Here is a 144,179-nt window from a genome sequence, read left to right as displayed (position 1 = left end):
AAAATAAAATACTATTAAGGAAAAAAAGTAAATAAAACATTCAATATGCCTTTAAAAAAAAAAGTTAAGACAGTTCAGAGAAATGAATGACTCATCCAAGATTACACTAGACCTAGAGCCCAAGTTTTTCTCCTGGCTCTAGCGTTCTCTCTATTATATTTTACTGCTTTTCCATGTTCATAAAAGAAGGGCCAAAACAATGGTAAAAGCTCAAATTACATGTATTTAACACTTTACAATTTGCAATATACTTTTTTAAATAATGAAAGCTTTTTTTATTTTTCAAAGTACATGCAAAGATAGTTTTCAATATTCATCTTTGCAAAATCTTCTGTTCCAAATGTTTCTCCTTCCCTTCCCACCTTCCACCTCCCCTAGACACCAAGTAAGTCAATATAGGTTAAATATGTGCAGTTCTTCTAAATACATTTCTACATTTATGATTGCAATATACTTTTTAAAACTTGGTCTTTGCTATGAGATAAAGTTTTTCATTCAGCAGATGTTTAAAACTCTGGTTGAATTGAAATATCAGAGGATCACTCTATTTCTTTGATTCTACTACCTTCATTTTATAGACAAAGAAACAAATAATCAGAGATAACCTGTCTTATTTATATATTTATTTACAGTTAGGAAGCAGCTAAGCTAGGATATGAGGATATGAACCTATTGACTCCAAGTCTAGTGTTCTTTCTTCCAAATCACATTGCTTTTCATCCCTCGAGTCATCTTCCTTTTTAGAACCTTAGGTAAAGGTTCTAAAGAAATAATAACAGCAATCACAATAGTTGTTATTGTCCAGTCATTTAGTCATGTCCAACTCTTTGTGACCGTAGGTGTGCCAGGTCCTTCTGACCCAAGAGGCTCATCTTCCAATGTCATGTATTTTTAGCATTTCAATGCTGTCCATAGTGGTTTTTTGGCAAAGATTCTAGAATAGGTTTACCATTTCCTTCTCCAGTTTTTTTTTTTTTTTTTTTTTTTTTTTTTTTTTTTTTTTTTTTTTTTTTTTTTTTTTTTTTAAGGCACGAAGAGATTAAATGATTTGGCCAAGATCATACAGCAAGTAAATATCTGGGATCATATCTAAATTCTGGTCTTTCTGATTCTAGACCCAATGCTCCACACAGTGAGCCTAGCTGCTCAATTATAATCATAATAGACATGTTATTTAAATTATGATTTACATTGAAAATTAATTAAGCATTACATCATTTGAATAGCATCTGATGATATTCAGCATTCCCCTATGTGACTATTACTAATTTAGGATGATAGGATGATTAGGATGACTTTCTTCTAAGGTACTTCCAGCTCTGTAGACATGTCCTCTTTGTCAGGATTATGTTCAGAGGGACAGTTCCCTTCATTACTTTCTCATCCTTCTGAACCACAAAATTATTAATAAGGGTAAATCAGAGATGTACAAAATATTCTGCTTGTGGTGGAAAAATCTCTAGCAGTTTAAATTCTCCCATCACTGATATTTTGCTTCCCTGGGGACCACATTTTAAGATGGCATCAATAAGCTAGAGGGCAACCAGGATTGTGAAAGATCCCATATGAGGATTTTTGTTGAAGGAAATATGAATGTTTATCATAGAGAAGATTTGGCAGTGGGTGAGAAAGAAAAGGGAATGTGAGAGCCAATTCATATATTTCAAGTACTATCACATGGAAAAAAGTTGGAGTTAGAGCTGTGCTGGCAAATGTTTAATAACCAATTTTCTGAAGAAAAAAGTGAAATTTAGTTTAATTTAATCTGCACTGATAATATTTCCTCCATTACTTTCCTAAGTCTAGACAATTAACAAAACAATAAGCAAAGCCTTGATTTTTAGCATTTGCCTATTTCGAAGGTGCAAATGCTCACACTGAAAATTTCACAGCTGGTTCTCTCTAGCTCTATCATCTCTGGTTAGACTAGTTTTTCTGGGCCCCACAGGGCAGGAGAACATGCAATGAATGGAATTTTCAAAGAAATACATTTCTTCAGGGTGTAGGGGAAAACTAATAATGGGAGTTGTAGAAAAGTGGCGCTGATTCTCCCAAGGGATGGGAGGTTTCACTTTTACCTGAGATCTTCCGGCAACGCCCTGCTGACAGCTCATCAGATGCATTGTAGATGGGATATTTCGTAGGACCAGCTTGGACTAGGTGTCCATTGATGTCCCTTTAAACCCAAATTCTGTGAAACTGAACTGAAGATCTTTCTTCTAATCAAAGGATCTATAATATATTGCCATAATCAATCACATCTATTTCTTCTATCCTGACCCAAGTGGTATTTATTTCATCTATATGGTCAAATGTTCTCCACCCTGCTTCCCTTTCAAGATGATAGATTTCCACAGAAGTATACATCTTCTTGACATTTCATGTTTCTATCAGGCCTTCTATTTAATTAAATGATTTTTATATGAGGCATACCCTTCCAGAGCCATATTCCATTTCCATCTTTCCAACTCTCATAAATCCTATTAGACTGTGTTTGTTTTCTTGGATTAAACTAATAAATTTCTTTATTATTCATATTCTAGGCATTGATACATTGATGTCTGAGCCCATGAGCTTTGAGTCCAACTCTCTTTCCAATTTTTTCTCCTGTGAATTATTAGATATTCCCTCTGTGGCTTTCTTTTTATATCATAAATGAAATTGTCCATGGCAAACTTATATAAAGTTTCTGAGCACTTTTCTCCAAGCTCCGTACTCCTAAAATTAAATCATGTTTCAAGTTTGCAAAGTGCTTTACATATATTATTTAACTTGATCCTCACAACAACCTTGGGAGTAAGATAGGTGTTGCAGTGGATGAAGTACCAGAACAGGAGTCAGAAGTCAGGAGTCATCTTTCTGAGTTCAAATCTGGCCTAACACACTACTGTGTGACCCTGGGCAAGTCATTTAACCCTGTTTGCCTCAGTTTTCCCATCTGTAAAATGAGCTGGAGAAGGAAATAGCACACTATTATGGTATCTTTGCCAAGAAAACCCAACATGGGATAACGAAGAATTAGACATGACTGAAAAAGAAAATAAATGAGCAATAGCTATTATTACTTCTGTTTTGCAGATAAAGAAATTGAATCAGAGATAAGTAAAGTGACTTGCCCAGAATGACACAGCTGAGTCTGTGCCTGAGGGAGGATTTAAATTCAGGTCCTCTTGCTTCCAAGTCTGGAACTCTATCCACCATGCTATCTAGCTGATAAGACAAGAGAATAGAATCCTATGTGTAAGTCATGTGACCCTGTTAAGCGACTGAGGCTCATCTTCCTTCCATAAAAGAGGGGAATAACAATCTCTATAGCAACAACCTTATAGATTTGTTGTAAGGATCAAATGAGATCATACATGAAAAGCATTCTGCAAGCTTAAAGTGATAGAGAGAAGCTAGCTATTATTCTTGTAGCCTCTCTGAATAGCTAGAATCTCCAACTGCTTTCTTGTAACAGTCTCATGTTCTGAACCTATTATTTCACTATCTGCTCTGGCTATACCTGCCTTTAGTTTGTGGACAAATTTAGTATTCAGCTATAAAGAAGGTAGGGTAGTTCAGTGGAAAGAGTGTTGTTTTAAAAGACCAGAATTTTAGAATACCTTGATGGACCAAACTGTTGATTGATGTAGTGCATTTCTTTTTTTATCCATAACAAAAAAAGAATTAACAGGATGAAAAAATTTATTTCAAAAGTAAAAAGTTTTGATGTATCAAATCCTTTAATTAAAATATGGCCAGGCTTCTGGGATCTAGTATCTGGAGCAGAAAGACATCTTAAAGGGAATCTCATCTAATGATCTCATTTTATAATTGAGGAAATTGAAATTTAATGAGGTTATATAACTTGGCTTGGCATCATTTTAAGCACAATATTCTGATTTTATTTTTTATTATAATATGTATTTTTCCAAATAATGCAAAGATAGTTTTCAACAATCAACTTTGCAAAACCTTGTATTCCAATTTTTTTTTTAATTTAATAGCCTTTTATTTACAGGATATATACATGGGTAACTTTACAGGATTAACAATTGCCAAACCTCTTGTTCCAATTTTTCACCTCTTACCCCCCCCACCCCCTCCCCTAGATGGCAGGATGACCAGTAGATGTTAAATACATTAAAATATAACTTAGATACACAATAAGTATACATGACCAAAACATTATTTTGCTGTACAAAAAGAATCAGACTCTGAATTATTGTACAATTACCTTGTGAAGGAAATCAAAAATGCATGTGTGCATAAATATAGGGATTGGGAATTCAATGTAATGGTTTTTAGTCATCTCCCAGAGTTCTTTCTCTGGGCATAGCTGGTTCAGTTCATTACTGCTCCATTAGAAATGATTTGGTTGATCTCGTTGCTGAGGGTGGCCTGATCCATCAGAACTGGTCATCATCTAGTATTGTTGTTGAAGTATATAATGATCTCCTGGTCCTGCTCATTTCGCTCAGCATCAGTTCGTGTAAGTCTCTCCAGGCCTTTCTGAAATCATCCTGTTGGTCATTTCTTACAGAACAGTAATATTCCATAATTTTCATATACCACAATTTATTCAGCCATTCTCCAACTGATGGACATCCATTCAGTTTCCAGTTTCTAGCCACTACAAAAAGGGCTGCCACAAACATTCGTGCACATACAGGTCCCTTTCCCTTCTTTATAATCTCTTTGGGATATAATCCCAGTAGTAACACTGCTGGATCAAAGGGTATGCACAGTTTGATAACTTTTTGAGCATAGTTCCAAACTACTCTCCAAAATGGTTGGATTCGTTCACAACTCCACCAACAATGCATCAATGTCCCAGTTTTCCCGCATCCCCTCCAACAATCATCATTATTTTTTCCTGTCATCTTAGCCAATCTGACAGGTGTGTAGTGGTATCTTAGAGTTGTCTTAATTTGCATTTCTCTGATTAATAATGACTTGGAGCATCTTTTCATATGACTAGAAATAGTTTCAATTTCTTCATCTGAGAATTGTCTGTTCATATCCTTTGACCATTTTTCAATTGGAGAATGGCTTGATTTTTTATAAATTAGAGTTAATTCTCTATATATTTTGGAAATGAGGCCTTTATCAGAACCTTTGACTGTAAAAATATTTTCCCAGTTTATTGCTTCCCTTCTAATCTTGTCTGCATTAGTTTTGTTTGTGCAAAAACTTTTCAGTTTGGTATAATCGAAATTTTCTATTTTGTGATCAGTAATGATCTCTAGTTCTGCTTTGGTCATAAAGACCTTCCCCTTCCACAGGTCTGAGAGGTAAACTATCCTATGTTCCTCTAATTTATTAATAATTTCGTATTCCAAATTTTTCATCCTCTTCTTCCCCCTTTTCCATCCCCAAGATAGAAAGCAATTTAATATAGGTTAAACGCGCACGATTCTTCTAAACATATTTTCATATTTCTCATGCTATGCAAGAAAAATCATATAAAAAGTGAAAAAAAAACAAGAAAGGAAAAAACAAGCAAACAACAACAAAAGGTGAAAATACTATGATTTGATCCACATTCAGTCTCTATAGTTCTCTCTGAATGTGGACAGCACTTTCCATCACAAGTTGATTGGAATTGCCTTGAATCACCTCATAATTGAAAAGAGCCAAATCTATTACCGTTGATTATCACATAATCTTGTTACTGTGTACAGTGTTCTCTTGGTTCTGCTCACTTCACTTAGCATCAGTTCATGTAAATCTTTTCAGGCTTTTCTGAAATCAGTCCGCTCATCATTTCTTATAGAACAATAATATTCCATAACATTCATATACCATAGCTTATTCAGCCATTCCCCAACTGATGGGAATCAATTCGATTTCCAATTTTGTTGCTACTACAAAAAGAGCTGCTACCAACATTTTTGCCTATGTGGGTCCTTTTCCTTTTTTTATTGTCTCTTCAGAATACAAGATATAGAGATATAATCTTTTGCATATAGTTCCAAATTGCTCTCCAGAATGACTGGATCATTTCATAACTCCACCAACAATGCATTAGTGTCCCAGTTTATACCACATTTCCTATAAAATTTATCATTATCTTTTTTTTTTTTTTGTCATCTTAGTGAATCTGAGAGATGTGAAGTGGTACCTCAGAGTTGTCTTAATTTGCATCTCTTTAATCAATAATGATTTAGAACATTTTTTCATATGACTAGAAATGGCTCTGTTCATATCCTTTGACCATTTATGAAGTAGGAAATGGCTTTTATTCTCATAATTTTGACTCAGTTCTCTATATATTTTAGTAATGAGGCCTTTGTCAGAAAAAAATGGCTATAAAAATTTTCTACCAGTTTTCTGCTTTCCTTCTAATTGGTTTTGTTGGTACAAAATCTTTTTAATTTAACATAATCAACAACTATCCATTTTGTATTTCATAATGTTCTCCAATTCTTCTTTGACAATAAATTCCTTCCTTCTCCACAGATCTGAGAGATAGACTATTCATTGTTCTTCTAATTTATTTATAAGTATTACTTTTTGTATTTAAATTGTGAACCCATTTCAATCTTATCTTGGTATAGCATGTTAGATGTTGGTCGATCCCCACTATTTTCAGTTTTCCAGGCAATTTTTTTGTCAAATAGTGAATTCTTATCCCAGTCTTTGGATTTATCAAATACTAGATGACTATAGTCATTGACTATGTGTATTGTGAACCTAACCTAACTTATTCCACTAATCTACTGCTCTATTTCTTAGCCAGTACCAAATGTTTTGATGACCATCACTTTTTAAATATAATTTTAGATCTGGTCCAGCTAGGCCACCTTCCTTTTAAGCACAGTACTTTGTACAAAGTAAATGCTTAATCAGTGCATGTTGAATTGGATTGCACAAGGCTATACAAAATATTAAGAGGTGTGCCTGTAATTTGAATCAATGTCTTCTCACTCTGAAGTCTAGCAACAATTTTTCCATTGAATAATTCTGTCCTCTAAAAACTCCAGAAGGATCTGAGTTCAAATCTCACCTTTAATTTTTTCGGTCTCATTGATCGTGACAAGTCACAAGACATGAACTCAGATCCTGGCACTACAACTTACTTAATGGACCTGGGTTCATTCATTGACCACTTCAAGCTTCAGTTGCATCATTTGTAATATGAGGATAACAATACTTTCACTCCTGACTTCACAGTGCTGTTGTGAACAAAGTGCTTTTCAAACCTTAATGTGTTATGAAGCTGAGAATTTTATAATGTATTCCCACTCCCAAAGGACTTCTGAATCCATCAACTGGAAGTTATGAAACTCTAATGATAGAATTTTGACAAAGGTGCAAAAAGTCTTATAAGTAGTTAGCATTGGGCCATTTCATTTTACTTTTTTCAGTTTCAGCATTGTTGACCATTATAGGCTGTCCCTTGGCTATCCATAAATAATGCCTCTTCTATTTCCGTCCTTGGCAGGAATGCAGTGGAATCAAATCTCTCAGGAATCAACTGTTACATTTTAAATGGGAGTATTTACACCATTTGCACTACTCTAAAAATCAGGCTGTGAATCACTGTTTTGTTACTTGCCTAGACTTAAGAAAGTAATGGAGAAATTATTATAATGCAGATTAAATTTTAAAATGTGTCCTGAGGCATACTTCTTTCTCCTTCACCTTCCACACTCAATATTCTCTTTTTCCGGCTCCTGGTCCATATCATGCTCCTTAATTGGGGCCATTCCCCAGTGATCTGTCTTGGGCCTACTTAATTCTCTAGATGACATTCTGGTACTCATATATTTTCTTTAGTATCTAATTCTGATTGGATACTAAATTCCCTAAGTTTTTGCAGATTTCTCCACCACCACCCCCTATTCTATCCTTGACACCCTTCCCACCAGCTTGAAACAATATTCCCCTATGAATTTCTTTATATTATTTTGCCTGGATCCCATTTTTATAATCAGACTTCCCCTTATTTCATGGTTATTTTCTGCATATTTATGAATATTACGCCTTCTGAGTAAACACAATCTCACTGAATTCTATCATTCACAAAGTTTGGGGGCAGAGAGCTGTGCTAGGAAGAGGTCTTGAATATTACACGCCAGCCTACAGGGCTCAGGATCAAGGGATGTCTCTCTGAGTAAGGAGGATTTGAAATTAGAGCCCTAGAGGATTATGGCATCTGTTTTTGGACCACATGATGCAGGACAAACAGTCACGGTGCTAACTAAGGCAAGGCACAGTTAGAATCATGCTCCAGGAAGCTTTGCCTTCAGCTGGGATTCTAGGATAAAGAAGTCATGATACCAGCTTTAGTGTTTGGTATTTCTAATACTGAAAGTCCCCTTTCAGTTCTAAAACTACAAAAAAGTTGTCCTAGGACCTTCTGTGAATAAGTGAAATAAGTTTCCTTTCAGTGTGTTGGAAAAGGAGAGGGGATATTTGGCACTCAGTGGGACTGCCTATAACAAGCTTTGGTCCCTCTCCCATGATGAAAACAAGGGTTCAAGATTAGGAGATGGGATATCGGTTTATTGTAGCTATTGTATTTTTAAGGGAGAGTGCCATTGACTTGCTATGTTTTTAAATTAAATGATATTTGCCTTGAGCTGGTAATCTTCCACTAGTTGGTCTGATGAAAGGAACATTGTTGGGGGCTTGTAATGATACCCCAATCAAGCCTTAAACCTGTTCTAGCCTTCAGGAGGTCTACAATTGAGGTGGGCTGAATTAAACATGCTTTATCACTCTTGGAACTATATTGTGTTTCATTTTTACATCTGTTTCATTTAGCATAGTGACTTTAAATAGCAGTTACTTAATAAAAGTGTGTGTGTTTAACTGAACTATTAGTTTAAACAACAAAGAATTAAATTTGTAATGGAAAAGACCTTAGAATTCATTAAATGACTTGACCAAAGTCAAAGCCTCAGAAGGGTGATTTCAATATGAGTCCTCTGACTTTTGGTACAAGACTCTTTCCGCTAGCACACAGGCACCTTCATATAGGTCCGATATTAGGCTTTCTATGGAATAATTCTTTAAAAGTCTTACCTTATTTAGAATTATGCTAAGTAACTAAAATATCCTTACTCTTTTTACCCAGAGATCTATCTCACTGGGCATATACCACATAGAGGTCAAAGACTGATTGATCTTATATATACCAAAATATTTATAGGGAATTGTTTTTTTAGTATCAAAGAACTAGAAAGAAAGTAAATGCTCATTAATTTCGGAATGGCTAAATGAAAACATAGTATATGAATGTAATGGAATATGACTGAAGTGTTAAAAAAGAAGTGAATAAGAGATCATGAAAAACCTTGGAAAGATTTATGTGAATTGATGCTAGTTCATGTAATAGTGGGCAGAACCAGGAAAACGATACAAAACAACATCAAAACTAAATACAATTATATTATCCAAACTTGGCCCTAAAGTAGAAATACAAGAATATATCTCCCTCCCATATTTGTAGAGATAGAGAACTATAATTGGAATACAATTCTCCTATTATTGTCGAGGGCAATTCTAGTCACTCAGGTTAATGACTATGGTATCCTCCTTGACTCCCTGTCCTTATGAATCCCATTTAAACAATTAATTGCAAAATCTTATTTCTACCTTCACAAAATCTCTTAAATATGTCCTCTTCTTTCCACTTACACAGCTACCACCCTAGGTCAGGTGTGAATTAACTCTCATTTGAACTATTGGAATAGCACTCTAATTAGACTCCTGCCTGATCTTCTCCCAGACCAATTCATTCTCCAAATAATTACCAAACTGATTTTCCCAAAATACATTTCCCTTCCCAATTCAAGAAACTCCAGTAGTGTCCTATTATGTCTATAGAGATCAATTCTTCCAATTGTCATTTAAAGCCTCCCACCACCTGGTTCCTTCCTAACTCTTCATACATATTATACCCCTCTATGGACTCTATGGTTCAACCATACTGGTCCACTTGGTGCTCCCCTCATAATACTCCATCTCTCCTCTCCATGCTTATTATTAATTGTTCACATTAACAGGGGTACTCTTCATTGTTAATCCATTCAAGCACAGAAAACTTTTCCCTGGAACCTACTCAACTACTTGCATCTTTCTATCCAAGGCTAGTTAATATTTGTGTTTTTTGTATATTATATATATGTATCTCCTTGGTTTGAGAAGAAAGATACTTTTGCTTTTGTTTTTTTGTTTTCCCTCTCCCCCAAGAGCTCAGCATAGTGCCTGTCATAGTAGGCACTTAATAAATGCTTATTGTTTGATTGATTGAATATAATATTTGTATATATTTGTATATTTGCTATATTTGTAAAGTTTTCTTCTTTCTTCTTCTTTATTATAAGAAATGCCTCTCTGGGAGAGAGATGGAGAGGGATATATTTGGAAATTAAGATGCTTTAAAATGAGATATTAATAAAAAGCTTTTAAAGAAGCTCTTCCTTATCATTAATTCAACTCTCTGACTCCAAGTAAACATTTTCACTGGCTTTTCCTGATTCCCAGAATATTCTACCTTCTCACTTCTATCTACTGGCTTCCTGGCTTCCTTCAAGATCCAATTAAAATCCCACCTTTTAGGGGAACCCTTTCCTGGTCCCCATTCATTCTAGTATCTTCCATCTCTTAGTATTCCAACTTATCCTAGGAGCTTGATGGGGCAATGAATAGCATTCTGGGTCTGAGGTCAAGAAGACCTGAGTTCAAGTCCAGCCTGACACTTACTTAGCTGTGTGACCTGATAAAAATAATTTTGCCTGTTTTCTTATCTGTAATAGTGGATAATAATATCACCTACCTCCTGAAGTTGTTGTGAGGACTGAAGGAGATAATAATTGTAAAGCACATAGCCCGGTGCTTGCCATATGTAAATGTTAGCTCTCATCATCATCATCATCATTGTATATATTTGTTTCCCCTCTTGTTTTCTCAATTATACTGTGAGCTCCTATGAATAGGGATTGTTTTTTTACCTTTCATTATACCTTTAAGCATTTAGCACAGTGTCTGGCACAAAGAAATATTTTTTGACTGACTGTCAGGAAAGTCATATTTTCTCTTGAATTTGAGGATGACTTGAAAGAGAGGCATTGACCGAAATGTCAACTTTCCATTCACAGAATCATGGAATCTAAGAGCTGAAAGGAATTTCAGAGGTCCTCAAAACTTTTTAAATTGCAGGTCATGTCCCAGTATGGTATTGTATAACTGAATCTGAGAGTCATGAAAAAATTGGCAACAGTAAAAAGTACCAAATATTCCACTAAGTTTTAATTCTTTATGTAAAAATAAACAAGAACTTCCATCTCATTAGCATGCAAATAAACTTTCTTTCTTCTTTAATAAATGTTAAAATTATATGTATGCCAAAGAATTGTTTTGAAATAAATTTCTTTATGATTTATTATCAGTAAATGTTTGATTTTTATGCTTATTTTATATGCCTCTATACCTGAGATTGTTTTAAAGTTTCTCAGGCAAAAAGGGGTGGTGAGTAGAAAAAAAGGTTCTAATCCAATCTCTATCTGAATCAATCAATCAATAAGCATTTAGTAAGAAACTACTATGTGTCAGGCACTGAGTATACAAAGACAAAAAAAAAAGCAGCATTTTCCTCTTAGAAGTTTCTTTTTTATTAAGAGAGACAATTTACACATAAATGTAATAAAAATAAAGTTTTATGCACAAACACACACGTGTGTGTGTATATATGTGTTCAAAGCAATTCATTCTATTTCTGACCACTCTAATTGTTAGCATTTTTTTTTAACATTGAGTCAAAATCTTCACATCTGCATTCATCACTACTAGTTATTGTTCTCTGGGACCAAGCAGAATAAGTATAAGGTGCTGCCCTTTTTATATGTGAATAGATGGGTTAGAGTACAGATGAAAACATGTGAGTGAGGGAAACTGATGAAATCTATTGGTGAAAGATGTAAGATACTGTCTTGTCACATATGCTATTAAGCTTCAGAAAAAGAGTTTTTATGTATGAAAAACTGATTTAAAAATCCATTTCTGAAGAAGCACAATTTCTCAAATAAAATGTGAAGGAGAAACAGACTGTTAGCAGAACTAAATCAAGCATTCTTTGCTCCTTAAATGACTAGAAAGAGCAAGTATTTTGAAGGTAGGGAAATGATTGAGATTATAATGCATCATGGTTTTCCAGTTTATTTCTGTGACCATTATTTTTTTTAGAGTTATCATGGTTATAATTATCCAGATGGCAAACTAAATAACTGTCTGCAAACAAAGGAAATATTTAATGAGAACTATTGTGTTTATATGTGACAGATTTTCGAGTTTTACCTTTTAAAGGAAAGATGAGTCATCCACCACCAAGTAGCTCTAATTAAAGTGTTAAAGGCAGTTAAGAAGCCAGTCATAGAGTCTGTTGTTGAGAATTCTTAAATTGCTGTGATTGGAAGAAGTATTGCTTTGTAGATTAACTAGATAAAAGGCTAGAACAATTGCTAAAAGACTCAGAGCTGAACCCTGCTTTTTGTTTAAACTATTCCTCTTTTTTTTTTTTTAACCTCTTAGAGATTCTTGGTTGCTCTTTATTGCTCTCTAATTGAAAAGGGAGAAAGAGAAGGGAAAAAGCTGACTTTGCAGCTTTTTTGCTATAAGAAGAGATTTGGAACTGATTGCACAAAGCAGAATCCTGTTAGTTGAAGAGCTGGCTGCTGGGCTTGCCTGCATCGCCTAAACAGGCAGCTTTGTAGTTCTTTGACTTAAAAGAACTTTGGGGCACTACCACAACATAATGCTTTCTCAGAGCTATGTTGAGACTGCTTTTGAGTTGAGACGGCTTCATGGGCTTGAGATAAGAGAGAAGATTTGCCTAGCAGGAGAAGGAAGAGGATCAGAAAGGGAAAAGCTAGTAGAAAAGCAGCTTCATGTGGAGCTGATTGTTCATAAACATAAGGGAACATCAAAGCCTGTGGTCTAGAATTATGAGTCCTGAGCATAGGGATTTCCCCAATCATACGCCACTCGGTTGGGTTTCTACAAGAGTGTGCCTACTATTCTCCATCAGCATTATGTGAATTAGTGAGAATATGACACAGATCTATGGACAGACTATGATATTTTGTTTATTTTTGCATTTGCTTTGTAATAACTGTGATGTTGCAATTATTCTTTCTTCTTTCTTTTATTTTATTAATAAGTGGTTTATGATTAAGACTTAATGGTGTCATGGTTACAGATTTCATATAAATAGGAATCACATTGGTGGAGGCTCAAGATTTACAGTGGTGAATGGCAGGAATGCTTTATGATTAATATTTAATGGTGTTGGGGCAGCTAAATGGCACAGAGGATGGAGTACCAGCCTTGAAGTCAGGAGGAATTGAATTCAAATCTGGCTTCAGATACTTCCTAGCTGTGTGATCCTGGTCAAGTCACGTAATCCCAATTGCTTCAGAAAAAAAAAAAGATTTAATGGTGTCATGTGCAAAAAAATTTGTGGCAGCCCTTTTGTAGTGGCAAGAAACTGAAAACTGAGTGAATGCCTAACAGTTGGGGAATGACTGAATAAGTTCTAGTATATAAATGTTATGGAATATTATTGTTTTATAAGAAATGATCAACAGGATGATTTCAGAAAGGCCTGGAGAGACTTATATGAACTGAAGCTGAGTGAAATAAGTGGAACCAGGGGGTCATTGTACACAACAACATCAATATTATCAATGATCATTTCTGATGGATGTGGCTTTTTTCAACAATGAGATGATTCAGGCCAGTTCCAATGATCTTGTGATGAAGAGAGCCATCTACACCCAAAGTGAGGACTGTGGGAACTGAGTGTGGATTACAACGTAGCATTTTTACTTTTTTTGTTGTTGTTTGCTTGCATTTTGTTTTCTTTCTCATTTTTTCCTTTTTGATCTGTTTCTTGTGCAGCAAGATAATTGTATAAATACATATGCATATATTCGATTTACATATATATATATTTTTACCATGTTTAACATATATTGGATTGCTTGCCATCTAGGAGAGATGGTAGGAAAAAGGGGGGAAATTGGAACACAAGGTTTTGCAGGGTCAATGGTCAAAAATTATCCTTGCATTTATTTTGAAAATAAAAAACTTCAATAAAAAAACATTTAATGGTGTCAATTACTGGTTCCATATAAATAGGAATCACATTGTTGGGGACTCAAGATCTACAGTGATGAGTAGTAGGAGTATTTTATGGTCAAGATTTAATTGTATCAGGATTACTGGTTTCATATAAATGGGAATCACATTACTGGGGGCTCAAGAGCTACAATGGTGAGTAGAAGGAATATATCCTTCCACAAGATTACACTGAAGACCCCAGGAAAGTTTGAATTAAAGCCATATGGGGATAGTCCTTCTCTGAGAACTCCATTTTACCATATTAAGAATTAAAAGTAGCAGAGATTATTCCTAAACTACACAAGTCTAATCTCTTTCAGAAGACAGCCTTTCAAATACTTGAAGTAACTATTACATCCTCCCTTAGTCTCTTCTTTAAATTAAATATGACAAGTACAATTAACTGATTCTTGTATGTCATTTGATTGAGCACAGTATCCTCACCTCCTACCCTCTCCTTCCCATGAAAATTAGGCAAGTTTTTCTCTAAAAGATATAATCATCCTCAAGACTTAATTGGCTCAAATGACTAAAGCTTCAGACTATTGAAGTCACTTCCTAGTTGACTAAAAATAACCATAAAAATCCAATAATTATAAAACATTTGGCTATTAGACTATAGTGGGTGACTCAAAGTTAGGGAGAACTTCACTCAGCTGAATTAATCCAGGTTGTCCTCAATACATTCTTGTCTGGCTGCGTCTAAGAAAATCTCGCTTTGTTGACTGTTAAAAGCCTATGAGTGTCTTGTTTCATTCCAGTACTGATATCCTGAGTTTATACTCCCTGGGGACTGGCATGAGTCAGGCCCAGCCTAGAACAGCATGATTCCTAATGCATTCACCATCCTTGTTGTTCTTTATGTTTAATTCAGGAATTCCTCCAGATTGTCAATGTCCTTTCTAAAATGTGACCTTCATAACTGAACACAATACTTCAGAATATTATGGGTCTGAGTCCCATTCAGTGGGACTAACATCTCCCTGATTCTGGATACTTTCTAAGACTGATTTAAAAGGAAGCACGGTATTGTGGGTAGACACTTGACCCTGGAGAGAGATAATCCTATACTGAAGTCCTGCCATTGATCCATACTAGCCATTTGATCAGCGAAGCACTTAACCTCTTAATATCCCTGGCACTCAGACTCGAGTTAGAGAGACCTGTTGATCTGCTTTGATGAAGAGGGTTTCCCTACTCATATGAAATCAAAGGGCTCCAAAAGAAAATGATTGTATTGCCTTTTTTGGTTTCTATAGCAACTCATTGTGATTCACTGTTTAATTAATCAAGTTCACTAAAATTTTCATATCTTTTCTATATAAACCATCACTTATTCATATTTTTCCTAGCATGCCCCTGTTCCACTTTGCCTCAGTTCATCCAGGCATTGGTCCCTGACCTTCAGGGATATGGAATGTGGTAAAATAAAAAAGTTTCACAGAAGAAAGCTGCTTGTGCAAATCATCTTTCCCTTCCTCCTCTCACCACTAGATCCCCCACCATTAAAAGTAGCTTCTCCCTTTAGATGTTAGATTGGAAAAGATGCTGATGTCACCCGCTGGGGTATACTTGTCATTCCCAGCTGTTGGGCTGGGCCAGTAATATCTGAGAAGCAGCCTGCTGAAGCCCCAGGATTTAAAATGACATTTTCCTCATTTGTCCTCCCCCTTTCCTTTGAGGAGATGGATAAGGGAGGCCAGAGTTTGTTCCTTGGGTATGGCAGGTACATTTTATATTTTAGAAAATTAGATTTAGTCTGAGTAAAAACATGGATAATAGTCAAATAATATGTATACAAGGATATAAATGGATTGAAATTTGCACCCATGGAGAAAGCAGTATGAAATACTTAATAGTTCTTCAGAAAAAGAGTCAGGAAGGCTGAGATAATTAAAATTCTATGTAAATATATTATTTTGGTATTGTTTTTACTATACATTATTGAATTTATACTATACTATTCATATACTATGAATTATTGAATTATAATCTATCTAAAAAAAGAAAAGAAAATGAGATTTAGAAAATTAGAGATTTAGAGCTTGGAATAAGCTTTTGGTTATTTAGTCATGTTTGACTCTTTGTGACCTATTTGGGGTTTTCTTGGCAAAGATACTGAAGTTGTTTACCATCTCCTTCTCCAGTTCATTTCATAGGTGAGAAAATTGAGGCAAGCAGCTTTAAATGACTTGCCTAGAGTCATAGAGCTAATGTCTGAGACCAAATTTGAACTTGTCTTCCTCATGTTAGGGCCAACACTCTCACTCTGAACTGCTCCATAATGGGCTTTAGAAATCATTTATACCAAAAAAATATAACAAAATAAAAATCATATATACCAAACCCTTCTTTTGGGGAAGGGAGGCAACAGAGGCCTTTATATGTAATATTAGGAAATTGCATGACTTGGCTGAATTTCACACAGGTAGTCAATAACATTAAAAGTTGTGGTTTTTAACCCAATTCTTTTGACTCCAAAGTCATTGGGTTTTTTTTTTTTTCAGATAATATGGTATCTTTGTGTCTTTCTTTCTACTTGTCTTTTTGTGTCTCTTGTCCTGTGTTTTTCTCTCGAAGTATTTTAATGCAGAGCAGCTAGTTGGTGTAGTAGATAGAACATCAGCCCTGAAGTCAGGAGGACCTGAATTCACATCTGATCTCAGACACTTAACACTTCCTAGCTGAGTGACCCTGGGCAAGTCACTTAACCCCAATTGCCTCAGCAAGAGAGAGAGAGAGAGAGAGAGAGAGAGAGAGAGAGAGAGAGAGAGACTGACTAGAAGTATTTTAATGCAAAGGAAGTTAGATACGACCCCATAAAGTTTCATTGAAATTTTGAAAGGATCGTGAAATCATGGCATATGTTGTTCAAAAGAAACAGTTGCTAAAAGCAAGATTGCATTACACCTGGACAGCAGTTTTCCTTTAGGCAAGAGGGACTGGAGTTGCCAAGATACTAGACTTTTAGCATGAAGAAGTCATCTCATGCATTGCTACCAAAATCATCTAGGACTCATTTTGTGTTTATTCCATCAAATGCCCCCTCTGACTCTACATGTATAAATCACCTCATTAGCCCTCAGTTTCCTCATCGGTAAATTCAGGGGGTTGGAATAAATAGTCCCAAGCCCCCTAGTAATCCTATAATTATAAATCCTTTTGCAATCTTACTGGTGTCAAACCACAGTCTCTCCTTTTTTCCTCTGGACACTCTGATAATGGAAAAGAATCAGAGAGCCTCTACACCTGTGAGCCCACAAGCCCTCCAAAGATGGAGGGTAAGAGCAATACAGGCAGGGATAAGCAGGAAAAAAAGGTGGGGGAGGTTGGAAGGATGAAATATGTTTGGGGAATAGAGATCCAGTTTGGCTGGAATACTGGTTTCCATACTGGAAATCTCCATTTCCACTTTTAATAATCTTTCAAAGATTTGACTCTGGGATTTATCTTGCACACCATTTAGCCCTCTCTTCTTCACTTGGCTAAACACAGCCAGGGGCTAAGTTTCTGCATATGGAATGTCCTCAGGAAATGCTTAATATCAGACAGCTTCACTATGCATGCTGTCACATATCTCTGTGCTTCCATGAGGCAGTCAATATGTGCTCAGATCACATAAAGTTAAAGTAGGATTATGGCTAGATTCAGTGTTCCCAAGAAGAAATTTCAGAAAGTACTTCCATCTGCCGCCCTTTACCAGGATTTTCCCCCCTCCACAGAGAATTTGATACCAAGATGACCCTAGACCCTGGTCTTCAACTATTGGTAAATCTTCAGGAACAAAGATCATACCTGGACCCTGAATTAAATAACATTCTTCTAAGCAAGAATCAATGACCTCATTTATTTGAAGACTATTAAGCATTTAGAACTCTTATATTATTGTGCTATGGCTCTCCAAAAAAAATGAGTTATCCAGAATTGTGTCCCATTTTTTCCAGACCATCTCATTTTCCAAGTAATCTAATATGGAAGAATATTTTTCTAACAAGAATTAATGGCACAAAGAGAAAAAAAATTAAGGATCATTCCAAAGAAAAAGAACTTAACTTCACTTTTTTTTCTCTTAAAAGACACATAAAAATCCCCCAATTATAATTTTTTAAATTAAAGCTTTTTAGTTTTAAAACATATGCATAGATAATTTTCAACATTCACTTTTGCAAAACCTTGTATTCCAAATTTTTTCTCCTTCCATTCCCTTCCATCCCCTCCCCTACATTCTAAGTAGTCCAATATATATTAAACATGTGCAATTCTTCTATACTATTTCCACAATTTTCTTACTGCACAAGAAAAGTCAGATCAAAAAGGAAAAAAATGAGAAAGAAAGAAAGAAAAAAGCAAGCAAACAACAACAAAAAGAGTAGAAAATACTATGTTGTGATCCACCCTCAGTTCCCACAGTCCTCTCTCTGACTGCAGATGGCTCTCTTCATCACAAGACCATTGGAACTGGCTTGCATCACCTCATAGCTGAAAAGAGCCACATCCATCAGAATTAATCATCATATGCCTGATTATAAATTTAAGAATAGGAAACATAAACTTTATTCCATAAACATTACCAATATTTATTTACTCATTGGTTGTCATGTCCAAGTAAGTAGCTTACCGGTGATGAGCCTCTCTGTGCTTAGGTATATGGGCTGGTCCTTAGAAATAAACTGCCTATTCTCAGCATCATAGTTGAAGGTCTTCCAGCATAATGGACCTGCCAGTTCTTGTCCTCTGCTAACATAGCCTTCACAAATCCAGAGTCACCTTTCAACCATAATAGGAAGTATATTAGATAGAACTTTGTGAATTCTTTGCATATCATATTATATTAGTTGCATAAAACTCTGGAATATTACAGAAGCTGTTGGGCAAACTCTTTAATTATACAAAAGAATTTGGCCTAATAAAACACAGAAGAAAACCAAATGGATAGAAAATCAATCAATCAACAAGAATTTATTAAGTTATAATTGTGTGCCAGGCACTAAGTTAAATTCTGAATGCCCATTGTTCAATCTATGGCATGAATTTAGTTGAATGATCTATGCTAGTCATGATCTGGACAATGGGCATTCAGCATCAAACACAGTGCCTGGCACATAGTTGTCACTTAATGAATTATTGTTGATGGATTAACTGATTCTTCATCAACATGTTATGTGTATATCTTGAACATAAAATGAAAATGGATGATTATCTAGGCTCAGATTTAAAGAGAAGGAAAGCAAACTGGATAGTCTCTGGGAAACTTTGTTATTTCTTTAATGACTCTAAATGTCTCCCTAAAATAAATTACTATCTTCTCAATAGTAATATTCTATTAGAATTGTATGTGTGAGCCACAGAACAATATAGGGACCAAAGTATGAAAGATGAGTATCAATGAGATGTCAACAGAGAAGTCCATATTGAATGTAAATAGGTTACAATTCACAAAATATAGGGATATATGAAGAACCAGAATAAAGGATGTCATCAAGGAAATCTATAATTGACAAAGAATATGGCTAATTGCATGGTGAGAGAGGGATGACTGAGGGACTGTTCATGTAGTCCACCAGTATCCTTAGTATGTAAAGAGAAAGCAAGGAAGATCCTTTATCTTAACCTCAGCATTTTGGACAGATCTTTTACAGTGAATTGGTGATTTGTGGGAGAATTTAGGCAGACATGGAGGGGTTACAATCTACTTCATTGGAAAGAACAGCTATGTCAATGGGAGCACAGATCTGTTTGAGTAGCTATCATTTAAAATATATTTTATTTTTGGATAGCCAGGTGGTATATGGTAGATAGAAGGCTGGGCTTGGAGTCAGGAGGACCTGAGTTCAAATTGGCCTCAAAAACTAAGTAGCTGGGTAATCCTGAGGAAGTCACTTAGTTCTATTTGCCTCAGTTTTCTCATCTATAAAATGAGTTGGAGAAGGAAATGGCAAAACCACTTCAGTATCTCTGCTAAGAAAATACCAAATGGAGTTACAAATATTCCAACATGACTGAAACAGCTCAGTGTCTCTACTAAGAAAACCCCAAATGAGGGGAAGGAATCATAAAGAATCAGATACTGTGAAAAAAATATATATATATATGTTCAATTAAGAGGGATTAAGGAGTTTGGATAGAAGAAATGAAGAGATATATAGATAGGAAAGATAAAAAGGAAGAAGGCAAGATCCCTTGGTAGTTAAGGTCTGATACTGGAAGGAAATGAGATACTGGAAGGAAATGTTAGGTCATTCAACATTTAGCAAAAAGTTTACTTAGCAATAAAAAAAAGGAAGGATACTGAATAAGGAGATTGAGTTCGGAGGCCAAATTGATTTAGTTGAGAACAACTTCCTGATGTTAGACAGACATGCTGTCTGTCCATTTTCTAAAAAAAAAAAAAAAAAAAAAAAAAAGTCTTTCAAAAAGCTAGTCCCCACATACATGGCAGGGACCTAAGACATTTTTTTGTTCCCACTAAGTAAGAAAAAGAGGAAAATTATTAGACACCAAGACAAACGGAAAGGTAACCATAGTGAAGATGAGACAGAAAAGCAGAGTAGGGAGTGGAGGCAGAGGGAAGGAAGTTTAAGGGGTGCTAAAGAATTATTGAGGTCAGTTATAATATAGCCTTCCCAGACAATACTGTTCACTTGGGCTTTGGGATTCATAGTTTTATCTATCACCTCTTTTCCTGTCTTTTGAAAAGTTATCTAGCTTTTCATTGATTACTAATTCATTAATTTCAATGACTATTAATCCTAGATCTAAGACTGTCCCCTTCAAGGCTCCATTGCATGAGATGTCTACAGTTCAGTGAAGGGAGAAATTATTCTGTGGGTCACAGTAGCAAGGAAAGAGGGATATGACCCTGGAGTCTAGACAAAAGCCAGCCAAGAGCCACATTTCACTGTTACTTTAACCAATTCATTCACTCAGCAAATATTATTAAACCCCTATGTACAAGGCATGATATAACAGCACAGAAAGCATATACCATCGACTTTGCTCCTAAAGAGCTTATAAGAGAAATCTATTCCAGTTCTAAAAAGATAGTCCTGGGAAAGCTACATGGTGCAATGGATAGAGCAACAACACGGGAGTCAGAAGGACCTGAGTTCAAATTACTAGCTAAGTGATATTGGAGGGAGGAAGAAAAGGAAGGAAGAAAGGAAGAAAGCAAGGAAGCAAAGAAGGGAGGAAGAAAGGAAGGAAGGAAGGAAGGAAGGAAGGAAGGAAGGAAGGAAGGAAGGAAGGAAGGAAGGAAGGAAGGAAGGAAGGAAAGAAAGAAGAAAGGGAAGAAGGAAGAAAGAAAGGGAGGGAGGAAGGAAGAGAGGGATGAAAGAGGGAAGGGAAAAAGACAGTCCTGATGCAACTTGTCATCTGCAGCTCTATCTTTTATAGAAACACAAATAATTCCAATACAAGGCAGTATGAGTAAGTGCCATAGGAATGATATATATTCACTGTCACACGAGTTCAAAGGAGAGAGAGGTCACTTTTAGTTGAGGTGATCAGTGAAGTCTTCATGGAAGAGCCATGAAAGTCTGGCTTCAGAGAATGCTTGTTATATTTATGTTTATAAGGATATTTATAAGAAAAGATGGAGGGTAAGAGCAATACAGGCAGGAATAAGCAGGAAAAAAACGTGGGGGAGGTTGGAAGGATGAAATATGTTTGGGGAATAGAGATCCAGTTTGGCTGGAATACTGGTTACTTGCAGGAAGAAAAGTAATGAAATAAATCTAGAATTTGGTTGGGGCCAAATTCACAAATACAGGAATCAGAAGTTTATACCGCCTCTGCCTCCAGGACCATCTAAGAGTTGATACTGAAACGTTCTTGATGAGGTGAGACAAGCTCTATCCTTTGAAGTTGTGAAAACCTGTGGTAAAGGAATGAGGAAAAGGAGGGCTGAGCAGGTTTCCTGGAGGAGGCCAGTCCCTCACACCCAAGCGAATTGGCTTAGCACACCTTCCTCTGGACAGCTTAATAGGACAAATGACTTTTTCTTTCAGTCTTGGATGTGAAATAGGAGCTAAGATGCAGCCATTTCTCAACATCAGGAAATGAAGCAATCCTTTCTAGTCTTGCTGCAGGGCCAGACTCAAGGTCAAAGCCATTTCCCCATAGCCCAAGTCCTTTTTGTCAGAGAATTTCAATCTTAGAGAAAGATGTAAATATTTGTTAATGGAGAGATGTGAGAAGCATGATCATTGGAGCAGAAATCCCTTATATACACACATCTTTTTTCCCCCTGCAGGCCTCCAGACAGGTTGTACTCAATAGGCTAATTTTGGTAGATTCATTTATCTATTCATTCAACAAATATTTTTAAATCTTAGCAGAGAGCATTATGCGAGGGGATGAAAAGTTTGGATCAAGACATGGTCTGTGCTTTTGTGGACCATATAATCCAATGGGGTAAAAGGCACAAGTGCTGATTGAACCTATAATATATACAATGAGATAATACATGCATTAGAAAAATGGAAAAGAAAGTGCCACGTGAGGTTGGAGGGGAGAGACATTTCTGCCTGGGAGAATCCAGGAAGGCTTCCTGGGCAGTGCAGCACTTGAATTGGGAAGACTTAAATAGATAAATTTGGGGAAGGAGGGCCTGACAAATGTAAAGAATATCATGAACAAAGTGACAGAGGAAGGAAGGTGCAAGATGCATTTGAGGGACAGAGGATAAACCAGTTTGACTGGAATCTAGAGCACATGGAAAAGGATGGGGGAAGGGAAGATGAAAAAAGGATGGACAGGGAGACCGTTACCAGATAATAAGGCTTGAATGCCAGGCAAAAATGGCAGTTGAATGCCAGTTGAGTTTAGGGGATGAAAATGAACCAATGAACTTTTTTGAATTTAGTAATATGACAAAATCTGTTCATGCATCTTGGATTCTTTGAGGATTTTCAGTGCCTAGTTGGTGATCTCAGACTTAGTTTTCCTCCCATGCCCTCCCCCATATGCTTGGACATCATTAAAGTGTGTTCTGGGCTCTGGCCCATAGTGGAAAGAGCATTAAAGACTGAGACTTTAATCCTGATTCTGTCAGTAATTTTAATCACTTTATACCTCAGTTAGCTCATCTACTAAATGGGGAGAGTAAATAGTCATTCTATCTACCTCATATAATTTCACCAGTGTAATACACTATATAAAGATACAGCCCTGATGTTGAATGCAGACTGATTTTTCCTCAATAAAAGCCTTGCCCCTGTTGTATTTTCTGGTTCAAACCGTCAGCATTTCTTCTCTGAATAACTATTGCCAAAGCTTCCTAATTGGTGTTCCTGTTTCTTTCTCCTCTAATCCATTTCATATTCTACAAAGTTGTCTGGCATTTAAATCTTCCCACAATCTTCTCCCATGTTCTTTTCCAGTCCTATTTTGCAGTAGTCTTTCACACCCTCTCCATCATAGTCTAACTAGCTGCTATCTGCTTCCCATATATGACATTGCATCTCTTCTTTGTACTTTCACACATGTGTGCACCATCCCTCTAATGCATTCCCCCTTCATCTTCACCTTGTAGGGTTCAGAGCTTCCTTCAAAATATAGTTTGGGAGGCACTTCGTCTATCAGGGCTTTCTTGATCCTTCCAGATATTCTGTGTCCCTCTTGAAATTATATTATTTTGTATATACTCTCCATGTACGGGTCACATCAAGGTCATCATCCTCATCCTCACTATCATCTTCATCTTCATCATCATTATCATCATCATATAGTCACCATCATTGCATTTCTATAGAGCTTTACATTACAATTATTATCTCATTTTATCCTCACAATAGGCCTAAGAGGGCAATGCTATTATTATGCCCTATTTTACAGATGAGGAAGATGGAGACATATACAATAAGTGACTTGTCTAGTGACATACAGATGCTAAGTGTTTGAAGCAAAATATGAACTCAGATCTAAGTGCCTTCAGGTCCAGAGCCCTATCTATAATGAAAAGAGAAATCCTAAGGGGGTAGGAATAGGTTTGCTTTTGTCTAATGTCTAGGATAATTGTTAGAAGTGTGATTTTATAAGTTTATATAACTTCTGATGAAAAAATTCCCTCTACCACTACAGAGGAATAACTCTGCTTCATGACTTCCAGGTTTAGAGAGTTGCTTAAAGTACTAAGGATTACATAGAGTCAGAATGGACTTAAACCCAAGGCTTTGACTCACAGGATGGTGCTCTACCATTAGGCAACACTGCCTCTCTGCCTTGTATATCGTAACCACTAAAGGATTTTGGATAGTATTGTTTAACAACTTCTCAGCACTCCCAGTCACTTAGGATATAGAAAGAACTGGATAAGCACATAGTCCTGAAAAAGTTAAATAAATGACATTCCCCTTCTCATCGGTGAAATTTCCAAGCTGAATTATCTGTATATGTCATCTTAAAGATGAAAGTTTTTAGTGATGGATTGTAAAGGATTATGTTCATCAGACTTATTTGAAAACAAAAAGAAATAAATTTGTCTTTTTAAAGATATTATACCAGTTTTAATAAACAAGTTTTGGTAGTTAAACGCTTTTCATTGATTGATAACAATATTGAGTTCTTCGCTATAAGACTTTTATCATATGGAGGTAGGGCACTGGGAGGGTGGGAGTAACTGCATGATTATCAGTAGTGCAGAATGTGCCTCTACTAGAATTAGTATTTTATATTGAAATTAGATCACTCATAATTGTTTTGGATATTGACAGCAAATATTTATGCTCCACTGAATTAGCAAATAAATCCAAAATATGATGTGACTGTTGTTTAAAAACTAATTAACTAAAACTTTTTCATAAATAAATATTTTTTTGCCAAAAAAAAAAAAAAGGGGAGGAAGCTTTTGAAGGAAAAATCTTGAATTAGAAAGGTGAACCTGCTGTTTGTAATAAAAGTCTGCATCTGAACAGTGACATAAGAGAGAAACATGGGGGCAGAGCAATTCAAAGGAGGGAAAGATCACATCTAATGAAGGATTATGAAACACCAGGAATGTTATGTTATTGGGAGTGCTGGTTAGGTTGGAGTTTCAAGGCTGGGTAGGATTTCAAAAGTCCAAATTAGACAGGGAGACTCTCTTTGCTCTGTGTATATGTATCTGTGGCTTTGATTTTTCAAAGAGTCATGATGTCATTATTGCAGGACCTGGAGATAGCATTCTCTCTCCTAATTATTGTGATACAACAGCACTTACTCTCTCAACCAGGCTGATTCCCAAGACTGTAGCTACTGCTCCCCCTAGAGATTCTGGGAGAGGGGGAATCCCTGAGAGGTGGGAATCACCTTCCCACCTTTCATTTCCCCAGTAGAAATCACAAGTAAATATCAATATTAGGTCACTAATTAATACATCAATTTCTTGCCAATATCATTCATCAATTTTTTTTGTACAAAGAGATATTAGCAGTTAGGTGTCACAGTGCATAGAGTGTCAGACCTGGAATCACTAAGATCCATCTCAGACACTTACTAGCTATATGATCCTAAGTCACTTAATGTATATTTCCTCAACTCTAAAATGGGGGAAATAATAAACCCTCCTTCCCAAGGTTGTTCTCAGGGTCAAAAGAAATTATATTTGTTTAAAGGGCTGAAACTCTTGAGTTAATGCACTGAGGTGAGACAAACGAGCACTTAAGACTAATACCATTTGGACAATACTTTATAAGCATATGCTTGAAAAATGGCCCTTCCCACTATCCTGTGCTGGCTTGATCTTTTGGTGTATACAGAGAATTGTAGGAAGGACTAGGGGGGACAGTAAGACTAGCCAGGGTCACTTCTGGGCAGGAGACAAAGAGGAGAGGTCATGGAGATTCTGCGTCCATCCAATTTACTCCTACCTCTAAAGACCAAGAATAAAGACTTTTGCTTATCCTGAGTGTGGCTGATTCTAAGGTATCCAGGGTGCTAACTCAGTCTTCACATATTTGTAAAAAGAGCTTAGCCCAGTGCCCCACACTTACTGGGTGATGGGATAATAGGAGAATAGAAGCACTGAACCCCCCTAAAGATATTGGGATTTCAGGCTCCCCAGTATAATCCAGCAAATGTTGGGGAGAAGGGATTTTGAACCCCAAAAGTATATTGGGGTTACAAGCCAGTGTCATGAGGTATTTCAAAAGAATTTGTAGACTTAGATCATCTCCAAATCAAGAGGCAAAGATTTCATGTCATTGCTAGCAGTGGGCTAAATCCACATGGGATTTTAGCAATTAACAAGGGGGAAGACAGGAGCTAAGTTTCCCTAAGACAATTAACCAGGGGGCAGATGCCATTAAGTAGAAAGAAACCATTAAAACAAGTTCCTAATGAACCCTAGAGGCCATAAGAGAAACTAAATTCCTAAAAAAAAAAAAAAAAAAAAAAAGGAGTTTATTGGGGATTTACAGTACAAGTAGTTTTTCTTATAGGGAAAGAATAGCCTTGAGAATTGACATAACTTGGCTTTCTGATTGGATACAGTAACTATGAAGTTATGATGGTTTTATCAATACAAAGATTCAGACTCGGAATTCAAACAAGGACTTCCACCAAATGTGGGACTATAATAAATGTCAGAATAAAGATAACAAAAAGTCTAATCAAAATCAAAAGATCTGAGTATAATTCTATGGGCGTTCCTCCCTGCTTGCTTCATGGAATAACTTGGCTTCTTGTTTACGATAATTCAAGTTCTCTCTGTCAACACCCACCTAACTACCCAAGACCAAGTGGGTACTATATAAATGCTAGTTATGTTATACATATTTAGTCCGTCCATAATAAGAGTTTATTGTTTATTTTGTGTTAGACACTATAGTAAGCTCTGGGTACTCAAAGATAGAAAAAAAAAACAATTCCTGGCCTGAGGCATCTCACAGTTATCAGGGTGGGCAACATGCAAGCAACTGTATACATCTCATATAGATGTACACAGGGTATAATGGAGATGAGTTCAGAGTGAAGGCGCTAGAACTGGGAAAGGCTTCTTGTTAAAGGTGAAATTTTATTTTATTTTATTTTTATTTTTGATGAGGTGGTTGGAGTTAAGTGACTTGCCCAGGGTCACACAGCTAGGAAGTGTTTAGTGTTTGAAACCAGATTTGAACTCAGATCCTCCTAACTTCAGAGCTGGTGCTCTGTCCATGGCATCACCGAAATATGGAAGGAGAGCCAATGAAAATTGATTCTCAGGTGATGGAATGTCTCATACAAGAAACCACAAGGAGGCCAGTATTACTGGACCCCTAAACTATGTGGGGAGAAGCAAAGAATAAGAAGAATGGCAGCTAGGGAAGGGTCAGGTTGTAAAGGGCTTTGAAAACCAAATAGAGATTTTATATTTGATGGTGGAGGTAGAACCACTGGAGCTTACTAAGTACAGTGTTGCCTTGGTCAGGTCTGCACTTAGTGACTATGGTTCAGCACTTTCTACAGTAGGATGATAACTCCTTAAGGGCACGATATTGTCAGAACTAAGGTATGACTAAAAACCATTACATTGAATTCCCAATCCCTATATTTATGCACACATGCATTTTTGATTTCCTTCACAAGCTAATTGTACAATAATTCAGAGTCTGATTCTTTTTGTACAGCAAAATAATGTTTTGGTCATGTATACTTATTGTGTATCTAAGTTATATTTTAATATATTTAACATCTACTGGTCATCCTGCCATTTAGGGGAGGGGGTGGGGGGGGTAAGAGGTGAAAAATTGGAACAAGAGGTTTGGCAATTGTTAATGCTGTAAAGTTACCCATGTATATATCCTGTAAATAAAAGGCTATTAAATAAATTAAAAAATAAAATAAAATAAAATTGTTAGCCAGAAAAAAAAAAAAAAAAGAACTAAGGTATGGAAACATGCTCTCCCCTTTACACCTCAGTTCCTGGGGACAATAGACTCAAAAGCGATTACAGCTAAAGATTCTGCCCACCATATTTGTTCATTTCTAAGTCTGGCATAGCAAATGGATAAGTTGTTCTCTTGTTGGCAGAACCCAGTGTTTCAGATGCTGGATCAATTCACTGCTGAGCTGGGCCAAGCAGGTTGCTCCTTAGAGCTTGCTCATCATTGGTCTTGGTTGCTGCAGCTATAAGTAGACTCTGGGTGGACATTAGTTACTGAATCTTGGGTGCCTCTTCTAACCTTTAAAAATTCACAGGGTCACAGTCTGGCTCACCTGTCTCCACTAGCCATTTACCTAAGATCAGAAAAGAATTAATACAAAAGAGGCAAAAAGAAAAGGCATTACCATGATTTTGTGACCACATGGGTACTGAGTGAGAAGGGAAGACTTGAAATCCAGGAAGCCCACAGCAGTGTTTCCTCCTCTTTCAAATATCAGCAGGGAAGAGAATGAGATTTTGTCTGTTTTGTGCCTTTTACATGCACATCCAACCCAGTCAGTCTGACTGGCATTTATTAAGTGACTACTATGCACTAAACATGGGGAATACACATTTTTAAAAATATATCTCCTGCTCTCAAAGAGTTTACATTCTAAATGGGGCATGATAGAGCCTGGTGAGAAATTAAGAGACAGCTGGTATGGGTGCCCTCCTTCAAGTTCCAGGAGGAGTTATCTAATCAAAAGAAAGGGCTACATGAGTTCAGGGTACTTCTGAAGTGTGAATTCCCAGACTGAAATGATCTTCTAGGATGAAGAGTTTTCTGGGGTTTGATGGAAGAGTGGAAATTGAAACGTGGTAAGACATGATGAATTTTTTAAAAATGTTATCTTCATACAATAAACTAATAAGAAACAGTCAAAAATGCCTACACATTTTTATTATACATCACCATGCATTTTTCAGAGGAAGACACACCAAAATTTGTATTTGATCCAAAGGATTAGTTTCCCATTGACCAATGCTCTTTAACCTCCCCATCCATCATCAATCAACCAACAAACATCGAGTGCCTACTATGTATCAGACTCTGCTGAGTACAGAAATACAAAGGCAAAAGTGAAACAATTCCCACGTAAAAGGAAGGCAACATATAGATACAGATACATAAGAATAAATATATACACATATCTATATATATAAGAATGCATAAAACATACGTAAAACATGTATTACATTGTCGACCAAGAGGAGTCACTGACAGCTAGAGGGACCAGGCAACGCTAAGAAGTTTCTGGATAGAAGGTAATTAAGTGACCAGGAAGGCAGAAAGTCAGCAACAACAACCACAAATCTCATCTCACTGAGGATATGTTCAAGAAGGGAAAAGCCCAGTTTCCTCAGAAGAGTCAGCAGATCCCAATTGGAAGTTGTAAGGTGTAGCATGGAGGGCAACAGGAATCATTTTTGGACTGGTCACTTTTGGGAGTTTTGTTAAAGTTTTGTTAGTTTTCTTTACCTGCCTGATCAACCTGAAAAGAGCTATAGGTTCTCATTTTATCAGCTCTGTCCTGTTTTGTCCTACTGAATGGGGAAAAAAAGACTGGTTGGCTAAGGAAGAATCTTGCTTATAAATCTGAATGTGGGGAAATCTGCCTCTGACTCACTGAGTGATGTTGTGCTAGTCACTTTATATCTCTCAGTATAAATTTCCTTACTTTATAAGGAGTGGGAAGAATCATGCCTGTAATCCTGTTTTGCATTAAGGTTGTTGTGAAGAATCAATGCCATTAGGTGGGCTAGCCAGGAGACCCTGAATTCAAATCCTACCTCAGACACTCTGGTATGTATGACCCTGGACAAGTCATTTAACCGCTGTCTGCCTTAGTTTACCCATCTGTAAATTGAGAATAATTATAGCACCTACCTCCTAGATTTGTTGTGAAGATAAAAAGAAATAATATTTGTAAAGAGTTTTACAAACCATAAGGCATTATGCGAATGCTAGCTAATATTATTGTTCAGTAAGTATTTAGTGAAGACCTGACAATGTGCCCAGGCCACTGAAGATGAAAAAGAAGGTAATATATTGATGAAAGTCTTTTGAACTCTTCAGAAAAAAAGTGTCATAAATTCTGTTTTCAGGGGTAATATTTGAGTTTCAGTCCTGACAAATACTTACTAGTTGTGTGGTCCTGGCAAAATCACTTCATTTTCATAACTTCACATCTTAATTATTGCAATAACCTTCTGGCTGGTCTCCCTGACTCAAGACTCTCCCCATTCCAGTCAATCTAATATTCAGCTGCCAAGATAATCTTCCTAAAGCTCGAGTCAGACCTCTCTCCTCAATAAAGTCCCTCTTACATCTAGGATCAAAACCCAAATCTTCTCACCTGACTTCTTCCTACCTTCCCAGTTTTCTTACATCTTACTCCTCTCCACATACTCTAGGATTCAATGACACTGGTCTCTTTTCTTTTCCATCTTTCAACTGCATGCACTTTCACTGGTTTCCCCTAAGTCTGGGCTTCTATTTCTCTTCATGTCTGTCTCTTGGTTTCCATGGCTTCCTTCAATTCCTGACTAAGCACACACACACACACACACACACACACACACACACACAAACTACAACCTCTACCAATCCCGGGTAATGCTGGTGCTTTCTCTCTATGATTATGTCTTGCCTACATCTTGTGTGTAAATAGTAGTTTGCACATTGTCTGTCCCAATTAGAATGTGAACTGCTTGAGAGCAAGATCTTTTTTGCCTCTCTTTATACCCCCAGGATTTAGCACAGTGGTTGGCACATAATAGGTGCTTATTGACTTGACTTTCTGTTTTTTTAAACTTCCACATCTGTAAAATGGGGATGACATCTTTTGGACTCTTTCCCACACAAGTCTGAGGAAAGTGTTTTGCAAACCTAAAAGTACTTTATGAATGTGAGCTATTAAGCCTCATCCATCTTGACAAATGAACAAAGGAAATAAACAGATGAGTCACAGGAGAAGAAACACAATAAATGCACATTTAGCAAAATGATCAACCTCATTAATTACTAAAGAAATGTAAATGAGTACAACTAAAATACTCATGAGAATAGGGGAAAAATAAAGAAAAAATATAAATCCCAAAGCTGTCAGTAAGAAAGGAAAATCTACTCATCTATCATTATTCCTGGTGATAACACTAATTGGTCTAATCTCTCTGAACAGCAATCCAGTAATAAGTAGCAAGAGCCACAAAATTAGTCATACCCTTTAACCTGATAATTCCAGTCCTGGGACTGTACCAAGAAGCAGTTAGAAAAGAAAATAAGATCTCATATGAAGATGTTTATAAATGGTCGTTAATAAGCATTTATTATGTGATTACTATGTGCCATTCATTGTGCTAAGCACAGGTTTACAAAGACCCTGCCCTCAAAGAGCTTACATTCTGATGGGAGAAGCAACATGCAAATAACTATGTGTAAATATGACAGGGGTTTGGTGCACACCTAGACCCTCCACAAGGACAATGCTGGAGACCTACTTCTTGAAGACCAGAAGATTGAAGCATTCTATGTGGGCCTACTATGTGATTGAAAGCAGTTTTGCATCACTTGCAAGGTCACAACTGTCTGTATCTTTAAAATTGTTTGAGCACCATCAGGACTCTTTTTTGCATTTCAATCTGAGGGATATCATGCAGAAGAGAGAGAACTGAGGGGTGCCTTGTTTCTCCCCATTCTCTTTCAGACCCCAAGAAATAGGCCTGGGTTTTTGATATTTTTCTTTGTGTTTTTCCATTCTAGGTGTGAACAATAGTCTCCAATACAACTGCTTCAGCCACAGAAAAGCAGGAATTCAGGACTCTAGGCTGGGTTTTGTAGTCAACCCAACAGCAAAATAGGTGTCATCCTTGATTGTCATCCTTGATTCCCTGCTCTTTCTCACCCACCTCCATCTCACCCACCTCCAATCAATTTCCATTGTATCTTCAATACATTTGTTATCTGGCACTGCTACCATCCTAGTGCAGACCATTATCACCTCCTGACAATTGCAATGACTCATGAGGAATAAGTGCTAAAGTTCCTCCTTTGAGAGGATTTGGACTCAAACTTGATAGGATTGATTTGTAAGAATTTAACAAAGCTATGACCTTAATCCCCTTACCTTTCCAGAGAATGAGGTAGTGTTGGAGTTGGGGATACTATGTCCCTGAACTGTTATTTCTTAAAAATGTTATGTTGTGCTATTATATAATTATGTATTATATTACATATTATGTATTATTGTGTATTATGTTATAAAATTTTATATCTCATATATATTATAGACAGCTAAGTGGCATACTATACAGTGCACTGGGCTTGGAATCAAGAAGACTCATCTTCATGAGTTCAAATCCAATCTCAGACATTTACTAGCTGTGTGACCCTGAGCAGGTCACTTAATGCTGTTTAACTCAGTTTCCTCATTTCTAAAATGAGCTAGAGAAGGAAATGGCCAACCATTCCAGTGTCTTTGTCAAGAAAACCCCTGAATGAGGTCATGGAGAGTCTATATGATTGAAATTACTGAATGACAACAAAATGCTACATTATATTATGTATTTATATATTTGTTTTTGCTATATCTTTGAAGTAAATATCCCTTTGTAACAGATTAAATGGAACTGGAGTACTGGTAATTGATGGCAGAGAAGAAAGAGTATGCAATCCCCTGAATGTAGGGAGAAGGGAAAAGGTAGCAGACTTAGCTTTGTAAGGCAAGAGCAAACCACATATATAAACAAATTACATCCAGGATAAATTGGAGGCAGTCTCAGAGGAAAGGCCCTAGCAGTAGAGGATGTTCTCCTTGTAGAAGGTAATAAAGCCAGGAGGTAGAGATGAAGAAAAAAAGCCTTTCAGGCATGGAGAGAGCCAATGAAGCATAGAATTAGGAGGTGCAGGGTTTTCTTGAGGGACCAGCAAGTGTCAGTTCAAGTATGTGAAGAGAAGTAAGTTATAAAAAGACTGGAAACATAGGAAGAGGTCAGGTTATAAAAGATTTTAAAAGCTGAACAGAATTTTCTATTTGATCCTGAAGCCACTGGAGTTTATTGAATAGTGGGTGAAATAGTTGGAGCTGTGCTTTAATAAGATCCATAAGACAGCTGAGTGGATGATGGACTTGAGTCATTGCAATTGTCCAGGTAGGAGGTGATAATGGTCTGCACTAGGATGGTAGCAGTTCCAGATGACAAATATATTAAAGATATAATGGAAATTGATTGGAGATAGAGATGGAGGTGGGTGAGAGAGAGCAAGGAATCAAGGATGACACCTAGATTTGAAGCCTGGATAATGGGACAATGGGGGTACCTTTGACAGTAATAGGGAAATTTGTAGGTGAGGAGACTTTTGAGGGAAAGTGGGCTATAGTGTTAGAAACCACCACTTCATTCTCTTGACAATTCTATTTCTCTCACTCTGCACCATGCTAAAAGAGACCTTCCTTGTCTCCATCCTTTGGCTTCTTTGGCAACTTCTTAGTCATCATTACTAGATTACCCTACAAACATGGTTAAGGAAGCATTGAGTTTCCAGGGACTTCCACTCCTGTAGTTGAGGAATTTTTTAGTAGAAACCATCACGATGTCATAAAACAATGTGACAAAAGATGTTTCCAATAACATTGTCAATGAAATGATTGTTGTTAAAGGAATAGAAGATGAAAGTTGTCATTTTTCAAAAAAGGACAAAGGAAGAGAGCAGTATGTAACTATGCTCAAAAAGTTATCAAACTGTGCATACCCTTTGATCCAGCAGTGTTACTACTGGGCTTATATCCCAAAAGATATAGGGGTCCCAAAGAAGGGAAAGGGTCCTGTATGTGCAAGAATGTTTGTGGCAGCTCTGTTTGTAGTGGCCAGAAACAGGAAACTGAGTGGATGCCCATCAATTGGAGAATGGCGGAGTAAATTGTGGTGTATGAATATTATGGAATATTATTGTTCGGTAAGAAATGACCAATAGGATGATTTCAGAAAGGCCTGGAAAGACTTACACGAACTGATGCTGAGTGAAATAGGCAGGACCAGGAGAACATTATATACTTCAACAACAATACTATATGATAATCAATTCTGATGGACATGGCCATCTTCAGCAATGAGATGAACCAAATCAGTTCCAATGGAGCAGTAATGAACTTCAGTTACACCAGCAAAAGAACTCTGGGAGATGACTAAGAACCATTACATCCAATTCCCAATCCCTATATTTTTGCCCACCTGCATTTTTTTATTTCCTTCACAGGCTAATTGTACAATATTTCGGAGTCCGATTCTTTTTGTACAGCAAAATAACGGTTTGGTCATGTATACTTATTTTGTATTTAATTTATACTCTAATATATTTAACTTGCATTGGTCATCCTGCCATCTAGGGAAGGGGATGGGGGAAAGGAGGGGAAAAATTGGAACAAAAGGTTTGGCAATTGTCAATGCTGTAAAATTATCCATGCATATAGCTTGTAAATAAAAAGCTATTAAAATAAAAAAAAAAAACAAGGACAAAGGCATCACCAGACATTAAAACAAATGCCAGTCTATTTTGGAACGTCTTTCTAGGACCTCAATAACTATACAGAGGTCCCTGACCCTTAGAACAAACCTATTTTAGTAGGATTCTATATTGCAATTTTATATCTTGTGACCTATAGGATCACAGATTTAGAGAGAGAAAGACTTTCATATCTCTCATTACAAATGAGGAAATAGATTTAAGGATGAAATAATGTCAGGCAGATTTTGTTTTCAGATAAATCATTCATCTTAGAAAAGGGAAGGGATTTGACTTCTTGGTGGGTGGTTGCTTTTTTTAAATTTAAATTTAAATCATCAGTTTCTTACTGCCTGACTGGTGGTCTAAGATGTGCCAATCTCAGTCATGTTCTATTTCTTCCTCACTGTCTCATGAGCTCTTACCTCATTCATGGCAAATCCCTTTTCACCCTACTTTTCCACCATCCTGATTCAATAGGGTATTTTTCATCCCATGAGATCGAGGGCAATCATTGGAATTGGTTCTTGTTTTATCTGCTTTGGAGTGAATTTTCTCTTTATTGTTTGTGATTAATTTATGTGTGATTATTGTTGGTGATTAATTTATATCTCCAAGTATGATTTCAATAATAATAAATATTATACTCCTCACCCTAAATAAATTAAAATAAGGATAAGATAGCATAGTGTATGTAGTGCAGTGGTTCTCAAACTTTTATTTTTGATATCCCTTTATACTATTAAAAATGATTGAGGATCTCTCCAAAGAGTTTTTCTTTATGTATATTTGCAGATATTTACCATATTAAAAATAAAAACTAAACCCTCTGAAAGGGTTCCAGAGATTCTTATGATTCTCTGGATCAGATTTAGAGAACCAGTGGTGTAGTGGAAAGAGCACCACATTTGGAGATAGGAAAACTGAACTAAAATGCTAACTCTGTTATTTCATACCTTTTAGGTCACAGACAAGTCATTTTCACTTCCCAGGACCCAGTTTTCCCCTCATTATAATGAGGGAATTGGATTAGATCAGCAATTTTCAAACTTTTTTTGGTCTCAGGATACTTTCACATTCTTAAAAATTATTGAGAACCCCAATAATCTTTTGTTTATATGGGTTATATAACTCATGGTTTATTATTATGAAAATAGATTTTACCTCATGAATTCCTGAAAGGGTCTTAAGGGCTTCCCAGAATCTATAGATCACACTTTAAGAAGCACTGAACTAGGTGGTTTCTATGATCATTTCTAGATCTCAATATTATGTTGTCTGGGTACTACTTGTACATAATTTTTTAAAATTTAACTTAATTTCTTTTTATATATAATTATAATCAATTATATAATAAATAATTATATAATAAATATTATAATTATATAATAAATTATATAATTATATAATAAATATTATAATTATATAATAAATTATATAATTATATAATAAATATATTATATTATATTATATAATAAATAATTAATAAAATTAATAATATATTAATTATGCAAAATATACTTATCAGTGGTTTGCATTTACATTTAGTTTTTATAACTCTTCAGTCAACAACCTTTTGAGGTCAGTAGTGTAAGCACCATTTGTCCTATTTTACAAATGAGGATTCTAGGGAGTTTTGCTGTGGAGGGACATGATCCTAAGATCATGGCTAATGGAAGTCATCATATACAATTCCATCATCTTATAAATGATAAAATTAAGATTTTGGAAGAGACTTGTCCAAGGTCATCCAGCTAGTATTTGAGGCAGATTCCATCCTAGGTCTTCCTGACTCCACAAAGCCTTCTCTGCTCACTGTGTTACATTGTCCCTCTTTTGGGTGAAGAGTGAAGTGGAAAGAGATGGAGGATTACTCCTAGTAAGCATCTACAACATAAAGAATAAAGAATGGCACTTAAATGGTGTAAAGGATGTCATCGGAGAAATTAAACCAGAAAGATTATGGCAGTTAATATCTATCTCATCAGATGGATCAATCCCATAGCACAAGTGAGGAACTGACGGAAAAGTCAGGTGTTCCATTGATATTCATATGATAAGAAGGACCCTAGTATGTTTGGGTCTTCTGTCGTTGATTTGTAGGGAAAAAATAGAATGACATAGATTGGGCCAGCTTCAATGGGTAGCACTCTTCATTGTCAGAGGGTATGACCACATTGAGAAGATTCCAATGAAGAATATAATCTAAAAGAAATCACTCATACCAACCAACCCTCATTTTCCTCATCTATTTTCCTCATATGGTAATAATAATATTTAAACCATCTACCTCGAGGGTAGATGTTTGGGGGAACAAATTAAATAATATATTTAAAACTCCCAAGGCTTTTTTTTAAAACCTTTTTATGTCACAAGTCACTTTGGCAGTCTGATGGAGCCTATGGACTTCTTTTCATAATACTTTTTTTTAAATGCATAAAATAAAATACATAGTGTTACAAAGGAAACTAATTATATTGAAATGTAGTAATTAAAAAAAATTAAACTGAGTTTATAGACCCCAGATTAAGAACCCATGCTGTAAATAGATGTCAACTATTATTATTATTTATGGCACCAATAAAAATTCCTGAAACACCCTTCATGTCTTCAAATTAATTTTATTTGGAATCTGACAATATTGCCCATGCATCTTTCCATTCTCCAGAGCAGACTAGAGAAAGTGGGAGATGTTGTTCTTCTCAATCCAGTGAAAAGGATAGATTTATTTGCTATCATTAAGCTTTTCAAAGAACAGATCATAGTAGAGAATTCTGGAAAAAAAAGGGGGGGCAATACACTGGAGAAGGAAATGGCAAACTACTCCAGTATCTTTATTTACCAAGAAAAGCCCATGGATAGTATTAAAATGCTAAAAGATATGACATCAGAAGATGAGTCCCTCAGCTATCAAAATCCTGGTGTTCTACTGTCTACAAGGTTGGGAAGAGTCAGATATGACTTAATGACTAAACAACAACAACAATGTATTTTGCATTTGGAAACAACAATGGATATGGTTGTACCATTGGTATCTGAGACATATTAAAAGGTCTCGAAGAAGACTCCAAGATGATGGGAAGATCCTCTTGGAAAGATTTATGGGAAGACGAACATAAAGATCACACCAGCAGGGGATGTGTGGATGAGATGAGATTTGTATCCCAAAAGGGCAAAACCACATTAAAATTTTAGTTTTCCTCTTCACTTACATAAGTCAGTATTTAAGAGACTTATTTTAGGTCACCACATTTTCACTTGAAAGATTTAACAGTTTTATTTTTAAATTCTCATGAGTAATTTTGTTGGAACCATGGAACTATGTTTAAAAATCTGGTAATATAATCACTAGAAGCAAACAGCAAATCCATTTTGAAACTAGCCATTATCTGTATAGTGAGGTTGAAATGGCCTCTAGGGGGCATCCTATGGAACACCTGACAATACTCAATTTTGGTTCTGGTTGACCGTTGTGGGGAGTTTGGGGACCTGATTCTAGCCAAGTGTAATTCAAAACTAAAGATATTGCACTTTGGGATGAGAGTCCCATTATTCAATGCAGAATCAGAAGAGCTGATGACTCAGTAGGTGTATAAAAGGCTAGAGTTCTTCTCAGTAGTTTGATTTTTTTCTGACTTTAAATAGTGTCAAAGTTATAATGAGTTATTTCCTGAGAGAAGAGTGAAGAAGGGGCAGCTGTATTCCCATTCATTTCCACGTGTCCATGAGCACATGGCATCTAAAACACGTCATACTTAGGCAAGCCTAAGTCTGGGTTTTGACTACCTCTTTTGTGTTTATTTTTTCTTGAATTGGGCAAACAAGTACCCATTCCAAGATGACTGGCTCCAGACTTGGAGGTATACTTGTGAGTTTGAGAAGTCCAGAGGTCTCATTAGTTTGGAATTGTGATAATAGAGAAGGAACTCTTAATAACTGCTTTAGTACTTTGGGAAAGTATGTTTATCAATAAAAGAATTGGCTCAAGCTAGGTCATTTTACCAGCATATAGGCACTAGGAATTAACTATATTGAATAGCATAGAGCCAAGGTGAGTTGCAAAATGATTAATTTTCAATCCTGAAAACTACTTTATTTTATGAATCAACCTCTCAAGAAATTGTAACTAGTTTTAAGTTGTTACTGAATCCTGTTTTTCTGTCTTTCTGTTAATCATGCTAAGAGACTTTTTTGTAAGTATCTCTTTTGCGTGCAGTAATAAATTATTTGTCAAATATTTGATACCTATTGTATTGTCAGTAGCTTTCTATACCTCCTCTCTTTTTAGGGACACTACAAATGCTAGCCATAATGTAGGCTATATATAAAATCTATCCATGGCATCAGGATAAGTGTTTAATGAACCAATGGGAGCAATAAAGGGGAGTCTAATCCTTTACATTGAAAGCTCAGAGATTGGAAGCGGGATCCTTCAGTACTGAACCTGGTCCAATCACCCAGTCTGCCTCCCCAACCACATACACATACACACACAAAACACAGAGTCAGAAGAGCACACACACACACACACACACACACACACACACACACGAGAAGGGAATGCTAAAATGCTCTAGAATCTAAGGCCCCAGAAGTGATTCTTCAAAGTTAGCTAATATTTGCATTTCTTTCATATTTGTTCTTTGGTTTTGTACCTTAATAATATTGTTATGGTATCAAAGTTCTGGTTGTTAATAAATCTTAGAGCCACAGAATATCTTCGAGCTAAAGGACTTTAGCTACCATTCCATCTAATCTATTCTCCAAAAATATTCATGTCTAGAATATTTCTGACAAATAATTATCCAGTCTTTGCTTGAAGACCTCTAGTGAATGCCAGAACCTTCTGAGACAGCCAGTTTCACTTCTGGGTAGCCCTAAGTTTTAGTAATTTTTTCCTAAACATAAAACCTAAATTTACCTTTTTATAAGTTCCACAAAATGCTCCTAGTTTTGCCCTCTGGAGTCACAGAGAACAAACCTAACATTTCTCCTATGTAAACAGTCTTTCACATCCCCTATCCCAAAATTTTCTCTTCCCCAATTCTTTCATATGGCATAATATGTCTTTCACTGTTCAAGGTGTACGCCTCTGAACATTCTCCAAATCTGCCATTTCTCTTCAAACTTCCCAACTTTATTCAATCTTAGATATCACTAGACTTTGGGGGAGACCTATCTCTGCTGACAGACAGGAATTCCCCAATAAGCTTGTACTGAGTCCTTAAAGGACCTAGCCCCTTTCATTTCCTGAGGGAGAAGAGAAGACATCTCATGAGAGGTAATGTTGCAAAAGAAAAGAAGAAGAAGAAGAAGAAGAAGAAGAAGAAGAAGAAGAAGAAGAAGAAGAAGAAGAAGAAGAAGAAGAAGAAGAAGAAGAAGAAGAAGAAGAAGAAGAAGAAGAAGAAGAAGAAGAAGAAGAAGAAGAAGAAGAAAGATTTGAGGAAGTGAGGAAGCAAGCTATTTGTTGCCATCACTGAAGGCAGCACCAAGTGTGAATACAGAGAAATGAAAGTATCGAGGGAATCTACATCAGACATGAGTGGGGAAGCTGGGACCCTGACAAAAAAAAAAATCCTCACAAGAGGAGACTAACAGAAGCTGCAGAAAGCTGTTTCCATGGAAACAGAAGCAGAGCTGCAGCAATGAGGACAATGTTGGATTCCAGGGCCAAGAGGAGCATCTGGGTACATCCTGATCTTATTGAGCTTACTCAGAAGAGCTTCAACCTCACCATCCCAGAAGAATATGCATTTGGTTCAAAACTTATTTCTGTTTTTTTAAAGTTAATCAACTTTTTTTTTTAACACACTGCATTTTAACCAGTCTCTCCTGGGTCCCAAAAGTTAATTTTTACATTTCTGTTCACCTAGTTGTTTTAAAAGCCAGTAACAAAATGAAACTCCACTTAACCATAGAATATCTGGTCTATATGTGTTTTATTTGCTCAAGGGTAGTTGAAAGGGAGGTTATGGTTAGAGAGAGAGTGAAAAGGAGAAAAGAGGAGAGTGACAGATGAGAGACAGAAAAAGACAGAGATAGTGACAAAGACAGAGAAACAGAGGGACACATACACAGAGGGAGGGAAGGAAGGAAGGAAGGAAGGGAGAAAGGAAGGAAGGGAGGAAAGAAGAAAGGAAGGAAGAGAGGAAGGGAAGAAGAAAAAAGAAGAGAGAAAAAAAAAGAAAAGAAGGAAGAAAGAGAAACGGTGAGAGATTTTGTTATGACCACTATAGCATTCGTAGCATTGGGACACAGAGCTAGAAAGATTCTTATTCTTATACCTTTCCCAGAGCTAAGAACAAGTAAATTCAGAACAATATTTGGAGAATACATCTAATATGTGAGATGTGATGCCTCTGTTGTTTGTTTTTTTAATCTTTGCCTTTTCCATCGTGCATAGATAGATGGTAATGATGAAATAAAAAGTCATAGCCTTAAGTAAAGAGCTGATAACAAAGCATACCAGCCACATGAGAGTAAAGGGTCATCCAGACAGAGTAGCTAGTATAGCTCAAGAGCAGTTAGGTGGTGTGGTGGATAGGGCATTGGACTGGAAATCAAAAAGACTCATATTCATAACCTCAAATCTGACCTCAGACACTTACTAGCTTGTGACTCTGAACAAGTCACTTTACCCTGTTTGCCTCAGTTCCTCAACTATAAAATGAGAAGGAAGTGGCAAATAACCCTTGCATCTTTGGCAAGAAAACCCTAATGGAGTCACAAAGAATCAAATGTGATTGAAACCACTCATCGACAAACTCTACTCTATATTATTGGACTCATATCACCATTTACTGCTAGATATATAATAGACATTGGGTCATAATTATTTATAAGAAGATGAAAACATTTAAAATTAAAAAGGCCACTGAGTATTTTATACCAGTCCTGCCAAGGCATTCTGACAATCAATTGATTGTCGATGATACTTTAATGAGCAACTACAATGGTTGATTCTAGAGCAAAAACAAACCAACTTTTTTTTTTTAACACATTCCATTTCAACCAGTCTCTCCTGGATCCCAAATTACAATTAGAACTAACAGAGCAAACCTGTTAGCTATCAATCAGTCAACAAACATTGCACCTACTATGTACCAGGCAATACTGTGAATATGAAAAAAGGCAAAAATACTCCTTGTTAGGAATAAGCTCATAGCTTAATGGTTAGAAAGCATACAAATGATTAAACAAAATATACACAAAATCAGTTAGAGATAATCTCAAGGGGGGACATACTATCGCAAAGAATGTTACAAAAGATTTCTTGCAGAAGGGGAGATTTTAGCTGAAACTTAAGATCAAGAATGTCAGGAGATAAAGATAAAAAAGGCACAGAGGGCAATCAATGAAAATTTAATCAAAATATGGAGAATCTTATTTGAGGTAATTTCCACTGAATCAAAAAGAAAAAAAACTAGAAAGATGGAAGAGAGCTAGATTATAAAGCCTTTTAAATTTAGAAGATTTTTATATTTCATTTTGAAAGTAAAAAAAGTCATTAGTTTTTATTGAATAGGGTGAGGGATATCATTGTCAAGTCTGCACTTTAGAAGGGTCAGTTGATAGCTGAAAATTGGTCATACAGTTCCTGTATACAGTTTCACTTGGTTATCTTATCAGCTCTCCTGGGTTCAATTATCATCTCTTTGTTGATGATTCTCAGCTCCAAATATCCACCCTTTGCTGACTTCCAGGATCACATTTTAGACATCTCCAATTGGATGTTCAGAAGACATCTTCAAATCAACATGTGCTGTTACCATGACCTTTCCATTTCATCTTCATGACGACTCTTTTCTGGCACAGCTACCTTTGGGACAGACCCTCATCTCCGCATGCCAAGACTATTGTAACAGCCTGCTGATAGGTCTGCCTGATTCAAGGCTCTTCCCAACTTCAATCCATCCTTCATTTAGTCACTGAAGTGATTTTACTAAAATGTAGGTCACCAACCTATTCAATAAATTTCAGTGCTTCCTTATGCCTCTCTTCCCCACCTACTTTTCTAAGTCTTTTCACAGATTATACCCTCCTTCCACCCACCTAAAACATAGACCCTGATTCAGTGATGCTGGCTTCTTCAGTGTTCCTTGAATAAAACACTATCTCTTAGCTCAAGACATTTTCACGACTGAAATGCTCTCCCTCTTTCTCTCAGGCTCCAGCCTCCCCAGTTATTTTCAAGTCTCAGCTAAAATCCCATTTTCTACAAGAAAATTTTCCCAATCCCTCTTAATTCTTTGTTGATTATTTCCAATTTATTTTGTACATTGCTCGTTTGTACAAATTTGTTATCTTGTCTCCTCTGCTAGACTGTGAGTGCCATTAATCCTTAAGGATTGTGAGTCCCTTTAAGAGCCTTTCTTTGCCTTTCTTTGTATCCCCCAACATTTAGCACAGTGGTTGGTACATAGTGGAAGCTCAATAAATGCTTATTGACTGCCTAATTGCCTCATCAGAGAATGGACTAGATGATGGAGGAGATTGGTCTAATGATTTAATACTACTCTGAACACTTAACATTCAAGTAAATTAGTAAATTACTGTGAACACAGTAACAGTTAGTATTTTATTAAGCATAATGGCATCTACATACATTTGAACAATATATGTGAGACATTATTCAATTTATAAAATATACATTTGCTTCCTTATTTATTACATCATTTAACAAGAAGGACCCTTTGTAATAGCTCTACAACAACCTCCTTCAAGTCTAATCAGAACTATAGGGTATGAAAATCAACATTTATAGGATCCTGACATAATTATTTTCTTCAGTAGTGCAGAAATAACTGAATTTAGTACCTAGTTATCAAGAACAATTAGTTAAAATAGAAAGGATTTTTCTGTTCACTTCCCCACTTGGTGACTGTATCCCAGGTGAGTTTCTTGTTGTCCCCACCCCATTCTATTTCCTAACCTAATTCTCAACCACAATCTTAATTACACATTCTAGTGTAGCAACGAAAGATAGCAGAATATATTGGAGAGATACTAGATATTAAAATTTGAGCTAGAAGTGACCTTGCAAATAACCTAATCCAGTTCCTTCATTTTATGGCTGAGGACTTGATGATGATGAGAAAGAGAAACCAGAATACTTTCTATAGCCTCTCCACTTCTCAAGGAAATATGAATACTAAAACTGAGACTGAAACACAGAACTTTTGATTGCAGATCTCACAATCTTTCTATTGCACTATAATGACTCTCATTACTGGTAGACATTTTTTTAAGGCATTTAATAACTATTTTAATGTAATGTTCCACCAAAGATCTGTTTAAAATGTTTAAAGTGAAGGGTTCTATCAAATTTGAAAGGCACTGAAATTTATCTCACCTCCTTTCACTTCTGCCTTTGAGCTCATAACAACTAACATTATTATTAATAAGTTTTTATTGCAAATGGAGAGATTTGAGAAAGTTTACTTTGTCAGACGGTTCAGTTACATAAGATTTAAAAATCATAAGTAGAGAACCCACTTTCTTAAATATGGATAGAATTATCTCCAAGTCATCAGACCAAAATGTGTCTATCATATCCTTAAAAGTGCCCAAAGAAGTCAATTTCTCCAACTCTCTATGTTACACAGCGTTTAATGCCCAAAACCTACAAAGACAGTTCTTCCCATCATCTAAACCCAGTCCTTCCTAATGAGGAGACTTGGGTACTCAGCTTTGCTTAGCATTGTCCTGAATTGGGGGAGTGGGGAAAGGAAGAAGGACATTTAACAAAATCACAAGTCAAAAATTTGGATCAATCAAAAGGCACTTAATAAATGCCTGTTTGTTATGTAAGCATTTATTAAGTGCCTGATGTGTGTCAGGTTAGAAGATCGTAGAACCCAAGAAATTCTTGCAGCTTGTTCAATATTTTGGGAAGAAGACAAAGACATATGAAGTTAGGTCAACACTAACACAGATTGTGAGGGAAGAGTTGCTTTTGTTCAATGATCTTTTCTTTTTTCTTGGAGTACAGATTGAATTTTAAACACCAACAAAATGCCAATGTCTCAGGCTTTCTCCAAAGCCCTGGATTTTACTTGGCAAACAAGGCAATATTGGTAGCTTAAGGCTTTTTTTTTCCCAACTGAAATTTGAAGCTTGAGGATATGTCAGAAAAAGAAAGAAGCAACTTCTACCTCCTTCTGCTTATGGAAGAGCAGAATGTCTGCAGCCAGGTGGGTGAATTAGCCCAGGTGGAGAAAGTTTTAATTAACTGCATTTTGGCAAACATTAATTACCCTCTACAATTGGGCTCTCAACTCAGTTTCTGAACCTTGTTAAATATTAGTCATCTTCACATACCCTACCATCCAACCAAAGTGGTCTCATCACTGTATGTCATTTAGACTCCTCCAATTTCCATCTCTCGCCTCTGTTTTGGCTGGCTGCCTTCCATGCCTAGAATGCACTTTCTCCTCTTCGCTCCCTCTATGAATGCTTCAAAGCTCAGCTAGAATGGAACCTTCTATACAAAACACCCCCACAAGCTACTAGGGTCTCCCCCAACCCAAATTACCTCATTTTGTATCTACCTGTATGCAGATCAAAGATGATCAGATCATAGAGTTAGAGCAAGATGAGACTTTACAGGTCATGAACTCACTCCTGTCACTTTATATAGAAGGCACTGACTCCCATCAGATTTAGAGCTAAAAGAAATTAGTAGACTATAAATTCCTTAAGGGCAGGTATTGCTTAATTTTTGTATTTTTGTAGAGTTGAGGCAGCTAGGTGGCTGGAGATAGAGCATTGGACCTGGAGACTTGAATTCAAACCTGACCTCAGCTGTGTGATCCTGGGCAAGTCACTTAACCACTGTTTGCTTCATCCATTAGAGAAAGAAAAGGCAAGCCACTCCAGTATCTTTATCAGAAAACCCCAATGGATTTACTCTGGCATCCTATGGTCCATGGGGTCATTAAGAGTTGGATACAACTGAATGATAAAGCAACAACTTGGTTGGTACATATATAATAGTGTTGGCATGTATATAATAGATGTTTAATAAGTGCTTATTGAACTGATCTCCAGTCTCCCATGTCTGTCTCTCTCTCTGTCTGTCTCTCTCTTTCCCCTTTGCCCCAATCAAATTAAACGAGTATTTATAGTGCACTTACAGTGTACCAGGCACTATGTTAAATAATGGGGATACAAAACTCAAGAGTTTTGAAAAAAATGGAAAAAAATTATTTTACATGTAACTGGAGAAAATAAAAATATTAAAAATTTTTCAAAGAGAGTGAAGAGTCCAGAATAATTCTGAAGTTATAAACTAAAGAAGCCTAAAGATGAGGGTGCCTTCAACAGAAGCAGAGAAATCTGGAAGAGAGGAAAGTTGGGGAGGAAGAATGGGGAAAGAGAATTACTTTAGTTTGCACAAGTTGAGTTTCAGATATCTCCAGGTCATTCAGCCTGAAACATAAAAATAGGCAGCTGATGATCTGGGACTTGTGCTCAGAGAACTCACCCACATGGTCTGCCAATGATCCCCAAGAATACTGAGGGCAATTTTTATTGTTTCTCAGAAGAACCCGCCAGGAAATTACAGAATGCCATGTATAGACAAACCCAAGAACTATAGGGACACAATTACAAAACACTTTTTACACAAATGAAGTCAGATCTAAACAATTGAAAAAATATCAACTGCTCATGGGTAGGTTGAGCTAATATAATAAAAATGATAATTCTGTCTAAGTTAATCTATATATTCTATACATGTACACCATACTGATCAAACTGTCAAAAAATTACTTTATAGAGCCAGAAAACAATAATAACAAAATTCATCTGGAAGAACAACAGTTCAAGAACATCAAGGGAATTAATGAAAAAAATGCAAAGAAAGGTAAAAGTACGGTACCAACTGTACTAAAACTAAAACTATATTATAAAGCAGAGTATCAAATTTATCCTTTGGCTTAAAATCTGAATTTCTATTCACATGGTTCAGATTCAAACTTGAAGAGTTTCCAATAATTGTTTGATAATGGCTCAGCTTGGACCCTAAGAACATCTACATTCAGTTTATTTCTAGCTTTCCACTAGAGTTCTTCAGGTCCCCTGCAAATCTTTGGGCTAATAAAAAACATTTAAATATAGAACAGTTTTATTTTGAAACATGTGAAGAAATAAAATGTGTCAGGCTACTTAGAAAATGAATGGCTATAGATATCTCTCTGGTGAGTGTACTTTTTTTCTTTCTAGATGCCCTGCAGAACTTTATTCCAAGTCCCTACAAACTCCTAAAACTAACTAGCTAAGTCCTTTGTACTCTAGCATTACAAATTTTAAGGCCAATATACTGTCTATTGACCTTCTTTTGCTCTGGAATCTGCTGCTTTTATCCTTTTTAATCCTATTATGTCTTATCTGGAAGAGTTCTTTCTTCTTTCCTGCAGAGTTCCCAAGATGATGAGAAAAATAGGGTCTCAGCTACTAGGAGTTCTGGGAAAGATGAGGAAGCCATCAGCCATTTTTATCTCTGTCTCTCTCATTGTCTCTCTCTGTGTCTCTGTCTATATGTCAGTATCTCTCTCCTTCACATATATGACAAATACACACAGAGGAATAGTGAAAAAGCAGATGTACACCAAGATATAAATACTTGGAGAGAGCAAGCCTGCAAACAATAAGTTAAGTAGCACTCAGCCTTAAGTGGGGCTAATCAGGGGAAGCTTCCTAGACAAGGTGAAATCTGAGCTGGATTTGGAAAAGGAGAGACTTGGATTCATTTGGGAGGGATGGAGAGGCTATTTTCAGGTGAATATGGGAACAAACAAGCTGAGAGTTCAGGGAATGGGGAACAGCTTAGCTTTTTGAGGACAGGAAGCCTTTGTGGGGAATTAACAGAACTGCCCCTCATTGATTTAACAAGTTAAAAACAGGCCAGATATCAGGTAGGGAATTGTCCGGGTGCTGATTTGACAATCCAAGAGAGATTTAACCGCTGGTATTTCTTGGCTTTTCTACCCTTGTTTCTCCCTGAATTCCATCTGCCACCCCATACAGAGACCAGACCCCCACAATAGCCACCCATCTCGATATAATCATATAGCAGCCTTCTTATCAGTGTCCTTGTATATTTTTCAGGATGTGATTTCTATGTCCTGGGGTAGACGAGAAAGAGGTCAGCTAAGAAGGAATCAACCAGCTAGAATTAAGACAATCAATGCTCAATCATTAGGGGAAAGCTATCTGTCTATTTTTCTATCTAATCTTTCTTCTTCCTTCCCTCCTTCATCTCCCTCCCTCCCTTCCTTCCCTCCCTCCCTTCCTTCCCTCCCTCCCTTCCTTCGCTCCCTCCCTTCCTTCTCTCCTCCCTTCCTTCCCTCCCTCCCTTCCTTTCCTCCCTCCCTCTCTCCTCCCTCCCTCTCTCCTCCTTCCTCCCTTCCTCCCTTCCTTCCTTCCTTCCTTCCTTCCTTCCTTCCTTCCTTCCTTCCTTCCTTCCTTCCTTCCTTCCTTCCCTTCCTTCCTTCCTTCCTTCCTTCCTTCCTTCCTTCCTTCCTTCATTGTTATCAAGCTAGTTATTTATTTGTTCAATCAGTTTGTTTGGTTTGGTTAACTAGACTTATAATTTCACCTGTATCTACCAGGGCAGGTCAACAACTGCTCTATAACATATAGTCATCCAGAATTACCTGAAGTCTAGATGTCACATAATCAATATGTATCTAAGGTGCAACTTAAGTCCTCTTTTGAAATTTATGATGGGCTCTCTATCCATTTCTCCATGGTACCTCCAAGCCTGAAGTCAGGAAGACTTGAATTCAATTCCAGCCCCCTGATCCTGGACAAGTAACTTAATCTCTGTTTGCCTCAGTTTCCTTACCTATAAAATGGGGATTGATAAAGCACTTAACTCTCAGAATTGTGAGGTTCAAATTAGATTTTATTTGTAAAGCATTTGGCACAGATCTGGCACTAAGTGCTTAATAAATCCTTGTTTTCTCCCTCCTTTCCTTCCTTCCTTCTCTCCCTCTTTTATTCCTTCCCATTACATTAATTTGCTTACATTAATTCCCTAGTGCAATCCCTTGGCCCACCGAGATCTAGAAAGGAATATGCAAAAACTTAACAGTCCTCTACATGTCCATCTAAGGAAAGTTGAGAACTGAAAGAACATAAAGCTTAATGAACAGTGGCCACTCAACCTAAATGTTTTGCAGACTTTTAATGGATAGCAGAACTACCTATCTCCAATGTGCAATGGGGAATAGAAAGTATTAAGGCAGGGGGATGGTATATTGGGTTCCGCTTTATAGTTCCTTCTAGATCAGATCTCCACAGGATGTTGAGGACTTTAATGTGAAGTATGTCAAATTACAAGAATATTAGAAAAATATGATAGAAGGGATATGTACACAAACACAGAAATTGTGCTTACTCTGAGAACTATATTCTCCCAGGAGACGATGAGTTTTCAAAGATATTGAGGAAAATCAGGGGAGAAGATAGAGGGTTAGGTAGAGAAGAGAAGAATTGAAACTGTGTTCTGATCTTCAAGAATCACCTGATTCTCCTACCCAGGAGAAATAACAGTTCTCTCCAATAGTTCCTTTAGTGAGAAACTAATCACCCTTAGTTCTGCTGCTGAGCCCTTGCTGTGTATACCTTGAGCTCTGCTTCTCCTGCTGTGTTGTGGAAGCAGAGTGGTCCACAAGAAGCTGAGCCTAGCACTTCCTCAGGGACACATGGCAGGGGAAGTATGCCTATTTAATTCAAAACCTTTGATATATTTTGCTCCTCTATTTTATTAAATGCCTTATACTAATACTAATGGTTTGCTCTACTCCTCTGGGTAGGGGCTCAAATAAGAGGTTGAAAAGCTGCTGGCACAAGATAGCACCCCAAAACCTAGGGAATAGCAAGGCTTCCCAGAATCGTGTGATAGCCTTTGGGACCTGTCCCACAAAGCACACCGTGCAGACTGCCAAACCGAATAGACATGAGTCCTGTACTATTTTGAAATATCCACTTTTTTGGACTAAACCTGCCAAAACAAGAGAGCAGTGTGGTTTCCATCCCTTCCTGCCCATGGTTTCCCGTCTCTCAGAATCCTAAGCCAGTTTCTTTTCCAGCAACCTGTGTCAACAATGTTGTACAGTAGATCGGGGAATTTAGGGCACCGAGTCTTGGTTTGCCAGAGCGAAAACAGGGGCCTTGTTAAGGGAATCTACAAATTGCATCATTTCCCTGGGCTGGTTTCTATTAATGCTAAAGACCAAGAGGCTGAGGGATTTGAAAGAAGTTTGCATAGATGAAGGATTCCAGCAATTTAATCCGGGAAGCAATTTGAGAAAGAAACCCCTAACTGGGGCAAGGAGGGGGTCCGAGAGTGGGAAAAACAGAGCTGGTGTCAGGAAATGAGGCTCACTCTGGTAGAGGGGCATTGAGGTCTGTCGTCTGGGGAGGTAGAGAGATGAAGTGTGAGATTTGGGAAGGGAGGTAATGATCATTATCAGAGGCCAGGGCAAATGACAGGACCCATTAGATTGGACTCTACCCTTTGCAGAACTCAAAAAAATACTAATCCTGGGGATTATGAAATTCTCAGCATTTCACAACTCACTTTTTTCTTTGCCCAAAGCACTACACCACCACTAAGTCTTTAGTTCCTTTATTTATGAATTGCTTGATTCTTGTAAACTAGGATGGGCTTAGGGTGAAAAGGAGTCGAGTGGAGTTAGATAAAAGGAAGCCAGGAGCTGGGGGAGACCATACGGGCAGCAGGGAAGCAGACACAAGGACTGGCAGTAAAGCTACGGGCAGTGGGCAGCTGACACCGACAGCAAGCACAGCTTTCTGGCGTTCTGCAGCCCAGCCGAGATGGGTCTGAGAGCAGCTGAGATAGGTCTGTGAGGAGTCAGTCAAGGGGAGTTGGGAAACCTGAATTTTCAGGGGGGAAAGTTGTTATACGTGGCTCCCTCTGCCATGAGCCCATCTCTGGGAGCCCAGCCTACCACCTACTTGTCCAAGGATACCCATGACTGGTATCGGGCTAGGAGGGGAAAACAGAAGGTTGACTCCAGTCCAGGTTGATTTCTGGGAAGAAGTTGGAAGGCTGGGCTCTAGAAAAGCCCCAGGGACAATGGATAACATACAGCTTGACAGGGTGAGGAGGTGAGGGGCTAGGCAAATGGCCCGGTGGAACCCAAGATAAATAACTCCTTCTGACAGTAGGTTTATTTCCTTCCAGGTTTCAGCCTCTTGGTGCTGTTCCAATACAGTAAGTATCATGGGAGAATGGGGGGAGGGAGAAAAAGTGGAAATGTATGTGTGGGAGAGTGGGATTCAATCCTTGGGAATTTCTCCTTCTTGTGCTTCTGGGTAGCAGCTTAGGCCCAGTCAAGCACTTTGAATTCAATTCAATTCTGCATGTTTATAAATAGAGTGCCTACTATGTGAGAGGCACTGTGCTCAGCTCTAGGGAAAGAGAGAAAAAGACAACATTCCCTGCACTCAAGGAACTTACATTCCCTGGGATACAAGCTTATCTAGAGGCTGAGGATTGGAAAGGGGGGCCTTTTAGGTCATGTACAGTAAAGAGAAGTTTACAAAAGATAATAATACATATGGGAGAGAACTTTACTGTAGCTTCAAGAATGCTGATCAAACATACTATAACGACTCTCCTGCCCTCTCCTTTCCTCCCCTTTCCTCTCCTCCTCTCTCCTCTTCTCCCCTCCCCTCCCTTCTCCTCTCCTCTTTTCTCCATCCTTTTTTCCCCCTCTCCTTCCCTTCCTTTTTCTTTCTTCTTCTCCCCTCTCCTCTCCTCTCTTCTCTTTTCCTCTCCACTCCTCTTATCTTCTCTCATCTTCACCAACATCAATTTCCCAAGTGATAGATATTACATGTGGACCAACATGGCCCTCTCTGCGACGTATCCTCCTCTAAGACATCCTCCGCAGGGATGCAGTTATTATACTTATTTTTAGAGATGAGGAAACTGAGGCCGATAAAGCTTTATTAACTTGCCCAGTTAAGTATCTAAAGGAAGATTTCTGTTTCCTCTCCTCTCCCCTCTCTTCTGTCCTCCCCTTTCTCCTTTTTTTCCCTCTCCCTCTCTTCTCCTTCTCTTCTTTCTCCTCTTCTCTCTTCTCTCCCTTCATATACCGTCCCCTTATTCTTCATTTCAACAGTGGACTTTGCCTCATACTTTACTGAGAAAATAGAGCTCCTTTACCTTGAGCTATCTTTTGTTCAGATTTTACATTTCTAAATCACTTGCAATCTGGTTTTCATCATTCAACTTAAACAACTATCTTTAAGGTTAACAATGATGTCTTAATTATCAAATCCAATTGTCTTTTCTTATTCCTTATCCTTCTTGCTCTCTCTGCAGCAGTTATTTTGTTTTGTTTTGTTTTTTTTTGAGACTGGGTGTCCCTGTCTCTCAAACTGAAGGTATAGCAGCCATTCATGATCCAATACCACCAATAATAATGTTGATTGACTTGAGAGCTTGACTAGCTTCTGTTTCTAACTTGCTCAGGTTCAGTTCCTTATTCCCAGAGGCTCACCATACTGGTGCCAGATGTAGTGCAGATATCTTATTGACTCAGTTTCCAGAAGCTTAGAATTCTCAAGCTTAAGTAAGCCACTGGTCTCAACTACCCAAATGATAAGGATTACGGACATGGACCACCAATCATGGGCCTCTCTGAGCATTTGGCAATTGACTATATTTTCCTCCAAGACACCCTCTCTTCCCTGGGTATTCATTCCCTTGGTTCCTCCTTCTTGTCTGGATAATCCTCCTTTGCAAGATCATCTTCGTCCCATCTCCAATGTATAAGGGTATATCCATGACTCTATCCTATGCCCTTTCCACATCTCTCTTTGTACTTTCTTTTCATGATCCTTTTAGTGCCCATGGATTCAACTATTACTTCCATGAAGATGACTCAAAGAGCTATAAAGGCAGCCCTAGTCTTTCTCTTGAACTATTGCTCTGCATCACCAACTGCTTACTGGACATTTCCAACTGGATGTCCTCTAGTTATCTCAAATTATTACAATAATAACTAGCATGTGGAAGTTTGCAAAGTGCTTTACAGTATTATCTCACTTTGCCCTCATAACAACTCTGGGGTTGTAGATGCAGTTATTATATTATTTTTTAGATGAGGAAACTGGTACTGAAAAAGTTTTATTAACTTGCCCAATAAGTGTCTAAGGAAGGATTCCTGATTCCAAGGCCAGCATCCTTAGTCATCAAACTAACTCAAAACTACCTCAAATTCAACATGCTCAAGACAAGACTTATTATTTTTCCTCTCAAATCCTCCCTTCTTCCTGATTTTTTTGTTTATTTTTGTTGAGGATATCACCATCCTTCTAATCTAATGCAAGGTCAGAGGCATCCTTAATTTTTCTCAGCCCCTCACTCCTTAGGACTAATAAGTTGCCAAGTTTGGTTAATTCTGTCTTCATGACAGCTCAGTTATGCACCGCTTATTTCCACTCATGTGGCCATCCCCCTAGGTCAGGACCTCAAAGCCTTTCATTTAAATGATTTCAGTATCCTCCTAAATCACCTCAAGTCTCTTGCGCCTACAATTCATCCTCTACACAGCTATTAAATTGATGTTTCATTCCTAAGACATAGCTCCAACCACAGCATTCCCACTCAAGAAATGGCAGAAGTTTTTTATCATCCAAGTATAATACCTGGCACATAATAGGTATCCATGATTTGTTGATTCATTAAAATTCTAACCGCTTCCTTTGACTTTTAAAGTCTTTCTCAATTTGTCTCTTTCCAAGCTTATGGAACACTACTTTCCTTCATGCATGCTACATTCCAATCAAATATGTTTTATATTATTTCCCCTATAAAAAGTATTATTTTATATTTATTTGCATATGGTGGAGCCATGATGCCTGGAATCCCATCTCTTGCCCTCCCCAGCTTCCTTTCTGGCTCAGCTCAGATGCCCTCTACCAAACAAAACCTTTCTTATTATTTTCAGATGCTAATGTTTCCCTCCCATTTTGCTATTTTGTAATTCCTAATCTGGGGGACAGGTTGTTTCTGACCAATTAAATATGAATTTCTTGGGAACAGGGATTATTTTTATTTTGGCTTCATGTCTCCAGCATTAAGCATAGCTCCTGATAGGAAACAAGCATTTAATAAATGCTTGCTGAATGGATGAATGTATCTGTCTTCCAGCATTCCTATTTTGTCAAATCCCTTTCTCAATCAATGTGTGTCCTCTCTTTCAAAACTCAACTCAAAACTTACTACCTCCCAGAAGTCTTCCTTAAATGAACTCATAGATGCCCAAACCCTTTGTGTTCCATACTTGGTCCATAGTTCCTTGGTACTTTCCACTATATTAATATGATTTTCTTCCTATTTAACTCCTTACAATCAGAGATGAACAAAGTCATCACTGTTATATCTGTCAAAAACTTTTGAATGCTTTTGGCATGTGAGATATTTTACTGAGAGAAGGATTTTATGCTGAGTTTTGCTTTACTGAATCAAATGCTTTACAGAAGCAACAAACAAGAAGTAAATTAGGATCCTATATCCTTTGTGCTATTCACTCAGCTATATGATTGTGAAAATGTGGTGTTCATTAATCTGGTATCGATCCATAACCGATTGTCTTCTCCCTAGCCTTTTTTGGGAGATAATAATATCATTAACAGGTGGTACAGTCAGGAAGATGAGTTCAAATCCAGTCTCAGACACTTGTTGGCTGTGGAACCCTGGGCAAGTTACTTAATTCCTATTTACCTCAGTTTCACATCTGTAAAATGGAAACATAATGGAAAATAAATGACGGTATTTTAACCAAGAAAACCTCATGGATAAGACTGAATGACTGAACAACAATAACAACGATATCATTAACAGTCAATTTTATTTGGGCAGTTAATATTGTAGTTCTTGAGAGTAAGAATTCAATTACACCTCCCTTATTAAGTTGGCATCTCCCTGAGGATGGGAGTTATCATTTCCCTACCAGTCTAGGAGCTTCCCAAGCCAGGGACCAAATCCCTCTCTCTCTAGTTATGTACCCATCTACTCCCCCCACCTAAAAAAAAGTCCTGTCAATGCTCTTCTCACAGAGTATTCAGAATAGTGACTCATGGGGTCCTGCCCATGCACCTATTCTCTGCCCCTCTTAGGCTATGCTTACAAGCTGGTCTGCTACTACACCAGCTGGTCCCAGTACCGGGATGGAGATGCCGCATGCCTTCCGGATAATATTGATGCCAACCTGTGCACCCATGTCATCTACAGCTTTGCCAACATAAGCAATAATCAGATTGACACCTGGGAATGGAATGATGTGACGCTCTATGAAACTCTGAATGATCTCAAACAAAGGTGAGCCACCCGGGCCCCTCTCCCTTTCCTCCTCCTGTCTGAGAACAGACAAAGGGCAGGAACAAAAGAGAGTAACCAGGGTGGGACAATTTTTTTGCCAACTGAACAAAGAAATGCACATAATCCTGGATACCTGAAGTAGATTTTTGTGGTCGATACTTAAAAACTCTAAGCTTGGACTCAGGAGTCCTCTGGAGGCAGAGAGATCAGCAAGAGGCATCTGGAACTGAGTTTGAGAAGCTTGCCACACTGTCCTGGGAGTCACAAGAGTAGAGGATTTAGAGTTCAAGGAAACTTTAACAATCAACTTTCTAAATTTGCTATTTTATAATTCAGCAAATCAAGACCTAAAGACAGATAGCTTGGTCTCATATCTGGTATATAGTAGAGCTAGAATTCAAGCAAAGGTCTTATGGCTGGAAACCTAATGCTCTTTCTGCCACATGGAATTCGAAGTCAAAAGTAGGAGGCTGGAGTTTTTGCTTGCCAGGCCCTAAATATCTTGAGAGCATTCTTTCTTAACTGTAGATGTTCCTCCTTGGGGAGTAGACAAATTCCCAGTTTTGTGAAATCAATAGCCATCAGCCAATAGCAGATATTCATGAAGGCAGAGGACTGATTGGATGGTCTATGATTCCAAGGTGCCATGATTCCACTGCATCCATCTTAAAGCTTCTCTGCCAGGACACAACAGAAAGCAGATAGGTGAAGCTGCCTTAAAAAAGAATCAGAATACATATGATTAAACCCAGATTCTGCTGCTTACTAGGTGTATGAAGTTACACAAGCCATTTAAGAGCTTTTTTCATCTGTAAAATGACAAGGTTGGATTAGATAACCTCTGAGGTCCCTCCACTTTAGATCTATAATTCTATGAGCCTTCTTATTACTTGTGCTTCTCTAAGGAGACTTCTCATCTATAAAAAAGATTTAAATAAGGCACTTTCTAATGCCTTCTATCTATTGTATATTAATATATTAATTCTATATATTAGATATATATTAAATTCTATATATTCCTATATATTATTTCTACATATTATTTTTCTATATATTAAATAAAATAACCTAATAATTTTTGATGAACCTCTTGATAGTGAGAAGGGATAAAAGGGTCCCATAGAAGAACAGGATCTTTAATTTGGAAGGAAAGTAGGTGCCTTCTCATCCAACCTCCCAAAGACCAAGAATTCCTGCTAGAGCATCCTTGGGAGATGGCTATCCAGCATCTGTCTGAAAGCTTCTGCTATCCTCTTCTTCTTTCTTGCCTCACAGGAATCCCAAACTGAAGACACTCTTGTCTGTGGGTGGATGGAGAATGGGTACCAAGAGGTAAGATTTTACCCTTCCTAGATAAACTCATTTTACCCACTAACCTCTCATTCCATGAGTAAAATAGGAAGGAAGGTGGGAAGGTAAGATTTCAGATAGTCCTGCTCTAAACCATCCTGGTAAGATCACATCTGGAGTATTGTGTCAGTTCCAGGACATTGACTAACTGGAAGAGGGTGATCTAAATGAAGAGGGCAAAGGAAACTATGCTATTCAAAGAGTGATTGGGAGGAATTGGGAATTTTTTGTCTTGAGAAGAAAAATTGTAGGGTGGATGATTGCTATCTTCAGATATTTGAATTCCTGCCTCAGAAACAAGAATTAAAACTATTCTGCTCAGGTCCATTGGACAGAATTGAGAGATTTAGACTGTGGAAGAAAACATTCTTAATTATTGGTGCTGTCCAAAAGACAATAAGTTGCTTCAAGAAGTGGTTCGTTCCCCATCACTGGAGGACTTCAAGCAGAGGTTTAATGGCTGAACACTTGTCTGGATGAGAGTAGAAGAGGTTCTTATAGAACAGGATCACAATGTGTCAGAATTGGGATGGTCTTCAAAAGTCATCTGGCCTAATTAGTATCTCAGAAGGAATATCATTCATATGGACTAAGACAATTGGTCATCCACTGTCTGCACAAAGACTTCTCAGTCACAGGGCACTCATTACTGCTCTTTTTCTAGGTAGTGCAGAATAGATATTCAGTCCATCAGCAAGCAGTTAGTAAATACCTACTGCATCCCATGCACTGTGCTAAGAGCAGAAGCTACAAGGAAAGGCAAAAATATGATGCAAACTTTCAGGTCATAGTTTAATGGCATCTACTAATGGCAAATAACTATATATATATATATATATATATATATATATAAACATGCCATTTACAGCTTACTTTAAGATAATTAACAGAGGAGCGACAATGAGAAAGATTAAAGAGGTTGGGAAAAGGTTTTCTTTCAGAAACTCAGAGATCTTAGCTGAGAATTGAAGGAAGCCAAGGAAGTCAGGAGACCAGGGTAAAGAATGGGGAAGTAAATGCTTGAAGCTGGAAGATGGAGTATTATGTGTGAAAAACACAAACCTAGGATGTAGGGTCAAGGGAGTGGTTATAAATCACATAGTTACACATTCACTGTCATCAGTTCTGTGGGGCACAACCAGCATGAACTGAGCCAAGTACGGCTAGTGAGGGAAGGTTTTCTGGAGGAGGAGGTGGGAGTAGAGATTGGAAGAAGGACAGGATCTGGAAGAGGAAAGGTTTGATGGAATTCTGGGAAGTGGATATAATTTGTGGAAGACCCAAAGGTGTGACTAGCAAGATAGCAAGAAATGTTCTCAGATCATGAAGGGACAAACTAGATACAAGCTATGAGAAATTACAAGGGGCTTTTGGTTGGAGCAGCCTTGAATCAGAGTATTGGACAGACTTTTCAGTGCTAAGTACAATGCTTTTACTGCTGCCTCCCATCAGATAATCAATACTTAGACTAAAATAGTCCTGTAAAAGAAGGGGAGGCAGTATGGTATGGTGAAACATGGTCTGAGATTAGAGATAGAGGGCCTGGGTTTAAATCTTTTGTTATTACATTTTTTTTTGATATTAAGTGTTATTTTGTTTGTTTTATTTGTTATTTTGTTATATACATAATATTTGTTATTAAAATCCCTTTGTTATTACCTGTGTGGATTTAGATATATTTCTTAAACTCTCTTAGATACACTATTTAAATTCTCCAGGCCTCAGTAAATGAGAGGATTGAGCTAGACATAGTCCAAGATCAATCTCAGCCTTAGCTCTAAGGACCTAGAACTGGAAGAAATTTTAGAGATTGCACCTTCTTTTTATAGCATAGGATACTGAGGCTGATAGAGGGAATTGACTGGTAAACAGTTACATAATGAGTGAATCATATCATAAGCCAGGTCTAGAACCAAGTGTCTTAAATCCCAGGTCAGAACTTTTTCTCATTTGCCATCCTTCAGCATGAACTTACAAATCGGGGGGGTTCGGGTTCTAGGTTCTCTGACCTGGCGTCCCAAACTGAGAGCCGAAGGACCTTCATCAATTCAGTCACGACATTCCTGAGGACGTACAACTTTAACGGTTTGGACCTAGCCTGGCTCTATCCAGGACGGAGAGAGAAAGAAAATTACACCTTATTGCTTCAGGTATGGAAACCCGGGGGTGGAAAGGAGGGGTGGAAAAAAAGGTTAGGAGGAGTTGAGCAGATGTCAGGGCATGTATCTTGTAACTGTCTGCAGTGGTTCTCTCCTGCTGAGGACAGAACAAAGGAAACAGGTTCCAGCTGTAGCAGAGAGTATCGAGGTGAACACTGAGAATGTCTTCCTGACTTCATAAACTGAATGGCTCTAGAATAGGAATGAGAGATTGTTGGTCACTTAATAGGCATTTATTAATCATCTGCTTCATTCCAAGCACTGTGGGAGGTTCTGGAGGTACAAAGACTCATAATCTAATGGAAGTGACAAACATGTGCAAACAAATAGTTACAAACAAGCTATATATAGGATAAATAAGAAATAATTAACAGAGGGAAGAGGGTCATTAATGGAGGGAAGGCCCAAATAGAGATTCTTGTTTTATGGATAATACAGAACAGATCTTCTCATTGGCCATGGGGTACCTAGAGGCTAGGGAAATATCTGTTCCAGATATCATGAGAAGACTGTGGGGTACTGTAATGTCCTGGGCTAGCTTTCTGGAGGATCTCTGGACCAGCCTTGGTCTTAGCAGGAGAGTCACCACAAGGATGGTCAGGGATAGAGTCAGGAGTCTTTATTCTTAAGCCTCAAGTCTTTATTCTGGAGTCTGGAGTCTGTGAGTCTGAGATCGAACTCACTCACTCACTCACTCTCATACTCTCATACTCTCACACTCTCACACTCATACTCTCTTACTCTCCTCTGCACTCTCCTTTGTCTCACTCTCCTCCCTCCAGTCTTCTCAGACCTTAAATACCCTAGTTCAATTACATCACTACAGCACACTGAGCATGTGTGAACCAGAGAACCATTAGATCATCAATCAGACTGAGTAGGTGCTAACTATAAGCATCCTGTAACCATCTCTTGCTTTATGTAGAACACAGGTGGTCACACCCTCCTTGACTTCTCAGGAAAAGGTGAGAACACCAAAGGGAGGTGGGGAGCCAAACCAGACATTGTCAGAAAGTTCCCTCTGGGCTGAAGGGTCCTATACCTTACCCAGAGTTCCCCCACTATCTGTGACTCTCTACAGGGTATTCTTTCTCTCCCTGCTTTGAGATGACAGGAGATGATCGGACATCCTGCTATCTCTCAATTATTGAATTTAGCTCACCTAATTCCCAAGTTTAGTACCTAGCGTCTAGAGTTATTGTGTGAGGAATAAATGAGATAATATTTTTAATGTGCTTAGCAAGGGCCTGGTAGATAGTAGGTGCTTAATAAATGCTTTCCTTTCTTCCTTCCCTCTTGCCCTTCTTTCTTTCCTTCCTTCTTTTCTTCCTTCCTTTCTTCTCTTCTTCCCTCCCTCCCTCCATTCCTTCCTTCCTCCTTCCCTCTCTTTTTTCCTTACTCCCTACCTCCCTCCTTCCCTCTTTCTCTTCCTTCCTTCCTCCCTTCCTTTCTTGACATGTGTTTTATCCCAGGCTGCCTACTACCTTGCAAACATCTGAGTCAGTGAGGACCAGCTCTGGTTTAGGGACAACCCAAATGTCTCCGTTTACAACTAGGCTCCAGGGAAAATCCCTTTAAGAAAAAAAGATCTGACTACAGAATTCATTCTAATTTCTCTTCATTTTATGCTACATGTGTGCTAGGGAAGCAAAGTCTCATTTTATTAGTTTGAGCAAAGTAGAACCAGGTGGGAGAGCTGCTTCCCAAGAAAACATAAAAATGGGAGTAAATGCAGTGTAAAGAGCCTTAGAGTCAGAGAACTCGGGTTCAAAATTTTCCCTGATGCTATATCATCTTGGACAAAGCATCCTGGGGCTTCAAGTTCTTTTGGTAAAATGAGGGTTTGGACTAGAAAGCTTCTGAGGTCTCATAGAGCTCTAGATTTTTGATCATTACATAGGATAGAGTTTAAGATTATTTTTCTTGTCCAGGTTTTTCCATGTCACTGTTTAATTCTAGCTGAGTAGATAATTCAGATCTGGCATGCATGAATGGATGTAAATAGCCTCATAAATTAAAAAGAGTGGGTAGGATGAAAGGATGAGGAACTCTTTTTTTTTGCTCAAGCTCCATCAGGGTTGATTAGCATTGGTCATGGGAGAGTGAGGAAGGCAAATTCGATTGGAGACTCCCAGCAGGATATGAGTATGGAGTGTATCTCTTTTTAGGAAATGGCAGATGAATTCTCCAAAGAAGCTAAGAGGACTGGAAAGGAGAGACTTCTGCTTAGTGCAGCATTGCCTGCTGGGAGGGTGACACTTGATGCAGGCTATGACATCCGCAAGATCTCTGAGTAAGTTTTCCCTCTTGGATCCCTCATTTCCTTTTCCCCAACCACCCTTCTCAAATCTTTGTTCCTCTGCTTTCCCTGCCTGACACTGACCAATCTGGCTACTGAATAGACAGGGCAGAGAACCAGGAAGCAGGAGACTGGGCTTTTAGAATCAGATCTGCTACTAGTTGCATATGACCTTATCTCCTTGCTACCTTTGTAATCCCAACTATGACTATGTATCCCCAACTAAGCTGTCCCTTGCTCACAGGTTAGATTATAGCCATGGGGAATAGTTTGTGCTAACTCTTGAGAGGAAGAAGATGAAAAATTAGACATTTTCTCATAGGACTATTGTGGGGATGAGATGAGACAAAGAATCAAATTCTACAAAAATAATGATAACCCCAACAATGATGGGAGTAGCATGGTGCTATGACTGCCAAGGGAAGAATAATGACAATACCTTACCTTTGTGTCAGCTTCCCAGTTCATTGAGGCCTTTCATATATTTCTTCTCTTCAGGGGAGATTAAGATAAGAGAAAAAAAAACTGATCTTCAAGGACAGGAATGTTTCCCTCTTGTCTTTTCAATCAGTTAAGTGGACCCTTATTAAGCACCTACTGTGTGCAAGGCACTGGGTGTGTTGGGCATACACAGATGAAAAACTCTGTCTTAAAGAGCTCAGTTCTTCAGAGTGGATAGATACAATATGAACACAGAAAATAAAACAAGGTAATTTGAGGAGAGAGAATGAAAGCATTAACTACTAGAGAGATTAGTCAGTCAATTAACAAGATTTTATTAAATGCTTACTATGTGCCAAGCACTTTGCAAAGAAGAGAATACAGAGAAAGGCAAAAACATGGTTCCCTGCATTCAGCATATTCTCTTAAAAATCATTTTATTACTATCTTATTTTTACATGGTCCAAATTTCCCCCTGTATCTCTCCCCAGCTCCCTTCTTAGGGAATCATCTTTCATAATAAAGAATATTTTTTAAAGAAAGACAAAGAGGAAAAGGGGGGGGGGGAATCAGCCAAGCCAATAAATACACAGAAAAAAAATCTGATTTTATATATATATGTTTCTTTCCCATTCTCCTCCCCCGACCCCCACATTTCTACAAAGCAGGATGAGCTGAGGTATGGTTTCTCATATCTCTTCTTTGTTCTTCATAATTTCCCAACAATCATCTTCAGTTGTTCTGTAGTGTTTTTTCTTTCTGTTTATATTGATTTAATCATTAAAGAATTTACTCCTCTTTTTTTAGGTGAATTGTGATTGGGATTTTTTAAATTAAATTCTACTTTTTTAAGTTATCAAGCATTAATTTTTCCTTCCATCTCCTCTGTCCCACTGAAAAATAAATAAATAACATGAAATCTTTGTAACAAACATGCATTATAAAACAAAAGCAAAAGAAAAATCTCTCTATAGGTGCCCCTAAATGTGCATCTCTTTCTCTGCCTTGAAGTCATTGCCTCTCTGCCATTCTTCTTCATTGGGAGGATTCTCATAGGGGCTGCCTTTAATATTGCATGGTAAAGTTGAAGAGGAAAAATCTTTCTATCATGGGGGGAGATTTGTGTGATTGTGCAAAAATGGAAAGTGGAAGGAGGAAAGTTGAGTTTGGGGTAGAGCTCTAGGTCCAATTTGGCTATAATACCGAGTCTATGAAGGGATGTAATTTGAGATAAGGTTGGAAAAAAAAGACTGGAGTCAGATTGTGTAAGACCTTAAATGTCAGGCTGAGGGGTTTGTGTTTTAACCTAGAGGCAATCAGGAGCTACCCAAGGCTTTTGAGCAGGAAATTTCTTAGGAGGATTATTTTGACAGCTGAATGGACATTGGACAGGAGACATAAGAGACTGAAAGCTAAAATATCAATTAAAATCTTTTAAAAGATGTATAATCATATAGAAGACATATTATATATAATAATTCAGGGAAGAAGTGCCAAGAAGTGATAAGTAGACCTCAACAGTACATTTATCTTTTCACATTGAAACATTCAATGTTCAGTCTCTTGATGCCATTACCCCTTGCAAATGTTAGTGCGTCAGTCATAATAAATAAATATTTATTCAGCACTGTTGTATAAAAGCTGGAGAGACAAAGAAAGGCAAGAGATAATCCCTGCTCTGAGACAGTTCACAGTCTAATGGGGAAAACAACATGTAAACAATTATATATAAATGAGATTTCTACAAACTAAATTGGACATAATCATAGAGGGAAGACATTAGCGTTAAGAAGAATTGGCAAAGGCTTCTTGTAACATAGGATTTTAGCTAGGACGTGAAGCCAGGAAAGCCAGGAGGTTGAGATACAGATGAAGGAAATTCAAGGCATGGATAAATATCCCAAGGAAACTCCTAGTCAGGAGTAGGAGTTTCTTGTACAAAAAACTACCAGGAGACAAGTGTCATTGGATTGGATTATGGAGGAGGGGTCAGATATAAGACTGGAAAGGTTAGAGTTTATGAAGGGCTCTGAACCCCAAACTGAATCAAAAGAATGAATAGAGTTTATAGGCACTTAAATGGTTGTTGGATTCAACTAATTTTGTTTCTTAGGGGTAGGGACTTTATCACAACAAATTAAATTAGAAAATTTATGTAAAGTGCTTTGAGGACTTTAATGTGCTATATGAGTATCAATTATTAGACATATGAAAATTTCATCACTTCTTTTCACCTTTTCCCATGTCACCTTGTGAGTGACCATTCATGCAAATTAACCCTTATTTATCCATGCTCCTGGAGGAGAGCACAGCCCTAGAGCTTCAATCCTGGGATCCCTATTCCTACAGAAGAAGCTTGCAACCCCCAGGCCCATATACTACAACAAATTTGCCCTTCCTTAAGCATCCACTCACCAAAGGGTTAAAGAAATGGACCAGAAATCCATAGATCAGGTGAAGCACAAACGGGTAACTGGAAATGGGTTGCATTAATTAAGCATGGCTTCTCTTTCCCTTATGAACCTCCACTAACATCCTACATGAACAATATACCTTGAGTTAGTGGTGATGTTGGGTTTCCCAAAGTCTATGCCAGCGGAATTTAAGATCTGGCAGATTCTACCATCCTTGTCCAGTCATCCTGATCTCTATCTTGTCCCTGCACCCAGATGGCTCCAGAGGAGAAAGGCTGGTGACTTTGCACAGCCCTCCCTCACTTAAATCCAGCTCAATTGTGTGTCATGGCACCCCTAATATCATGGTCCTCTTCGAGAAGAAGGACAAATAATAACAACCACCATCCTCAGAAAGCTTCAGGGACAAAGGCATGGAAAATGGTTACATATCTGCAGCCAAAAAGTAGTCAGGTCCAACTGCTGCTATGTGAGACCTTTTCTGATCCCCCTAGGCAGTAATGGTGGCCTCTTCACTTAATGACATAACCTATGTCTAGGCTTTACAAACCTTAATTTGCCATAGAAATACTAGCTACAGCTGGATGCTATATATTTCATATTTGCTTAACTGAGTATGTACAGTTTCACCCCAATAAAAACAAAATCCACTTGAATACAGGAACTATTTTATTGTCTTTTCTTTAAAATTCAAGCATTAGCATATAATTAGCATTTAATGACTTTGTTGATTAACTGATTGATCTTCATTATTGACTGACTAGTTGATCTTCTGCACCTAGGAGCTTAATCAATGTTTTTGAATTGAATCAAAAATCAGAGAAGCTCATCATAAGGTTGACTATAGGATGATGAATTTGTTGACCATAAGGATTCCCAAAAACTCTCTTCCAAGTTATAGAAAGATTTTGACCTGCATTATAGGAGTATCCATAAGATCCTGAGGGAATAAAGGATTATTCTTATCTGAATATATGGTGATGTGGCTGTCTGCCTTGAACCATGATTCCAGGGGTCAGGGACTTGTCTGGGTCACATTTTTGTCCCATCTTACCTCACATAGTAGAGTTTGAGGTTTTTTAAGGCCTGGTGATGATGATGGCACTGAAGTTTTTGGTTATTTTTGGTTCCCTCTCCTCCAACTCAATCCAATCCACTGTCATTCTTGCTACAGATATTTAGACTTTATCAATCTCATGAGTTACAACTTCCATGGAGCCTGGCAAAAGACGGTAGGACACCACAGCCCCCTATACAGAGGAAAGAAGGATGATAGCTACAGCAATGTTGTAAGTATCCTTGAAGTTTGGAAAAAAGAGGATCATTGAAAACATGGAAGTAAGTTGGTTGGGTAGCACTGAAGAATCCCCCTAATGGGCAATAGGCTAGTCCACTGGTTCTCAAACTTTTGTTCTCAGTATCTTTATATTTTTAAAAATTATTGAGTATCTTTCCAAAGAATTTTTGTTTATGTGGGTTATATTTACAGATATTGACCATGTCAGAAATAAAATTTTGAATCTGTGAGCTTTCTGAAAGGGTTTCAGAGATCAGCATTTTCTAGACTACACTTTGAGAACCAAGGGGCTAGTCCACAAGATGGGCAACATCATATAGTAGAGAAAGCAGTAATCACAAGACCTGGGTGAAAGCCCCAGAGGAAGATTTTGCATAAAAAATGTTAATGATATCCTTTTCTTTCCTTTCCTCCCCAGAGATATGCTGTAAACTATATGCTTTTGAAGGGAGCCCCAGCCAACAAAGTGGTTATGGGTATCTCAACCTTTGCGAATACATTCACCTTAGCCTCCTCAGAATCTGAAGTTGGAGCACCGATCCTGGGACCTGGAGCTGCAGGACTCTACACAGGGGAGCAAGGGATCCTGGCCTATTATGAGGTAATGAAAAGGAAGAAGTCTCCTTCCCTACCACTTCCTGCTAACCTTTCTCAATTTTTATCTTTTTCACTAGACCTGGTATATCTTATAGGAGATGGGAATAAGAGTAGAAAACCTCATAGATGAGAGTTGGTGATGGGGGGAAGGATAAAGCCTTTCCTCACCTGGCCCCAATCTACCTTTCTTATTATACTGAATCCCCTAATTGTGTGGCCATGTGGTCTTCATATAAGCTCCTTGTAGGAAGAGATTTTTATTTTTGTCTTTATATCTCCCTTACCTCACATAGTTCCTGGCACATAATAGTTTCTTAAAACATGCTTGTTGATTGATTGACAAGTATCACCTGTTTCCTCCCTTTCCCTTTCCAACCAGGGAAGAGCCAGCTCAGAATTCTCCCCTCCAGGCACTTGACATTTCATTTTGTATAAAAGTCAATTTTAATCTCTTCATGTCAACCAGGTTTGTGTGTTTCTGCTTCATGCAGAAGTGGGGACCAGAAAAGTAAAGGACTGTCAATATGGGGCAGACAGTCCTAGGGCCTCTTTAATTGAGAAAATTCTCAACCAGTACCTCTTCTTTTCTTTTTTTTCCCCTTTTAGGTCTGTGAATTCCTCCCTGGGGCCACTGTTAAGAGGATTTTGGAACAACAGGTCCCCTATGCCACAAAAGCCAACCAGTGGGTAGGATATGAGGATCAGGAAAGTGTCACAGCCAAGGTAGGAGCTCCTTTGCTAGTCTCAGGATGGAGGGGAAGGAAGGAAAAACATCCCTGTTTCCAGGGTGGGAGAACATGGGGCTGAGTCTCCAAAGATTCAACTTGTATATTTGTGAGGGGTGTGTGTGTGTGTGTGCTTTATTGTCTTCTGGGAAATCTAATCTTGTTCATTGTTTCATCTACTCTGATAGGCCCAATACTTGAAGACCAGGCAACTGGCAGGAGCCATGGTGTGGGCCCTTGACTTGGATGACTTCCAGGGTACCTTCTGCAATCAGAAGCCTTTCCCCCTGACAGGGGCCATCAAGCTTGCCCTCTCCTCTACTTAGATCCCAACATACCACCTGTCTTGCTTCCCATTCTTTCTGCTTCTGCTCTGGGGCCAGAATTTTTAACCCCATCTGGGGAGCTAGGAGTAAGAGCTGGGTATGGGAAATGTGTCCTATGGTAAGAAACTGCCCTGGTCATAAGAATGTCTGTTAAAGATCAAATGTATTCCTCACTTTTATTCTCTGCTTCAGGGACCACTTTGGGAGGTTGGGAGAATGGGGAGAGACAGGCAGTGAGGACTGAAGACCAGGACCAAGTCTGGCCCCCATTGAAAACTTGATGGTGGCTTCAGTGGGCTTCCAGGTCCTGGAGCTGTCCATGGGCTGATACCTAAGCCCCCTAACCTTCAAACCCCAGTCATTGATGGATACTCACTCCATAACCTAGAATGGCAATACTTCCTCTTATTCCAGGGCCCTGCACTAGGATGGGCCTCTGCATAGTCTTGCTTGTTCTCCTTGGAGAAGAGTTTGGCTTTACCCCTGAAGGATTTTCCTTTCTATTTTCTTTACTGTTTATTTGAATAATAAAGGGAACAATTCAAAAGTCGGCTTGGTCCTGAGTCCATCTCTGTCCCCTTAGTGGCGCCTGCCACTTTGCACGTCCTCTCCAAAGCCCTCCTCTCTACTTCTCTCCTCCACTCACATTTCAGTCTTTGATCCAAAGAGAAATAATATCAATTGCTGGATAGACCCATAGAGGCTGGATACTGGACTTCATAGCATCATAGAATGTTAAAGCTGGAGTTAAGAGCTACCAAGAATTGGAATCGGCTATCCTGAAAGTGATGGGTGGGTTTCTCCTTCTGAGACATTTCCCTAAGTACAGCGCTAGTTAGGAATATCATAGTGGTCAGTCCTTTCACATGTGGTTCTAGTAGATATCTACTGAGGAAAGAGATCCCTTCCAAATCTCAGGTCCTATGATTCTGAGCCCTGATAGGTCCTCTGCCTAAGCCAATTAACTCATTTTATATGAGGAATCTAAGTTCCAGCACTTAGGTGACTTGCCCAAGTTGACACAACTAGTAGGAGTTGAGATTTGAACTCAGATCCTATGATTCCAATTATTCCAGGACTCCATCATGGAGTATAGAGGAAACCACACTTCTCTGATTTTCCTAGGGTCCAGTCTCATAATCCTTTTTACATCCTATCCCTGTAGTCACTGTTCCCCTCCATTCTTCAGGACCCCATTTCCCCCGTGCTCAAACCTGGTTCTGGAGTTTCCATAGTTGTAAGGATTCCTCCAGGTTGTAGAGTATTCATATCCATCCTCCTGTTCTCCTTGAAATGCCCTAGGGTCTCAAAAGACTTTTTGGGGGGGGGAAATTGTGAAGGGACAAATTTTATCTTCTATGCCTCCCCTCACACCTGACACATATATGCAATTTACCCACTCTGTCTTTTTCTTCTCCCTGAGAAATCCCTCCTGACCTCTCCTGTCCTGCCCCCACAAAACCAATAGCCACAAAATCTCTCCTTTCTAATTAACTCTCTCTCTCACAGGATGTATAATTTACATTCCCTGGGTTTTTTTTACTTGCCCCTCTGTTGTTAAAGATTAGAAAGAGGTTAAAACCTTAAACTAAAGAAATAAAACCACCAGCTACAGCCCACAACAAATGATATTTGAAATTAGAAACTAAGGAAATATTGTGGGGAATGTAGCTCTTTCTGGATCTTTTATGGGTGGTTTTATAGCCTAACTGGGGTCAGACCAGATCTAGTCTTTGGTATCCCCTGTAGGAGTTCTGGACCAATCCCTGGAGGTAGGGACATTAGTGTAGAAGGAAAAAGGAAGGGGAAAAGAGAAAGAGAGACAGAGACAGAAAAAGAGATAGAAGAAAAAGAAGTAGGAGGGAAAGGAGGAGGAGGAGAGGAAGGAGAAGAAGAAGAGGAGGAGGAATATTGCAAAAATCTCCTAATTGGGCTTCCTACCTTTATGTGCTAGGTGGCACAGTGGATGGCACAGTAGGCCCGGAGCCAGAAAGACTCATTTTCCTGAGTCCAAATCTGGCTTCAGACATTTGCTAGCTGTGTGACCCTGACCAAGTCACTTCATCTTGTTTGCCTCAGTTTCCTCATTTGTCAAATGAACTGAGGAAGAAAATGACAAGCTACTCCAATATCTCTGCCCCAAAAAACACAAATGAGGTCATGAAGAGAAAGACACAACTGAACAACAACTGGACAAAAACCTTTAGTTTGTCCCTTCCCTAACCTATATTCCACATAATGATATATATATATATCACACTGCTAGTGTGATATTATAAAACACCAAGCTGACTTTGTCACTTCCTTGCTCAGTCAATTAATCAAAAGTATTTTAAGCACACTGTGCTGGCACTGGAGATAAAATGTCAAAGAATGAAGCAAGAAGTTTCAGTAGTTCCCTGTTGTCCCTAGGATAAAATACAGTCTTCTGTTTGGCATTCAAACCCCTTCAGAGCCTAGCCCTCCTACCATTCCAGATTTATTAAACGTTATTCCCCCTCACACACTATATCCTAAACAACCTGGCCTGCTTCCTGTTTTCTGGATGTAAACATCCCATTTCCCATCTCCACGCCTTTAGCCAGGCTGTCCCCTGTGCCTGGAATGTACTCTCTCCTCACCTCCTCTTCTTAGACTCTCTAGATTCCTTCAAAGGTTGGTACACGTGCTATTTTCTTTTTGAGACTTTTCCTTTTGTGTTGTGGTAGGCAGAAGACCTGAGTTCAATCCTTACTTTTGTCACTGTCTACTTGAATCATCTTGGCCAAGTAAATCTCTATATATCAGTTTACTCATCTCTAAAGTAGGTAGATGGAAAGGATACAAGCATTGAGTGTTGACTGTGTGCTGGGCATTATATTTGGTACTTTACAAATATTATCTCCTTCGAGTCTCATTATAGTTCTGGGGAATTAGATGCTATCATTATCCTCATTTCACAGTTGAAGAAATTGAGGCAGACAGAGGGAAGGGAAAGGAACAAGCATTTATATAGTGCCTATTGTATACCAGGCACTGTCAAGCGAATATGATCTCATCTTATCTGTTGTCGTTGATTATCTCAACAATACATTACAAATCTTATTTCAATAACCTCTTGCCATTTATAACAGGGATTAAGTAGAGAATAACTGACCAGGACCAAATTTCAATTTAGGTCTGTTCTATATATATATATATATATATATATATATATATATATATATATATATATATATATATATATATATATATATATATATATATATATATATTCTATATCAAATCTCATTGTTCCCCCAAACCCTTGGTTCCTTCTGCTATCAGTGACAGAATTAGTTCCCTAGAGTCTAATCTTCTAGTCCAGCCTTCTCTAAAATTTCTTTCAGCTCTGAGTCAATGGTCATGAAGACCCAGCTAACTTCTAGGATCTCCCCTTACCCAATACCTGTTTATGTATATATATGGAAAGTAGTTACATGGTTTCCTCAAGAAAATTTAACCTTTTTGAGGGCACTGAATATTTTATCTTTGTATCACTTGACATCTGGCCCAATTTCAGAGTCCAAGTGGATAAAATAGTGGACTTGGAGTTCAGAAGACCTGAATTCAAAACTAGCCTCAGACTTATACTAGCTATATGACCCCAGGCAAGTAGTTTAACCTTTGTCTATCTCAATTTCTTCATCTACTCATTTTCCAATTCTTTGCTACCACAAAAAGAGTTGCTACAAACATTTTTAAACATGTAGGTCCTTTTCCTTCTTTTATGATTTCTCTGGGGCACAGACACAGTAATGGAACTGCCAGGTCAGAGGGTATGCACAATTTTATAGCCCTTTGGGCATAGTTCAAAATTGTTCCCCAGAAAGATTAGATCGTTTCACAACTTCACCAACAATGTATTAGTGTCTCAGTTTTTCTACATTCCCTTCAACATTTATCATTGTCTTTTCCTGACACCTTAGCCAATCTGAGAGTGTGAGGCAGTACCTCAGAGTTGTTTTAATTTGCATTTTTCTAATCAGTAGTGATTTAAAGGATTTTTTCATGTAATTATAGATGGTTTTAATTTCTTCATCTGAAAATTCATATCGTTTGACTATTTATCAATTAGGGAGTGACGTTTTCTTACAAATTTTATTCAGCTCTTTATATATGTGAGAAATGAGGCCTTTAAATGAGATAATATTTGTAAAGCACTTTATAAAATTAAGTGTTATGTAAACGATAACTATCACTAATAGTAAATGCTTGGTTGTTGATGACCCTAAAGCATCTCAAAGTCAACATGGTTAAAACAGAACTTATCATCTTTCCTGTAAATCACAGGTTCTTAACATTTTTTGTATGTCATGAACATCTTTGAAAGTCTGATGAAGTCCATGGATCCCTTCTCAGAATAGTTGGGATTTTTAAAATTCATAATGAAGAAAATGTTAATTTTCATGTAGAAATTAATGAAAAATAAAATGCAATTTTTTTCTCACCAAGTTCATGGATCCCCATTCTCAAGTTTCTCTTACTCCAAATTCCCTTGTTTCTATTAAAGATACCATCATCCTTCCAGTCACAATATCATCCTTAACTCTCATATCTAACAATTTGAAAAATCTTATCTACTTCATCTTTCACTTCAGCACCACATTTTCACGCACATAGTACCCAAAGTCTCGTCCTCATTGCCTCTCACCTAAAATATTGTCTACCTGTCGGAGTACCTGCCTCTTCTTTTAATGCATCCTCCAAGCTGCTGACAAATAGATATTCCTCAAGCTAAGAGCTGAATGTGTCATCTTCCTGCTCAACATATTTATTTATTTATTCCTTAATAGTATTTTATTTTTCCAATTACATGTAAAGATAGTTTTCAGCATTCATTTTTGTAAGATTTTGGATTCCAAATTTTTTTTCTCCTTTCCTTCTCTTCTCTCTCTCTAAAACAGAAAGCAATCTGATGTGTGTCGTGCATGTACAATCATTTAAACATATTTCCATATTAGTCGTGTTGTGAAAGAAAAATCAGAACAAAAGGGGAAAACCGTGAGAAAGAAAAAACAAACAAAAAGATGAAAATTTATACTTCGATCTGTATTCAGACTCTATAGTTCTTTCTCTAGATGTGGAAGGCATTTTCCATTCCAAATCTATGGGAATTATCTTGGATTGTGTTGCTGCTACTCAAGATACTTAAGAATAAAATAGAAACTCCTTTGGCATTTCAAATTCTCCATAATTAGTCTCCAAGCTCTTTCCAGATGTAATTCACATTTGCTTCCCCTTGCCAAACTGTGTTCTAGACAAACAGGCTTTTTTGCTATTCTTCCTTTCCTGATCCCACTCGAATGTTAGTATAGCTAGGAAGCACAGTAGACAGAGGTTGTGTCTGGAATCAGGAAGAACTGAATTCAAATGTAGTCTCATGGTAGTTGTGTGACCCTGAACAAATTACTTATTCTGTCTGCCTCAGTTTCCTCATCTGCAAAAGAGGTATAATAATAATAGCACCTTTCAATGTTGCTGTGAAGATAAAATAAGAAAATAATTGTAAAGCACTTAGCACAGTATCTGGCACGTAGTAAACACTATATAAGTATTAGCTGTTATTTTTATACTTGTTATATGTATAATATCCCATATCTAATCCTTCTTTCATATAATAGTCTTTTATATATTTGAAGGCAGCTCTGATCTAAATATGCTCAGGCTAGTCTAAGAGATAATACTATCCTTTGTCAGAATTAGTGAATATAGTCCCAGGATACAGGATGAGGAGGCTGACCCATTTCTTCTGATGCAAGGGATATCTCTCACACAATTATCTTCAAATATAAGTGTAAATAGTGCCTAAAACCAAAGGGAAATGATTCCGGAATCATCTGCTGTTTTAGGATAACTTCTCTCCATGGGGACAAATGATCAAGTTGACTTAATTATTTGCAAAGCTAGTTCCAGGTGCAGGGAAGGAGATACTCATTAACTGTTTAGAAATCTGAAGCCAGTTGGAATATCTGATCTCAAGGGCAGAATTCTTGCCTAAGGGCAAAGCATATAAAAACTTATCTGTGAATCTAGGGTAACTAGAAAAAAGCTTTGATTTTTCATTTGGCATTGAGGCGACATTTGGGACTTTTCCCTTTATTCCCAGGATTACTGATGCTCCTGGAATCATAGATTGTTTTCTCCTCCTTCCCCCTCCCCATGCCCAGCTTGATACCATGCTCTCCAGGGGCTGACTCAGGGTGCTGTGGGCTTACTCACAGTCACTTATAGCCACAGAGTCAGGATCCAAGGTCAAGCCTGTCCTGCAGGAGAGTGAGTCACCTGGCAGAGAATGCAAGCATTAATGGGGAAGGAAGAGTCCCAGGTACCCTACCACTACCCAATATTCCCCACCACTGTCCAAAATATTATGTCAGTCTCAGACATAATTTCCTCTCTTTTTCCACCTTCCCCTCCACTCTTACACACGCACACACACACACACACACACACACACTGCAAGGTTCTTGGGTAGATATATGAGAGACCATTCTCCCAGACCAAATGTCCTCCAGAACTCACCCTTTGGAAAAAGAAAAAAAAGAGAGGCATAGGATAAAAAGGGAATTTGGCTACCTCTCCTACCCCAATAAGAGTGACACTTGAAACCCAAGGTGATTTAGAGATTCAAGAGGTGGTAATCCTCACTCAGAATGTCTCTAAGTTCCACCTCCCATCCTTAGCCCATTCCCTGTCCCACGGAACTAGCAGTTGTTGATGACTTTATGACCAAATACTTCTTCTGCTGACTATGGGGAAACTAAGGCACAGAAAGTGAATCTGGAGAAACCAAAAATCTTGCCACTTCACCTCAACAAAAACATGGAATCCTAGAACCTTTGAGGGTCAATTGACATTTGGTCTGATTGATTAATGGCTTTCTGTCAGATGATCTCTCTCCTGCCTTAGGTGTCCGCAAGTCCCTCCCTCCCTCGCCATAGCCCTCACTCTCTAGTTTCACTTGGCCCAACACTAACAAAGGTTTTCTCAGGAGTGAGAGAGGGAAGGAAAATCAGGGATCGTAAATGCAAAATGAGAAAGCCAGGAAGACAGTAGCCAAGAAGTGAGGCTTCAGGGTGGGATGCTGAAGGGAAATATTCCGTGGAGGAAAAGTTAGTCGTACATTATCAGAACATTTGGGCACCTGACTGGCCAGTTAGCGCAGTCCCCAGGAAGCATATGAAAAATGGCCAATTGAAATCTGATCTAGTCATTTTCCAGATGAAAGATTCCTCCTTCCTTCCTGTCCCTTGTCTCAACAGGTGCCCTCCTTACCTTCTGGGTATCCCCCCGAGATGGAGCACGAGGGTGCTAAAAGATCTTCCGAACTTCCCAGGGGAGACAGAGGAGCTAACTCCTCAGGGGGCTATCAAGGCCCCTCCCCCTGGAGCTATTCCTGGCTACAACTGCCTTGGCCTTCTCCCTACTTTCTCCCCCCCCCTTCATTCCCCGAGCTTGACCTGACCCCACAGCTGGGAATAGTTTGGTTGGCAGGCGGGGTGGCTACTGACTATATAAGCCCTCACTTCGGCATTGTGTCACCCAGGAGCCCTTGAGACCTCCACCACCTACCTGTGTAGCTCAGCCCCAGCTCAGAGCCCACTACCCACCCGAGGATGCCTGGAGAAGCAGAGGCTGAGACCCCAGCCTGCAAGCCCGAGGAACAGGCATCAGAACCCGCCAAGGAGCCCACCCCAGAACCAAGTGGGGCAGAAGCAGTTCCAGAGGAACAGGCGTCAGAACCCGCCAAGGAGCCCTCTCCAGAACCCAGTGGGGCAGAAGCAGTTCCAAAACCTGCGGAAGAGAAAGCCACAGAACTCAGAGAACCAGCTTCAGAAAAGCCTAGCCCAGTACCTGCTGAAGTCTCCAAGCCCCCACCTGCAAGTGAAGGTGAAGTGAGAAGGGAGTGAGAACAGTGACTGGTGGAGGTGGGAGGCAGAAATTCTAAGAGGGAAAACACTTTGTTAATACCATCCAAATGTGAGTTATTATGGTCACTGGGATGCAGTAGCAAAAAACCTCACTGGATTTGGACTGAGAAAACTAGGGTTAAATCCTACCTTCAATGTGTGTGACAAAACTTTAACTACCCTGAGCTTCATTTTTCTCCCTTATAAACGGGGCACAATCATTTCTATAATCTGTACTCACAGTTTTGTTGTGTATTTGTTATGGAGTAGTATATGTAATGTCCTCTTCTGCTGTAATCAGCATAAGATGTCCTGGTTTTGTGACCCTGGGCAAATCACATAACATTTAAGTCATTCAAGCAACTCCCTAAGCAGTTAGATGTGAGGAAGATAGAGTGCTGGACTTAAAAATACTAAATCTTGAGTTTAAATGTTGCTATATGATCCTGGACAAGTCATTTAATGGTAGTCTGCTTCAGTTTCCTCATCTGTAAAATGGGGATCATAATAGGATCTGCTTCCTAGAGGTGTTGGAAACCTCAAAGTACCATATAAATGATATTATTATCATTATTTTCAAGTCTCTAAGTTACAGAGCCAGTGTCCGTCTGCATTAATAGGGGAAGATTTTCCCCCGATAAAATCACAAGTCTTGTGCAAAACCCAAAATTATCATCACCATCATCATTATTACGGTAAAGGAAGGGAGGGGCAGTTGGGCACTGACCCCACTAATTCCAGGACTTCTCCCTACAGATCTCCCCAGCTGCCCATTGCTGCTGACTGTGGAGGATGTGAGTGACAGCTCAATGACTGTGAGTTGGGAACCTCCAGAAAGCCTGGGACGGCTGGGGATAAAGGGTTACGTGCTGGAATATCATCTAGAGGGAGGTGAGTAGCCAAGAACGGGGGGACAGAGGAGGATGACTAAAGCACAAGATTATCAAACCCTTCAGTTAGCAAAGGATTTCAGGTTATATCTGGCTTAGTTCCAGCAGGGAAAGCCAAGGGAAATCAAGAAGATCTCTATTTCTGAAGGACTTCCAGAATGGGAGAGGACCTTCTTCAGATGTCCCCTATTACCTCTCCCTATCCCACCTATTTGTCTGAGAAACGGTAGTGCTCAGTACCCAGAATAGATTTATAAGCTCCTTGATGCAGGGACTGTGCTATTTGTCATCTAGTAATTTTTAGTACTTATCATAGCTCCTGGCATATATTAAAAGCTGAATAAAAGTCTGATGAATTAGGTTAAAGGCAGAGAAATCAATGAAATGACTATGGAAAAGGTTTTCCATCTCTCCAACCCCTCCAAGATTCTCTTAAGAATCAAAAATGAAAAATAAAGGGAATGATTCTAGCTGTGCCTTCTTTCCCATAGAATTTATGAGGTTTTTCCTGCAGGGAAACTGCACAGATTGCATGCCCCCTCTGGTTTCCAGCAGCCCTGTCTCTGATTAAAATCCCAGAAAGAAGTGGGGGGGAGAGGGGGAGTTGAAAGGACTTGAGATACAGAGTATCTTGGGCAATGGGAAGGAGAAAGGGGAATAATTGAAGCTTCCCCCCAAAACCATACAGCAAAATGATCAGCTGTGGGGACTCAAGGTTCTCACTTGACATTTCCCATTGTTCCCCAGCCTCAGAATGGGTACCTGTGAATGCACAGCCCATGATGGTCACCCAGCATACCCTGCGGAACCTGGCTATAGGAAACAAGCTCTTTGTTCGAGTATCTGCTGTGAGCCCAGCAGGTGCTGGCCCTGCTGCTGTCTTGGACCAACCTGTCCACATCAAGGAGTTAATTGGTAAAGTGTCATTCTCTCACCTTCATCTCCCAGCCGTTCCTCCTAGAGTTATCCGTGAGGCACAGGGACCATAAGGCCTCAAAAGGGACTTGGGATGAAGCCCTGGCCAGCCATGTCTCCTTAGACCCTTTAAGCAGCAAGGACCCTCTCAATCTGGACCTTTGCCCTGTTTGGGGGACAGGATGCCAAAAAAAATGTTTTTCAGAGAAGGAAAATAGAGATCATTAGAATTAGAACCAGAAACAACCTTAGAGGTCATTTTATCAAGCTACTTTACTTTACACAGGAGGGAACTTGGGGTCAAAGATATTAAATTATTTTCCTGAGGTCCTTCAGGGAGTAAGCAGCAGAACTGAAGTGTGAACCTATACTCTCTGATTTCAGATTTATGATTCTTTCTAGGATATCATCTGCTTCCTAAATGCTAGCCTCAGGATCTCCTCAAAATACAAGCCTATGGCACATCTAATCTCAATCTTTGTTACTGCCATTGAAACAGGCTTCTTGCCCTCCCAAGGCTCATTGATCTGTTCCACTTTCTTCTAAAAGGCTGGAATTCAGTCAGCCAACCTGTCGATAAAAATTTATTAAGCACTTACTCTGTGTCAGGTATTCTGCTAAGTGCAGGGGATACAGAGAGGCAAAAGATAGTCTCACAAACAAATGGCAGAGACAATAAACAAGCAGATAAGTACAAATAAGCTACAGACAAGATAAAAAGGGAAATACTAATAGAGAGAAGGCACCAGAATTAGGAGAGGTTGGGAAAGTCTTCCTAGGGGAGATGGGATTTTAGTTGGACTTAAAGGAAACCTGAGGTGAAGATGAGAAAGGAGAATATTGTAGGCTTGGGGCACAGTCAGAGAAAACACCCAGAGCAGCCTGGAGGCCACTAGCACTGGGTGGAGTAAAGTATAAGAAGATTGGACAGGTAGGAGGGGGCAGGTTATAAAGGGTTTGAGGGCCAAACAGAGCATTTTGTACTTCATCTTGAAGGTAACAGGGAGCCCCTGGAAATTGTTGAGGAGTTAGAGTAACATGGTCAGACCTATGCTTTTAGAAAATCGCTTTAGTGTCTAAGAGGAGGATGTATTGGAGTGGGGAGAACTATTTGGAGAAGGTGCTAAGAGGGTCTCCAACCAGGATGTAGTCTGGCCATGTGATCCATAATAGGGAAGCAGAATTAAGGAGATGGGGATAAGGTATTGGAAAGTATAGATAAGAGCGCTGGATTTAGAATTAGATGGATGTTCCTTATTACTAGTGTGAGCTTGGCCAAATCAGTCCGGCTAGTTGGGCCTTAGTTTTCCTCATCTGTAAATGAGGGTGTTGAATAAGCTTACTTCTCTGAGAACTTTTACTTTTTAAATCCTAGGATTCTAGGGAAAACAGATCTGGAGAAAGAAAGAGGCAGGCTGAGGACCCTAGAACTCAACCACCCTGTCCCTGTTACTAATATTTCTATTTGCAGGGTGCATTAGCCTCATTCCTATTAGTTACTGCCTTGGATGGGCTGATCATGTTTCCGTATCTTAATGGCAATGAGTCACTTGGTCTGATATGCTCCCTGGGGATCATCTGTAGCCCTAGGGTGGAGAATGACATGAAGAAGCAGGTGTCCGGGGGTCCATGTCTTCTCCTTCCTTCTTTCCCTTGCCATACTGGTCATTTCTCTGCTCCTGACCCATAACAATGAAAGGAGGGTTGGGATTCCCTCGGGTCTTTGAGACAATCCAGGGCAAAGCCGTGAGCTGTAAATGAGCCCCCTAAGAAAAAAAAGGGGCCTCCATGGCAAAAAGGGGGGCTTGGGCTACTGGAATTTAAAGTTGGAAGGCCATTCAGCCCAATCTCATTTGATAGATCAAGAATCTGAGGTTCAAGATGATAGGATATAGAAATGGAAGAGACCATCCTCTTCAATAGATGAATTTTACAGATAAGGAAACTGAGGCACAGAAAAATTAAATGATTTGCCCAGAGACATGTAGCTAAGGCCAAATTTGAACTCGTTTTCTCCTGGCTCCAAGATCCACTGTGCCATCCTGCCTGATGAAGTGACATGACCCATTCACAAAGAAGTGGGATCCAGAGCTGGGAGCCAAACCAGAATCTTTTAGGGATAGGCTGGACTAGGTTTCAAAGATCTGAAACAAGTGGTTTAAATTGCTCAGGAGAATAGAATCTTATCCTGATAAAACATCTTAGAGATAGTTTGCTTCAATCTCCTTATTGACGTGGGAGGGCATGGAAGCTCAGACAAAAAAGTAAAATGATTTGCCTCATGTCATACAGGCAAGGTTTGACTCTGTGTCTCCTGCTCAGTCTTTCTTTCAAGTTGTCTTCCCTTGGGTTTTCTGAAACCCCCCAAAATTCCCATCATTTAGGCCCCGGGGGAAGACATGGCCCTTCCCAAAGGCAAAATATGGAGGAAATGATTTCCAAAGGCTTTTCAAGCCTGGAGAACCCAATATTCTCACCAGAATGAGACAGGGAGAGTTGATAGTTTTTGAGAGAATATGACCTTATGGGTACAATGTAACTGGATTTTAGAAAATAAGAAAATATCAAAGTTTCTGTTAGCCTAGGACTAACAGTCCAAGAGTGCCCTTCTTTAACCCATGACTCTAAAGCAGAGCTATATCTCAGTGCCCCACCACCTGACAAGAAAGGGCAGGAGTCCCTCTTCCCTGGAATAGGTGCTAAGCTGAGGCAGCCCCTACTGAGAGCCCAGGCCCTTTGTGGAAGAGGATGCATAACACCATCAGAGAAGCCAGACATTGCTTACACTTCACTTCATTAAAATTCCTCCGGGGTAAAAGGAGGAAGGAATTTCCTGGAGAGAAAAGGGGAAGGATGGGGGCAGGGAGAAAGTATGAATAACCAAGTCCCTCCCAGAGGAGCAGAGGGAGGGGCCCAAGGACCTTAGCTGCTCAGCTGTCCTTCCCTACTGCCACCTGGGCCTGCCAAGCAGACCTCTCCCCGCTTCAGCTGCTCCAGTATCATTCCTCTGCTCCAAAAAGGAATGGCATCCTGGACAGGCAGATGCCTGCTGCCTAATCCCAGGAGAGACAGAGTGTTCCTACCCCTCCCTCCTGTCCCCAGGCACTTTCCGCCAGGCCCCTCCTCTCAGCTCCCCGATGGCATGTCGATCTATCACCCAAAGACCCTCTGATTAGATAGTCTCAAAGATCTTCTCCAAGACAAGATCACTGGGGTTAAAGTCAGAGAGGCTAGAGTCCAATACTGTCCCTTCTCTTCCTGCCATCTCCACCACCACTAGTACCAACACCTACGTACTGTGCAGACTGCTCTGCTAAGTACTACTGCTGACCACCTACCTACCATAACCCACAATTACTACTACATGACTGCCTTAGTGAACTTCCCTCTCCCTCCTCTCATCGCTCCATCACTCTCTTCCTCTCTCACCTATCTCTCTATTCATCTCCATCTCATCTTCTCCTACTTACTTTTATATCTCTCTCTTCTCTCTCTCTCTCTCTCTCTCTCTCTCCTCTTCTCTCTCTCTCTCATCTCTCTCTCTACTTCTCTCTCATTCCTCAATCTACTACTCTCATCTCTCTCTCTCTCTCTCTCTCTCCTCTCTCTCTCTCTCTCTCTCTCTCTCTCTCTCTCTCTTCTCTCTCTCTCTCCTCTTCTCTCTCTTTCTTCTCTCTCTCTCTCTCTCTCTCTCTCTCTCTACTACTTCTTTCCTCTCTCATTCTCATCTCTCTTTTATCTTTCTCATATTATTCATCTCTATTATTTTCTATCTTTACATACTTTATTCTTATCTTATTCTTCTCTTTTATACCTTACCTCATACTCTTTTCTTTCTCTCTCTCATTCTCTCTATATACACATACTATATATATGTTATATATATAACATAAATGTATATATATGCATATATACATACACACATATACAACAGCTTGGTACATGAGTGCTATTATTATTTTGTAGATAAGGAATCCAAGGTCAAGGGAGATTGTTACTTGCCCATGGTCACAGCAAAAATTTAAGGCAAAATTTAAAGTTCTTGAATCCAAGCCCAGCACTCTCAGCACTGAGCCAACTAATTGTCCATAACTTCTGCCTAAAAATGAGTCATTTCATCTTTCTCCATCTGTTTTCTCATCTATAAAATGAGGAGGTTGGAAGAAGCTTGGTATAATAGAAAGAACTTCAGATTTAGGAGTTTGAGGAACTAAGTTCAAATCTGTGGGATCTTGGAAATTCACTTGCTTTTTCTGGGACTCAGTTAGCTCATCTGTATAATGGGGGGTGGGGGGAAGTAGACTAAATGGCCTTTAAGGTTTCCTGCAGCTTGAAATCGGTTGTCATATAACTCTTATTAGTTGATGTCTAAAGACTCTTCCAGAGATGACCTCTCATTGCTACTCCTTCCATGTCCTTAGAGATTGCCCCCCAAACAGTGATACAGGCAGTTCTAAAAGCTTATAGACTCTTAAGAAAAGTGATCCAAGGAGCCTGGCAGTGTCCATGACTGGGGGAATCAGCTCTGTTTTGGGGGGTGAGTCAGGTGTAGTTGTGATTGCAGCTTTATTGATGTTCTGGATGCCTTCAAATAAGACTTTTACACCCTCAGGGACCCTGGGGAAACAGTTTTTCCTCATTTCCAATCTTGACTCCTATGCCAGTGGGGAAACTGGTTTCACGTCTTGCCATGAGGTTTCCCCAGCCACGTATATTCCCCCTAGAGTGCGTCCCCTGCCAAGACTGACTCCCATCCCCCAAAGAATCCATAAGGGAGCCAAAAGGTTTCTGACTCCATTTGGAGAGATTAAAGTGAGATTTTAGAAATGATTCCCTGACCATGAAGTTAACAGACAGAAAGAGGATGGCCATCTCCCTTCCTGGCCACCCTTAAGAGAGAAGAGACCCCCAATCAATGTCAATTGCATTAGGGACAGTCTAGCCTAAAGCAAAATGATCTCCAATGGGGGCACATGAACCTCCCAAAGGGGAAAGAGGGTTCTGGAGTGAGGAGGTAGAAAGATTTATTTCCTCCCTTCCTCAGAAAATCTGGGGCCATCGAGGGAACAGGTGCAGTGCCTGTTTTTCACCAGGGCGAGGCCAGGGGAGGAATTGGAGCCCAGGGCAAATCCCAGTATGAAGTTGCCAGGAGAGTGCCATAGATGTTTATTTAACACTTCACATTCTCAAGCAGCATGTGCAGGGGTTCCCCCAGGAGAGCCTGAAGTCCTGTCAGTCATTGTGCCTCCCCTGGGAACTTCCTCTGGCCAGGCTCTCCACTGAGATCTCCAAGCACACCCTAGGATAAAAGACATTGCCCACTCAAAGAAGGGCCATCCTAGGGTCCCAAGAAGGTAGATGAGACCCCAGAAGTTGAGAGATAGACAGAAACAGAAAGAGGGAAAGACACAGAGAGACAGAGAGAGAGAGAAAGAGAGAGAGAGAGAGAGAGAGAGAGAGAGAGAGAGAGAGAGCACCAGGGAAAGTCAGATTGGATTCTTTGCCCAATGTTTCCCCCTTCACCACCTTCTCACTCAATGATTGCTGGGTCCATTGTTCTCTTTCTGACTCAGAGCCCCCCAAGATCCGGGTACCCCGCTACTTGCGCCAGACGTACATCCGCAAGGTTGGGGAAGTCATTAACCTCCAGATCCCTTTCCAAGTGAGTATGTCTTTCCCCTAGGTAAGTGGGTGGGGGTGAATCCTGTCCCTTTATACCTTAAGTCTCAGTTCCCCCATCTGTAAAATGGTCCCTGAGTTCCCCATCAGCTCTGGATCCATGATCCTATAATCCAGTTCCTTGTCCCCAGAGAGGATGACTCCTTTCCCTCAGTAGAATCTCCTAAAGCCAGATTCTAGGCCGCAGTCCTCTTCTTTCTAGCCCTACCACTCTTGCTCATTTGCTGACCAGGAAGACTCGATATTCAAACCTATTGCCCTCTGACTAGCTCTCTCTCTTCAGGACTGCTGAAAGCACAAGAGGGAGCCTCTGGGTCTCATTAAATGTATGCATGATCACAGATATTGCTTCCCCACCAAGAAAATGAGGAGCAAAAAAAGTAACATGTTTCATAGGTTCACTAGGAAAAATGTATTTTATCAACCTTAAGTACTAGATGGTGAATAGAAATTACCATCATCATCATCGTGCTCGTTTCTGCTTCTTTTCCCTTTCCTCTACCCCACCCAGGGTAAACCCAAGCCTCAGGTCACCTGGACCCATAATGGCCATGCCCTGGACACCCAACGTGTGAATGTGCGGAATGGGGAGCAAGATTCCATCCTCTTCATCCGCTCAGCTCAGAGAAACGATTCAGGACACTATGAGCTCAGCGTTCGACTTGATGACCTGGAAGCCAAAGCAGAGATTGACATCTTGGTGATCGGTATGGATAAACAAAAGTCTCTACTTGGGCACTGCAGCATCCCCGGTCCAGGGAGGGTCAGACAGATCATGGGGGAAGCAGCAGGCCGGGTGATGTGATCTTTGTGTTTCTGGGTTTGGGAGCCAAAGAAATGGGTGCCATGGTAGGGAGGAGCAGCCATGGAGAGGGGTGTGGTCCCAAATACACCTGGCCTTTCAGAGAGACCTGGGCCCCCCAAAAGCATCAAGTTGTTGGACGTGTGGGGCTTCAATGCTGCTCTGGAGTGGACACCCCCGGAGGACACTGGCAACACGGAGTTACTGGGCTACACGGTGCAAAAAGCGGATCGGAAGACGGGGGTGAGTGAGGTTGACAGCAGGGTGGGAGGGGTCTTGGGGGCTCCCTTCAGTGGACCAGAGTGGGGAGGATGATAGCATGGCGTAATGGGAAAACGGTTGGACATAAAATGTGGAGAGACTTGGGGATGAATCCCAGGTGATACCTTTATTTACTAGTTGTATGACCATGGGCAAGGCAATGGACATCTGTTTCAGTTTCCTTGTTTGTAAATTAGGAATATTATTGCTGGCACTATCAAAATTCTAGAGTTAATATGAGGAAGCTGGTACTCATATGCACTATGTAAATGTAAATGGTTATTATCTTAGACTAGTCTCTGGAGTGTGGGGAGGAGGGACTGATTTGAGGGCATCCCTATGGAATGCCTGGTCAAGTATGGAAGTCTAGGGCAGGGAGGAGAAGTCTGTGACTTCTGTTACCGATGCCCATTTCCCTCCCACTCTCTGTGATCTCTCCCTCCTACCCAACACCACTAAGATTACTATGGGATGGATGGGCTGGGGTCTGTGAGCACAAGAGGGGAGGGCAGGGGATCTGGGTGACAGGGCCTGGGGTCCTTGCAGCAATGGTTCACAGTCTTCGAGCGCTGCCACCGGACAAGCTGTACAGTGTCTGACCTCATCATCGGCAATTCTTACTCCTTCCGGGTCTTCTCAGAAAACCAGTGTGGTCTGAGTGCCACAGCCCCTGTCACTACTGAGCTTGCCCACATCCAGAAGGCAGGTGAGTCTGTGTCTGGGGACCCATCTAGCCTTCTCTCTCTGTCTCTGTCTCTTTCTCCCTTTCCTTCTCTCTCCCCCATCTCTTCTTTCTTTCTTTCTCTCTCCTTCCCTTTTTTTCTCTCTCTCTTTCTCTGCTCTCTCTCTCCTTCCCTTTCTCTCTGTCTCTGTTCCTCTCTCCTCTCTCTCTCTCTCTATCTCTTTCTCTCTCCTCTCTCTCTCTCTCTCTCTCTCTCTCTCTCTCTCTATGTCTCTCTCTTTCTCTCTCTCTCCTTCCCTTTCTCTCTGTCTCTCTCTCTTTCCCTTTCTCTCTCTCTCTCTCTCTCTCTCTCTCCTTCTCTTTCTCTCTGTTTCTCTCTCTCTTTCCCTTTCTCTCTGTCTCTGTCTCTCCTCTCTCCTCTCTTTCTCTCGCTCTTTCTCTCCTCTCTTTCTCTCTCTCTTTCTCTCTCTCTCTGTCTCTTTCTCTTCTCTCTCTCTGTCTCTGTCTCTGTCTGTCTGTCTGTCTGTCTCTCTCTCTCTCTTTCTCTCCTGTCTCTTTCTCTGCTCTCTCTCTCTCTCTCCTTACCTTTCTCTCTGTCTCTGTTTCTCTCTCCTCTCTCCTCTCTCTTTCTCTCTCTTTCTCTTCTCTCTCTCTGTCTCTCTCTCTCTCCTTCCCTTTCTCTCTGTCTCTCTCTCTCCTTCCCTTTCTCTCTCTCTCTCTCTCTTTCTCTCTCTCTCCTTCTCTTTCTCTCTGTCTCTTTCCCTTTCTCTCTGTCTCTGTCTCTCTCTCTCCTCTCTCTTTTTCTCTCTCTCTTTCTCTCCCCTCTCTCTCTCTGTCTCTCTGTTTCTCTCCCCCTCTCTCTCTGTCTCTGTCTCTCTCTCTCTCTCTCTCTCTCTCTCTCTCTCCCTCTCCCCCCTCCCCTTTCCTACCACATACATACACATATGCGTGGCATGCAAGCATTTTGACTTAAAATACTGAGACCAGTTGTTCTCCTACTTAGTAACATTTAAGAACTTTCCGCTGCCTAAAAATAAAGGATAAATTCCTGACTGGCTCTCCACAATCTGACCTCAGCCACCTGCCCAACCTCATTTCATACTGTAACTACCCCTAATAATAGCTAGAATTTATAAAGCCCTTTGAGGCTTACAAAAAAAACCAAAAAACAAACCAAAAAAAAAAAACCTTTCCTGCTCATCTCTTTTGATTTTCATAATAATCCTGGCAAGTAGGTACTATCTGAGACAAACCAAGGTGAAATGTCTTCCCCAGGATCACACAGCCAGTGAGTGTCTGAGGCAGAATATGAATGTGGATCTTTCTGAGTCAAATTCAGGACTCTATCCACTGCACCACCTGGCCTCCCTGCTTCATGTCTACAATAATTTTATGTTCCATGTTTACTAGTCCAGCCACTGCATTTTCTCTGTCCCTAGCTCTTATTTAGTGTTCTTATTCCACCCATTCTCATCTTCATGGCTTTGTTTAAAATCATTCTCTATGTGTAGAATGAATTCCCTCTCTCCTTCTCACAATTCCTACCCCTATCTCGATCAAGTGAAGTTCTTCCCACATTTCAAGGTCAAATACAGATGCCATCTCCTGGGTGAAGCTTTCCCTTCCCTTCCTACCCCCCAGTGAAAGTGATCTGGTCCTACTCAGGTTTATAATACCATTCTGCAGACATCTCTCTCCTTTGCACTTATCTGATGAAATCTATCTTCTTACAGTTATTTGTGTACTGGTCTTTCCATATCCACTGGATTTTATGTTCTTTGAGGATCAGACCTAAGTCATATCTTTGTATATGTCATTTATAGTGCAGCATTTGCACATTGTGGGTACTTAACAAAAGTTTGTTGAATGTAATTCTCTTTCCAAAGGAGCATTGTCCCCTTGGGAGGCCAAATAGTTATTTCAGAGATGTGCAGCTCCAAGTACGTTGGGGTCTCTTCATTGATCCGCAGTGACTGTGGCAATATTTTATAAAATAACCTTAATGGTGGCCACTAAGGTCATTGAACATTTAAGATAGATTTCTGAAGATAGTTAAACATCATTCAAAGCCCAGTTGGCTTGGGGTCCAAAGTGTGCTGAGGCCTGTCAGTAGGTTCTGAAAGCAGTTTCTAATGGGGGAGGAATTCTCATTATTGGAGTGTGTCACCTTCAGAGAATTTTAGGATTTGCAGTTGGAGGGGACATCAGGGATCATGTTATCAACACCCCTAATTTTGCAGATGAATGAGGCTCAAGGCAGAGAATTAACTGGCTCAAGGTCACAAAACTAAGTTGTATAGGGGATTGCTCAGAATGATAGAAAGCCAGAGCTAAAGGCAACCTTGGGAATCATTGGATGCAAAGCCATCAGTACTGAGAAGGAAACTGAGGGCTTAGGAGACACAGTGACCTTCCCAAGCTCTCCTGCCCACATCAACTGTATTCTTTTAGTTCTGGTTTTTGTTAAGACTTAGTGGCACAATCATCTGCCTGAGCCCAGAATGGCTGCCCTCTGCCCTGTATGGCAGAAGGTAGAAACTCAAGGAAGGCAGGCTAGCTAGCAGCAGCAGCAGCTTGAGCAGAACAGGATATAAAGAAAGTGAGTATCTTTTTTTTTTGCTGAGGCAATCGGGGTTAAGTGACTTGTGCAGGGTCCCACAGCTAGGAAGTGTTAAGTGTCTGAGGTCAGATTGAACTCAGGTCCTCCTGACTTCAGGGCTGGTGCTCTGTCCACCGTACCACCTAGCTACCTGGAAAGTGACTATCTTTTTAGAACAACAACAAAAAAAAAAAAATCAATGCTCTCTCAGATCACCCAGAATGACAGTGGCTTGTGTACATACAAAATAGATCACTATCTGATTTTATTTCTTTTCTCTCATCTTTGGTGTCTGATTTCCTCTACTTCTCTCCCTATCTCTAGCTTCCTGTACATTGCTCACACCCTCCCTTTCAAAGACCCCAGGAACTGAGGGTCTTATCTCAGAGCTCTAAGAAAACAGAGTAAGGGACAGAGAGGTTGGATGTATGACCTCTGACTCACTGACCCCTTCCTTTCCTTTGCTCCTCCACCTTCTTGTCCCCAATTCCAGGAGAATTCTAACCTGGGGCTGCCTAGCCCCTAACATCAAAACTCACCAAACAAATCACTTAGTTGAAATTCTCCAGCCCTCAACTTCCCCATCTGCAATATAGGGATAATATATCCGTGTGTGTGTGTGTGTAGGGATAATAATCCTTACTTTACCTATTTAAAATTTTCCCTTTTTTAAAATCTTACTTATTGTCAACAGTATCACTGTAAGCCAGAATGAGATCATACATGTGAAAGTGTCTTCCATAATACAGAATCTGGGTTGGGATTGCTGTTATTCCAAGGGAGTGGAAGGAGCAACCAGGGCTCTGTCCAAGGGCTCCACTTCCTGGGATTCTGAACCTTTTTTTCATTCCATTCTCATCTCCCCTCATCAGATACTGTTAGCAAGAAAGAAGGCATCCAAGAGAGAGACTTCTCGGAAGCCCCCAAGTTTACCCACCCCCTGGCGGACCACACGACCACTCTTGGTTACAGCACGCAGCTGTTCTGCTCCGTTCGAGCCACCCCCAAGGTGAGGCGCTCAGATGGGAAGGGAACGGGGTAGTGAGGAGGGGGAAGACACAAGATGCTAGCTGGGACTTGCCAGCAGGGGGCTCCCCAGTTTCTCTCCCCCCTCCCCATATCCCTTTATATACTCCTACTCTTCCAGCCCAAGATCATCTGGATGAAAAACAAGATGGACATACAGGGTAACCCCAAGTACCGGGCTCTCAGCGAGCAAGGCATCTGCTCCCTGGAGATCCGCAAGCCCAGTCCGTTTGACGCAGGTGTTTACACCTGCAAGGCCATCAACGCCCTGGGCGAGGCATCCGTGGATTGTCGGCTGGACGTGAAAGGTGAAGGATTCAGTGGGAAAATAGGGGCGGGGGTGAGGGGTGGGAGCAGCCCCCCTTCAGCAGATTTTAAACCTAGAACAGGTCTATTTGGGGGTGGGGAGTCTTACTCCATCACCCTGGAGCCGAATCACGCTAAGAACATCCAAAAACTAGAACAAGAAGGGACAGCAGCAGGAGGAACCAGTCAGATCTTAGAAAGGACTTGGTCCCCGGGAGGAAGTATGAGATGCGGGGGTGAGGTTCAGTGAGAGGTAGCGGCCCCTTCCACCTCGGAGAAGTTGGACAAGCCCAGAGGGAGGAGGGAATGCCCTCTTCCGGCATCCAGAAGCTCAGCGATACTGACATCTCCCCAGGGGGCTTCTCCCCTTTCCCCCCAGACCCACATCCTACAGGTTTCTGACTAGGGAATCTCTTACAGCTTCCGCCACACACTGAGGAAGACCGGAAGTTTCCCACTCAAAAGTAAGTTAAAGCCTAGGAGCTTTTAGTAAGGTCATGATCCGGGGAACTTCCTGTGGGACAGAGAAATCCTGACATCCACAGGACCCTTGTTCAGGGGAAGGAAGGTGGGGCTGGACTGAGGCTGGGGGGAGGACTGGCTGGGGTTGCTCTAGGAAGAGATATAGGAGGCACTGGGGAGAATGTTGGATTTGGCTTGGGGAGGACCTGAGTTCAAATCTAGCTTCAGACACACTGTGTGTCCCTAAGCAAGTCCCTTTACTTGTTTGCTTTGAATTCCCTATTTGTAAAATAGGGTCATAATAGTGCCTACCTTTCAAGATTGTTGGGAGGATCAAATATTGGTAAAATGCTATGCAAACCTTGAAAATCTATATAAATGCTACCTAATGTGGCTTTGGGGATCAGGGGGTGGTGAGTCCAATACTGGAGAGGTAGTATGGTTAAATGGAAAGAATATGATACTGGTGGCTAAAGGAATCTAGTTTCATCTCTAGCACAAACTTTCAATGTTATTTTGCCCAAAGGAGGACTTTGGGGAGCATTCTAATCCAATCTCCCTCCCTCCCATTTTTAAGTAGAGACTTTTTATTGCTTTGGAGTTGTTTTTCAGTCATGTACGACTCTTCATAACATCATTTTGGGTTTTCTTGGCAAAGATACTGGAGTGATTGGCCACTCCCTTCTCCAGATCATTTTTACAGATGAGGAAACTGAGATCAACAGAATTGAGTGACCTGTCCAGGGTCACACAGTTAGTGTCTGAGGCCATATTTGAACTTAGGGAGATGAGTCTTCCAGATTCCAGGCCCAGCACTGAATCACCCAGCTGGACTTTTGTGAGCTAGACATACTCACCAAAACCTATCTAAAGCCATGTAGAAAAAAGAGTCAATATGTAAATTCAGGTCCTCATTCAATTGTTCTTTGCCACTCCCCCACCCTACTGCTTAACTCACATTTGACAAGTCACCATTTTTTCTGGACTTTGGTTTCATGCCTTTTAAAAGGCCTTTTAAATGGCAATCCTTATGTGTTATTCCATGGAGAAAGTAATGCTACCTAGATTTGAGGGATGGGAGGAGAGGTGGAAAGAAGTTAACGGTTGGGAGCGGGAGTTTGGGAGAGGAAAACCTGATATAAGAAGGGAGTGGAGATACCATGAGCTTTTCTCCCTTCCTTTGGAGGAGCTCTGCATCTCATGGACTGAGGAGTCTTTATCTCTTCTAGATGCTGCTGGAGCTTCCATTGATCTTCAGGCCAGGAGACCCTTTATCTGCGTACACAATGGCTGGTAGCTCAGCTGCTTTCTCCTCTCAAAACTGGAGGCAGGAGAGCTGGTCTCAATGGACCGCCAGGGAGAATGAGCTGGCTATCCAGAGCTTCAAAGACCAATTTTGAAAAGTGGGGTCCTTGAATAAAGACATGTGTATGGTGTCACTCCAGAGGGATTATTTTGAAAGGGTGTTGGTGCTGGTGAAAGGGGTTACTTTATTCTAGGTTGTGGTTCTGAGAGGTCTGTTTAGATGCATCACCAGGAGCCCTTACCATGACCACCACCACACACAACATACGCACCGAAGGTTTGTAGATTGGTCACTGTGGAGTTTGGGGTATGTCACTATAAGTGTGTGCCTTGGAGGATGCTCCAGGTGTATCATGCCATGATGGGGGCAGGGATTATTCTGAATATGTTACCGGGAAGACAGTTCACTTGTTGGGATCCTAAGTTTTAGGCCCATTTAGTATATGGGCAGATCATTCAGTAATCCACTTTCTATTAACTCCATGCTCCATCAGCTGATCTGATGCACAAGGAGCTACCTACTCCTGCCACTGTCATGCTTCCAAAGCACCCTCCACCACCACCATCCCACATCCCACCAGCTCTCTTAATCTGAGCTCCCTTGTTCCCAACACCCTGAGTCAACTAGGACTATGATTCTATCTTGTTTTCATGATCCTTTATTGGTCAGTCTTCTTCCCCAGTCTGAGAGCCAATGGTGTGATTCCTTCCAACCCCCCATTCCACATTGAGGAAAGCTGAGGCAAATTGATGGGAATCTGACCTAGAACCAGGATTCAAACTCAGCCTGACTTCCCCTCTATCAGCTCCCACCTTGTCACTCTTTCATCCCAGGATGCCTTTGGAGTATAATACAAAACCAAAATAGAACAGGTAGGCTCATCAATTCACCTTTTTTAAAGGCCTTTCTCTTCCCACTTAAATGGTATTAAATACTTCTCATTCAGCTTTTGAGACTGAGCAGGGTAACTCCCCAAGTGGGTGAGCACTGGGCAGATTCACAGCAGGGGCTGTGTTTCCTACATTCACTTCCACCTCATGCTGGCAGATGAGCTCCATTTATTAGTATAACTCTTCCTCCTCATACAGCATTCAGGATGGTACCAATGATGTCTTGGCACCTGCCCCCTGTTCACCCCTCCTATGGGCTCCAGCCCTAGCTTCAGAATTCCAGTCTTTCTGAAAGAAATTATTTCCTCCCTAAATTGGGGTGACAGAGTTCCAGCTGGCCTCCTCAGATAAATGGAAGAGCTCAGAATTCTGGAGTGGTCTCATCCCCAATGTGTCTGTGTATCTTAGCTCCTCTTTAGGGTCTCTGGTTTCTTGTAGGAAGATTAGAGAAGTTTGGGGCTAAATAGGGGAACCAATGCTACCTCCTGGTGGAGTGTTCCAGCACTACTCAGGGGCACCATCTCTGCCCTGCACCCCCATGGTCCACAAGACACTACTTCTGGAAACCACCTGGCCCCGAGCTCTTGGCAGTATGCTGGGAGTTAGTAGTTTCTATATCATCTCTATCTGTAGCATTACATTGCTGGGGCAGTTAGAGTAGGTACCCAGCACTGCCTATAGAGTATAACATCCTTAAACCAGGATGAGAGGTATTGGTCTCCTTTGCTCTCTCTAACCACTTTTTTGTCCTCCACAGTCAGGAAGGAAGGAAGGAAAGGTCTCTCTCCTTCTTGTCAACTATCCCACCTCAACTCAGAAATTCTATCCTATCCTCCTCCGAGTCACAACACAAAAGTCTGAGGGGCTCTTTATCTCCCCAATCCAGATCTTCTTGTGTTTCCATCTGGGGAGCTCTCATATTGCCTCAATTTATTAAACATGTGGCACTGATATTGACTGGAAGAAAAAGGGACTCTCATCTTGCCTCCTTCCTTCTCCATAATAAACCCAATCCCATTCACTTCCACAGGCATCCCCCTTTTTTTCTCCCCAAGAACATGTAAAAAGGAAGGAAAATTCATCCCATGACCACCCAGATCATATGGGGATAACAAGAAGATGGTCTAAGGCTCTGGATTTCACTCCAGGGCCCTCTACTCATATCCCACAGCACTGCCAAGGAAACTATGGGCAGACAAGGACTGGGATTTGCAGAGGGGAGTAGAGGAGACACTGTGGTACCCCAATGGAGAGGGGTGTGGATGGGAGTAGGAAAGTTGAGGTACAAGAAGGTTCAGGGGCTAATTATCCAGCTTCTCCTCGGGGGGATCGTCATCATCAGACGGGGGCATTGCCCGGCATCGGAAATGCTGGTTCCAGATCTGCAGGAAGGTGGTCCGAAATTTCTGGATGCGGAAGGCGTAGACGATGGGGTTCATGGCTGAGTTACCATGAGTGAGGAAGATGGCAATGTAGGTGAGGATGCTGGGTTTTTGGCAGTCTGGGCAGAAAAGGGTGATGCAGTTGAGTATGTGTAGAGGCAGCCAGCTAAGGGCAAAGAGGAAGAGGATGAGGGCCAGGGACTTGGCAATCTTCAGCTCCTTCCCATAGTACTTCTGGGGGTCTCCTGAAGAGCCTGACACCTTCTTGTTGAGCTGCTTACGGATCAGGTAGAAGACCTCCAAGTAGATGAGGACCATGAGCAGCAGAGGCGGGAGCACCCAGACAAAAAAGTTGAAGTATACCATGTATTCCATACTGATGACCTTCTCAAATTCACACTTAATCACCAAATCATTCAGGCTACCATTGGCCTCCTTTTTCAATTTTTCCAGGTTATTCCAGCCAAACATGGGTGTCAGGCCTACAAGGAAGGAGAGCAGCCAGCAGCCTGCAATGGCCACTGACGCCCTCCTCGGGGTCACCACCATCTTGTACCTGAGGGCAAGGAAGACAGAATTGTGAAGTTCCCCTCCCCTCCGGGGCAAATCCCAGCCCCACCCCACCCCCAAATTCTCCAAGGGACTTAAAAGGAACTCTTCCTCCCTTCCATTCCCTGCTTCGCACTATGAAGTATGCTGATTTGCACGTTCTTGCCCATTTACACCATGGGCAAGAAATCTTAAGTTGTAATGAATCTAAAAAGTTATCTAGTTTACCCCTAAACCCTAAGAGAGATTAGCTCTTTTGTGTTTCTAGAACTGATATGAAATTGAGAAACTAGGTTGAGATTATAAAACAAAAATCTTGGGTTTGGGTGATCCATGTTTATACTGATTGATCCAACATACATTTTGTTTTTAATCTCCTTAGTCTTGTGGGCAGATTTTATCAGAAAATGACCAGAATAGTTCCCTGTCCATGCCCCATTCCTCTTAGGAGTTCCTCTCTCTGTGCAAAGACTATAGCTATGGAAAATGAATTAGGGGAGTATCTCCTTCCAGGAAGGATCTCAAAGCCCTTAAGGACCAGTCCAACACTCCTCTAGATTAAAGGGGAGCTGTTAAACATTGGACTTTCATCCATTCCTCCCATCCCTGGCAAGTTGTTGGTAGTTAAGCAATTAACCGAACCTCAATTTGAGTAGCTGACTCAAATCCCAAAGCTCTTCTGTGGGTGCACCTTAGCCTTGGTATCCTGAGGAAATCCTCCCCACCAAAGAGATCAGACCTTCCTCAAAATGATGCTACTGGTAACATTTAACTTTAATGTTCCTACCTTTTGTCATATAGATCTGCTTCTTGGAAGACTTAAATTTGAATTCAGAGAGCCATTTGTAATCGGTGTGTTTGGAATGCTAAAAGGATCTAGTCCAATACCTCATCATGGTATAGAGGTGGCTCTGGGTTCTCAAAGTCCATCCCAATGGATCATACGTTTTGAAAGTTCCTATCATATTAGAAAAGCTTCAAAAAATAATGTGTATACTTTTGGCAGCCTAGCCAAGCAAGGAGGAAATCACCCATGAAACAAAGAAAAATATAAGATGGCTGTTCGTCCTGTTCAGACTCCTGTCAGTTTATGCCAGAGGGAGGGCAATTTTTAGACCATCTCTAAACATGAACTTAACCACCCTAAATGTGAGCTCCTTGACCAATGATGGATAACTGGTCATACTGCTAAAGAAACTGAATGATATTCATCTTCATATTTTCAATATAAATGAAACCAGAAGATAAAAGGAAGTTGCTACTAGATAGAAAGATGGCTCATGGGCTTGCCTTTGACGAATAAAGGAGTTGACAGAGCAGATTTCTATCATTCACTAAGAGGTGATAAGAAACATCATTTCCCAACACTTTGGTCATTTCTTCTTGAAATGTTTATAAAAGTATTTACAAAATGACATTTTTGTAAATACTTTTATTTCTGTTGCAGAAAATGAAGAAATAGAAATATGATAAAACCTGGAGAAAATTCTCTAAATTAAATCACCATACAATTGACTACTCAGTGACTCTAGTGGAAAAGTGGCCAAAGGGAAAGATCCCCAAAAATTGTGGTTCAGGAATAAAATACAAGAGAGGCTGATGGCTTATAGGCTACATAGAAGATTCATGCCTAATTATTATGAATACATTCTTTAAGAAAAGATTGCAGATTTGCTGGATAGCAAACACCCATCAAAAAAACACTAAGTTGGTCATATTTTACCTGATTCATTACTGGTGTGGGAATCATTCCTGAATCAGCTGACTATGTACAGTCAAAATACTGACTCAGAGAAAAGATCAAAACAACTCTAAAAGATTAAAAATTGGAAAAAATTATATGGCAGACAATTAAAGTAACTCCAGTGTAATCTACTTAAATGAGCTCTGTATAACAAAAAAATGATTACAGGGTGAAGAAATTGGAATCAATACAGATTATGACAATTTCCTGAGAAAGTTTAACCAATGTAAGTCAATTGCCATAAGTAAGAGACTAAAAGAACTAGCACACATCTGAGATCTCTGAGCCACTCAGAGAAGTTCAGCAGCCAAGGAAAGTGGTTTAGAATATATAAGCATTTCCCAAAAGTCTTACAGAGAACAGTGAGAAGGCAGTGTAGGAAGAAATAAGTTTACAAAAAAGCTTGTCCAGAGAGACAACTAGGTAATATCTCAAGGTTTTAAAGATGAAACTGAAAGAGGGACAATAAATAGATGAAAAATGAAAAAGATCTCAATAGATTTTTATAACAAAGTTTTTCCATCAATCAAGACAGTAAAGCTACATTTGGATTCTTAACAATACAGTCTCATCTGTACTGTGTGATAAAATAAAAATGGTGCTTACAAAGACAAAAACATGAAGAGCAGCTGATTTGGACATAGTTTACCTAGAGAAGGAGCAGCTAGGTGGCACAGTATATGGAGTGCTAGACCTGGAATCAGAAAGAATTATCTTCCTAAGTTCAAATCTGGCCTCAGACACTTACTAGTTGTATGACCATAATGAAGTCATTTAGTTCAATTTGTCTCAGTTTCCTCATCTGTAACATGATCTGGAGAAGGAAATGACAAATGACTGTATCTTTGCCAAGAAAACCCCAAATGTGTTCATGAAGAGTCAGACAAGACTGAAATGAGTAAACAACAATAAAACCTACAGAAGGTCAATGTTGTAAGTGATCCAATCTTGAAGGGGCTAAGGATTTCATTCTCAAGGTATATACTGTTATCAAAAGAAATCAATGGAGAGAATATCAATCAGCTGACATGTTTATGTCTACAAAATTGTTATAAGGACAATCTATACTCACACTATGTATTCTTACACTGAGAATACCTTTGATCATAGGAAAAAATATTCATTAACAATAAAGACCACATCGTTATAGACACACAACTGACTGAAAATTATGGGATCATAAGATCCCATTGTGCTCACTGTTGGTTGATTATAAAAAAGCATTTAATTAGATTAATTATGCTATAGGAGATTAAAATACTCCATTAAAGGTTATCCTCCAACATGCTATATCCCACATATGTGTCAACATCTCACAAGATTCCCTGAAAGACAGCGAGAACAGCGATATCTCTTGATTAGTCATATCGAGCAAGGTATAAAATAGCAAGACCCATGCTCACCAAAGATGTTTTTCCACTGTCGTAGAGGATGTCTAATGAGTCCATATTGAAGGTGGATTCCTTATAGACGGTGAAGAACTCCAAATGCTCCTGTTTGCTGACATAATTGTGCAAATTGCATCGAGCCCCCAAATATTGTAGAATCTCCTAAATGGGTTCCATAATTATATGAGTTCAGTTCAACTATCCACATAGAAAAAACCAATCAGATGAAGAAGGACTATGATATGGTAGCTGGAGGGACAACTCAAAGATCTAATCCATCAGTACACATACATTTCAATTGGACAAAAAGTTGGGCTCAGAACTGTATAGGAGGAGGAGACAGGATTGGATTGCCTTTGGAGAACTAGATAGTTATTTTAATGCTCTCAAGATTCTCCCTAAATCAAAGGCCTATCTTTGTTAACATGAACATTTTTCCAGTGATGCTGTATGGCTGCAATTCTTAGAATACTACAGAACCTGAAGAGTTGAAATTGAGGTTGGGCATGGAGGCATGTGCTTGGAATTCCAAAGACAAGGGGGCTGAGACAAGTGGATCTCTTGAGCTCAGGAGTTCTGAGCGGCAGAGGGCTGTGTAAATCAGGAGTCCACATTAAATTTGGCATTGATATGGTACTTCTCTGGGAGACAGAAAGGAATGGCAGATGATGGAGATTGCCAAAGAAGTTGGAAGTAGAACAGATCAAAGCTCTTAGAGCTACTGAATTTAGGCCATAAGTAACCCCTATACTTTTAGCCTGGGCAAGAAAGGAAACCCAGTCTTAAATATTTCCTTAATTAAGAAAAAATACTCATAGAAGTTGAGGATTATCTAAATGGCAAATATATAGGCATGTGATATTCACGAACACACTACATTGTATTACAAAGGTGGAATTGTAATAGAAAAGGAGCATAAAGGATGTCAGCAATGAAGGAGATGTTATGATAGGGGGGAAAAAAGATTTGACAGATCGCAGGAGAACATGAACAAAAATCCCAGAGGTATGGATAAACTGTAATCTGAGCCACAGAAGGAAGCACCCATTTGCTAATTTAGGAGACATCAGTTTGTTGAAGTATCTAAGAATTGGCTCCAGGCAAGGCACAGTCCCTTTGAAGAACCCTTGTTTTCTCCTTCATAAAACAAGGGGGTGGAAATAGATGAACCTACTGAAAAATGAATCACCAATAATGGCATTTCAAGTCCCAAGGCATACACCTTGGTGTGGGAGGTGTTTTGTGCACACACGGCCTCCTTTCAGATCGACCACTTGGGCACCAGCCTGTCCTCCACATATACAACAGGGGACAGTGCCAATTGCCAGGGCATTCCTCCCACACGTCCCCCCACCTCTTCCAGAGAGACTGCTGAGGCAGGCTGTCTCTGCACTCTGCCTGGTTGGGTTTTTCCAATGCAGCACCAGAGATGGATGGTGAGATCTCCCTGGACTGTAGCCACGGAGCCCTAGGCATGGAAGGCATGGAAGAAATGGGGAGTCCAACTGAGCAAGCCCATTTCATCCTGCCCTCTCTGCAGGCTTCTTTCTTACTTTAAAAACATGAACAAGATTACCTCTAAAAAGAGGCAGTGTGGGAAGTGATATAGCTTAGGCGTCAGGAGACCTACATTTGAATCCTCTTCTGCTACTACTAGCCTTGAACATGTCACCTCACCTCTAAAAGTTTTATTTCTAGGTGGTGCAGTAGGTAAAGTGCTTAGACTTCATCTTCATGAATTCAAATCTAACCTCAGTTACCTACTAGTTGTGAGATCCTGGGCAAGTCATTCACCCTTGTTTGTCTCAGTTTCCCCATCTTTAAAATGAGCTAGAAAAGAAAATGGCAAATCACTCTAACAACTGTACCAAGACAACTCCAAATCAGGTTACAAAGAGTCTGACATGACTCAAAAATGACTAAACAACAACATAAAATGATAGAGCAGAGGTAGATGAATCCTATGGCTCCTTCCAGTGCTAATTCTTATGATCCTATATGCCTCTGTTTCTCCCAAACCCTATCCTTTTCCTCCAGAATAACATTTCTCCTTTTTGAAGTCTTTCTTTCTTGGTAAGGCAGGAATAAGAGAAGAAACAAGTGGCTTCATTTATAACATAGACTATAGAAGACAGAAGTGAACTAAAGAAATCATTTCATCCAACTCCTCCACTTTATAGATGGGGAAAACTGAGGAATAATCTATAAATTCCCCATATTTTATTTGTTAGAATAGACTCCTTGTTACCCAAGTTAGAAAAAAGCCTTCTAAGATCATCCACACTATCCTCTTCCTTTAAGGTAAAATATAACTAGCTCTGTGTCTTGTTTCCATTTAAGTATATGCTACAAAAGAAATTAAATTACTCTTTCAGGGCATTAAGTACACAGTTTTTTAAAATTTTAATATTTTATAAGCCTCAACCTGGTCTTCTGCTTATAGCTCCCAGTGACTACCAAACACCCTAAAACCATGCATCAGATGCAATTAAATGATGAAACTGAAGCTGAAAAATGTGTCTTGGTACTTCTTTCTGAGGATCTCAAAACCCTTTCCAAATATTCTCTTCTGTAAGTGGATGAAAGGAGTGGAAAATCCAGACCTTTAAAGATCTAGAGATTCTGTTATATGCAAAACCCTAGACCTGAAAAATGTTAGCTTACCGCCAAAGGAGAGTTTCTGGAAGACAGCCCTTTACCATCAGCATGAAGACTGAGGGCAGAGAGAAATAGGAACATTACCCTACCTCTTCACCTTCCTCCCACCCAGTGCCTCTGCCCAAGGCCTGTTTAGGGGGAGGCTCTCTCCAGGGACTGAGCCTGGAGCATGGACAAGCTGACCCATGATTCAGGTGATTAGAGTATCAACTCTGATCTGTTTTTCTTGCTATTTTTTCCCTGTGTGGGAAAAGGCCCAAATGACACAGGACCCCTGGCCAGGATAGAACAGGTTCTCATGGGAAGGAGGTGGAGACACACCTCTCTCTACTCGTGGGAAATAGGAGCAAGCTTAGAAATTGTTCTGAACAGAAGGGGGGAGTGGGGCATTCTGGCCCCACAGCTTCACAAAGACCTTTTCTTTCCACCCTTCAGCATCCCCTTCCCCAAACTTCCTTCTCCCCTGAGACTTAATGAAAAGGCCAAGTCCACATGAACACAAGGAGAAAAGCACAACTGTATCTCCCCAACTGATGTTTGTTGTATCACCACTAAACATCCATTCCCTTGAAGAATAGGAATCTCTCCTGTTAACAAAGTCACTAGGCCCTTATAATAAATGAATTGATGAGATGCTTTATTTAGAGCCTGAAGGATGATTGGGAAGTACCTAAATGGGAAAAGGTGGGACACCAAAGACAAACTTTATCTACTCCCTAATTTGGCCTAGGAAGAGCCACACATGGGCAAGAAGGTATTTACTTCCTAATAATACACCAGGGTGACTGCAAGAGAAGGAGTCTTTATCCATAGAGGGAAAAGCAAGAAAAACATTCAGTGTTCCCTCTAGTCAATCTGGGAAGGCTTCCTAGGGAATATGGGCCCTGAAGAGCTGAATGGATAGAGAGAAAGAAGAATTTTATTAAGCTGAATGAGTGAGGCATTCCAGACATAAACTACAATGGGATAGAAGGCTCAGAGATGAGAGGATTGAAAAAAAAATAAAGTGGGGAAGGGGCATTTAGTAGAAAGACTACTAAAAATCACACTTTCTCCAGGAAGCCTTCCTGGACTAAGGAAAGTGTCTCAACTCCTAGTCACTTTCAGCCTATGATTCTCTGTGTTCTCTTTTCTTAGGACAGCAGTCCACTTTGGGTTGTATACAGTAATAGCCAGTTTTAATCTGTCCCCTGGATATTTACTAGTCGGTATGTTCAACCTGTCTTGCTAGAAATATAATATAGTAGACCTAATAATCAGAAGGCTAGGGTTAAATACTAATTCTGCCATTTGCTAGTAATATGTAGTAGGACTTATGGGCAGCTGAATGGTGCAGTGGATAGAGCTCTGGGTCTGGAGTCAGAAAGATCTGAGTTCAAATATGATCTTAGAGACTTATTAGACCTAGATTTGATATCAGAGCTTCCTTTGAGCTTTATAGGGTAGCCATTATGGGACCAAGAATAAACAGGTCCTGAAATAAGACTTAAGAATAACTCAATTCTGAAAAGGCTTCCCTGACTCACCTCACACATGTAATGATAAGTCCCAAAATTATATATCATGTCACAGTTTACAAGATGGACAAGAACCTTAGGGGGAGAGATGTTCAAGTATATAATCTTGTCATCCCTATTTCACAAGTAAGGATATTATTGTTTAAAAACTGATTTGCTCTTAGCTATATAACTAGCAAGTCATGAATCCATTGACTGCTAGTTTGTTATCCACTTCTCAATATTGCCTCCTCCTTCTTCCCCAGAAAGGAAGATGCTGGAAGCCCCTTAGGGCAGGGATCCAGTCCTCTGTTCCTTAGTAGAATTTTCACTTTTTTTCTGTATACTCCTAGCACAGTGTCTGGAACACAGAAGGTGATTAATAAATGTCTGCCCACAGCTTGATTGTACCATCCACAAGAATTGGCAGGGGGTACAGAGTTATGCATCAAGATGATGAAGTAGGCAATTCCTCCATGGCCAAGCAGGAAGCCAGTGCCAGAACTCGGCTAGAGAATTCAGATCTCCAGACTCCTAATTCAGATCTTTCTGCAAGTCCATCATTGAAGCAATTCATAAGCATTCATGCTTGTCTTGTAACCTTTCCCCTTAAGAGATCTAAGGAGGGAGAGATCACTTCCAGCTGAGGCAATCCAGAAAGTCTTCATGGAGAAGACAGTATTGGACACTGGATCTTAAAAGGAAGAGAAGGATTTCAGTAGTCATGAGCTGAGTTCTTTCTATTACACTGGACTCAATGATTATGAGATTATGATTATATGTCTCACAAGGACAGTATGGTATAATGAATAGAGAGCTGACCTCAGAGACAGAAAGATCTGAATTCAAATCCAGACTCTGGAAAGCACTGGATAACTCACCATCTGCCACTGCTCTATTTTCTCAGAGACAATTTCAAAGCAGATGTCCATCTACATGATAGAGGGAAGGTCCTCATGAGTTCCATTCCCTAGTGAAATCACAGGTCTCACCACAGGAAGTTTTTTTTTTTCTGTCATAAATGAATCCTTCGCGTTTCAATTAAAAAAATTATTCCCTTATTCCTGCCTTGTCTACAGAGTCCAAAAGAGCAATCATTCACCATGCAAACCCATTAGAGATTTGAAGGCTGGGACTGAGTCCTTCCTTTCCTCCTCAACTCCATTCTCCACTCCTTGAGCCTCTGTCAAAGACCACTAGTCATTCAGGGTTCTTATCTCTGGAACTTTGCCAATCTTTTTGGCTTTTTTGGGAGTTGGGCACCAAACCGAACAGAGGCTTAAACAAAAGACTGTGGAAAAAGACCAGTCAGCTATTTCTGGCTGGGCCTCCTGGGGTTAGCTGTACCTTGGCAGTGGGGAGGAGGGGAAAGGACTACAGAGGTTCCTAAACTCTAAAGGTTCTGAAACTTGATTTCTTCCGTGATCAGGCGGGGATGGGGGTGGACATAGGGGTGGGGAAATCATGCTAGTCAGACTTGTAAGAGACTAATAGAACAGACACCAATGCACTCATTGTCAAGTAGATGCCGTGTGGTAGAATGTGGTAGAGCTCTGGGTCTGGAGTCAGAAAGATCTGAGTTCAAATACGATATTAGAGACTTATTAGACCTAGATTTGATATCAGAGCTTCCTTTGAGCTCTATAGCGTAGCTATCATGGAACCAAGAATAAACGGGTCCTGTTTATTTAAGGCAGGAGAACTGGGTTGGAATCTCTGTTCCACCATTTGTTAGCTCAGACAAGTCCCATTCCCTGTCTGAGCCTCAATTTCCTCATCTGTAGAATAACTTAATTGGTCTCAGTAATCTGAGTTTTCTTCCAGTTCTGGCAACATATGGTTCTGTAACACTCACCAATGGTCATTATTGGGTACTCTTTTCTCGTGGGTGGGGCTACTCCAAAGCACTAGATATATTATTACAAAGTTGCTGGGTGAGCATAAAATTAGAGTAACAAGAATCAAATTCTCTTAAAGTATGTATCTAACAATCTATGGTAACAATATCAGTGTTTAGTACAGGAAGTACCAAAAGTACCAAAAGTTTCAGTGCAACCTTAAACTTTTAAGGGATTAAAACTGCATTAAGACTTTTGGAACACTGTGTGCTATCTAAAATACAGAAGAAATATAGCAATGGTAACAATCAATCAGTGAACTATTTAAGCTCATAATAATGAGCTTATTATGTGCCAGGTATTACACTAAGTTTTGAGGTGCAGAAGAAAGTAAGACAAGGTCCCCAGTCTTGTGAACTCATATTTTGATGTCAAAACCATGTACATACAGGATAGATAAATACATACATGTAATCACATATTTCTTTATATACACATAAATATATTATATATATATATATACACACATATATACATGTGTATAATACACACATACACACACAAGTATTTATTAAGTACCTACTATGTGCCAGGCACTATGTTAAACACTGGGAAAAGAAATAAGGGCAAAATATGCATATATGCATATACATATTTCTTTATATATACATAACATGTGTATAGAGATGTGTATGGATATATATGTGTATGTCCATACCCACAAGTATTTATTAAGAACTTACTATGTGCCAGACACTATGTTAAACACTGGGAAAAGAAATAAGGACAAAATATACACATATGCATTCATATATAATATAATATGTAGGTGATATGTATGTGTGTGAAAATGAAGATAATTTCAGAGCAAAGACATTAGTAGTCAGGGAGTGATGGGTGATGAGAGTAGAAACCAGAAAAGGCCTCTGGAGAAAATGAGATTTCAGTTGAGTCCAATAAAAACAGGAAGCAGAAGTGAGGAGGGAAAGCATTTCAGACATTGGACACAGCCAATGGAAAGCCATGAAGTGAAAGAGATCAAGTATCATGTTCAAGGAACTGCAACAAGACAGGTACTGTTGGATCACAGAGTGGATAGAAAGGAATTCAGGGTAAGACTGGCAAAGCCAAAAAAGGATTTTACATTTGAACTTGGAGGCAATGGGGAGCCACTAAATTTATTTAAATAACTCTTTGACAGTGCTGAAGGCACATCATTCAGATATACCTATCCTCTTCTCTAGGTTCCAAAAGAATGCTCACCCTTCTGTTTGACTCCTTCAAAATAATTCCAAAACAGGGTGGTCCAATGAAAATCATGATGGACTCTGGAATCTAAAAGAGTTCAAATCCTGACTCTACTCCAATATTTTATCCATCCCTTTTGTCCTCATTTTTTTCAATTGTAGTTAATAAGTCAACAAATATTAATTTAGCAATGTACACCAGGTACCATGTCAAGCACAGGGAGTAAGGCCTATTCTTGATCTCAAGGAGTTCACAATCTAACTTGTAAAATGTGGGAGATATAGATCAGGGCTTTTTAAACTTTTTCCACTTGTGACCCCATTTCACACCCAAGAAATTTTTATGGGGCAGTTAGGTGGCACAGTGGATAGAGCCCCAGCCCTGAAGTCAGAAGGACCCAAGTTCAAATCTGTTTTCAGACACTTAATACTTCCTAGCTGTGTGACCCTGGGCAAGATACCTAACCCCAATTGCCTCAGCAAAAAAAAGAAAGAAAGAAAGAAATTGGTATATAGGAATATAAAACATGTATACAAATAAAACATTTACTGATAATAAATCATAATTTCACAACCCCCACATTTGGATCCACAATTTAAATAGCTTTGGTGCAGATGATGGCTGAGATTCCTCTCCAGCTCTAAAATCTAATGATCCTTTGATTCAGGGGGCATCAGAGCTGGAGAGGACCCCAACTGTAATCCAGTCCAGTCCACACTTTTAAATGGGAGAGGGAAAAACACAGACCTAGAAAGAAGAAGGAACTTGGCTAAAAATCACATAACTCACAAGTGAATGGCAGGGTGAGGATTATTCTCCAGTCATGGCTTCCAATTGATCGACCTTTTCTCTACGCTCCATGGATCCCTTCACATCAATAGATTTTCCTCAAATGTTAACAAGTTCATTTTTCATCGATTGTATTGCAGGCTGGCTGTTTTCTGGTGATAAAGAGAAGGGCCTTCAGCCTCCAGATCACGTTATAAGATGGTGCAGCTGCTGCTGTCTGGAGATAGTTACTCCTCAGGTATAGATAGATGCTGGCTCTAAACCAGAGGACAATACTTCCTGACCTGGTGATTGTGTTGTACTTGAAAGGCCCAAAATCATGTGGAACAAGGATGAGGCAATCTGTTTGGCCTCAGAGGGTAATGCTAAAATCAATGAGTAGCTTTGACCCAGCAGTGCCTTTACTGGATCTGTATCCCAAGGAAATTATAAAGGAGGAAAAAGGACCCACAAATGCAAAAATGTTTGTAGCAATTCTTTTTGTGTTAGCAAAGTGGGAAATGAATAGATGCCCATTAATTGGGGAATGGCTGAACAAGTTGTGGTATGTGAAGGTAATGGAATATTATTTATAAAAATTGATTCACAAGCTGATTTTACAAAGGCCTGGAAAGATTTACATAAACTAATACTGAGTGAATCAAGCAAAACCAAGAATACATTGTGCACAGTAACATCAAGAATATGCGATGATTAACTATGAAAAACTTGTTTCTTCTCAATGGTTCAGTGATCCAAGGCAATCCCAATAAACTTTGGCTAGAAAATGCCATCTGCATTCAGAAAAAGAACTATGGAGATCGAATGTAAATCAACACATGCTAGTTTCACTTTTTTCTGTTTGTTTTTTTTTTCCTCTCTCATGGTTTCCCCTTTTGTTCTAATTTTTCTCTCCCAATGTGATTCATAAAGCTATGTGCATTTTTTGAATTAAATAAATAATTTAATTTAAAAAAATAAAATCAATGGGTAGAAGTTTCAGAAGCAAAATTCCCAGAAATCATAGCCAAAACGGGTTTCTCTTCAGAAAGAGGTTGGACGCAATGGCCACTGAGGTCCTTCTTAATTCTAAAATTTAGTCATTCTGAAAGATACTGCCAACAAGCAATGGAGATAACAGGAACAAAGTAAGAGACTGAAAGAAGTAGGGCTCCTTAGTTGGGAAAAGAGATTGTTGGGGAACAATGGAGAGATTTGAACTGAAAAACAATTGGATTATTTCTAGTCTGGTAGAACTAGATCATAGTGAGATAAGGAAGTCTAGCCGTTCTCCATATGGGCAATATTATACTAACCATGAGAAACAAGCAATTGAAGCAGGAAGGACAGGATGTATGAGTCAAGAAGAATTCCTTACTGGAGGTTCAAGACAGGTGACCAAGAGCATTTTTTTAAACTTAGAAAAGAAGAGCTCCTCACTCTCACAAGTCTAGGTTCAATTAAGATCTGTTCCTCCTTAGAGGTAGGAGAATGGACAAAATGACCTGACTCTGCAGAGGCTAAGATAGGATTATTTGAGACTTTGGTTCTGGTTTTCTCCTTCTACATTCCCTCCACACTCTTCTGACACCCTGCTTTGCTAGAATGAAGAGATGGAAGTTTATTCCTTCACATAGTTTTGGCTCTTGAGTCATTTTGAAGGAAACACAAGGCAATAGAGAGAACACTAGCTTCAGAGTCAGGAACCCTGATTTATTTCCCTGGATCTGCCATTCACTTGCAAATCACTCCATCTTTCTACTTAGTTTTCTCATCTATCTTAAAAAGTGGAGTTTAGATTTATAAGACTTGAAGACCTTCCATCCTATGCCTCTAAGTTTCTATGATATAGGTTCTTAATTGTGTTATGGACCAATCCCTTAGGCAAATTTATGAAACTTGTGGATCCTTTTCAGAACATTTTTAGTGCATAAAACAAAATACATAGGATTATAAAAATTATATTGGAATATAGTTGTAAAAATATTAAAAACCAAGTTCAGGGACCCAAGAATAAAAAATCTGCTAAATTCCCATGCACTCCTCTCCAGAGTGCACAGAAAAGGAAAAGTCCTTCTTAGGTCTAGCTCATTTCTTGTCTTCCCCTTCATGCTCCAGGGGTTACTCAATCACACATAACAGTCAAAAATTTATATGATCATTAATTTAGACCTGAGATTTTAGAGATGATCTAATCCAAAGTTTCTTAAACTAAAACTCAACTCAATGTGAGGATTGTGAAAATTTGGCAACAATAAAAGCTTTCTGAATGCTCTACATCCTGCAATTTCAAGTATTCCACCAAGATTTAATTCTTCATATAAAAATAAACAAATATATCTATCTCATTAGTATGCAAATTTGCTTTCATCATTAATAAGTGATATAATTTTATCACTTATTATAAGTGATCACTCAGTATCACTTAATATAAAATTATATGTATGTATACCAATGAACATTTTAAAATAAATCTCTTTAGAATTTATTATCAGTAAATGTTTAATCTCTATACCTGTTTTATATACTTAAATATCCAGGAGTATAATGGATTAATCTGGAATCCTTCAGTAGCACACATCTTTGTATCATCCCATGGCATTGGAACACAGTTTCGATAGAACAAACAAGAAATCTAACCCAAACTTGTTGAGCCCTGAATAAAAAATCATAGCCACTCCCCCTTCCTTGTCATTAGGACTGAAAATTGAGTTTTAAAAAAAGAGCCCAGGAAAAACCTTGACACTGTGACCACCTTTACATACCATTATGTCACAAACTCCAGGTACATTATCTCAATCTTTGTCAGGATAATCCCCCCTCCTTTTGAGTGTAGCCCCTCACCTGGCTGTCTCCTGCCCTTGACCTTCCTATCTTGACCCCTATCCTGTCAGGATTAAGTTATGATCCTTTCCTGGAATTATGGTTGGTCCATCTTCCCAGTGTCCTTGCTCCCCTTATCTGCCTTTGTTTCCTCTACAAGATTGTATGCTCAGGTTATGTATTCTGTTTGCAAACCCTAGTTAGTTAAAACCCTATACAAGTTCCCTGCCTCGGTTTATCTGAGCTGAATGCTTTGGACAAGAGTCCCATCTGGTCAGCCAGCTTAAACTCCACATTAAAAATTAAAAACCAATCTCTTGCTTGCTTCAGTTTCTCTGGTATTACAAACTCAAACTATTAAGGAAATTAAGGATATAGATATCTCCTTCATTCTCTTGGCCCCTTATTTTACACTTCCACTGGGGGTTGTTCTTGCTATTCATACCCTTTCATGCCCCATTCTGTCTGCTACCTTGGGCTGCACAAGTGGTGAGCTTGTTGTTCCTGGCAAGGGAAGGAATTTAACAAAGATTAATAATGGCATATTAAGGTGATTAAAAGACACCAGAAAAAGAGGGAAGTTCATGGATTGCCACTTGCAAATGATCAATCTTTTGGTAGCATTCATCTATGTCTTCTCTGAAAGAAAAGGGGGATTTAATAGGGATCTGGCCAAGCATATACTCATAGGGAAGGGGAGAAGAAGATACTTCTTAATGCTTTAGGAAGGAGGAAAAGATCTTCCATTTGCAGAAAACCTGTAATAATGCACTTTGGGGACATTTTTTTTTTAAATTGTAAACTCCAAACTCTCCAGTCTTGCCTTAGTGACCACGTGATCCCATCTGCCACCAAAGGAAGTGAGGCTTACATCATTATAAGATTATTAAGCCACTTATTACACAGAAACTCTTCCTTCCCGTGGGCCTAAGGGGAACAGGAAATCAGATACAATTTAACCAGGCCGAATGCTCCAGGGTACATACAAGGCTTTAATCAGAACATTGCCTTAAGGGGCTGAGTGCAAAGAGCATAAAGTGGGGATTCAGCTTCCTCTGCTTTCTTGTTGTATGAACTTTATTTAGAATGTCCAACAGACTCTCTGTGCCTCAGTCTCCACCTACGAAGATGGAGTATCATCCTGGATCCTCCTCTTTCCCCTTCACTAGGCTGAATTAGAAGGAATGTAGGAGGGAAAGGGAGCTGATACTTTTGTGTTCTTCAGAAGAAAAGATTGGATCAACTGAAAACAATTGTGTTCATCTGGCCTTGAAAATGGTTACCAGCTACTTGTCAAGGATCCCAGCTAGTAGACTTGGATTATTTTAGTCAGAGCTAATCCTGAGTTTACACCCTAGATTCACAGCCTTGTCCACAACCTTGAGAGATTAGAAAGAAGCCCAGTTCTGAGCCCCCACATTTTTGAAGAAGAAAATCTCTTCCATCAGAGAGCTCCCGGACCAATTAAATGTTTGGACAGACTGGACCTTTAGCTATCTGGAGGCAGGCTGTTCAATGGCCACCTTCCCTCCCCTATCACTTTGCAACAATTTTAAATACCTCCTGTATTTATTTGTCTGAGCACTTTGCAGTTTCCTCCCACTCCCTATCACAGGAGAGAATGAACTTGAAAGCAGGGCTATATTCCCACAGTGGACACATTAGGCACTTAAAAAATGCTTGATATGATTGATGGGAGTGATATATTCCTTGCCATCAGTGACCAAAAGTTCCAATTTCATGAGGGATTCACCATGAGTGCCTGAGCATGGGGGACTGTCAACAGGTCCATGCCCTCCCAGAGCTCCCCAATCACTCAAACTGGGGACCCAAGTCATAAGGAGTGTTGAGAAACAGAGCTAAAGGAATCAGGGGATCCAGGCCACAACTCAGACTCACCCTTGTAAAATGTGAGGATTGGATTTTCTCTTACCTTAACAGGGAAGGAAGGAAGTAGAGAATTGAATCAGAAGTGTTGGTCCCCACCTGCTGTTGTAGCTATTTCTGATTCAGCTGGACTGGATGGAAAAAACCCAGTCTGTTTGACCAGGGTATTTAATGACCTGTATCTGTCCCCATAACTCAGATGTGTCAACTAAGACATAAGTGAAAAGAGGCAAGAAGATTCCTTTTCCCCTTGAAATAAAGCAATTCTTCTACCAAAAAGTCCGGGGGCCCAAAGGAAGGGATAATTATTTGAATTGCTCAGCTCTCCACGGGCCTCTGGATTATTGGGTATTCTCACAAGTCATGTTCATAAGAAAGCCAGAATAATGGGGGACCTGGGCTGCCTCCAATGCACAAGTGGCAAAGTCTGTGACATTTCCTTATCCGTCACCCAGAACAGTATAGAACAACCCAGAAGAGGGTTCTTTAATGTTGGATAGAATGCCAGATCTGATGTCAGGAAGATGAGTTCAAATGGGCTTAAACACTTTCTAGCTGTGTGATCCTGGCAAGTCATTTAACACTATTTGTCTCAGTTTCCTCATCTGTAAAATGAGCTCGAAAAGGAAACTGCAAATCACTCCAGTATCTCTGCCAAGAAAACCCCCAAATGGGGATCACAAAGAGTTTGATATGCCCAAAATGATGAGCAAAACTCTGACTCCAAATAGCATCCTTTCTCCCAGACCATTAAAAGTTTTCAAATGAAATGGTCAAAGGATATGAACAGACAATTCTCAGATGAAGAAATTGAAACTATTTCTAGTCATATGAAAAGATGCTCCAAGTCATTATTAATCAGAGAAATGCAAATTAAGACAACTCTAAGATACCACTACACACCTGTCAGATTGGCTAAGATGACAGGAAAAAATAATGATGATTGTTGGAGGGGATGTGGGAAAACTGGGACACTGATGCATTGTTGGTGGAGTTGTGAACGAATCCAACCATTCTGGAGAGTAGTTTGGAACTATGCTCAAAAAGTTATCAAACTGTGCATACCCTTTGATCCAGCAGTGTTACTACTGGGCTTATATCCCAAAGAGATTATAAAGAAGAGAAAGGGACCTGTATGTGCACGAATGTTTGTGGCAGCCCTTTTTGTAGTGGCTAGAAACTGGAAACTGAATGGATGTCCATCAGTTGGAGAATGGCTGAATAAAGTGTGGTATATGAAAATTATGGAATATTACTGTTCTGTAAGAAATGACCAACAGGATGATTTCAGAAAGGCCTGGAGAGACTTACACGAACTGATGCTGAGTGAAATGAGCAGGACCAGGAGATCATTATATACTTCAACAACAATACTATATGATGACCAGTTCTGATGGACCTGGCCATCCTCAGCAACGAGATCAACCAAATCATTTCCAATGGAGCAGTAATGAACTGAACTAGCTACGCCCAGAGAAAGAACTCTGGGTGATGACTAAAAACCATTACATTGAATTCCCAATCCCTATATTTATGCCCACCTGCATTTTTGATTTCCTTCACAAGCTAATTGTACAATATTTCAGAGTCTGATTCTTTTTGTACAGCAAAATAACGGTTTGGTCATGTATACTTATTGTGTATCTAATTTATATTTTAATGTATTTAACATCTACTGGTCATCCTGCCATCTGGGGGAGGGGGTAGGGGGTAAGAGGTGAAAAATTGGAACAAGAGGTTTGGCAATTGTTAATGCTGTAAAGTTACCCATACATATAACCTGTAAATAAAAGGCTATTAAATTTTTTAAAAAAAGTTTTCAAGTGAAAGCTGTTGATCACTTGCTGGGGAAGTTGTAGAAAGAATTCTTCATGTGCAGTTTGAACTAGATGGTGTCTAGATCTTTTACCAACTTTGAAATTCTGTCCTCTTCTAGTTAGTAATTGTTTCTCTTTCTCCCCCCCTCTCCCCTCCTCTCTCCTCCCTTTCTTTTTTTCCTTCCCTCCCTCCCTCCCTCTCTCTCATATACACACATACTCACTATGCTTTGTACCTTGTCTTACAATGATTTTAGTGCCTGTTCTCCCTTCCTTTTAGACTATAAACTCCATGAGAACAGGAAAGAAGTCTTCATCTTCTTGTTTCTCACATTACAAATACAAGATGAATACTTCTATGAAGCAATGCTGAGTAACGTGAACAGAATCAGAACAATTTATAAAACAACAATAACATTGTTTAAAAAAACTTTGAAAAACTTAAGAATTCCTATCAATGCAATGACCAAATACAATTTCAAAGAACTAATAATGAAACATGCTATCTCTATTCTGACAGAAGTCCCAAGATCTGAATTTGAATCACAGTTCTGTTGCTTATAATTTTCATGATCTTAGACAAATGGATCTATGGATCTATGGATCTCAGTTCATTTACAAAATGAGGGGCTGAAATAGGTGATCCCTAAGGTCCCTTAGATAGTTTATAGATAGATAATCCAAGTTTTCAGTCAACTTTGGATCATTTTGCAGGAGACCACCTTAAGCAGAGAAAAGAATACTGACATGAGCTTGTTCTTGCCTGTGTGAGGGGCAGGATATAAAAGCTTTAGGAAAAGAGAGACTTTCTTCATTTCTTCTTTCAGAGAAACATACATGATTCCAGATTCTAACTGGGATCAACACCAGGGAAAATAAAGAGAAAGACTCTTGCAGACCTATATTTACTCAGTCCCCTAAATCTTGCTGCTCTAGGGACTTGATTAGAACAAAGTCCTCAAAACATTCCAAGTTCCAGCTTGATAGAAAATTTAGGTCTAAAAGGGACCTCTTTTTTCGCTAAGCAATACTCATAGTGCTCTCATCTAATGACTTTATTTACCCTTTGTATGTTTTTTTTAACCTTTTCTAATCTGCAAAACTTCTCAGATTTGTGTCTACTCTCTCCTGGGATAAACAAACTTACTTATTATTCACTATTTGTAATAGTCTTTTGTGTATTATTATTGACAAATAACCTATGGGGGGTTCAGTCTCACAATAAACATGAAGAGACAGAGAATACATTGTGGATAAAGAGAGCCAGATTGTATCTGAAAAGATCATTGGACTCAGATTGAAAAGATCTGAGATCAGATTTATGATTTACACAGAGCAGGAAAGCTACCAATTTTTTGTTCTAATCAAGTTCTTATACCAGCAAGATTTAGGGGAATAGGTAAATAAAATTCTAGTCTGGTACTCCTCTCTCAAAGACTAGAGAACAGAATGATCCACCTCTTGGTTTCTACTCCTGTTTCCCTTACGACACAATTAAAGTCTTTCTTAGAAAGGATTAGTTTCGACATCAGATCATATCTCGTAAGCCTCCTGTGAACCAAATGTCCATAACCCACATGTACATACGTATTTTATGTAGATAGTAAATACCTCAGATTTTCATTCCCTGAATTCACTATCACAATGGACATAAATAAACCGGGTACACACTGGGGATAAAGAGAGTCAGAGTTAAAAAGATCACTGGATTCAGATTAAGAAGACCTGAGATCAAGTCCTATCACAATTTACTATCTGTGATATTCAAGATCAATCATACAAATTCTTTGAGTCCCATAATACTTGACCCAAAAAACCTCACAAAATTGCTATGAGATAATATACATAAATAACTGTACCAGAAAATATTAAATAAATGTAAACTACTGTGATTATTATGACAACTACTAACATTTTAAAAATTGCAAAGCACTTTACAAATATTTCATTTTATCCTCACAAGAACATTCAGAGAAAGGTGCTATTATAATCCTCATTTTATACATGAAGAAACTGAATCAGGTATCAATTAAGGGGCTTGCCACAGTCATACAGCTAGGACCCAAGGCAAATTTGACCTCAGATCTTTCTGACATCAGATACAGTACTTTAATAACTGTGTCACCTAACTTTCTCTAATAAGAGTAAATATTGAGCATGAAAAAAAAACATATATTAGGTTAAGCCTACCAGCATCCTTTCACTTGTCTATATTTCAGGGAAGCAATACCAAGTGGGAGAAGCATGGCACCCTTTGCTTACTCTACTTACTAGAAAGGCAGATGGATTAATGATAAAGAATATGGGGCTTAGGTCAGGAAACCTGGATTTTAGTCTATTCACTAGCTCTGTGACCTTAGATTTTTCTCAATTCCCTCAAAAAAAAAGTAGATCAGATCTATATTATACATACACATATGTATATGCATATAAAATGAGGGGGTTAGTTCATCTAATATGGCTGTTTCTAGCTCCAATATCTAATAGTCTTGGGATCCATGATTCAATGGGCATATAAGATTCATTAACACCCTGCTTTTATCTGTCTCTCTATTGAGTATACAGGCTAGTCTAACCTCCCCTCCTTTTTTTCACTAGCCAGTGATATGGATGGCTCATTCTAGCTAACCTCTCAGGTTCTTTTCAATTCTAAATCCTAGGGTCCCTAGGCTGGTTAAAACTGTTTTAAAAAAAAGTTATTTTCCCTAATAAGGAGTCCCAGCCCTAAATGGAATAGGCTGCCTGCCTGAGAATGGGAGTAGATTCTGCTGCACCATAGATCTTTCAGAAAAAGAATTCCACTGAGAACCCTTATAATTCCGATGTCCTGTGTTCCTGTCTTTTTACACATACTTTCATGTTATACATGGGCAGCTAGGTGATGCAGGGGATAGATTTGCTGGGTCTGGAGTCAGGAAGATCTGAGTTCAAATCCAGCCTTGGGATATTTACTAGCTGTGTGATCCTGGCCAAATCACTTAACCCTGATTACTTTAGTTTCTTCCTCTAGAGAAGGAAATGACAAACCACTCTGGTATTTTTGCCAAGAAAACCCCAAAGTGGGATCATAAAGACACGACTGAAACAACTGAGGAACAATAGAAGAAAAAAGCATTGGACCTGAGTTCAAATGACTTGGTAGCTCCACCACCTTTGGTAAGACCCTTCTTCTTTATATGCCTTAGTTTTATCATGTGCAAAATATTAATTGAAAAGTTTGATATATACACACACACTAATTCACAGGGTTGAAAAGGCATGCTAGGTGAAGTGTTGAGTTTAAAATCCCATGAAGTCACTCTGTGTGTGTGTGTGTGTGTGTGTGTGTGTGTGTGTGTGTGTTTGATCATTGTAGACACAGATATCCAAATCCCAGTCACTCCGCGGGCAACAGGATTGGCTGCTTCTAAGAATACATCCTGGTCAGACCGAGGATGACCGAGGATGCCTTATCCCAGTCCCCTCACTTCCAACAAAGAACATTGGTTTTAGAGTTGGAGGACCTGGGTTTCTGTCAGTTCTGCCATCTCTGTGACTCTGGGCAAGTCACTAAACAAAGGAATTTTGTAAACCTGAACATGCTATATTAGTGTAAGCCTTTAGTGTTGTTGTTCAATAAAAACTTGTTGCATGAATAATGAGACTAGAACTGAGGATATGAGGATGAAGCTGAAGCCGAAAGGGTCAAAACAGGGAAGTGGACAAGAAATCAAGACTAGCTTCCTTCCTTCTTCTCTTTCCTCCCTTCTTGTACTTGGGACATACCTACTGTTATCAATAACAATACCATCACCATTATAGTTCTTCTGCCCTTCTTCACAGTCCCACGTTGATCTTGTTTTTCAATTCTGCACCTCAGTTGTTACTCATTCGAGTTTCTCACGGCCCCATGCTGCAATGCAGCATTTAGAATAAGGCAGCTGCCAAGCCCTATCCAGGTGCCAATTTCCTTCAGCATGCCAGCCCCAGCACGAAGTCCCCAGATGGTGTGCCAGCCGAAGAAGAACCTGTAAACCCCCATGATGCGCTGCTCTGGAGAGGAACTGAGAAGTGGGACAAGACATTTTAAAACTGGAAGGTATCTTAAAGATCCCTTTCCCCCTCCTCTAGGGATAGTCTATACTTGTCATGTTACAGAGAAAGAAACTTAGGTTCAGTGACTTGCCCAGAGTCACAGAGGTGGCAGAGTTGGGTGTAAAACCCAGGTTCTTTAATTCTAAAATCAATGTTTTTGTTGGAAGTAAGAGAACTAGGATAAGGCATCTCGGTCTGAGCAGGACTTACTCTACTGCCCATAGGGTGACTGGGAGTTTGAATATCTGTGTCCACAATGGACAAATGCAGAGAGAGAGAGAGAGAGAGAGAGAGAGAGAGAGAGAGAGAGAGAGAGAGAGAGAGGGGAGAGAGGAGAGAGAGAGAGAGAGAGGAGAGAGAGGGGGGAAGAGAGAGGGAGAGAGGGAGAGAGAGAAAGAGAGAAAGAAAGAGAGACAGAGAGAGAGAGAGAGAGAGAGGAAGAGTGAGAGAGTTACTTCATGGGACTTTCAACACTTCATCTAGGATGCCTTCTATTTTCTTGACTGACATTTCAAAGGAAAAACAAAGAAGCAACCTAAAAAACTCAGGTCATCTTGTCCATTTCCTGTATTCCAGCAGAATTCCCCTCAGCCAACACCTGCAATACTCCCCTACAATCAAACAATTCTTTTCATAATGCTGGTGGGTTGAACCTTGCTAATTTGTAGAATTCACGGCACCTTTAAGCACCTTTAAGCACCAAACCCAGAAGTTCTTAGGAAGTACCAGCTGAAAAACAGAAAGAAACTCTCATAACTGCTGAGACACATGTGTAGGATTTCTCCAGTAGGAGCCACTCACAGGACCATAGCCCATCAGAATTGAAAGGGACCTCAGAAACCATCCGGTGAAATTCCAAGTCTTTCAACTGTCAGACTTGTACAAATTGGCAAATAAATCCTGAATTACTGAAAAAAAACCAAAACCAAAAACAAACAAAAAAACAAAAAAAAAAGAAATTCCAAGTCTTTACAGATGAGTAAAGTGAGAACCATAGAGATTAAGCAATTTGTCCCGTACCACATAAGTAAAAAAGCGAAGGTCAGGATTGGAACCCAAGACTTTTGATTACAGATGGACATACTACATCATTCTGTGATAAATCCAGGTCCTGATATGGGAATGGGGTTAAGTAGTCAACAGAAGCTATGCTTCTCTCTATAGTGGGCGCTATGGAAGTAGGAATTAGTGATGGAGGTGGTAATGATGATGAAGGAGATGAGAGAGGCAGGGCACAGAGAGTGGAGAAAGTAAAGGGTGAGTGTGAGTGGGGTGTGTGCAGTGCAGGGGATAGGAATAAGGATGATAGCAATGATAACAGTAGCAGTAGCATCTTTGAACAAGATTCTTGTGGGCTAACCCAACAATTCTGGGCTCTTTCTCTTTAGTGCTGGGGAAAAATAAAAGTCTTTTCTGGAAAATCCAACCTCTGCCCTGGTGCTTGGGGTACACTAAGTTGAAGAAAAGGGGCATCCAGGTAAAGCCTAGGGGCAGAGGTGGAAGGAGAGAGGAGGAAACCGGCACAGCAGCTGAGTGAGGAAGAACCGTTATATTCATGGAACAATAACAATTCTATCTCACATTTATAGAACAAAATTTAAATAAAGCATTTCCCTCATAAATGTCTTGGGGAAAGTATTCTCTCCAATTTTCAGGTCAAATTACAGAAGTTCAGGGGTTTCGATTAACTTGCACAGGGGGAGACAGTAATTATGGGTAAGAGTCAGGACTGGAACTCAGGTCTAATACCAATGCTCTTTCTATTACAACAATCCCAGCTGGTTTCAAGAATTGCAAGACAAACTCTTTCTCTCCTAAGATCTCTTCCTTAAAGAACCTGTCACAGAATCCTTCAGATATGGATTCTTAGATCAGCCAGCCTCAATGTCTCATAAGCAGGGTGGGCTATTATTTCAGAAGTCTAACCTCAATCCCTCTTGCTGTGATACTAGCCCCTTTCCTCATGCCGGGAGCTCTGCAGAGATGGTGAACAGCTGGTCCCCATCTCCTGCAGTAGGGAAGCTGGCCCTGGCCCTGGTCCTTTTCTTCGGGGCTGTGAAAAATAGAATAGCTTATGACAGCTGGTGGGATCTCTGTGCCAGAGCTGGGGAAGGCATTTTCTCCAGAGATGATCAATAAACTCAACTCCAACTGCTTTCTCTTACTTGGACAGAACCTGTCTAAATCCCTAGCATCTGGCCTGACCCTGGGAAGAGATCATGAGGGAGGAGGGAATGGATAGAAGAGTTTATTTAATCAAAACTCTTTTTTCCATCCACCATTCACGAAAACTTCAAAGGACAGAGCCCTGATCTGGAAAAAAGAAATGAAGCCAGTCAGCATTAAGGGCTCTGGAGGGGGATAGAGCCAACTGAGAAATCAGCCAAGAGTGCATCAGAGCCACCTTGCATGAAAATAAACAATGAGCCACATTAATGTCTAGGGACCACAGAGCACTTTGGAATGTTGGTGGGCTGGTGATGGACAGAGATGTCAGCTCATTTATCAGCCACAACTCAGAACTGTCTCTATCACTGGGGCTCTGAACAGGAGGCAGTGTGGACAGAATGCTGCATTCAGGAGAAGACCTTGCTTGGATTCCACCTCCAACATTTACTGCTGTGTAAACTTGAGACAGGTCACTAACCCTGCCTGGATCCCCTTTTTCTCATCTAGAAAATGAAAGAGCTGGTATTAAAGGTTTCAAAGAACTCTTCTTGTTCTAAAGCTTAGGATTGCCAGCCCCTCCCCAACAGTCAGGGCTCAAAGCAATGAATCCCAATCAATAAGGGACTTGAGTGCACAATCCTCTGATCAGTTAGAATCTGAGATTGTACCCCTAGGCAGTGAGGGCTATAAACTTCCCTCTGTCCCAAGGCCAGGGAGCACGAGACAAGATCAAAGAGCGATCCGGTGGGACATGGCCCCAGAAGATTTTGTTTTAGAGAATCTTGGTGTTTCTATTGAATCCCATTGAATACACTCCCACCGCCAAGCCCTTTCCCAGGTCCTCAATAAGTAAACAAGGGGCCAGCTCCAAGCTTCCCAACTCAAGTCCCATCTTTTTCTTTTCTATACAACCTTCCCTGACTACCTCAGCTCGCAGGAGCCTCTCCTCTGACTTTCTACAGCTTCCCAGCTTGTATCACATAGTTTCACACTTGATTGCACACACAATCATCTTATTCCCCAATTCATAGGATCATGGGATTTAAAGCTAAGAGGAACATAAGAGATTATCCAGCCCAAACCCTTAGTTTTACCAATGATTAATTTGAGGTTCAAGGAAAGGAAGTTTATTGCTTATGGTTACGTAGCTAGTTGATGATAAAGCCAAAGTTCTTATCTCAGCCCTGTGACTGCAAATTAATCCATGTTCATGGTACTAGTTAAAATGGCCAGGGAACTGTTTCCAGAGGACAATATAATAATAATAATAATAGCTAGATTTTATGTAGCTTGTACTATGTGTATCTGTCTCTGTGTGTGTATATATATATATTTTTATTTATTTATACACACATTTATGTGTGTATAGATATATGTAATATCAGGCACAGTGCTATAGACTTTTAAAAATATTATCTCATTTGATTTTTACAATGCTGGGAGGTTGGTGCTATTATTATCCTTATTTTACAGCTGAGGAAACACAGGCAACCAAAGTTCAGTGATTTGCTCAGAATCCCACCCAGCAAGTGTCTGAGGTAAGATTTGAACTCTGATATTCCTGACTTTGTGCCCAGCTTCTCTGTCCCCTAGATTCAGTGACAATGCCTCCTTCTGTCTGAGGTTTACCTGTACCGAGAACAGCGCTGAGTACCCAGGAGATATAAAGGAAATCAAAATTGAATATATCTTCTAGCCTGTTGGGAAAGGAAGGAAACTGAGGTACAGAAAGGGAAATGGTAGAGTAAGGTCAAAGATCAATCACCAACTGAACTCCAGAACCCTAACTCTTGGAATCAGGCTCCGAGTCCCCAAAATAGCCAGGCTCTGTCAGGATGCCTTTCCTCTTACGCCCTGCCCGTGCCCCTGGTCCCCAGCCCAGAAGGCAGCCCAAGGTCCCACTCCATCCCCGCTCCGCAGGTAGCTCCTCAGCCCTGGTTGAGCCGGCTCTCCTGCCCACTGTTCTCACCCTCATGGGCCTGACTGGTATTATTTCTGTTGTCATGGTGCTGGTAACACCTCCCGATTTAGCTTCCTTGGCCCATGTGATTGAGGCAATCACGCAGATGAGTCTGGGCTATGGGCTCTGATGCCTACAGGAAACCAGATGAGGGAAAGGAGAGGGAAGGGCAGGGCCACGATAGCCAAGCCCCGCTCTTCCTAAAATACCCATTAATCAGTCAAGCCATTAATACCTACTGTGTGCCAGCCACTACTCCAGGTGCTAAAGCAGTCCCTACTCACCAGGTTCTTATTTTCTATCAGGGGGTGATAACTGTTCTGCTCAGTCAATAAGCATTTATTAAGCACCTACTATGCACTAGGTACCATGCCATGTCTTATCCATTAAAAGAGGAATTGCCTCAAAACAAGAACTTTTCCTACACATCCCAGAATGGAAGAAACCTAAAGCTAGGTCCTTGGGAGGCATCTAGTTCAAATTAGCTATTTTCAGGAAGGCTTTTAACATGCCCTCCACCCAAAAGCAGACATTCCAAGACTTTAAAATCCCTAGTAATATAATCGTTAAGAACACTAAACTTGGAAGCAGAAAGACCCAAGTTCAAATCCAGCCATAGAAACTTATTAGCTGTGTCACCCTGGGCAAGGTTCTTATCCTTCTTTGCCTCAGTTTCCTTATCTGTAAAATGAGCTGGAGAAAGAAATGACAAAATCATTCCAATATCTTTGCCAAAAAAGAAAAACAAACCCAAATGGGGTCACAAAGAATCAGATGTGACTGAAAATAGTTGGGTCATCTCTCTTGACCTCAGTTTCCTTCTTTGTGAAATGAGACAGTTGGACCAGATGATTTGCAAGGGTCCTTCTAAAGTCCTCTAAGTCAATCATCCAGCCCATATTTGTTCCCTCTTTTCTATCCCAAAGATCATCCTCCATAGCAAAGGAAACAGAAATAAAATAAGAGTTGAGCTACGCAACCTCCTCTCTCATCAGGTATCACCTCAGCCACAATGAGCAGTGTATCCTGACAGAATATAATATTGTGCCAAATGTAACAAAATAAATTTTAATGAGCATAAATATAAAGTCTTCAATTTGCATTAAAAACAGCTTTATAAATATATGATAAGGGAAATGTGTCTAGAGAACAATCCATGTAAAAAAGAACTGGAGATCTTAATGAATTACAAACTCAACAATATGAAATGGGAGTCCCCCAGAAAACCTTATTCAATTATAGGTTGTGTTGAAAAGTACAGTGTTTGCAACACTAAAGATGATGGTTATACTGAATTCTCCTATATTCAAACTATATACGCACAAATGTGTGTAAATGTATACATATATGTATGCATATATGCAGATATATATATTTGTTTGCTTTTCAGTTGTTTCAGTGATGTCTAAATCTTCATTTGGCGTTTTCTTAGCAGAGATATTGAAATATTTTGCCATTTCCTTTTCCAGTTCTTTTTACAGATAAGGAAACTGAGGCGAACATGGTTAATTGACTTGCCCAGAGTCACACAGGTAGTTAGTGTCTGAAGCTGAATTTTAACTCAAGATCTGGCTCTCTATCCACTGTGCCATTTACCTGCCCTCCCATCTATAGCTATATAGCTATCTCTCTGTATAGATAGATAGATAGATAGATAGATAGATAGATACACACATATGTCTCTATGTGTTTATTTTTAGGAAACACATTTCAAAAGGAATATTGACATGCTGGATCACATTCAGAGGAGGATGACCAGGAAAATGATGGGACTCATGCCATATGAAGATTGATTAAAGAAACTAAGGATGTTTCCTTTAGAGAAGAGAAAGCTTAAAACCACGTGACAGACAAATTGTCTGAAAAGCCATCACTTTGGAAAGAATTTTATTTTTCTTGACCCCAGAGAGCAGGGCGGGAAACAAGAGATAAATGTTTCACAGAGGTTAATCTGAGTTCAATGTTGGGGAAAGCTTTCTAGCTGTTTGGGTTCAGAGTTTAAAGCCTAAGAGCTGAATGGGCTCCAAGGTCATCTGTTTAATTCCTTCATTTGAGAGATTAAGAGAGGTTAAATTATTTGTCCATAGTCACAGAGAAAGTATGCAACAGAGCTGGTATTTAAACTCATAGACATGTCTAAAAGCAGGATGAGTTTCCTCAGAAGGTCAAAGATGTTACAGAGGGGTTTTCTACTCAGGTACATGTTAGATAAGACGACCTCTGAGGTCTCTCCTAATTCTGAGGCTTTCTGATGATTTTCTAGGTCTAATCTCAGGCACCATGCTAATTCCAGTTTGCTGTTCAGTCATTTTCAGTTGTGTCTGACTCTTCGTGACCTCATTCAGGATTTTCTTGGCAGAGATACTGGAGTGATTTACCATTTTCTTCTCCAGCTCATTTTATAGATGAGGAAACTGAGGCACACAGGATTAAGTGACTAGTCCAGATATCTAGTAAGCATCTCAGGCTGGATGTCTACTCAGGGAAATGAATCTTCCTAATTCTAGCTCAGGTACTCTATCTACTGAACCACCTAACTGCTCCCCACTCCAGTTACTCAGTTCTAAATATCACTGCTTTCTTGTCCACAAAGACATCATTAGGAAGCATCAAATGTCACCCTTGAATCCAGAGGGACTATGTACCCATCATTTCCCTGATTTGTCAGTCTAGTAAGTAACCATGCCAAAGAAGTGAATCAGGTTATTTATTCCTATATTGCTTTATTCTGGCATTAGCCCATCCATGGTGGTCCCTGGTGATCACTCTTGTTTTAAATGCCTACAATTCATTTCTTTAACACTCCATTACATTTTGGATTGGGGAATGACTTTAAGTTCAAGGGTGTACAGTGTCAAAATATACCTTTTTATAAATTTAGCTTCAGAGCTCCCCAAGAATAGCATCCATCTCTCTCCCATAAGATTATGAGCTTGTTAAAGTCAGGAAGTATTTCTTGATTTCTGAAAAATTTGACTCACTCACTCCTTCCCCTAGGTTAGCATCTCTCACAGAAGAGATGCTGAAGGAGGAGGGAATTGACATTTTTAGAAACAGCAGAATAGTGCTGGGCTTGAAGCCAAGAAGTGTTTAGTTCAAATCCAGCATCAGGCACTTGTTACCTGTATGATTCTAGATAAGTCACTTCACTCTGGTTGCCTCAGTTTCCTCACATGTAAAATGAACTAGAGAAGGAAATGGATAACCACTTCAGTATTTCTCCCCAAGAAAAACCCAAATGAGATCACAAAGAATTAGACACAACTAAAAAAGACTAAACAACAAGACCATGGAATACTAACAATAACACCATTATTATTATTTATGATGGAGCAATGGTGATGATGATGATGTGATGTTGATAATTATGACATACCACTTATAATTGCAAACTATTTCATTCTTCAAAAACTTTCACATCTATTACTCTAACAGAAATGTTCTCTAACTTTAAAAAAAATTAGTAATACATTTGTGACCTTCCCAGGACCTACTGGGTCAAGCCTAGACCATCTGTCTATCCACAGTCTCCACTCAGCCACCCACCCCACGCATATAAAACATACTCCCTCTTCTGTCTGCACCTGCACCCACCTGCCACCTGGTCAAATATTGGTTTAAAAAAAAAGAGGGACTAGTCAAACTCATAATATCAGGACACACAAGTATTTTTACTTCTTGTCCCCCAGTTAAGAAGGTAGAGGAACCTTATTCCAGAAATCCTGGGCAAAGTGCCTTACACACACACACACACACACACACACACACACACACACACCCCTCTGGAGTTACAAGCTCTGTGGGAAGCCCAAATGATGTGATGGTCCAGCTGGGTTTTAATAATGACATTAATAATCACTGACAGCTTGCAATGCCTTACAAAGTGCTTTTGAATACATTACCTCATCCAGTTCTCACAACAAACCTTTACAGAAAACAGGAAAAGTAATATTACTTCCTCTGACAATTGAGGAGCCAAAGTCCAAGGAAGTCAAATGATTTTTTTCACGTCAAGCTAGTAGACAACAGATGTAGGATGAGGTGCCAGTTTTCCTGACTCCCAATCTAATGTATTTCCATTATGCCCACGAGATTTGGTTTGCCCTCTTCCCCATGCCTCCAAATCCCTCTCTCCTACTTGTTAGGATGGATTTTTCTCTTGCACATTTTTACTTAGACTTTTGTTAGAGAATTGAGTTCCTTTAAAGCCATGTCCTTTATTGGTGAGAGCCAGAGAGAGGCTGAACCTGTATTTGGATAATGTGAGAGAATGAGGAGGGAGGAATGGTCTGATCTTCAGCCTCTGCTGATTTAGAATCATAGGAATTGTGCTCAAATTTTGATTGTGCTCCTTACTATTTATATGATTACATATAAATCACAGGATAAGTCACAATCTCTCAGAGCCTCAGCTTTCTCATCTGTAACAAAGGGGTAATAATATTTAAGCTAACATCTTGCAAATTTGTTGTAAGGCAATGGCTTTGCAAACTTTAAAGTGACCCAAGAACATTAATTATTATTAATATCTATGTAATCTTGAGTTAGTAATTTCTCTTTTTTTCCACCTTGGTTTCTTCATCCATAAAATTGGTAACATGCTCTCCAAAGTACCTTCCATTTAAAAATCCTGTGATACTATCAACTTCTGTATATGTGCCTTGAGCTCTAGGAGTCATCAGAAAGAATGGATAAAGTCCTCTCCCCACAAGCAATATATTCCTCACCATCAAAATTTTTAAAATTTCTTGCTTTCATCATAACTCTTTTCTTCTTGAATGTCCTCTCTTCTTCCTAAAGCATGAATTAGTCCTTTTAGTTGTAAAAAGAAATGTTACCAAAGATGCTACCCAACCTTCAGCTTCCAACTATGTTCAAGTCATTGTGCCAAATGTTTGACAAAGAATAACAACTCACATATCTTCATCAGCTTAAGGTTAATAAAGTACTTTGTTCACAACAGTCCGGTAAGTTAGGTAGAACACATATCAAAATAGATGTGTTATATATATATATATATATATATATATATATATATATATATAGTGTGTGTGTGTGTGTGTGTGTGTGTGTGTATAGTACTTGGTAAACCTTGAAGCCGTAATTGTCTCAAAATTTTGAAGAAACAGAGATGGAGAGAAGTTTGCCTTACTGGGCATCAGTTTCCACATTTTTAACATAGGAGGATTAGGAGAATTTCTAAAGTCAAAACTAGTACAATTAGGTGGTTTTGAAAATAGTTCAGTAGAGTACTGATATTTTATTCTAAAGGCAACAGGGAACCACTAATATTTTTAAGCAGGAGAGTGACATGGTCACAATTATATCATAGTAATATTAATTTGGAAGCTATGATGTATTGGAGAGAAGAAAAAAACTACTGCAGGAGTTCACATGAGAGGTGATGAGAGCTTAAATAGAAGAGGATAAATGAAAAAGTTCATATAGAAGAATCTATAAGATTTTGCAATTGCTTAGATATGTACAAATTAGAAGAGGGAAGTCAATCGACAAACATTGGTTAAATATTTCCCATCTTCTAGCACTGTGCTAAGTGTTGAGAATACAAAGACAGAAACAAAATGATCCTTGTTCTTAAGGAATTAACAAGGTGGCAAGCATGGATGATGGTGATCTTAACACATGCAAAGAGATTTGAAAGGAAAATCAGTTGGGTAGGAATGATGATGAGTTAATTCCCTTTTGGGGATGTCAATCGAGATGTCCAGCACAAAGCTGATAATACTGAACTAGAATGAAAAAGAAAAATTAAAGCTGATATATATAAATTGTTTGCATAGATCAATGAAGCCATGGGAACTGAGAAGTTGTGGATAAAGGGAGTCTAGAGAGAAAATAAAATGGCAGAACCAGAGCCAAGATACTCATACTTTGTGAGATGATATTGGAGAAAACATTGTATACACCCTTCTGGAAAAAGTAGTCAGCTATGCAGAAGAATTAGGAGAGAACAGTATAACAAAAGTCACAGAGAAGATACATAAATAAGGGTTGTTTGACACTGAAAAGCTGTAGCATCATCCAGCAGAATGAACACCTAGAAAAAGAGCAACATGCTGAATAATTAAGAGCTCATTGCTAACCTTGAGAACAGTAGTTTGAGTTGAATAGTAAAGTCTTAAGCAAGACTGCAAGGTTGGAGAATTGACAAGGAGGTAAGAAAGTGGAGGTGATAAAAGAGGATTGTGTATAGTCTCCCTCCTAAGATCTGGTCCTAAGTATCAGACATTTCCATTTGGATATTCTAGAGGCATCTCAAATGCAACATGTACAAAGGAAAATTCAGTATCTTTCCCCCAAAACTCCACCCTTCCAAACTTGTGTCAAGGGCACCATAATCCTTCCTGTTTCTGTGGTGCACAACATCAGAATCATCCTCTACTTCTGACATGACCAATCACCTGCCAAATTTTGTCAGTTCTACTTTCCTACCATCTCTTGCATCCATTTTCATCTCTCACTCCTATTATTTTCCTTTATCATCACCTTTGACAAGACAAGCCTTCTCATTGGTCTCCTGCCTCAAATCTCTCCTTTCTCCAATTCATCTTTCACAGAGCTGCCAAAGTGATATTTCTTCCCAGCATGATACCTACCTACTCAATAAATTCCAGTAGCTGCCTATTATTTATAGAATAAAATAGTCTTTTTATTTGGCATTTACAAAATGACTATACCCTACATTTCTAGACTTATTTTTAAGACTTACTAATATAACATTTCTCTTTACATACTCTACAGTTCAGCCAAACTTATTTTTTTGCTGTTCTTCACACATGAAATACCAAAACACCCCCCAAAACCTTCCCAATTTGTACATTTCTTAATTAAAACTGATACATATGTTGTGGGGGTGGAAAGGGAATGAGGGTAGAAAATATTTCCATAGAAAAAAGTTATTGTGATGAGGAGCTGATTCCTTTAACAATTTGAATTCAACTTACCTTTCTAGGATTATTATATATTACACTCCTTCATCATACCCTATATGCCAGGGATGGGGAAGGTCAAGTCCATAAGGCCCACAAAATTATTTGCTGACGTAATTGCAGGCAATGATGAATTGAAAGACTTATCATTTGAGTTCTATAAGCCGATAATTTTGTCTGGTCTGCAAATGATGCTATAAATATTCAAATAACTCTCCGCAAAAAAAAAAAAAAGGTTCCCCATACCTACTACATGCAGTCCAACCAAACTGAATTGTTCTGATCCTCACTCACCACATTTCATCTACTATGTGCTTTTGCATAGGTCTCCATGCCTGGAATTCATTCCCTTTTCATTTTCATTTCATAGAATCATTACCTTCCTTCAAAGCTTAGCTCAGATGCCACCCCTTATTTGAGGCCTTTGCAGATCATCCCAGTAGCTAGAATGTCCTCTACTCATTAAAATGTTTCCTTGTACATATTTTGTGTATATTTTTATGTATTACATATACAATCACTGAACAGAAGTTCCTTGAAGACAGGTTCTGTTTCATGTCTTTGTATGTCCAGTGTTTGGCTTATAGTAGGCACTAAATAAATAAATATGTATGTTAGTTAAATGATTAATATTTGGTTGTGGAAAAGATATAAAATGATATAGTATAATGGATTTAGGAGATGAAAGGGTTACTTTAAGCATGGGCAAGATCAAGCAAATTTGTGACAGAATGAACAACAAATAAATAAAATCAGAAGAAAGAAGGAAGGGGGAAAGAGAGGAGGAGAAGAGACAAATCAAAGAACAAGCTCATGGAGAGGATGATGTCAAGGACAAAAGAGGATGATGTCCTTTGACAAGAAGGAGAATCTAGGAAACAATACAGGTGCATTTTGAGATCTCAGGCTGGTCTATTCGCCAAGCTTGGCTCTCTAGCTCTTATTCCTGTGGGTTGAAATAAATGGTTTTTCCATGCTTGGTATTCCCTCCCTCCTTATTTCAACCTCTGAAACACTCTACATTCCTCCCCCATTCAGCTCAGATGCCACTCCTGATTCCCCCAAGGAGTTAATCATCTTTCTCATCTCAGACATTGTGTGTGTGTGTGTGTGTGTGTGTGTGTGTGTGTGAGAGAGAGAGAGAGAGAGAGAGAGAGAGAGAGAGAGAGAGAGAGAGAGAGAGAGAGAGAGAGAGAGAGAGAGAGAGAGAGAGAGAGACAGAGAGAGAGAGAGAGACAGAGAGAGAGAGAGAGACAGAGAGAGAATAAAAATTCTGGTCCTGTTGTAGAATGTAAGTTCCTCAAAGGCAGGAACTGTTTCATTATTTTTTCCTTTATGCCCAATACAAATCCATATATCTAGCAGGTACTTTACAAGTGTTGGTTGAATTAAATTTGCCAGAAGTCTTCTAATTGAATTCCCCAGGGATCTGTCCTTGGTCCTGTGCTGTCTACCATTTTTATTAGCGACTTAGATAAAGGTATAGTTATCACATTCATCTCATTTACCAACCACACAAAGCTGGCAAGGATAACCAACAGACTGAATAACAGTTAGAATCTTTGAAAATATCTCTGTGGGTTAGAATTCCCAAAAGTTGAGTTAGGATCTAATAACACAAATTTTAATACTTATTAAGTCTTACATGTGGGCTTAAAGATTAACTTCTCAAGTACAATATGGGACAAGCATGGCTGGAAAGCTTCTAAAAAAAGATCTTGGGGTTTTGCCAGTTTCCTCATTGGAGAAAGATGGACTAAGATTGGCTGTTCCTGCATGGGTTGGGCTAAAAAATAAATTTATGAGTCCCTGAAGTCCCTTCCATGTCTGAGATCTTTTGATTCTGTAACTTACTTGCCCCAAGATCATATTGCTAGCAAGTACCAAAGTCAGAATTTGAAATTAGGCTTTCTGATTCCAAACCACAGCTCTCTCCCCTCTACTGTGCATGATACACTGAGCAGGGCCCTATCTCAGACTTGCCTCAGTTGCCACTGTTACTTAATTGCTATGTAATCTAGGGGTGAATCATGTCATCCCTCTGAGCTTCAATTTTCCATTGAAATGAGATAGTATCCTTCTCCTTCAGACTTCAAAGGCTCAAAGCAAAGATTATATAAGGGGATGCATTTTACATGCATTTTTGTAATCATTAAGTTTACTATTTAAGGATGAAGATTTCTCTCTTTTAAAAAAACTCCTTTGTTCATGTCTTGACTATATGTATTTTTAATAACAAGGCAGGATTTTTATGTTTGGGGGAGTAGAGTTTAAGTGACAGAATAGAATAAATGTAATACCCAACTCCCAAAAAGTATGAATGAAAGATTTTAAAATATGCAGAAGTGAAATAAAAATTTAGAAGAGGATGAAAGGCAATGCTGGCTACATGTTAAATTTAACATAGACTTTTAAAAACCTTTAATATAGATTCTTGGTTTCATAAACAATTTTTTTCTGTTCTTTACATATAGAAAAATTCAGGTGTGTTAATGCTTATCAGGTTTATGTTATTTTTCTTTTAAAAAAAAACAACAGCTTTAAAAAACAAACACTAATCTATTGCTAGTAGAAATGTAAGTTGGTCCAATCATTCAGGAAAGAATTTTGGAATTATGCTAAGTCACTAAAATGTCTATATACTTTGACCCAGAAATCCCATTCTAGGAATATATTCTGAGTAGTTCAATAATTAAAAAGAAAGGTCCTACAAATTCCTCAAAAAAAAGTAGCAGTAGTTTGTATAGTAGCAAAGATCTAGAAACCAAGTAGATTTCCCCAAATTGGAAAATGGCTAAACAAATTGTCATGTGTGAATGTAACAGAATATAAAACAATGAAGATAAGGAATACAAAGAAGGATCAGAAGGCTTATACACACCGATGCAAAGTGAAATCATCAGAACCAACAAAACAACATTCCATGGCAAGGATATTGGTATGATTTGCCATTTTCTTTTCCAGCTCATTTTGCAGATGAGAAAACTAAGGCAAACAGGGTGATGCAAATTGCCTAGGGTTACACAGCCAGTAAGTGTCTGAGGCTGGATTTGAACTCAGGAATTTAAGTCTTTCTGAATTTATACCTGGTATACTATCCACTTTGATCCAAAAGGATTATTGCAACAATGTAAATAGAAAGAATAAGAGAAACTAAATAGTGGAAAATTATAGTGACCAAGCATGGCCCCCAAAAGAGCTATAAAAATGGGTCTTCCTTCCTTAGAGACCGGATTTGGAACATTGTATAAAATGTCAAATGTAGTTAACCTTTTTTTCATTTTTGTAAGGGATGGCTTTCCTGGGAGACAACGATATACCGAGAAACCAAAGTGATATAAAACAAAAAATATCAATAAAAAGAATTTTTTTAAAAGCTCCAGAAGCAAATCTAGTACCTTTGCCCCTTATGAGTCACCCTCCCCCTTCCTGCTTCTCCTCATTTCCCAACAGTTTCTTCCCTTATCTATCATTCACTGACAGTCAGTCAACGAGCTCCATCAGTTGATCTCATACAAAATCTTTACCCTTGTCCTTGTGGAGAGCTTCCAAAGAAATTCCTATTTAACTGTGAGTTCACAGCCTGGTGAAAGGGGCAGAGCACAGACTGGCAAAAACCCAGAAAGCACACAAAGAGGAATTCAAGCAAGTGGGGAAGAGTATTACACAATATGAACATTGCTTCTATGAAAGAAAAGGCCAAGGAGAAATTTAAGACAAGAAGTGTCTGTCATTTTCCTGAGTTTTAATCTGGCCGCCTCAGATACCAACCAGCTGGACAATTCACTTCACCCTGTTCATCTCAGTTTCCTTGTCTGTAAAATGAACTGGGGAAGAAAATGGCAAAATCACTCCAGTGATTGCCAAGAAAACCCCAAATGGGGTCACAAAAAGTAGAAGATGACTGAAATAACTGAACCACAACAAAAATCTCTGCAAAGCAGGACACAGTTGTCTGCACAACACTTAGCAACTCTGCCTAAGAAGGTGATTTTTTTCAAGAGATAGATTTTCTTTTACTTGTTTCATTTACTTTCTTTTTTTTAATAATAATAGCTTTCTGTTTTTCAAAATTCACGCATAGTTTTCAACATTCACCCTTGCAAAACCTGTTCCAAATATTATATTCCAAATAATATATTCCAAGCCTGTTCCTGTGTTCCAAATATTTTTCTCCCTTCTCTACCTCTCCCCTCCCCCTTCCCCTAGACAGAAAATAATCCAATATAGGTTAAACATGTGTAATTCTTCTAAACATATTTCCACATTTATCATGTGATTTTGGACAAAGAGGTTAAAAAACACATGATAAAGAAAGAGATGGGGGGGAAAAGTTTAGTCCAGGTTGGGAGAAGACCTTTTTCATTCATAAGACAGGAATGAGCCAGAGACTCCAAATTTGATCTTTTTGACCAGAGTAGGAAGCAATGGAAAGGACATTGAATTTGAGAGTTACAAGATCACAGATCTAAGTCTGACACCCCTACTTTACAAATGAGAAAACTAAGGCTCAGGGAGGTGAATGTCAGTAGGCATCAGAAATGACTCTTGAACCCAGGTCCTCCGAAGACCCAGAATTCAGTTCCTCACTCTCCCCACTTACCAACTGCAAAATCTCTACTCTGGACCACAGTTTTCTCTTTTGTAAATTTTGAAAGTCAGACTGGCTAGGAATATCTGAGATGTCGTCTGGTTTTAAAAGGACTATGAGAAATATATGAGACAAAGGTCCAGGTAGAGCTGCAGTGGTAGAGAAAGGGGTAAGGAAGAATCACTCTTAGACTAAAAGGGACCTTGGAGATCAACAAATCCAATCCTCTCCTTGTATAAATGAGAAATAAGTTACTTACTCAAGGTCACTCAGGAAGTAAGATTTGAATATGATTCTTTTTCATCTAAATGACCAGAGCCTTAGTCTTTACACTAACCCCAAACTCCTTAATCAGTGTGACTGGGGGAGTTCTGTGACTCAAATCCTAGAATTGGAGGTCAGTATCCCTGCCACAAAGGACTTTGGGGGTTTACTCGGGCTACTTCAACACTTTAGGTCCTTCTCTGTAAAATGATGGAAAGCTGAATCTGCTCACGACTCTTGCAGTTCTAAATCTATGATTGAGGCATATAATTTCTGTCCTTCCAGACCTTGTTTAAACACCACCCATCCCCCAGTCTCCCTCCTTATTGGCCCCCCGGGAATTCACAAAATCTTCCTGCGTGTTTGTCTGCATTACCCTCCAGGCCTTTGTAATCTGCTGCTTCTAATCATGCTCTCAAGAACAGCCCCTGGGAACCCATAAAATGATCCTTTCCTCACAGGGGTAATATGGTTATATTTATGTTATGCCGTAATTGGGCACTGCAGGTGAGCCCAGATAAACATACTCCTAAAATACTGGAAAAGCTTTTCTCCCTGGAGAGGTGACTTTTAGCTGAGGCACAATAGTAAGCCTCCTGGGGGAGTGATTAGCTTCAGCTTCCTCAAGCTAAAGGGAGGGGGGGAGATTATCAATGCTCTGGGGAAAACAAGGGGACCACTTGACCAGCACCCATTCACTGGTCCTTTACTTTTTCTTCTACCAATTTCCTACATCCCATCAACAAACATTATGAAGCATTTCCCACTGAAACTCAAGACCCCATTTCTAGCACTATCCAAATAAGCCATCTTAGACTGAACCTGTTTCCTCCTCTGTGGGGCCAAGCTGACAATGTATTTTGCCTCATTCAGAGGAGTTAATTTAAGAATAAAATAATTTTCAACTATCCCCCAGAAGCTCCTCCACTCTGAGGATTACAGGCAATGGGTCTAAAATATATTTTCACATCTAACTTTCTTTCTCCCAATCACATCACTATGGAGAAGGGAAATTATAGGATTTAGAGATATAAAAAGTCTTGACCCCCCCCTCTTTTTACAAATGAGGAGACTGAGGTTCAGATAAATTAATTAGCTAGTTCCAGATCATGCAGCTAACAAGCAGCAGTTCAGAAATTCCAGTCCAGATCTTCTGATCCTCCAGAGCCATTCCTCATATACAACATTCCATCTCCCATACCCCCTTTCTCCATGCCTTTCTTCTGAAAGGTTGTTTTTTGAACTGCAAAAAAGGAAACTTTTGTTGGACCACTGAAATGCATAACAAATCTGGAAAGTTAGAGACAGATTATGAAAATTAGGTTAGACACAGATTAGGTTAGAAAAGTGTCAAAGAAACTTTATTTTGTCCTAAAGGCCAAAGAAAGCCACTGGACTTTACTGAGTGGGAAAGCCACTTTGTCCCCTTATGTGGAATATGCTCCCTTCCCATCTCCACCTCTTAGAATTTTTTATTTCCTTCAAGACGGCTCAATTCAGAACCAGGAGATCATTATACACCTCAACAACAATACTATATGATGATCAATTCTGATGGACGTGGCCATCTCCAGCAATGAGATGAACCAAATCAGTTCCATTTGTTCAATAATGAAGAGAACCAGCTACAACCAGCAAAAGAACTATGGGAAATGAGTGTGAACCATAACATAGCATTTCCACTCCTTTGGGTTTTGTCCGCTTGCATTTTTGTTTTCCTTATCAGGTTATTTTTACTTTATTTCTAAATCCGATTTTTCTTGTGCAACAAGATAACTGTGTAAATATGTATACATTTATTGTATTTAACATATATTTTAACATATTTAATATGTATCAGTCTATCTGCCATCTAGAGGAGGGGATGAAGGGAAGGAGGGGAAAAGTTGGAACAGAAGATTTTGCAAGGGTCAATGCTGAAAAATTACCCATGCATATGTCTTGTAAATAAAAAGCTATAATAAAAAAAGACTTGGCTCAATTACAGAATTTTAGGGACCACAAAAATTTTCTATTCCATTCTCTCCCAACATCTTTGTTTTATAGATAAAGAACAAAAGGCCCTAGCAAGTGACATGACAACTTATTTCTAGTAGAGCCAATATTATTATTCAACTTTCTGGACTCTCTCCATTACATCAAGGAGGGTGGTACAGGGACTGAATAGAAAAAGCATTAGCTTTGAAAAAAATGGATCTGAATTCAAAACCTGCCTTTTATACCACCCATGTGGTTTTAAAAATTCCCTTAACAGCCCTGGACCTCCCTTTCCTCATCCATAAAATGAGGAGGTTGAACTGAGCAGTTTCTAAGACTCTAAATCTATGATCCTATAACCCCATGAACCTTCTGCAAGGAAGTGACCAATGCAGAAAAGTCTAGCCAAGGAAGGCTAATTCTGTGTCAAGGGCTGTTGGCAACAGTTCTAAATTAGCCTTTCACGACACACACTCTTATTGCTACATACACAGCATCCACTCAGATCTCCTGGTCTATCCATCTTGCCCAGCAACAACAGACATAATGTGGGCACTCTGCAAATGCTTGTTGGTGGCTTAAAGTTTCTGCTGCATTAGGTAAAAAGCCTTCATCCTTAATGTGATGGGCATCTCAGCAATCTGGAGTCATTCTAGAGGATATTCCTTTTTGCTGTATGAGGTGGAGGATAAGATGGAGGGGGAAAAACTCTACCTGGCAAGGTAAGCATCCTCTACCCAGCAGGAATAGAGGACACCCTGGGTGTACAGGGATTAGTTATGTCTTCTTTAATGTCACTCCTGGGTAAAGACAGGTGACATCAACAGCTGAGTTGCTGCTTTTCTTTCCTCCTGAAAAAAATTTGCCGCAATCCCACAATCAATTTGCCTGAATCCCATCTGGCTTCCAACAATAGGTTAGTATCTCCTGGCTCATGGAACCTCAGAGCTAGAAGAGACTGTAGAGACTTTTAGTTCAAATCCACAAGTAATTTCTTTCTAGCACATGGATCTAGATGTTGAAAGCAGATGGGAAAGGAAAGTGATGGCTTAAGAAATCACAGATCTCTAGGGTACCTGCAGCTAAATGGAGAGAACAGCCTCCTGAAAAGAAGATGAGGAGCAAAAGGAAAAAAATGCAAGGAGCTGAAAAGCCTCTGGATGCTGAGGTTTGCTGGATGGTAAGGTTCCTAAAGCTTGACCAAGGCAAGAAGGACTCCGATCCACGTGGGATATGTGGAGGCAAGAGGGTGGCTCAGATAACCACCAATAGATCCTAACAGCCTATGAGCCCAAGGATTTTGCCTATAGAAGGACCAGAACTGCTGGGAAATACTATTTTACTTTGCAATAAATATTTTCATCCTACTATCTCTATTTTCTTTGTCTTATGGATTAAAAAATTATTGTGCCATGGTTCTTTAGGATATTCTTAAATTCTGGTCCCACTAAGGTTAGAGAAGCATGAATCGAGAGAGGAAGTGCCATGTCCCCAAATTTTAGAGTGTCAACTTTCTCCTTGCTTCTTGATGCTAGAAAACAAGAACTACAACTCTGAGGAAGGAGCTCGTTGCTCTGAACCAATGAGAAATCAGCTACCCTAATCCGTGGGTGCTATTTTATGGATCTGGATAGTTGATTTGCCACATCCTTGGCCTCTAGAAATTCTTTCCTAACTCTCATTCCCAGACTCACCCAGAATTCCTAGCCAGGACCTGGTATGTGAATTATTCCTCCCATGTGTGTGGCTATGCCAGAGGTATCCACAAGGAAAGAAAACAGAAGACTAGGAAAGGGGCTGCTGAACTCTCCTCCACAGTCACCTCCAACAAAGGCAGATAGAAGCCTCCTACACATTCCAGTCCAGATGTCATTAGCCCTTCCCCTTTGCTCTTGCACAGGCAAGGATAAGGGGGACACCATTCTTAATCCAAGGCAAGGGGTAGGGCCAAGGTGGAATTTTGACTAAAACACAGCATAGCTAGTGTAAAGTCCAACCCGCCATTTTCCCTGATTGCCTAACCCAATTTTATACTGCTTGGACGGATATGGGTGGATAGTCAGGGAAAAGATTCAATATGTAGGCAGAAGGGCAGATGTTTGAGTAGGAAAAATATGTTTTGCATATTGTGGGTTCTTCTTTCAGTCAACTGCCTATTGACTACATTATAGTCAAGTCATAATCTAAAAGAAGCTTGAGATATTCAGAGCAAGAATTACTCTATCCCTTTGCCAGAATCCCCTTGCCAGCTGCTTCCCATGTAGTTCAAGCCCCATTCTGTCCATTAGTGTTGGAGGTGCATCTAGAAGTTTCCCCCCATGTCAAACTACCCTTCCAATGCAATGGAATATGAGCATAGCTTTGCTTTGCTGCTCTGTACCCAGGTTCAGTTTCTGCTTACCTACTCTCCCTTCCTGCCACTCTAGCAGAGAAGCTATCTCACCACCACCACCACCACCACCTTGTATTTTGCTCCTTGGCAACAGCTGCCTCCATCTCATTTATCTTACTTAATGAGACTGTGACCAGGGAGTAATGATGAGCCACAAGAGAGTTGTATATTTCCCAACCATTCTCTTCATTACTCATGTCTGCTACTTACTCTACTTCATCTCTTCCCCCCCAAAAGAGCACATCCTATGATCCTTGCCCTCTGGATCTTCAGTCCTAGATAAGCAGAATCTCTCTACACCAGAAATGAGGAAGATGCCTAAAGAATAGACACCTGTTCTCCTCCTTCTTTTTCCAACTGGGGTAGATAGGTTGGAAAATACCAGTCACATAATTTAGTATCTGTGATTAAGGGCATGGGAATATAGCAGACACAAGAACTGTCATAAATAGGAAGCAAGGTGATAAAAGGACATGGGGTTTCAATCCTGGCTCTTCTCTCATGTTTTGTGGTCATGGAATCTCTCTGGGTCTCAGTTTCCTCATCTACTTAAATAAAAAAAGAACTGCATTACTGGATGAGCTCTAAATTCCTTCCTGTTCTAAGGTGCTGTGGGTTTAAATAAACCTTCCTTCCAGGAGTCAGGAGTCATCTATCACCCCTACTTTGCCAATCAATGAGGGCTATGCCTTATTCAATCCTTAAAAGATCTCTACCTCTCTCTTAGGCATGGCTATCAGGAAGAGTCATCTTTGTGTCTAGCTTAGATCTCTCTTGCTGAAAGTGTTATCTACTGACTGCTCTCACTATCATCCAAACATTTATTAAGTATCTATTGTGTGCAAGGCACTAAGCCAAGGGTGAAGGGGAGAAATACAGAGATGGATAATATCAAGGACTTGCAATCTACAATAGTAGGAGAGAAGAGTCACATTCACAAATTGTACAAGGTAATATCTAGCAAATACTGTATGAAAGATACAAAATCCTATGAGAATTGATAAGAAAAAGAAATCACACACACATAAAGGATAGGAGGCTTTAAGTAAGTGCCCTTGGAGATAAGCCATATTTTGGTAGAGAACATTTTGTTGTTCAGTCCCTTCACTCCTATCTGACTCTTTGTGACTCCATTGGGAGTTTTCTTAAAGATACTGGAATGGTTTGCCATTTCCTTCTCCAGTTCATTTTATAGATGACGAAATTGAGGCAGATGGGGTGAAATGACTTGTCCAAAGTCACACTGTAAGTGTCAGAGGCCAAATTTGAAGTCACAGAAATTCTATCCACTACACTGCCTAGTCATCCCAAATTAGGAGCATAGTACAGAAGGACTGTACTTCGAAAACCTCCCCTGACCCTTCCTCCCTGTATCTCCTTGGCCAAATAACTTACCCTTCCTGGCCAATGGGTCCCTCATTTGTCAAATGGAGAAGGGGCTTGTATTAGACAGACTCTATCATCCCTCTCAGCTCCAGGTCCTCTAATCCTTAAGAGCCAAGAGGATTTTAGTGAAGGGAGATGGCACTAATGGGTCTCCCAGGTAGGGGAATATCAGGAGCAGAGATACCTAAGTGGAAAAGCTTATCCTGAGAATGGGAAGTCGTCCATTTTGGTGGCAGCATAGAATTTATGTGGGGAAGAAATGGGAGATAAATTTAGACAGGGAGATTGAGATCAGTTCCCAGAGGACTTTAAATGCCAAGCTAAGAGGTTTTGACTTTTTAAAATAGACAATTAGGAATCATTGAAGATTTTTGACCAGAAATACAACCAGAAAAGAGTAGTATCAAAGAAAGGAAGGAAACAAGCATCTGTTAAGTACCAGGCACTGTGCTAAGAGCTTTACAAATGTAATCTCCTTTGATCTTCACAACAATCCTGGGAGGTATGCACTGTTAAAAATTGAAGAAACTGAGGCAAACAGAATTCATGTGACATGCCCAGGGTAATACAATCAGTAAGTATCTGAGTCTGGATTTGAACTCAGGTCTTCTTGACCCTATACTCTATTCACTGTATCACAAGCTTTCTCTCTAATGCTAGAGGTACATCTACAAGTTTCCATAGGAAAATAACCACAGGAAGATTAATAGATTACACAGAAAGGAGAAACAGAAAGGAAAAGCCAATTAGAAATCAATTGCAAGAGACTAAGAGAAGTAATGAGGACTCAGCCTAGACATAGGAGGAAAATAACCTGAAGGTTGTCTCATGTTTCAGAAAAAGATTTTTATTTTAAGTGACTATACTAGTTTCCCCTTTCCAAGCCATCTGCCTTTGTAGAAAAGATTCGGAAACAATTCACTTTCTCCTCTTCCGCAAATTTCTAGATTTAGATTTGCAAATATTTCCAGGATATAAAAAGCCACACACTCTCCTCTGTTCACCCTCACTGATGTATGGGCAGAAGTATTAAATAACTGTTCTTACCCCCTTTACCGGTCAAATGAAGCCAAGGCCAATCCAGGGCAGCAGGTGGTGAAAAAGCTAAGAATTCCTAATTTACTCAGAATTCAGTTTTTAACATTTCTCTCTGTCAGGATCTAATCTAAACAAACTTTCAACCCTTCCCCACATAGTTTTTTCTTCACAAATTGGGAAAGCAAGCTTCCAGCAATGAGCAGAAGCAGAACTAGTACAGACACTGCTGCCCACTAGGGTAGAGGTGACCCCGGCTTGGAGGGATAGGAATAAGAGGCAGTTGCAAGACTGGGTGGCAAATCATACCATCTGGCAAAGATACAAAAATGCAAAACCAACACTAGCCGTACAAGTACTAGAAAAATCCATTCTAAACCCTCTAGTTTCTTGTTCATTCCAGACTTACACCAATATCCAATCACCCAAAACAACACATAGACTCGGTTAGCCTTGGGACAATTGCTAGCTGTTAAAGGAAAAAATCACTAAGTTTTACTGCTGGAATTATCTATCTAACCTCCTATTTTAAAAGATGAGGAAACTGAGGGCAAAGGAATGAAGTCAGAGTGATTTGCTCAAGGTAATTTTATTCCTATCAGTCCAGTCTCCTACCCAGCTAGACAGACTGAGAATCTCTTAAGAATCCCTTTAGAATCTTGCCAGTTCCCTGCATGAGTATAAGTGTGATATGGAAGAAAGAGAATAGAATTTGGAGTCAGAGAACCCAGATTTCAATCTCAGCTTTGGTACTTTTTGTGTGACCTTTGCTAAATCTTTGGTAAGTTCTGGGACAGAACCTAGAATTCTGTCATCACCACCAAGTTTCTAAAAGGTTGATTTTTGAACTAAGATGAACAGCTGATCTCTTCTGTCACTAAGGCTAGAACAAAGAGAAGATTGAGAATACTCTTGGTAACAGAGGGGTAGACAATGGACATCAAGAAGGTTGTCATAAGAGCAGCCCCAGCACAAATAACATGCATACCCAAAGGGGATTGTTTCATCTTTCTCTCACCTCTCTTTGGAAATGGAGAGACATTGAGAGAGAGAGAGAGAGAGAGAGAGAGAGAGAGAGAGAGAGAGAGAAACAAAGAGAGAAAGGGGAAAAGAGAAGGAAGGAAGGAGGGAGGGAAGGAAGGAGGAAGGAAGGAAGGAAGGAAGGAAGGAAGGAAGGAAGGAAGGAAGGAAGGAAGGAAGGAGAGTGGGAAAAGATTGGAACAGAATAAGGGCAGTCCTGCCAAGACAATGGATTACATTCAAATTCCATTCAAGCAAACATTTATTAAATATCTACTAAGAACAGGTGCTGGGCACACATATAAGGATGAAAAAGAGAATGCTCTTGTTCTTCAAGGAGTTTACAAAGTTTAGGGCTGGAGGTGGAAGAATTCAGAATGGGAAAGGAAGGAAAGGAGATACACATATACACTACTAAGGATGATAGACACAAGGTGTAATACAATAAAGGACTAGGGAAGATTCAGACAAAGAGTTCTTGGAAAATTTGAGGAGAGGGAATTCACATCTGGCTGGATATTAGCCAATAGGTGAGAAAAAGGAAGGTTTGCAGGAGATAGTAGGATCAGATCAGAGAATTATAATAGGAAAGGGCTCTTCAAGTCTTCTAATTCAATCCTCTTATATGATAGAGAAAGAAACATTGGCTTGTCTATGGCCATACACTTAGTTGCTGAACTGAGACTCAAATCGAAATCCTCTGACTTCCACCCAGCACTCTCCCCAACTAAAGCCACAGCTGCACCTTGAAGGAAAATCCTTAGTGGGAGAAGGGAGTCTGAGTGCTAAGAAACTGGAAGAGTGGGTGTGATCATCATTTGCTGTGAGACCAGACTTTCTTTCCCATCCTTGGGGAGACAACAGCATATTCTAATTGTTAATGATATTAGTAATATCAACAAGGCTTTCATATGCTTCCAGTTGGAATCCACTCAAAAGTCAGAATTTCTGGAAAGGAAAAGTAGCTCCACTGAAAGGTGTTTCCCCTATAATCAAGTCCTTGGTCTTCCCCTGTGCAATGTGCTAAGATCAGATTCATCTGAGCGATACAAATATCTGCTACTAGTCATTCCTAATCACAAAGTCACCATCTCTGTGCCTTAAGTCCCCACCAAGACTTATCTTATAAAGGATTTAAAGCCTTGCCTTTTTAGAGCAAAGGGCACAGCCCTTCAAATCAGGAAACTCATCGGAGGAAAGAGCAGAAGTTGCCTGGTATTGAGGTAACAGATGACCTCCAAGGAAGACAGATGACATCAGGGGATGAGGAGTCAGCCAGGTTTTTGTCTCCAATTCTGCCACTAACTGGCTGTGTGGCTGTGAGTAAGTCACTTTATTCCTTCCAAGTCTGGGTTTTCTCATCTATGATATAGGAATAAGACCCTTCCTACTTCATTGAGTTAGTGTGAAGGCAGAATGTGAGAATATACATGAAAGCATTTTTTCAGGCTGGATCATGGGAAGTTCCCTGAAGACAGGATTCATGTCCTAGTTATCTCTGAATCTAGTCCAGTGTCTTGCACATGGAGGCACTTAAAAAATACTTGCTGAATGACTGAAATTTAAAAAAGCAAAAAAGAAACAAACTCTTCTCCACTTCCTGCTCCTGCCCAGAAATGAGAGGACCCCAAAGTGCCAGAATGGCAGAGTGGCCATTCTGCCAAATGCAGTCTTCTTGCCTCTCTGGGAGGTAGAGCTTCCAGAAAGAAAGGGAAACCTGTTACAATGAGAGAAGAGAACAGCACGCTTTGTGGGCATCCTGGCATGGTCACTACTTGGCATCTGTCCAAGTTGTGCCCTGGCACTATGTGGCACAACACTGCCCGAGTAACTACATCATGTCCTGGCATCCCTGGGCACTGAGCTCTGACATGAATAAGGCTGGGCACCAATAGGAATGCTGCTTCCTCCCCTGTTCCATGGACTAAGACTGAGAATGTTTTTTCAACAGAACAAGGAACATTACAGCAGAACATAAACAGTTCCCTCCCTAATGCCCACAATAAACAGCGGGGGACAGAGGGACAGAGGGAACCAGGTCCCTTAAGTACCACAGTGTAACCCCAAAGGCAGATCCATTTTCCTAGGCACAGCAATCCCGCTCCCATCTTCCTCTGACTCCCTAGGAGTTTGAGGAAAGGGGTATCAAACACCAAAACCCTATAGCTTCTGCCTTTTTCTTGCCCCTATTTCAATTCTGACTCCATAGTTCCCATGACTCTGGGCTCAAGCATTCGCCATTTCGCTCCCATACCTCTCGTTCCTCAGCATCTAGAACAGATATGGAAGTTAGCCTGGGGCCTCTTGGCCCATGCTGAGACCACAGCCTCTCTGGCATCCCCAGGTGAGAGGACTGACCCTATGCTCCTGTGCCCACCAATTTCCCTCTTCAGGTAGCACTGGGCTGAGTCTGAGTCTGAGTCTCCCTTCTTGCCTATCCAATTCCTACCCACCAAACCCAACAACACTCTGACACAGAGGAGCAGAAGGACAGATGGCATGATATCTAGCCAAAATATGCCTGGAAACCTCCACATTTTTGAGGGAAATATCCCGCTTGTTCCTCTGTTTCTTCAGATGTGTTGGGAAGGAAAGGTGGGGGACACTCAGAGACATAAAACATCCCACCCTTCCTGTGGTAACCGCTGTCACCCAGGACTGCCCGGATCCGAGGGCGGTGAGGGGAGGGTTAGTTCCCTTCGGTGGTCCCATACTGACCTGAGCGGGATCTTGACTCGGAGGTAGCGGTCCACAGCAATAGCAAGCAAGGCCAGGATGGAGCTCTGGGTGAGGATGAGCACAGGGCAGGCCACCATGAGGCAGGTGTAGAAGTGGGTCTGGGGACCGATGTTGATAAGGATGGCGAGAGGGATGACCAGGGCACCCACGGCCACGTCGGCCACAGCCAGCGACACAATGAAGGAGAAGGTAGCATCACGAAGAGCCTGGTTCACCTTCACTGCCCAGATCACCAGCACGTTCCCGGGCACTGACACCAGGGCGATGAGCACCTCGATGCCAATGTAAGCGGCCTGGAAGGCCGATATGGAAGGTGGCATGGTGGGCACACAGCAGGAACATCAGCCAGCAGGTACTGGTGGGCACACAGCAGGCACCTGCGGGCATGGGAGCCAAGGAGATAAGACCCCTGCTAGGGAAAAATGGAACCTGGGCAAGAAAACTGTCTTGGCACCCCTGGAGGTATGACCCACTTGGAGCCCCTTGGTACACCATGTGCCCTGTACCCAAAGGGGGGAGGGAAATCCCAGCCCTCTCCGGGACAAATCTCTGCCTCTGTCCCTTATCATTCCCACAGACTCCATTCAGCAACTTAAAAATAGCTCTGCTCATTTCCCTTCACCCTCCACTCCCTTTATCAGGTGTGACCACCCAGCCCCCCCTCTGCAACACAGCTTAGGGATCCCACCCAACACCCACGGCTGCTGTCCCCCCCAGTGCCCAGCAGGCAAGGGGCTCACCATCCTGCCAGCTGGCCAGCAGGTGGTCCCAGAGGTGGCTCCCCGGGGGGCCTGGACTACAAGTCCCGGCCAGGGCTCAGGGGCAGCCCGGACCTGGGCTGGGCTGCGGGCACGGGGCGGCTGCGAGCCGCAGCTCATCCTCCTCCGAACTCCTCTGCTGCAGCGCCAGCGCTCAGCCTTTCAAGCAATCACATGGTGCGGTAGCAGCCCTGGAAGCTTTAAAGAGATAGTGCCCCTGTTTTTGCACCTGGAATGGGGTGGGAGTCACCGGGGACGACCCCATGGCCAAGAGAGGAACCGAGGACCGAGCTACCCCTGCCCCAGCACGTACGCATGATCCACCCTCAGTCTGAGTGCCTCGCTTGGGTGCCAGGCAGTCCCCTTAGTCCCCAGCCTCCAGACAGCCAGGACCCCCTGCCCATGCGTGCACCATCCTACAGGGACAGGTTCCTACTCCTCCAGGATGGGCTGGTCCCTAACTCCCACACTCACCTCCAAGGCAAGGGTTTACGAGCCTAAGCGAAAACCAAGACACAAACTTACCTAAGCTGACCCAACCAGGAATCAGCAGGACCACGAACACAGGCACCTGAGCTGCCCGGTCTCAGTACCCCACCTCCCAGCTCAGAATCCTTCGTACCCCCTACTACCCATGGGAATAGCACTCCTGGAAGGCAGTACACGCCTGCTAGGGCCCTGCGGGTGCCCGGGTTCGGGTCTCTGCCAGAGTTCCGATACACTTCGGAACCCAGCCAGAAGGAGGGAACAATGTGACAGTTCCAACCTGCAAATTGGTGGGCCCCTCCCTCCTGGCTCTGCTTTTCTTCCCTCTTCCTCCTCCCCGCCGCCCCCCCCCCACACACGCACACACTGCTTTTTCCACCTCCCCTGTCCTTTCCCGCTCTCCCTCCTCCTGCTTTCTGAACAAAGGAAATGAATATGGGTGAGAAAAGCTTTAAAATGGGGACTATTAGAAGAGTCTGGTATCTGAATGCAATCATCCGGACTCAATGTGGGAAACCCCATTCCGCCTTCCGGAACCCGCTTTCCCCCCTCGCCCTCAAAGATCCCTTCGGCCCTGACCGGACTTGTGGGGTTCCTGATCCATCCTCCTCCCCGGTCACAGCATGCAGCCTGCAGAATTCCAGCACACAGACACCCCCCATCGTCTGCCCATTCGGATCAGTCACATAAGCATCTATCCCATGTCCATCTCTGCCATCTGGCACGGGGCACCACACTAATATCTTTCAAATGCCGGCGCCCTGGGCATTTTGAGAGTGTTCTCCACAAACTCAGTAGAATGCTTTCCCTTGACACCCTCCAAACACACAGGACCACACTTCCTTTTCATTACTCCACCAAATCCACTCCCAGGCACAAAGGCACACAGTCTTTCAGTCTTTTCGTCTTTCGGCTGCTTGTCCCTACAGCTACCAGATTTCAATTCAGGCAATCAGGGAGGCAAGCTTACACTGGGCTTGGGGACAATGCAAACTTCAGGCTAATTGCCAGGATGCAGGGGACCCCTACACCACCCTCACCTTCATCTATCACAGAAATGTCTGTTCTAGGAATTGGGATTGGGTAGAGCTGAGAATGCAAGAAAAGGCACAGGGATCTAGCTGAGGATATACCCAAGATATCCCTGAGCCATGACCTCCATTGTAAGGTATTCCTTGAAAGGAGGGGAAAGATCAGAAGATGATCAGAGTGTGATGAGAACATCTTACACTACCAATGGTAGACAATGGAAATAATTTTATGACTTTCCTCTTTCCCCTCCACATATTTTAAGGATCATTTCCCATTCAGTCCTTACCCTTAGACCTAGATTCTTGTTTCAAGACCATTTACCAGAAAAACAAACAAACCTATCTGAATGACAGCTCCAGTTTCATTCAGAAACTATTTATTTTTAATAACAATTAATTAATAATACATGCCTATTGCATGTCCTAGAAACACTGTTCTAGACACCGAGGCAGATACAACCTTTAATAAGATCAGGCTCTTGTCTTCATGGAGCTTTTTACCACAAATTCCAAACACCACACACTTCTTCAGTTCTACCTCTACCTAATAATTTTCTGCATCATTGTTCTAGTGGCAAGAATACTGCATTTATTAGAATCAAAATGTGTGGATTCAAGTGCTAGTTTGGCAAGTTTGTAGCTGTGTGACCTCAGGCAAGAGTTAGGAGGCTTGATCTTTGTCCTCAAGTATTATAATCCCTTTTGGGAGAGAGTTTAAACTTTTTCTGTGGATTCCAAGGAACAGAATTAGGAACAAATTTCAAGGGAAGTCATAGACAGGGAGTTTGGGGTTTGAAATAAGGCTAAACTTTCTAACAGTTAGAGCCATCCAAAAAATAGAATAAGCTGCCTTGAAAGATAGGAGATTTCCTATCACTTGAAGTCTTCAAGCAGGAGCTGGATATCCACTGGTCACAGATATTTGTAGAGGGGAATTCTCTTTAGGTTTACCTTGAGCTAGATGATCTCTGAGGACCTTGCCAACATTGTAATTCTGAGATTTCAAGATCTTACTCTTCCCAGCGGCAAGAGAGCCACAGAATCCTAAACAACTCAGAAAAGGAATGGAGATTGTGACCTAGAAATATAGAGTCCATCTTGTTTATCTTCCTACCTCCAAAAAGGTTTGTCCCACCTTGAACCCTTCGATCTTTCTCTGCATTCTCCATCCTCCTGTGACTCTAAGTCCTTGGATGCATTAGAAATGATGCTGGAATTAGAGTCAGAAATCTTGGGCTCAAATGCCCACTTTGCCAACACGATATCTTTGTGACTTTTAGCAATTCCAAGAAACTTCTCTAGGAACTCAGTTTCCTAATCTATAAATGAATGGGGTTGGATTAGAAGACTACTATGGTTCCATCCAAATGTAAATATATGGTATAAATCTGTAACCTAATTTTACCTGCCAAAAAATGGGGTAAACAATTCCCAAAGACTTCAAGTCTGTTTATGGATTTGGGTTTGTTTTGGGGGGTTTTTTTTAGTAAAATAATATGCAAAGATCCAGACCAAAGTGGGAGGAAAGGATGGT

The 144,179-nt window shown here is 39.9% G+C and overlaps 3 protein-coding genes across 6 annotated transcripts; 2 read left to right on the top strand and 1 right to left on the bottom strand.

The window, feature by feature from the left end:
• The first annotated feature begins 50,144 nt into the window (after positions 1-50,144).
• CHI3L1 (chitinase 3 like 1) lies at positions 50,145-67,017 on the top strand. Its single transcript, XM_012547799.3, has 10 exons — positions 50,145-50,364; positions 50,710-50,739; positions 54,657-54,858; positions 56,134-56,190; positions 58,208-58,358; positions 60,536-60,660; positions 64,696-64,810; positions 65,237-65,419; positions 66,022-66,138; positions 66,329-67,017. The coding sequence occupies exons 1-10, from the start codon at positions 50,340-50,342 to the stop codon at positions 66,464-66,466; spliced, it is 1,143 nt and encodes a 380-aa protein (XP_012403253.1). The 5' UTR covers positions 50,145-50,339; the 3' UTR covers positions 66,467-67,017.
• Positions 67,018-73,722: 6,705 nt separating this feature from the next.
• On the top strand, positions 73,723-89,449 carry MYBPH (myosin binding protein H). Its single transcript, XM_023501882.2, has 11 exons — positions 73,723-74,377; positions 75,154-75,288; positions 76,035-76,202; positions 81,776-81,864; positions 82,393-82,588; positions 82,787-82,926; positions 83,491-83,650; positions 87,098-87,234; positions 87,373-87,559; positions 87,978-88,021; positions 89,249-89,449. Exons 1-10 carry the CDS (start codon positions 74,104-74,106, stop codon positions 87,992-87,994), a joined length of 1,503 nt encoding a protein of 500 aa, XP_023357650.2. The 5' UTR covers positions 73,723-74,103; the 3' UTR covers positions 87,995-88,021; positions 89,249-89,449.
• A 516-nt stretch (positions 89,450-89,965) lies between these two features.
• Positions 89,966-142,280, bottom strand: ADORA1 (adenosine A1 receptor). 4 transcript variants are annotated; one of them, XM_031937168.1, is made up of 4 exons: positions 142,194-142,280; positions 141,111-141,326; positions 140,350-140,747; positions 89,966-92,153 (listed from the first exon to the last, which is right to left on the bottom strand). In XM_031937168.1, the coding sequence occupies exons 3-4, from the start codon at positions 140,688-140,690 to the stop codon at positions 91,517-91,519; spliced, it is 978 nt and encodes a 325-aa protein (XP_031793028.1). In that variant the 5' UTR covers positions 140,691-140,747; positions 141,111-141,326; positions 142,194-142,280; the 3' UTR covers positions 89,966-91,516. The 4 variants fall into 4 exon arrangements, with proteins under 4 accessions (XP_031793028.1, XP_031793027.1, XP_003767624.1 ...); XM_031937167.1 differs by lacking the exon at positions 142,194-142,280 and adding an exon at positions 141,654-141,910; XM_003767576.4 differs by lacking the exons at positions 141,111-141,326; positions 142,194-142,280 and adding an exon at positions 141,654-141,911.
• Between the last annotated feature and the right edge of the window lie 1,899 nt (positions 142,281-144,179).

Source organism: Sarcophilus harrisii, chromosome 4 (assembly GCF_902635505.1).
Source record: "Sarcophilus harrisii chromosome 4, mSarHar1.11, whole genome shotgun sequence".
Classification (NCBI taxonomy): domain Eukaryota; kingdom Metazoa; phylum Chordata; class Mammalia; order Dasyuromorphia; family Dasyuridae; genus Sarcophilus; species Sarcophilus harrisii.
This window is presented reverse-complemented; position numbering and strand designations above follow the sequence as displayed.

Coding starts and splice junctions, on each gene's coding strand:
- CHI3L1 (XM_012547799.3), top strand. CDS start 50,340: ATGGGTCTGAGAGCAGCTGAGATAG. Junction 50,365..50,709: donor TCTGAGAGCAGCTGAGATAG/GTCTGTGAGGAG, acceptor ATTTCCTTCCAG/GTTTCAGCCTCTTGGTGCTG. Junction 66,139..66,328: donor AGGAAAGTGTCACAGCCAAG/GTAGGAGCTCCT, acceptor CTACTCTGATAG/GCCCAATACTTGAAGACCAG.
- ADORA1 (XM_031937168.1), bottom strand. CDS start 140,690: ATGCCACCTTCCATATCGGCCTTCCAGGCCGCTTACATTGGCATCGAG. Junction 92,154..140,349: donor CGAGTCAAGATCCCGCTCAG/GTCAGTATGGGA, acceptor CCTTGCCCTCAG/GTACAAGATGGTGGTGACCC.
- MYBPH (XM_023501882.2), top strand. CDS start 74,104: ATGCCTGGAGAAGCAGAGGCTGAGACCCCAGCCTGCAAGCCCGAGGAA. Junction 76,203..81,775: donor CCACATCAAGGAGTTAATTG/GTAAAGTGTCAT, acceptor TTTCTGACTCAG/AGCCCCCCAAGATCCGGGTA. Junction 87,235..87,372: donor CCGTTCGAGCCACCCCCAAG/GTGAGGCGCTCA, acceptor CTACTCTTCCAG/CCCAAGATCATCTGGATGAA.